A 129,444-nucleotide genomic window follows, 5' to 3' on the forward strand; every position below is an offset into this window, starting at 1 on the left:
AGTGCTAAACCACTGCTAGATCAAGGTCTAAGTACAGTCTGAAACTCCTCACCCCGAGCTACACTTTAATAATATTCCTGTTGCTTGTGCGATCTAGAATTCCTTTCCTCTTCTGTTACAGGCAAAATCAAGAACATCTCTGAGGCCATGATGGTCAAAACCATCCTAATAAGAATGGCTGTTTACTTTGGCCTTATCCAGGCAACCAGAGGGGTGTGTAGAGACAAGATTATCTCTTTCAGAGAAACTGACCATGCAATGTTCTGTAACCACCAGTGAGGACAAGGCCTGACTACTCACTCAGTACCGGAGAAAGGCTTGTCTCAAGTCTTTATCTACAGTATAGCTGTCAGTATAGTATAGACATGCTGTCTCTTATCTGCTCTTAGCTCCTGTCTGACACAATGTAGTTGTTTACTTCACATTCTCAGGATATAATGATGGTGCCAAATACCTCATATCTATCTCTTCTAGTGTTATTTATTGCATAAATCTTGTAAATTGTAATTTGTATAATTTATTGCAGGGATTCTTAACCTTTTTCAGAGACCTTTTTTGGGGTTAATAAACTTAAAAATAAACACATACAGTAGATTTAAAAATCGTCACAGCCTACTCACATAATACTCACATAATAATATTTTTTTATTTATATAGCACCTTTCATACAATTGTTTGCAACTCAAAGTGCTCATAACTTAAAATAAGCAACAATAGCAAATTAAAAGAACCATGCACAAACAATACAAATAGCACTAAAATTATGTATGAAAAATCAAGTAAAAGCAAAAGTAAAAAAATAGGTTTTGAGCTGTTGTTTACAAATATCCACAGAGCCAGCCCCTCTAATATTTTTTGGAATACTATTCCACAGTTTGGGTGCGTAGTAGCAAAAGGCTGCCTCTCTTATCATCCTATGCTTAATTTTTAGAATAATCTTTAATATTTGTGCACGTGTTGTACTGGCCTTGATGGAATTTACAGCACGAACAACTTCATCCATTACTTGAGTTCGGGAGGCATGTTCTTATCTGGGAGTGTTTGCCAAGATTCATACAATGTGTCCACAAAGTGAATGGAGCAACGGCCTGTACTTTCATGAATGGCCCGCTGTGACCGGACTACTGTGACCGGACTGCTGAGACTGGCCCTCTGTGACTGGTCCCCCTTTTCTCTGGTAAATCCAGGTTTTATTGCTCATTTCAATTAGTTTTCATTCTTTACATTTCATTAGTATGAAAGACGCGACCTTGTACTGGATAAAGCGAATAGAAACTTGACGGACCTCTGTTCACGACTAAAGACACTCAGGATAAAGAGTCAATTAACTGTAATTAATGTAATGAGCTGTAATGAGACCCGGTGTCGGAGTAACTGTGACTGATAACATCACAGATGGTATTATATTAGTGAGAGTAACAGTCAGGAGACCAAATCTTTCATAGGATATCACCTGACTACTCCATTTCTGGAAATATTAACTGTTATTTTAAATTGTCTTCAGAGTGAAGTAACTGGACACTTTAATCAGAAAGTGTTGCTGTAAAAAGCGAAGTTCCCAGTTTTTATACTCGTCCAGAGACTCTCCCCGCTCTGACCTCTCCTCCAGGTCGCTTCTAATGTGTCTGTTCTGGCGGGTTTCTGTCTAAAGACACGTTACAGGACTCCCATCTCCTGTGGAGACACATGTGGGGTCGTGTCAGTGCAGAAGTCCCACATTGTAAACCAGTGTAAACTGGGACTGGGTATTGAGTCCATTTCTCTCACTTATCTGTCTGAACATAAGAAAGGTTACAAACCACAGACACAGACAGGACACTGTAAGAGTAGGGGTGTCGACAATGACACACACAGTATGTATAAATATAAAAAAAGTCCTGACTGCTGGTCAGTACAGATCCAGGACACTGTGTGAGAGAGTAGGGGTGTGGACCCCAGTGTCCTGACTGCTGGTCAGTACAGATCCTGGGACACTGTGTGTGAGAGAAGGGGTGTGGACCCCAGTGTCCTGACTGCTGGTCAGGGGTGTTGTTTAGTCAGGGTTCAGTCTGTGCTCTCTAAAGTCCCTCTCCTCAATTGTTTGCAGGTGGGATGAAGGGGGTCCCCGCCTTTAAAGTGCTTTGGGGATCCTTTGAGATAAACTTTCCTGAACCCCAAACAAGAGAGTTTTCTTATGAAAAATAAAAAAAGTATTTTTAAATTCCTAAGTGATTAGATAAGCCAGAAATGTTCATATCAGGTGGCGTTCAAGTCTTCATTCTGCCCTGAAGAGGTTATCATTAATTGAACCAAGTAACTATTTTGTCAAGGGCCACTGAGAGGACAAAGTCCAGCCCTTCAGATCACCAGGAAGAGAAGGAGAGAGAGAGATGGCGTCTGAGAGCTCAGCACTCTGCCCTGGTGAGTTAATCATTAACTGAACCCAGTAAATATTTTATCAAGAGCCACTGAGTCCATTTCTCTCCCTTATCTGTCTGAACATAAGAAAGGTTACAAACCACAGACACAGACAGGACACTGTAAGAGTAGGGGTGTCGACAATGACACACACAGTATGTATAAATATAAAAAAAGTCCTGACTGCTGGTCAGTACAGATCCCTGGACACTGTGTGTGAGAGTAGGGGTGTGGACCCCAGTGTCCTGACTGCTGGTCAGTACAGATCTTGATTGTTTGACAATGGGATTAAGTGGGGCCCCCGCCTGTAAAGTGCTTTAGGGATCCTTTGAGATCAACTTTCCAGAACCCCAAACAAGAGAGTTTTCTTATGAAAAATAAAAAAAGTATTTTTAAATTCCTAAGTGATTAGATAAACCAGAAATGTTCATATCAGGTGGCGCTCAAGTCTTCATTCTGCCCTGAAGAGTTTATCATTAACTGAACCAAGCAACTATTTTGTCAAGGGCCACTGAGAGAACACCCAATGGGACAAACACCCCACAGAAACTCTGCACATGGAGATCTGTAGAATCATCCTCCGTGTGCAGAGAAAAACTCCTAACAACGGGTGCAGGGCCGAATTAGGCCAGTACCCACTATTGATAAACACACAGAAAAGAATATTAAAGTATTGGCTTCACCTAAAAAACAGTGACCAAAATTCCTACCACCACAAAGCCCTGCTGAGCCAAGAGTTGAGCACAAAACAGAGCCCCCTGAGCCAGCTGGTCTTGAGGCTCACCGACCTGAGCCACACCAACACTAACCAGCCTCAGGACAGCACTGTTAGAGCACCACAACCCAGACTCAACCACATCACAGCACAGATCAAACAGCAATATCTCACACACTGGGACACACACACACAAACAGAACATAAACTGGAATGCTACAGAACCTTAAACAGACAATACACACTAGCTGAATATTTGACCAAAATAAAAAATAACAAACAGAAACAGACCCTGACGAAGTACAGGCTCAGTGACCACAACCTGGCCATAGAAACTGGGTGACACAGGCAGACCTGGCTGCCCAGAGAGGACAGGCTGTGCTCCCACTGCCAGCAGGGAGAAATAGAGACAGAGGTGCACTTCCTGCTGCACTGTGACAGATACTCTGGGATTAGAGAAACATTCTTCCCGAAATTCAGAAATCTAATCCCAGAGTTCCCACACCTGCCAAAACCACAACAGGTCCCAATCCTACTGGGAGAGGGAGGAGGGAACTCAGTTGATCTGGCAGCCCAGTATGTGATCTCCTGTCACAGCCTGAGGAACAGTGAGTCCGTCTCCCAATAATGCTCCAGCCGCCTACAGTATATGTCAATATTATATAATATGTCTTTGTTGTAAATGTCTGTAACATGTCTGTAGATTTTATTTTACTTCTAATTTTTGTTTTGTTCTATGTTAATTTTATTATTTTTATTTGCTTTGGCAACACTGATTGTACCCATCGGTCATGCTAATAAAGCACCTTGAATTGAATTGAATTGAACAAAGTCCGGCCCTTCAGATCACCAGGAAGAGAAGGAAAGAGAGAGATGGCCTCTGAGAGCTCAGCACTCAGCCCTGGTGAGTTAATCATTAACTGAACCCAGTAAATATTTTATCAAGAGCCACTAAGAGGACAAAGTCCTGCTCTTCAGATCACCAGGAAGAGAAGGAGAGAGAGAGATTGCTACACATACAGATGCAGCCATTCAAAATGCGAGGGCGATACCGCATTATTTTCCGGTGCGCTGTATGCAGTCTACCGCGAGTTACCGGTAAATACCGCTAGTTACCGTAAATTCTCCTATAATACGGCAAGTAAAATAATAGTATCCGGAATTTCCACAAGGTGGAGCTAATAAAGCTCAACCTCTCGTGTTTGAGCTGTGGCCATCAAAGTCTTTAACGAAGATATTACTAATAGTATTAATAATGAATGACCTTGGACAAGCTGTAAGTGTTAACTCAAAGTATTGCCCTGGTCCACATTCATTTTTTCATTGACCGTCTTTGTAAAAGTAACACATCAGCATTTCGCAATCACGCATTTGTTTCCAATCATGCAAAGTACAGTAATTTATGACAATCGATTCACCATGCCTTTCACATGCTCATAAAAGAGATTGATTTAGGAGCATAAACATATTACCGTATGCAAACTGTACTGTATATGTCCCCGCGCACCCCAGCCGGGCTCTTCGGCCTCTGCCTGGGATGAATGTATATTTTGATCTTTACACCCGGCGTGGCACCGAGGGAGCGTCTGCATTAATAACTTAGTTTTTAAAATTAGTCAAGCAATATGAAGCATCTCCTTTTACTTTTAAGTCCCTTAAATACATTGAGCACAGCTTTCTCACCACTTAAGATTACTTTTTGATACCATCCTTACACAAAGCAGAAACTTTCCGATGACATACAGTACAAGTGGAAAGATTACAGATTTTAATCGTCTTTAATTTTGTTACATTATACGTTTTAGGAACATTTCATCTAAACAAACACCACAAAACTATTCTCGATTGTATTTAATAAAAATGCTTTTATTCATTCAGCAGAGAGTGAGAGGGACATCCAGCAGAGAGAGACACACACAGGGGTTTCCATTGACAAAAGTAATTGTTTTTTTACATTCCTCTTGTCTAACAGGACTGTTTTGTTTGTGGACAGACTGTTAGACGAGAGGAAAAGAGCACCTCCTTCTACGAAGCATTTCGTTGATTTGATCACAAATTATTTTCCAGTCGCACAAAGTAAGGGTTGAGAATCTCCGATTCACCATGCTACTAATGGTTTCCCGGAGATTGCAAGGCAAGGCACTTTTGCCTCTGGACCCATCGAAATTTACAGACGTGGTCCACCCCCAGTAAATTTCAAAAGTCACAAGATTTCGAAACATGAGGGTGGCGTAGCGGTCGGCTCTTGCTTTCCCGTCTATGCCGATGCACTGCAAGTACAACCATCCCTCCATCTCCTGAGTGATGGGTAGCAGTTGGACATCTGGGAGAATTATTCGTCCCACTGGCGTCTGTGAATTCCGCTGTGCTTCCTGGGGGGAGATAGCCAGCGGGGACAGCATCAACAGATTCCTGCGCGGTGCTGAACTGAGAGGCCGGGATGGAGTGTCCTGAGGCGGTGTGTGCTCTGCGGGGGGCAGAGCTTCCGCCAGGCATTGCAACCTGCGCGGAGGGGAGAGGCACTTTTCGGGAGACAGCTGCTCAACTGTTTGACTGCTGGAACATACTGTCTCCTTCCTCTGCATTTTCAGGAGTGTCTCTAGCCTCCCAGTCCTCCCCAGTAATGCATCGTACTGCTCCCGCTGCTGCCGAAATGTCTCCTCACAGGTGCTGCTTCTACAGGTTGGCACCCTGGCCAGTGGCCGAGAGCAGAGACCCACGGCCTGTGGCAAAATAACATAATTCATGTAAGAAATAAAGTCACACAGTAGTATTCATCAGTCGCGGAACAGAAGTCAAAATAAACTTTTCTTTTTTTCCGTCTTACCGCTTTCTTTTTTACTGTCCTGGTGGTAGATCGTTTTGCCCGTGCGGTGTTTTCTTGAAGAACAGGCTACGAAGAAATAATAATAATTGAATTTAAAATTCAAAATGGCAATAATACCTTGTAATATACGCTGTAATCACGTATTTCAGATGAAGTCTGCTGTATTTGCTTACCCTTCGCTCTTTGGAAGCTGGGGCGGCAGAAGCACCCCGTCTCTTCCCGTAAAAGGTCTTGGTCTCCATACTGTACTGTGGTCGCTGTAGTGCAGGTTCGCAGTTTTTTTTTGTGATGGGAGCTCACCCAATCCCTTTGTGTATTTATGCTATATTCACATGTACGGCTAGAATGTTCATTGTCTTCCAATGAAAGGTGGGTGCCTCTTGCCGAAGTCGGGAGACATTAGAGGCTTGCCACACCCGGACTGTTAAACCACCGCATTAGCACGTCAAAGCCCATTGAGGAGCCGGGCGCAATAATTGTTTTGTCCCTTGATTTACTGATCTGCATTAATTATGGAAATCGAGTTCCTGCTCTTTGCAGACGACCTGGTCCCGCTGTCGCCCACAGAACAGAGGCTGCGCCAGAACCTGCCCAGTTCATGAGTTGTTTGTTAGAAAATTGTTCATGGTTTTTTTTAAACATATTTTCAATACCAGACAAAAAGTCGAAAGTTTCAATTTCATGCAACTGATGAAGTCTCTCTTCGATGGAAGTTATAAGTACAGTACATCCAAAATACTGTGGAATCAATCAAATGTACACGTTTCTTGTGGATCCAGAAGATCATTTTGAGACTCAAAACATGCCTGTCTTTTCTTTTTTCGAGGACGAAGGAGTAGCAGCAGGAGTAGCAGTAATGGCAAGAACGTGTTTAAAGTTCAGCACTTCTCATTTCTAATGCAGAGCCATCGACTCGGAAAGCACCGCCCGCGATAAAAGAAATTGCAGAATTGGTCTGTTCATGCTGCCTACACGCTTTGAATTGCTGGCATTTTCTGCAAGCATTCCTTTTTGAGGGTTCATTAAATTCCTCACATTTGAGCCAACACTAAAATATTTCATTCGGGGTCACCTAATTCATAGTGCAAACCGAATCTACAGGGGAATGCTGTGGCACATGAAGCCGTTTGTTATTCTGTTGTGAAGTGTGAGGGGCGGAATGCAAATCGAGTTGGTGAATAGAAAATGAAACAGGAGTCACTTCTTGAGCTACGAATTCCAAAAAGTATGAAAACCTGTCATTTTAACAGTGCAGAATACTCACAAATTGCACTGAGTTGCTTGCTTTCTTCTGCTGCTTTTATATTTCAGTCATTCACTGTCAGCTAGCACTGGAACAATTCAAGAGAGGTAAGAACATAAGCTGTCAGGAGTGGGATTTGAACCCACACCTCCATTTGGAGACCAGAACACCCAAGCCAGCTGGAAAGACACATGTCTTTGAGTCTGGCGCCTTAGACCACTTGGCCACCCTGACAAGCACAAGCAAGTGGTGTGCTGAATGCACCAGTAGTTGACTAAACTGAGTTTCTTCCCTGAAATTATTTGCTTGCGAAGAGCCAAGTTGCCTTGAATGGATCTTGGAAATCAAATATACGGATGGATTGTTATTCGGTTGTGAGTTTTGAGGGGCGTATTATAAATTGAGTTGGTGAAAAGGCGCTTTTTGTTAGTCTGTCGGGAGGCTGCACAAGGTGTTTAGAGGGAGAACTTCTAAAAGGGAGGCTCTCTATGTTTAACATCAAGAAAGATTTTTTTTTCTCAATGGAAATGCTCTTTGGCGCTTTCAGCTTTACGTAGGGAACAACATCTGAAGAGACCACTTTTGAGCCAGTGCAAATGGTAATGTGCCACCACGTACATTTAATATTGGCTATGGTAGCGAGCTGCTTTTGTTTGTGAAGCTTTTACTTCTTTAAGCTGAATCATCGGCAGGAGTAGCTTATTAAGTCTTTGCTCATTGCGCTCCATCAGAAATACCTTGTCCATGTTCAAAAGAGATCAGGGGATTTACTTCATGCTTTCACATGGCATACCTTACACGAAAGATTTAAATGGGGAATTGATTGTGCTTCTTGATGTTGTTCCTGTGGTTGCCTTGGTTACAATGGTGAACGTTCTTCCACGTTCTGCTAGAGTATCCACTGGGTGGGCTTTATCAATTGGCTCGAATAGGTCATCAGTGCTCCGTCTCCAGAAAAATAATCAGCACTGTCTTTTTTCTGTGCGCATGACCGTCTTTTAAAACATATAAATCACGAGTTCATTGATTTCTCCAAATAACAACAATACATTTTAACCCTTCAATCCAATAGTTTTACTCCAAGTAAAAAGCAGCGCAATATATAGAGAGATGACATTCAAAGATTTCAACGTTCTTATTGGATTGCCTGTATGCAGATATCGCTCAGAATTGCTAATATGATTTTAATTCAGTTTTTCTCTACTACTTTCAGAGTCTTTTATTGACCTTGCTGAAGCAGAGAAGTGACATAATCACAAATGCAACCAGTTGTGCAGCTGTTTCTGGTTAATAATGATTAATGCCCCCCAAAAAAACAGCTCCTTGTATTAAGAGTCCTCCCTCTGGATTCCTCTGAAAGCTGCGCGAATTACTCACTGCGTGTCCTGTACTGTGTAGCACAGTGAGAAGAACGCCTTGAGTTTTTTTCCGTATGTGAAGGAAAATGCAAAAGAGCATGAAAAGTATTGATGGTATAAAATATCCATGGTACAGCTCGAGAAAGAACTGACGGACAAAACAATGACATTTGATGATTAAAAGAGAAACACAACCGTCCGAACATGGGCTTGGATCCTGAACACTTACTTTAAAAGACAAAGCAAAGGTTATAACCTGTCAATGTCTCCATGTCTTACAGTTTATGAAATAACACAATTTCTTACTTTCTTAATAATTTCTTACTATAGATAGATGATTGAATTTTAACAAAATCACAATTAAAAACATTCTGGGTTAAACTGTTATTCACATTCTCTAATAAAGAGAAACGTTAGTGTTTTCCAGTGCGTGAGCTCATTTGTAAAAAAATAACAAATAAAAGTTATATGAATTGAATTTTTCTACTTTTTAGGCTTGCATAGTCTTATTAATATTTCAGTTAAATCTTTTCTTCTGTAGTAATTTCAGTTGATATTATATTAATCCTGATTTACAATTTTTGGACATGGTTCATCTTAAATAATTTGTAATTAGTTTCAGTTTTGGAAAATCACGCCCAGAAGCTACTAAAACTGGTAATGTTTGCATAATGTGTAATGTAATAGTAGCATTTGGGGTGGAAAACAAAGAGTATTTCTTGGTATGAATCCCAAAACTTCATAGGCAGCGTTCTAGGACTTTTTGCTTCAGATAAAGCTGTCAATACATCATAGATTTCTACTCCATCAATATCAGCAGTGTTATCACTACCGAACGCTAAATATAGATCCTGGCAATACTTTGTGAGATCTTCAAAAGAAAATCCAAAATTCTACTGAAGCAATCAAATTTATACGTTTCTTTTCAATCGAGAAGAGGATCATTCCTCTCAAAACTCAAAACATGCCTGTCTTTTCTTTTTTTCAAGGACAAATGGAGTATTGAGGTGTAAAGATGGGTTTAAAAACCAAAATCATCTGCTATTGCTGCTGTTTCTTTGATAGTTTCTTCAAATCCTTCAACTGATCATCGATATCAAGGAATAATATCATACAATTGTCGCCATGCATCCTCAGCTAAAATGTTTTAAAAAATGCGACAAAAGTACAAAATAACAACATTTACGGTTACTTCTATATTAAAATGAAGGTAAATATACCAAGATATTAAAATACAATTGTACAGTGCTAACTTAATAATGCCTGTGAAGTTTTCCAACAAATTTGAACTGTAATTCTGAAATATTATATCTGAGAATGCAGAGTACAAAGATCAAATTCAATCAGTGAAAATACAACAGTAGTTCATTAAACTAAGTTTCTTCCCTGAAATGATTTGTTTGCGAAGCACCAAGCACCCTTGAATGGATGGCGGAAATCAAATTTACAGATGGATTGAGAGTGTGCTTTCCAACTTTAGTGTAACATTTTCTTTTGATAGGGCGGAGTTGTCTTCACAATCTGGATTTTATTAAAAGGAGTGACATCAGTGTAAAACAGCTTTTCTTGGGGAACAACAGTTGTGTTCCATATTTCTTTATTTCTTATTATTTTAGTTTCAAGATCACAATTTAGTGTGAAACATAAAAGCCATCTGGAAAATCTGTTACACGTCATTTACAATGGCCTTTTAACTAATAGCCCGTGCAGGGATCAAACCCCAGCTGTTAGTACGAGTTTCGTAAGGCTCTGCAACATGCACATGAGAAACTAACCTCTGCTTCTTCATTATATACACAGCGAGCTATATTTGCAAGCTTACTGCCCCCTACAGGCTCTGTATTTGATTGTGGTACAAGACCGCCCGTGGAGAAATGAAGTGAGGAGGGTGTGTTCATTAAAAGGCTCAGCGTCCCTGGGAGGGCTCAAACCACCACCCTTTTGGTTAACACCCGAGCCACAAAGACTCATGTACAGCTTAACACATCTCGGTCTCAGTGCAAGTGATACACTCCGTAAAAGTTTCGGAGATTCATTTGTTTTTAAAGGAAAATCACCAACAGCGGCCGAGACTTATTGGAGTTTTTTCATTCTATACTGCGATTTCTGAAGGGTACCCTGTGAAAATATGAGTTTTGACAAGAAGGGATGGACATATAAGGTCAGAAGGCTGGGGAACTGGACCTTATGGTGAAGGCTGCAGGTTCAGCAGCAGAACCTGTTCAATATCAGTTGACTCCCATGTACTTAAAACACTCAATTTCCGGATTTAGAGTCAGACGTGCTACCGTTGCACCATGGGGTCCTTAATGAAAAAAAAAAACAATCAGTGTTCCTGGATCTGTTGTCGAGAACAACACCTGCTCAAGAGCTGCACAGCAAGAATAAAATGTGGTCTGGGAAGAAGAGACTCTGTTTGGAAGAGCGGCGCTCCTCACAGGAGGAAAAAAAAATTCGCGACCCTGATGGGGGCTTAAAAGTTACTGTTTGGCGTGGCGCAACAGAAGCGCGTCTGACTTCACATCAAAAGGCTGCGTGTTCAAATCACGTCGAGGTTTTTCAGGTTCTGGTTGTGCTGAACATGGAATTCACACCATGCAGTTGAGTTCTATCTGTACACCACATAGATAATCTGAACAAAATAGAGTAATACAGATCACACATTTAGTAGCTCACACAGTGAATACCCTTGAATACAAGAGAAAAGGCACGGTTCACATCTGTGAATCATCACCTCTGTCTTTAGAGACAGCTACATCAGATCTCAGTTTCAGATCTCCTTTATTATATAGTAAAACAAACCTGAAAGTTGAAGATTTTAAGGACACTTGTGTTTTATTAAACAGTGTCTTAAACCTGAAAATGTAATTTGAAAAAAAAAACGCTATTGGACATTAGCTGGTGCCTTTTGTAACGATTTGTTATTTCATGCTGGAAAACAAAGGAAACAGACCCAACGTTCGCTTTCAGGTGCGGTTCCTTACATAATCTATTACTGAAGAGCCTGATTAAAATTTACACGAACCAGCTAGAAGTCGAACCTACAATCTTAAGATCCAAAATCAGATGCGTTATTTATTAAAACTCTAGTATATCACATAACCTGAATTCCCCCATAGTGTGCTCAGCGCCGCTACTAGTAATACACAGCCCTGTCTAAAATTTCAAAGTGAGAAACGTGTTTTCTGAATTTTTATGGGTTTTAAAATATAATCTCTTTAAATCAGACAAAGGGTTTATGTTTCACACTGGAATTCCGATTGATTGAGAATTCAAAGAAAGACTATTTTCTTCCATAATACCGTGAAATTATCACATCCACCAGACTCTCCAAGTTCTCCAGACCTTGCTGGGTGAGCATTTGCTCCGTTAAATAAGGTCACATATCGTGTTAAATCATTTCTTCTCAACACCACAGTTCCTGGTGCACGTTTTCTCTATGAAAAAATACATTTTTCCCCTTGCACGATTTCTCGTTTTTTTTTATCAAAGCGTACAGAAAGAAGATAAAAGTAGAAACAGTGTCGCAAAAGAACTCTGTCGCTGTTGGGATATGTCAAACGCATTGAACATGAAAAATGCTAGATAAAAGCCATTTTCTCTTCGTTTCTCAGTGTCGAGGCTGCTACAGTACATCAGGAAAATAAAGTATATGCTCAATAGAGGGGTTGTCATATTTTGTCTGTTAATCAAACATAAACAACAATTATGGAATATGGACAAATTCAAACAATTTGTGAAATATGAAATAGAAATCTTGCTTATCAGTGCAGAAGAAATACTGCCAGTTGGCAAGAAACAACAGCATTTTTTTTCTTTAACCAAAAACCTGCATAGGGAGATCAAAATCCACTTGAAAAAATCCACTTGAGACGTTTTCGTTGGGGAGGAGGGTTGTGGAAGGGCAAAAAAATAAATCTGTTCCGTTACGAACGGCGAAGGTCGCAGGTGATTCACTCCTCTTGAATAGGTCGCGCTAGGAGGTGCAGAGAAGTTTATATCCGGCTGAAGAAACTCCTCTTTCTCAGCTCCGCTTCTCTATTGTTTTGAAGCTGCGGCCGCGCTAACGAATGACGTCATTTTACTGCGCGACCCTGCATGTATTTCACCCACGTGTGGGTGACTGAATAATTTTCTTTAAAGAAAGTTGTTGTTTTTCTTTAAAATAACTTCAGGTTCTGAATACGTAACGTCTTGTCGACTGTGTTTATGCTTGAACAGAGCACAGCCCTGACAACAGGATCTGTGAAGAATAAAAAATAAGTTGTTCTGTTTAAACTCCGGAAGTCAGCCTTTGTTTCTGACCGACTCTGAAGAAGGATGGCGGAGTGCTTGTTAAATCTGCAAACCCAGCTTGACTCTTTCATGCACCTCTTGCTCAAATCGATCGTGTATGAAGTGTCAGAAGTTTTTGGAAACAGGATGTCTGACTCCGAGAACGAGTTTCAAGACAAACTCCGCAATATCTCCCACATCCTGGTGAGACGGGCCGTGTTTAAAATCACACAGTGTGTGGAGGACAGTGTCGGGAGTGAAATGGCGCAACTGAAGAAGGAAAACGAGAGCCTGAAGTGGAGATTGCAGCTGAGGGAGAAGGAGTCGGGAGCAGGAGGAGATCAGGAACGGACAGACAGTGTTGGACACACGCTTCCCTGTGAAGTCTCTGCAGAAATAAAAGAAGAAATGGACACAGAACTGCAGCTCTCAGGTCAGTGTGGTGACTTGTATGAAGTCAGTATGTGTGTTTAAAACCAGTGTCTATAACTTCCTCACTGGTGAGATTTTTTAAATAACAAACTTTATTTTAAAGAAAACATCTCGCAAGAGTAAACATTCTCGTTATCTAACAAACTATCAAACTGTCATCAAAAAACTTTCCTCACTGGTGAGAATATAGTGGAGAGATGCAGAGTGAAGTGGGAAAGACTTGTGTGATGTAGCAACGGGATACTTTACTGGAAACTGAACTGTTTTGTCCGGTTACGGTGCTGAAAACACCTCGTTCACATTTAACAATTGTTCCACTGAATCAATTTGTAATCCAACATCATTATGAAACAACATTTATAAATATTGTATTGTAAACGTTGTATTGGTCTAGATTTTATATGTATACTAATGATTGTGTATATAAAAATTATTTCAATTGTATTACCGTCCTCCACGGTCTGTGTCTGTATTAACTCGTCTGGAATATTAATCCAGTGTGTCTGTATTAACCTCTCTCTCTAAATGCATTGTTTATGTACTGTACTGTGCAGTAAGTGTGTGTGAATCAACCCCTCTCTCTCAGTGCAGTGTTAATATACCGGAGTGTCCAGTCAGTGTGTCTGTATTAACCCCTCTCTCAGTACAGTGTTAATGTACTGTAGTGTTCAGTCAGCATGTCTCTATTAACACCTCTCTCTCAGTGCAGTTTTAATGTAATGTTATGCCCAATCACTGTCTGTATTTACCCCTCTGTCTTAGTGTAGTGTTAATGTACTGTAATGTGCAAGCAGTTTGTTTGTTAACCCACCTCTCTCTCTCAATGCATTGTTTATGTGCTGTAGTGTACAGTCAGTGTCTGTATTAACCCCTCTCTTTCAGTATAGTGTTAATGCACGGTAGTGTCCAGTCAGTCTGTCTGTGTTCACCCCTCTCTCTTAGTGCAGTGTTGATGTGCTGTAGTGTCCAGTCAATGTTTCTGTATTCACCCCTCTCTCTCAGTGCAGTTTTTATGTCCTGTAGTGTCCAGTCAGTGTCTGTATGAACCCCTCTCTCAGCAGTGTTAATGTACTGTAGTGTTCAGTCAGTGTATGTATTAATCCCTCTCTTTCTCAATACCGTGTTAATGTACTATAGTGTCCAGAAAGAGTCTGTATTAACGTCTCACTCAGTGTAGTGTTAATAGACTGTAGTGTCCAGTCAGTCTGTCTGTATTCACCCCTCTCTCTCAGTGCAGTGTTAATGTGCTGTAGTGTCCAATCAGTGTGTCTGTGTTAACCCCTCTCAGTGCAGTGTTAATGTACTGTAGTGTTCAGTCAGTGTGTATGTATTAATCCCTGTCTCTCTCAGTGCAGTGTTAATATACTGGAGTGTCCAGTCAGTGTGTCTGTATTAACCCCTGTCTCTCTCAGTGCAGTGTTAATATACTGGAGTGTCCAGTCAGTGTGTCTGTATTAACCCCTGTCTCTCTCAGTGCAGTATTAATATACTGGAGTGTCCAGTCAATGTGTCTGTATTAACCCCTCTCTCTCTCAGTGCATTGTTAATATACTGGAGTGTCCAGTCAGTGTGTCTGTATTAACACCTGTCTCTCTCAGTGCAGTGTTAATGCATTGTAGTGTCCAGAAAGTGTCTGTATTAACCTCTCTCTCAGTACAATGTTAATGTACTGTAGTGTCCAGTCAGTCTGCCCCCCCCCCCCCCCCCCCCGAGCACTGTTAGTGTATGGTCTGTATAAATGCCTCTATCTCAGTGTAGTGTTAATGTACTGTAGTGTCCAGTCAGCATGTCTGTATTAACCCCTTTCAGTGCAGTGCTAATATCCTGCAGTGTCCAGTCAGTATTTATCTATTAACACTTATCTCTCAGTGCAGTGTTAATGTACTGTTATGTCCAATCAGTGTCTGTATTTACCCCTCTGTCTCAGTGTAGTGTTAATGTACTGTAGTGTGCAGTCAATTTGTTTGTTAACCCACCTCTCTCTCTCAGTGCATTGTTAGTGTGCTGTAGTGTCCAGTCAGTGTCTGTATTAACCCCTCTCTCTCAGTATAGTGTTAATGCTCTGTAGTGTCCAGTTAGTCAGTGTGTCTGTATTAACCCCTTTCTCTGATTGCAGTGTTAATGTTCTGTGGTGTCCAGTCAGTCTGTATTCATCCCTCTCTCTCAGTGCAGTGTTAATGTACTGTAGTGTCCAGTCAATGTGTCTGTATTAACCCCCCTCTCTCTCTCAGTGCACTGTTAATGTAAATGTAATGTGATTGTGATATTATTACAGTAGACTTACTTTTTACATGGTAGTTAGGTTTCTGACAAAGCTAAATCAGAACACCCCCTTATACCCACTTATTCCGCTGTTTAAACAACCCAAATTGATCGTCAGTGTACTAGTACGCGTTTGTGTAGTTTAAAGCTTTTTAGATCACATGGCCTCAGCTATCACTACTATGCTGATGATACTCAAATATACATCCATACCAAACCTGACGCTGATGTGTCTGTCTCTATTATATTTAGTTGCATCTCCCATATAAAATCTTGGATGACTCAATATGTCCTTCATGTTAACTGTGACAAGACTGAAGTCATGCTTATTGGCACCACCCATCAACTTTGTAAAACCAATGCTGTAACTCTATCTGTAGATTTTCTTATACTTGAGCTTCAGTCTATATTGAAAAACTTGGGGATGATATTTGACGTTTGACCCATATGTGCAGCATGTTGTCAAAACATCTTTCATTCACTTCAAAAATATTGCTCCACTACGCCCTATGTTATCACTAACTGTGGCTGAAAAGAGTTGTCTAATCTTGAATCGACTACTGTAACGCTCTACTCTCTGGGGACTCTAAATCCACATTGAACAAACTTCAGTATGTCCAAAATTCGGCAGCCAGAATCCTGACAAGGTCTAGTGCAAGTGTTTACATTACTCCTATCCTGGAGTCCTTGCACTGGCTTCCTGTCAAGTTGCATGTCGACTTAACAATCCTCCTGCTCACCTATAAGGCTCTCCATGGCTTGGCACCTCAGTACCTGTCTGGGTTATCACCCTACTCCCCACCTCACAACCTTCGCTCTTCTAATTGTGTTCTCCTATCTGTCCCCAAGTCCGACTACAATCAATGGGTGACATGGCCTTCTCCTGTTATGCCCCCAAGCTCTGGAACTCTCTCCCTAAGGATATCAGAGAGTCACCTTCTCTAAACTCCTTCAAATCCAGACTCAAAACCTTCTTCTTTAGAAGACCCTTCATTGAACTATTCTTTACCCCTCTGCTCCTACTGTATTTAGTACCACCATCTACTGTCTCCTCTAACTGTGTGTTCTCATCATGCTTATTTTGTGTATTTTTTGTTGTTGGCATTCTGTAAAATGCTTTGAGAAGCCACCTTTAAAAGTGCTATATAAAATAAAGTTTTTTATTATTATTATAAAGATTTTGTCTTGTTCTGTTTACAGGTTCAGAGGCCAGTGCTCTCTCTGAGGCTTGGGAAAGGGCTCCTCTTGAACAGAAGCACAGTGAGGAGGAGTGGGGCTCCAGTCTGATGCAGGAGACAGAGCTCACTGCTCCAGAAGGGAAAAAGACTCTCAGTGAGCAGCACACAGAGAGCAGACAGATTGTTGAGGTTCTGGACTCTGTGCCCATGATGAAAATGGAGTCTGAGAGTGAGACACCTGGGCTCTTAGTATGTGATGATTTTACAAAGAAGATGAATAATCTGGACTCGAACAATATTACACAAGGTTGTAATGAACTGGGCTGTGTCTCTGTACAAGAGCACAGTGAAGAACTGGATGTCTCTAATCTTACAGAGCAGGACATGGAGCCCCAGTTGATTGACTGTACAGAGCAGCAGACTGATGTACCTGGTGAAGAGAACATTGTTGAGATACAGCACCGAGAGGAGAGTCAGTACAGGGAGGAGCAACAGCAGCTCCTACAGGGCTTGATAATTAGGCCTTGTTCTGTTCAAGTGGAGAGACTGTCATTGCACAGTCTCAAACAATCATGTAATCCCTTAGCATCTGATGACTTTACACACAGGTTAAATAATCTGGTTACTGAGAAAATTGTTGAAAGTTTTAATGAACTGGAGAGTGTGTTTGTTCTTGGGCAAAGAGAGGAACAACTGAATGAACTGGGCGGTTTTAGTCTCAGAGAGCTGGAGAAGGAGCCCCAGATGATTCACACTGCTGAGCAGAAAAGTGAGGGACATAATGAAGAAAACAAATCTCACTTTCATCACACAGAGCAAGACCATTCCATGGAGCATTTGCAGAATAAGAGACCACAGGACGATCAGGGGATGAGGAAGAATCACTCAAGGCCTTGCTCAGATGGAGTGGACAAACTGCCATTATGGCACATGGAGGAGCAGTGTTTCTGTCAGTCTAGCATTTCAAAACCCTATCAGCACCTTCACACAGGAGAGAAACCTTTCAGCTGTAGTCAGTGTGGGAGGAGTTTTAGTCAGTCACATGACTTAAAAAGGCATCAGCGCATTCACACAGGAGAGAGACCATTCAGCTGCAGTCAGTGTGGGAAGAGTTTTAGTCGGTCAAGTAACTTAAAAACCCACCAGCGCATTCACACAGGAGAGAGACCGTTCAGCTGCAGTCAGTGTGGGAAGAGTTTTAGTCAGTCAAGTAGCTTAATTATCCACCAGCGCAGTCACACAGGAGAGAGACCATTCAGCTGCAGTCAGTGTGGGAAGAGTTTTAGTCGGAAAAGACACTTACAGTCACACCAGTGCATTGACACAGGAGAGAGACCTTTCAGCTGCAGTCAGTGTGGGAAGAGTTTTAGTCAGTCATATGACTTAAAAAGGCACCAGCACATTCACACAGGAGAGAGACCATTCAGCTGCAGTCAGTGTGGGAAGAGTTTTAGTCGGTCAAGTAACTTAAAAACCCACCAGCGCATTCACACAGGAGAGAGACCATTCAGCTGCAGTCAGTGTGGGAAGAGTTTTAGTTGGTCAAGAGGCTTAATAGCCCACCAGCGCATTCACACAGGAGAGAGACCATTCAGCTGCAGTCAGTGTGGGAAGAGTTTTAGTCAAATAAGCCACTTACAATCACACCAGCGCATTCACACAGGGGAGAGACCATTCAGCTGCAGTCAGTGTGGGAAGAGTTTTAGTCATTTACAACTTTTAAAACGACATCAGCACATTCACACAGGAAAGAGACCATTCAGCTGCAGTCAATGTGGGAAGAGTTATAGTCAGTCAAGTAGTTTAATAGTCCACCAGCGCATTCACACAGGAGAGAGACCGTTCAGCTGCAGTCAGTGTGGGAAGAGTTTTAGTCAGAAAAACCACTTATATTCACACCAGCGCATTCACACAGGAGAGAGACTTTTCAGCTGTAGTCAGTGTGGAAAGAGTTTTAGTCACTCGCACCTCTTAAAACGACATCAGCGCATTCACACAGGAGAGAGACCATTCAGCTGCAGTCAGTGTGAGAAGAGTTTTAGTCAGTCAAGTGACTTAAAAACCCACCAGCGCACTCACGCAGGAGAGAGACCGTTGTAGCAACAAGGTTTATTAAAATACAAGAATTAAGTTTGCTGCTCCCTTGCCAGTCCCTCTCTCCTTCACCTCAGTGGTGCTTGATACAGAGTCCATTCAATTTGGTTCACAATTAAGGTGTTTTTCTAGCCGATAGAGTGTCCTGCTAAGGAACAGCTCCCAAAAGCTGGTACACATCAACCACCTTAACAAATGTCATTTCTAGTGACTAAAAGTCTGAGATTCCAAGGGAAAATGTCATTCAAAGTTGGTTTATGACCCTAAGGTCAGAGTGCATTATTACTCATCATCAGCCAATCAGGAACTGGTAGGGCAGGTTAACCCCACGTGGGTCTCTGATCCCCATAAAACTTTCAACCAATGAGCGACCTGCAGTTCCTCCAGGTCTAAACAGGCAACAAAGAGCCCCTGGGCCGGCTGGACACCTCTCGAGCACAGTTCCCAAGAGCAGGACATTCTCACAGCGCGCCTGCTGGACTTTCAGCCTTGGAGCACCTCCTGAACATCCTCCGACTTGGTCCGGACCTCCACGTAACGGCCACTGTGTCCGAGTGGCAGGACTTTCCTTTGTTCTAAGAGTCGAGGGCGAAAGTTGCCAGCACGTAACCAAAGGATCCACCCGAAGTTAGCATCAGCAGCAAGCCTCATGAACAGGTCGGAACTGTGGACAGTTGAATAAGAATTCAGGACTAGCGCTTCATCAGGAACAAACCGGTCTTCATCCTGACCTGCTGGGACCCGCAGTCACTTTTCCTCCTGTGCACAAACTTTGCTAGTTTCAGCCAACACTAACTAGCTGGTCTTCAGAGAGCGCACTGCTTGAGCATTGCAGGAATCTCTCCCACGATGTCGCAAGCTGCACTGAGCACTGCCTGGCACAGAGCCAGAGAGTGCCGATTGGACACAGGAACAGCCTGCCACTGCTTCTTTGTGTCCACGGGAGATCTGAATTCCCACAGATTGGATGAGTATTCAACATTCTGCATTACAGCTCGAGAATTCAATTGTTATCCCAACCAGTTGATATCAATTTAATTCCTATGAGTGATGTACTTGTTTTGAGTATCTAGTGTAGAAGTTGTTATCCAAGTTCATTTACGAAACGGTCTAAATGAATGATATACTGAATGTATGTCCTCTTGGTATCTGTAACTCTTCATGATTAAATATATACCTTTTGTATTCTGCTAATCCTCACGATAAGATCTGTTATGTTTATATGCACATTTTATGTATTAATAAATGTATCCTCGTGTATTAGTACCCGTGTGTGTGCGTTGTTCGAGTTATCCCGCAAGGCTGGATTCTAATACCATCAGATTACAGATTAATGTAGCCAATTCATAGAGGGGTTTTAGTAGGAGGCCATGATTAGTAAGGGCCAATTGGAAATTTTTGCCAGGACACCGGGGTTACACCCCTACTCTTTTCGAGAAGCGCCCTGGGATTTTTAATGACCACAGAGAGTCAGGACCTCGGTTTTACGTCTCATCCGAAGGACGGCGCCTGTTTACAGTATAGTGTCCCCGTCACTATACTGGGGCATTAGGACCCACATGGACCACAGGGTGAGTACCCCCTGCTGGCCCCACTAACACCTCTTCCAACAGCAACCTTAGTTTTTCCCAGGAGGTCTCCCATCTAGGTACTGACCAGGCTCACACCTTCTTAGCTTCAGTGGGTTGCCAGTTGTGAGTTGCAGGGTGATATGGCTGCTGCCTTACCCATCATGGCCTCCTAATAACCCCCATCTCTGAACTGGCTTCATCACTCTACTCTCCTCCCCACTGAGAGCTGGTGTGTGGGGAGTGGACTGGAGCATCATCATCCAGGTGGGGCTGCACACTGGTGGCAGTAGTGGGATCCCCATGAACTGTAAAGAGCTGCACACTGGTGGGGGTAGTGGGATCCCCATGACCTGTAAAGACCTGCACACTGGTGGCGGTAGTGGGATCCCCATGACCTGTAAAGCACTTTGAGTGGAGTGTCCAGAAAAGCGCTATATATATAACACCTCCGGCTGATGAATCTAAGGTAGAGAGAGAAAGAGAGAGAGAGAGATCAGGCAGGAGAAATGGAGGAGAGAGGTGATTAAACTGACCCATGTAGCCTCACACAAACTTAGCCCCTCAGTAGTCCAGGGGGACAGCAGAGGACATCGGTGCCCTACGAAGCTTCTGTCACAGTCAGGGAGACACACACACACACACACACACACACACACACACACACACAGGTGGGGCTGGACAACACAGGATGTTTAAGTTGCCCTTTCCCCACCCCAGCCACCCTTTGTGTAAAGAAGCGCCTTCCCAGTCCCGTCCCGACTGGAGGATCTCATCCAGCTGTGTCTTGCGAGGCGCCAGGCGATCCTCTTCAACACCCCAGCTGGGCAGCTTGTTCCCGACCCCTGCCACCCTTTGTGTAAAGTAGCGCCAATCGTTCTCCTTTCCAAAACGCACACCATCTGTGTGTCCACTCCTGCCCCCTGATTCCCATTTCACTGCTGTTTCTGGAATACGACTAGCGAATCTCCACCAGGGGAGAGTGTACCTACACACACGCACACGCACAAACCCGTTTCATGTACATGACCAGATCTTAATATTCGTCTTATCCCCCCCCCCCACGTATTTCTCTACGGCAGGTGGCGAAGACTGCAGCAACCTCGGTCTTTCTATGACGGCAACATCCTGTTCACAGATGCCCCAGTACAGTGCAGAAAGGCGCGTTCGTACACAAGGGTACCTGCTGCAAAACACAAAACCACGCAATGTTCCACCCGCACGCCGCCATAGTTCACACCTTGGTGAGAATGCTGCATGCGATTTTACTCGAAAAGACATCGCTGCTCTGGGATCACATTGGATACATTTCTGTGCTGAAAAGAAGGGATAAGTCACTAGATCTCTTTATTCTCAAACAGAGGAGAATGGGGGGAATGTGATACAAATTTTCCAAATCCTTAAAGGTCACTGGCCAAGTCAGTCCAGCTGGCTTCTTCAGAGTGAATACTGAATCGTGGACCAGAGGGCACAGAGGAAGGGCATTTCATACAGAGAGCAGGCGGTGCTACTTTGCAAAAAGGGGGGTGGAGGTGGGGAACAAGCTGCCCAGCCCTGTGGTTGAAGCAGATACCCTGGCTTCTCTCCAGACACAGATGGATGGGACCTTCCAGTCAGGACAGGAGGCACATCTTTACACAGTGGGGAACATGCTGCCCAGCCCTTTGTTTGAAGCCCAAACCCTGGGTTGAGATGAGCTCCTCTAGTCAGGACAGGAGGCGCTTCCGTACACAGAGAGGGGTGGGGGTGGGGAACAAGCTGCCCAGCCCTGTGGTTGAAGCCCATACCCAGGCTTCTCTCCAGACACAACTGGGTGAGCCCCTGGAACCAATTAACCACTCACGACCCCACAAGACAGACAGGAGTGATTTGTTGTTTGTTTTCTGCGCACAAGAAAGCCCATTTTGTTTACATACATCGGTCATGTTTATTTTTCACGTTTTAATTGGAGGTTCAGTCCTTTTGCATTTCCGCGTGAGAAGCGTTAAAGCATTGGCGGTTTTGTTTTGGTACACGTCCAAACTACCCGTTTTCAGCCACAGATGAACACAGATAAACACGTGCTCCTTTTTTTCATATGACATCTTGCCAGCGGCTCAAAAGTAACAAGAAGTAAAGATTCTCTGGGGGGGAATTTAATTTTTTTTCCCAACGTCAAAAAGTAAGGAACAGGAAGGAGCCCACAATAAGCGAGAACAATTACTGCAGACCCCCGGGAACAGCGCCTTAAAAACCACAGAGTAACATCCTGACTGCTTAGACCACGACAAAGCTCTTCTGCAGAGCGAAAGTCTCCTACAGGCAGGTATTTTTTTGTTTTAAACAGAACTGAAGCCCGTCTCTCCTGCAGCCGAGCCTGTCGCGACATTGGGTGTTTCATTTCACACGGAAGGAGCGCGTAGAATCTATAGAAAATGCAGGAATCATAGTAGTAGCACGTTATTGTGTTAAAAATAATCCCCCCTCTTTTTCACCCAGCCCCAGAGCCCAGCGCATTAAACGGCTCGTGTTCAGATCCTTCTTTTTGGTTTTGCATTAAAAAAGAAAGCAAGCAGGTTCGCCGCCAGCCCTCACTCTGACATGCTCTCGACTTCCAGTCAGCTCGCTGGTAAAGAAGAGGCATTTCCTGTGTGTGTGTGTGTGTGTGTGTGTGTGTGTGTGTGTGTGTCAGTCAGCCAGCAGGCATGGGGGGATATCATGCTGACCCGCAGCTCTGCGGGTTTGTGCAAGGGCAGATTATATCGTAGAGGGTCCGGTCTACCGAGTTCTGTCTGGTGTTCGGGGGCGTTGGGGGGTAGTTCGGGTCGTCTCAGGAAAAAAAAAATATCGACTGCCGAAGCTGGGATTCTCCCTCATGTCTTTTAGGTCTGTCATCCGCATTTTGCTGAAAACACACAAACAGAAATAAAATGACTTCCCTTTCACTTCGGGTTTACGTCTCTTTAAGTCTATACACAGAAGTGGGACCAAGCCAAACCACAAGCAGTGTGCCATTCAGCACGTCTTTTCACAAAGGTTGGTGGGGGTGGGGAACAAGCTGTCCAGCCATGTGGTTAAAGCTGATACCCTGGCTACTCTCCAGGCACAGCTGGATGAGCTCCTCCATTCAGGATAGGTGGCACTTCTGTACACAAAGAGTGGTGGGGGTGGGGAACAAGCTGCCCAGCCATGTGTTTGAAGCTGATACCCTGGCTTCTCTCCAGACACAGCTGGGTGAGCTCCTCCAGTCAGGACAGGAGGCTCTACTGTACACAGAGGGGGGCGGGGGTGGGGAACAAGCCGCCCACCCATGTTGTTAAAGTCGATACCCTGGCTTCTTTCAGGGCACAGCTGGGCAAGATCCTGGCCTACTGAAGCCCCCCATTGGCTGATAATCCGCAGGGCGTCACCTTAACGGGGAGGATACAAAATGAAAAAAACGTTGCCCACCCCTCTGAGGAAGACGCAGAAGACGCAGACCGAGGAGAGGAGGGTGGACAGAGGAGGAGCCGTCAGGAGGATCAGCAGGCAAGGAACTGCAGACCCGGGCGAAGCGGGGTGGCGGGGCGGCACGCCAGCGCGTAGTGTAGTACGGGTCCCGCCTCTTGACGTAGTGGAAGCCCTGGCTGCCGGGCTTTCTGCTGGCTGACACAACCAGGGCCAGCGCGTCGTGCTGCTGGACAAACCACAGCGTCTCGTAGCGTGGCTCCAGGTCGCAGGGCAGGGCGGCGGCGGCGGCCCCGCCCGTGCAGGGGACCCGTGTGGGCGCCACGGGCCTCCCATCACCTAGAACCAGGAGATGGGAGGAAGAGCTGAGGTCACGATTTTGGCGAAATAACTTCCTCCACAAGAGTCAAGGGTCCCAGCACTGCTCTCTCTATTCATGCTTTTTAGGTAGGATTCCTTTTTTTTTTTAAATTGATCCTGTTAGAAATGTAAAGGATCAAAAGGCAGGGCCTATGATGTAAGCCTCATTTTCAGCTTTTATAATGGGGAAGTCCTCTGGCTGTGAAGTCTGTCTATTTCTGGATCGGTTTTAATCTTCTGTCTCCTTTTTTTGTATTTCTGGTGTTTAAATTAAAAAATAAATAAAAAAGAGCCGCAAAAGGAGGTTTTAAAAAAAAAACTTTTTAAAACTTTTACAGGATATCACCTAATATGAACATAATGAAGCATTCGACTAAATCCAGTGTTAACACCGGTGTCCTGGCCAAATCCCTCCTGGTCTTTACCCATCATGGCCTCCTAATAACCCCCCTCTCTGAACTGGCTTCATCCCTCTGCTCTCCTCCCCACTGAGAGCTGGTTTGTGGGGAGAGGACTGCAGCATCATCCAGGTGGGGCTGCACACTTGTGGTAATAGTGGGATCCCCAGGACCTGTAAAGAGCTCTGAGTGGAGAGTCCAGAAAAGCGCTACAGACGTGTAAGGATGATTGACTATTCTTGTTGTTATTTCAATACAAAACAAAACAGAAAAAGTATGTCAAAAAGTATAAACGCACACACAAAAAAAACAACAATAACACACAACACAATACATTATTATTATTACAAATCAGGACAATGTTGTTTTTCGCTTGCTTAATGTATTTTTTCAATGGGGTTGAAATAATATTGCATTTCCACCTCATACACATGAAAGGACGAAGTAGCGGCGCACTATTTCGTTGTGTGAACGCGACATGTATCCACACGGGGGAAACAAATATAACATATAAATATAAACTATATAAACAAATCCTATTTCTTTCCCACATTAGCTTGCGAGTTATAATGTGATATCAAGCTCCTTATATCGAACACATTTACCTGCTTGAAGGTAAAGGTTTGCAAAACAGCGTTGTAAATGTTTCTGTTTTTGGCTCCACGGCCGAAAAGCTACAGTGCCTTGCGAAAGTATTCGGCCCCCTTGAACTTTTCAACCTTTTGCCACATTTCAGGCTTCAAACATAAAGATATAAATTTTTTATTTTATGTGAAGAATCACCAACAAGTGGGACACAATTGTGAAGTGGAACGAAATCTATTGGATTTTTGAAACTTTTTTAACTAATAAAAAAATGAAAAGTGGAGCGTGCAAAATTATTCGGCCCCTTTACTTTCAGTGCAGCAAACTCACTCCAGAAGTTCAGCGAGGATCTCTGAATGATCCAATGTTGTCCTAAATGACTGATGGTGATAAATAGAATCCACCTGTGTGTTATCAAGTCTCTGTATAAATGCACCTGCTCTGTGATAGTCTCAAGGTTCTGTTGAAAGCGCAGAGAGCATCATGAAGACCAAGGAACACACCAGGCAGGTCCGTAATACTGTTGTGGAGAAGTTTAAAGCCGGATTTGGATACAAAAAGATTTCCCAAGCTTCAAACATCCCAAGGAGCACTGTGCAAGCGATCATCTTGAAATGGAAGGAGTATCAGACCACTGCAAATCTACCAAGACCTGGCCGTCCCTCTAAACTTTCAGCTCAGACAAGGAGAAGACTGATCAGAGATGCAGCCAAGAGGCCCATGATCACTCTGGATGAACTGCAGAGAACTACAGCTGAGGTGGGAGAGTCTGTCCATAGGACAACAATCAGTCTTACACTGCACAAATCTGGCCTTTATGGAAGAGTGGCAAGAAGAAAGCCATTTCTCAAAGATATCCATAAAAAGTCTCGTCTAAAGTTTGCCACAAGCCACCTGGGAGACACCCCAAACATGTGGAAGAAGGTGCTCTGGTCAGATGAAACCAAAATCGAACTTTTTGGCCACAATGCAAAACTATATGTTTGGCGTAAAAGCAACACAGCTCATCACCCTCAACACACCATCCCCACTGTCAAACATGGTGGTGGCAGCATCATGGTTTGGGCCTGCTTTTCTTCAGCAGGGACAGGGAAGATGGTTAAAATTGAGGGGAAGATGGATGCAGCCAAATACAGGACCATTCTGGATGAAAACCTGTTGGAGTCTGCAAAAGACCTGAAACTGGGACGGAGATTTATCTTCCAACAAGACAATGATCCCAAACATACAGCAAAATCTACAAAGGAATGGTTCACAAATAAACGTATCCAGGTGTTTGAATGGCCAAGTCAAAGTCCAGACCTGAATCCAATCGAGAATCTGTGGAAAGAGCTGAAAACTGCTGTTCACAAACGCTCTCCATCCAACCTCACTGAGCTCGAGCTGTTTTGCAAGGAAGAATGGGCAAGAATTTCAGTCTCTCGATGTGCAAAACTGATAGAGACATACCCCAAGCGACTTGCAGCTGTAATCGCAGCAAAAGGTGGCTCTACAAAGTATTAACGCAAGGGGGCCGAATAATTTTGCACGCCCCACTTTTCATTTTTTTATTAGTTAAAAAAGTTTCAAAAATCCAATAGATTTCGTTCCACTTCACAATTGTGTCCCACTTGTTGGTGATTCTTCACATAAAATAAAAAATTTATATCTTTATGTTTGAAGCCTGAAATGTGGCAAAAGGTTGAAAAGTTCAAGGGGGCCGAATACTTTCGCAAGGCACTGTATGTCTCTCTTCTCTTTTCAGCACAGGAATCAACCTCTACTTCTTCCTCGGACGCAGCTCCCTCCTTGAACTTTGTATGTTTATATACACACACAGCGCAGGTGCTCTTGTCCAGCCGAACAGAGTGCACAGACGTCACCTTGCTCACGTCTGCACCCAGAAAGCTGCCCGGTTTTGAGGGGATACAGTTTTTGCACTAAACAGTAAACTCTCTGCTTACATCTGTTTTTTCCCCGTTTACAACTGTTTTTTTTTGTGCAATAGATGCCAGGGACTTGTGCAATATATTTATAATGTGCAACACAACTTTTTGTGTACTGTTCTGGTTTGTTCTTTGTATATTCTGGACTGTGAGCGACTCTTCTTTGTGCACTTCTCACTGACTAGACTGATTGGATTGGATTGTTGTATTATTGTATAATTTTGTTACACTGTCGCTGCGTTGACAGTGCTGCTGTCGCAGTGCAATTTCCCTCACGTGATCAATAAAGTATCTATCAGTTAACACGTAACAGGTTTAAATTCCCTGCTGAAAAGAGAAGAAAGAAAACACAACATTTCGACCATGGAGCCTACTTCAGGTTCGACTCGACTACAGACTCCACACAGAAGGATCGCCGCCTAGTACTCGACCACTCGGGGAAGTGAAAACGGGGCCTCCGGATGGCAGCCGTAACACCCCCTGGTGACACGCCACACCGTCTCCGTCTGCGACTCGACCCCGCTCTCCCAGGCGGGGCGCCAGTGAAAGCGTGTCGATGCGTTAGCGCATTATCTTCCCGCACCGGTGTGAGCTGACCACTGCGGAAAATCTCTTCTGAAAAGTGTCGACACTTGAAGCCCGACGTTCAAACACGAAAAGTCCCTGCGGTGATCTATCGACAACCGGCGCTCGGCACGCTCGGCGGCCAGGGGCTCTGGCAGCGGCGACGGAAAAGCCGATTTGCGTCTTGGAAATGACGAGCCCACCCCCCTCCTGATCCGCTCCCTTACTGCTCTTACCGTGTGTTACAACACGCAGCCCCGCGCCCCTGCGTGACCTCACATTTCCACCCACCCACCCCAGTCTTCCTCGTCTCCGAGGGTAAAGTTAGCTTGAAGTTTGAAAACGATTTTGGCACGCCTGTACCGTATACACGAAACCTCTTAGAGTTGCGAGAATACTTGCTTTGTGTATAAAATACATTGTGAATGCTTTCTCAGCCTTTACTTATAAGTTTTATGACATTTTTTTGACCAAGCACGAATATTCTTTTGTCCATATCTTCGCAATGGAAGCACAGAACGACGTCAAACCAAATGCATTTTAAAGACCAAGACTAGTGGAAATTTCCACAGCCTCTACATAATTACATACTAACTGGAACCCGGGGGACCGCTGTGTGCACGTTCACAACGTGAGAAATACTGTTCAATATGGCTTCGTGCGAAAAACCCATATATGACCATAGGAAGCAGAACAGCGCAGTCTCCAATTACCCAGACTGTAAGCACGGGAATAAAGCTTTGTTTGATTTCTGAAACCCTTCCTTTACGTCCTGTTTTCATTCAGGTAAGGGTCAACTATATTGACAATACTACTGACAGCAGGAAGATTAAAATATTCTTTACTCAGCAGCTTATTAAAAACAGCTCCCATGATGTTCAAACCGACTTTATACACAGAACACTGACAGAGCTTTTGTGTTCTGAATCTCTTTTTCTCGGGCTTTTATTTAATGTGGCACAATGCACTGGGATAGGGGTATTCTGTTCACAAACCAATAGGATTTAAACCACAGCACCCACAATGCTGCAAGTAAGTGTTTTGCACACTAAGCAGGTCCTCTGACTTTTCCCAGCTTTGTTTTGGGTTGTGGAACCTTTCTTTATATTTTTTAGGATTTTCTGAAGATAACACTACAGGTAATACACTGGGACAGGTCGTCTTCATGGCTCAATAGCATTTCAAATACAACAGCCACACTGCTGAAACCAAGTGTTTTACACACCAAACAGGCCCCCTAACCTTATACAACCTTGCTGTGGCTGTGCCACTTTCTTTATTTTTTTATGATTTTTTGAAGATAACACTACAGGTGATACACTGGGATAGGTGGGTCTTCTTCGTGGCTCAATAGCATTTCAAGTACAACAGCCACACTGTTGAAACCAAGTGTTTTACACACCAGATAGCCCCCCTAACCTTGTACAACCTTGCTGTGGCTGTGGCCCCTTTCTTTATTTTTTATGATTTTTTCAATATGGCACCATTAGACAGCCGGTACATGGGGATAGGGGGCTGCTATTCACGAGTCAATAGCTCTTCAAGCACAACAGCCACAGTGCTGCAACCAGGTGTTTTACACACCAGACAGCTCCCCTAACCTTATACAACCTTGCTGTGGCTGTGGCCCCTTTCTTTATTTTTTATGATTTTTTCAATATGGCACCATTAGACAGCCGGTACATGGGGATGGGCGGGTGCTATTCATGAGTCAATAGCTCTTCAAGCACAACAGCCACAGTGCTGCAACCAGGTGTTTTACACACCAGACAGCTTCCCTAAACTTATACAACCTTGCTCTGAGTTGTGGACCATTTCTTTATTTTTTAATTATTTTTTTACTGTGATCAAGTGTTGTGCTCACTAGGCAGGTCACCTGACCTTTCACAGTCATGCTTTGTTGTGTGAAACTTTAATTCTCTTTTTAGGATTTTTTGAACATGGCAACTTCCACCGAGATGTGTAGGGGGTGTGGGGGTGCTCTTCAATAGCTTTTTCATCTATACACACAAACAGATGTAACCAAGACACTCAGAACCTGTCACGCAGGGGCTGAATGCTGAGGATAGGGATCCAATGTGGTGCCCTTGGTAGGGTTTGGCGCGAGACGCAGGCGTAGTCAGAGTAAACAAGCAGGGGTCCGAGTCCGGGAAGGCGTAGTACAGGTGTAGGCACAGAATCGACAGGCAAAGGCGTAGTCGAGGGACTGGCAGGGGTCAGAGTCTGGGAAGGCGTAGAAGTTGCGTCGGTGTGGATTCAGAAGGCAGAGGCGTAAACGAAGAGACAGTCTGGGGTCAGGATCTGAGAAACCGTAAAATAGGCGAAGGTACAAAATCGAGTGGCTAAAGCGGTAGTCAGAAAAGCGGGGTCGAGGTCCAGGGGAGAAGTCGTAGTAAGGCAAAGGCGTAGTTAGTAGGTAAGCTCCGGGAGAGAATCTCAATCGTGAGCAATGACCGGGGGACAGATGAGGGTTTAAGTAGAGGACTGATTTGCACGTTTGGTGCGGGGAGAGCTCGAGGGAATGCGGGAGCGCTTGCTTGCATGAGGGAGATTCGTGACAGAACCAACAGAATCAACCTGAACTCATAGAAAAACAAGAATGCCCCTGAGACACCTGCAACCCCCTCCTGGACCGCTCTGGTATCAACACCCCCAAACCCATCCATTCCAGCTAACAAGACTCAGAATGGGTGCAACCCTCCAACCTGGACCAAGAACTTCCAATCTCTGATGTTACTGTCTCTAAAGTCGGACGTCATGTTCTGCGGATGTGCAGTGTGCCTTTTCTCTTGTCGTGTTCAAAGTGATTCGTTGCATACGCTCCTGACTGCATGTTCTATATTCCTCTGTTATTTCATTCAGATGACCTATGTGGTGTGATCACAAGGTTCAGCACCAGCAGAACCTGCAGACACATCAGCTGACCTCGACATGATTTGAACACACAATCTTCTGAGCTGGAGTCAGACGTGCTACCGTTGCTCCACAAGGTCACTTGCTACAAGAGCTTTTAATTCCCCCAAAGAGAAAAATCAGCGTCCCTGAAAAAGATTTTGTTTTCATTCTCTCCTGTGAGAAGCGCCGCTCTTCTGAAGAGGGTCTTTTCTTCCCAGACCACAGATTCTTCTTCCTGCCTGGCTCTCACACAGAGAGCAGGCACACCATCTCCACTAATGTGTTTACTATATTTATAGATCTGACCCCCTACAGCCACGATATTCCTGAACAGGATATTTACCACCAGCCTCGTGAACTTCTCATCTTGACCTCTCCCAGGAGGAGCCAATTAACACAGAATCCTCTCTCCATTTAGTAAATAACACAAAACACTGTTTACCTGTCAAGACAGAAAACCTGGCTGCTCCAGGTGAGGCTTAAACTCACAACCTCGGCATGACACCACTGATTATGTCATTTTACATGGCCTGAACCAGGAAAGAGATTGGAAGAAGTTATGGTGCTGTTTTAATACTTGCCTATTATTGTAATTTTTCGGTTAAATCTTTTATTTTGGAGTACTTTCAATTGATGTTAATCCTTGTCCCGTTGAACGACTCTGGGCCATGGTGAGTCTTGAATAATGTTCTTATAAGCTTCAGTTTGAAAAAGTGCGCTCTCCAGAAGCTACCAAAATCGCTAATGGTAACATAACACTTAATGTAAAAGCTACGTTCGGGGTTGAAAAAGAATATTATTTGCTATGAATACGAACACTGTTACAGGAGGGGTGTTAGAGCTATTTTAGCTTAGATCATCAGTTCTTCTCTGTCTATATCAACAGTGTTATCACTACTGAGTGCTAAAGGCAGGTCCTGGCAATACTTCATGAGATCTTTTTTAGAAAACATTTAAAAAATATATTTCCACTACCATACATAAAGTAAAAGATACCGATTGCAGCTAGAAGCAAATTCCAATCGAAAATGTATCAGCTTTAAAATTTTCTTTTGGATCCATACAACGATCAGCATGAGACTCAAAATATAACTGTGTTTGATTGTACAGCATAGATTGTCCAGCATTTATCTTTATATTTATGTTAAAATTAAGGTAAATATATTAAAATATCAACATCCACCTTCACAGTGCTAACGAACAATGCTTGTCAAGTTCTCAAACAATTCCTCGTTGTATTTCTAAACGATTTTAGCAGAGGACGCAACAGGAGTATAACTGATATCTCCCGCCAGCCATTCAAATATACTTTTCCATGGGTGAAAATGGTTTTCTGGGGAGTTGCAGTGTTGATCACTATTGGACTTCCCCGGTCTCTAGTGTTGTTGTTAGACACAAGCAAAAGGCTTGCATTTTCTGCAAATATAAAGAGGGTTACGGTTTTGGCTTTAGTGGAGACAGTGTTTACATTGACAATACTAAGAAGGTCATCCCTGGGTGGGCTTGAACCACCAACCTTTCAGTTAATAGCAAAACACGCTCACCGATTGCGCCACAGAGAGTGATGAGAAAAGCTGTTCTCCATTTGCACCTTTCCGGTCAAAAAATAAACATCGCTTGTGTTTTCAAGCCACAACCCATTTGTATCTGCTAGGCGGCACAGTCGTCGTGCACAAAGAACGCTTTGAAAAGCGTCAAAAGCAAGTCATTCCGAGTTGGTTGTTTGTGTTTTGGAAATGCTGTATTGCTGCCAAATGCTGAAATGATCTCTCAGCTCCTAGGTTGTCATTTCTGCTCTGTAAAGGAATAACAGCACGCGTCGGCTTCCAGCACGGTGGGTCGGGACACGATGTTGGGGTTTGGAGAGAGCGATGTCTTCCTCGTAAGTATTGTAACGCCCTCGCCCGGTGGTGAGGAGGAAGAGCACCTAGGCACTCATAGCACCACAGAGCAGGCTGGGAGTTGTAGCTGGGGAGAGTCTGAGGGTCAGCTCGATGACCAGCAGCTGACCCTCCATATATAAATAGTGTCGTAGTAGTTTTAGTGTCCTGTGTAGCCTTATAAGTGTATAGCCTGTTGTTAAGTAATTACCACCCTAAAGATGTGTACGTGTTCCATCAGTCTCCTCATGTGTGTGTAGATCCTACGCTGTTCAGCAGTCTCTCGAGAAACTAAGCAAAGTGTTTAAAGATACTTTGTCAGCTTGACATCAAGGCAGAAAACAAAAACCTACTTGCGTCCTCTCAACCCAAATGCGCTTTGCCACTTTTTGCGTTATGCAGGGAACGACATCTGCCGAGATCACTTTTGTGTCAATGCAAATCGTAGTGTGCCCTTCGTTTTAATGTTGGTTATGGTGGCGTGCTGCTTCTGTCTGTGAAACTTGAATGTTCTGCTTCTTCACACCGAATCATTGGCGGGGGTTGAGCTTGTTAAATCTTTGCATACAGCGCTCCTTTGGAAGTACTTTGTCCAAGTTCAAAAGCGATCGTGGGATTGACTTCATGCATTCAAAAAACATACCTCTCACGACAGATTTAAATGGAGAATGGAGTCTGCTTCTTGCTGTTTTTCCTGTGGTTGCAGTTACAAAGTTGACCATGCTTTCACATTCTGTTAACAGTATTCACTGGGTGAGCTTTATCAATTGAATCGGAAAGGACATCGCTGCTTCGGCTCCAAAAAATAATCTGTAGTGTGTTTTTTTTCTGTGCTATCTTTTATAGCTTGTAAAAATGCCGGCAAAGTTAATTTTTCTCCTCTTTAAAAGAATAAGGATTGGCTGGGGCGAGCTCCGTTTACCATTCTTTCAGTTAACCGCCAAACTCACAAATTGATTAAACTGCAGAGCCACAGGCGCCTCTCTTTTCTCCATTCTCTGGGTCAGGGTGAAAAAAAACTTTGCTGTATTAGCTGGCCTGCTGGGAGTACCTCTTCTTCACTGATAAGCAAGATTTGTGTTTCATCTTTCGCAAGCTGTATAGATAGCGCTAAATGATTAAAGTGCAGAGCCACCGACACCGTTTTTTTCAATTCGCAGGGTTTAACAATATACATATTTGATCAAACTGAGAAACAGGAACGTATCCTAGCCCGAGCAGATAAATTATAACCTATAGTATTCATACCGGGAACTCAGATGCAGATAAGAGCTACAGTTATCACAATTAGTGTTTAAAATAGTAATAGCTCCTGTCTATTTACACTGTAATTTACACTAGTGTTTCCATAAACAATTTGCTTGTAAGAATGATAAAAAATTAAATGGGTATTCTAAAAAAAATATTCTGAATCTTTTCGCCATTAACAGTTTAACTGTGACTTTGCAGGTAACACGTCCATTATGAAAATCATCTTTCGAACGCGATCAATAACCGCACCGGAAAATAAATATCGGGGAAAAAATCGTGAAAATCGGCTCTTCAGAAATTGGAAATATATTCCCGAGAGGAGTGCTTTTCTCGACGATTAACACTCTTTGCAGGAGTCACTTCTCCCAACGAACATCTGCAGGTTTTCGTAGTGTGCCTGCAAAGAGTGATTAATTCGAGACTGGCACATGTCCCGATTTTATTTAACAATGCTACAGTAGATATACATTTTCTAATGCAGCCTTCATTACAATACAGTTTATTTATTGAAAGCCTGTTATGTAAAAAAGAGTGAAACAAAAATATATGGATTACAATCTTTCAAAGCTGAAGATGTTACTTAGATAAATTGACATTTTACGTATCCAGACGCTTTTTTTATTATTATTTTTATTTATTTCTTTTTTATTTTATTTTTTTTCAGATGCTTTTCAACCTCTGCTTTTAGAACTTTGCTGTGCTTCCTGAATCATTTTCAGTGTTATAAAATGGGTATAGAGGGAGCGATCTCTTTGTAGAGCAGTTGATAGGCTGGAGCTGTTCAGACTACTCTTGCTATTTCTCAAATGCTTCAATCATTTTTCTTTCGCGCTAGGAAGTGAGTGTGTTTGGTTTTCGTTTCACTGATTCTCAGTGAAGTTTTGGGAATTAATGACGAAAGAATCAGTTGCCTAGGAAAGTAGAAGCTTTGGTTCACAACGATCTTGAAGACACGCCAATGTAGAGCAGCTTGTGATGATTCGTACTATAAAAGACCAAGTGCTCAAAGTGACGTCTGCGTTAACCGTTTAGACTTTTCATCTTGGGCGCACTTTTCGAAAGCAAAGATAGAAAAGTTGTGTTGCATCACACTAAGATAACTGTCAGCAGAGTGGTGCAGTGGAAGTGTGCTGGGCCCATAACCCAGAGGTCGATGGATCAAAACCATCCTCTGCTATGTACATTTTATGCACGATTGATAAGCACACCATCCGTTTAATGAAGTGCATTAAAACTATTTTTTTCTCTCGTGTGTATGCAAGCTTCACACTTATGGTACTCTTTAATCTTTACCAATAGCAGATGCCCAAATGTATCTTTGGTTGTTCTGCGATCCTTGATAGTTTCCTCAAATTCTTCAAATGAACATCCATATCAAAGCAATTATGTTTATATATATTACAATTAAGGTACATATTTAAAATAGCAACGCACATTTGTATAAAACTTATTTAATAATAATTGTCAAGGACTGTCAAGTTCTCCAACAAATCTGTGTTCTAATTTTAAAATATTTTTGCTAAGGATACAACGGGTGTATAAATGAATTCTCCCAACAGCCAGTTGAAGAAAAATTCCCCATGTGAAGATGGTTTTCTTGGACATTGACTTAGGTACTTAATTCTTTACTTGTAGTTCCACTCAAGTAAAACGCACATTTCCTGCAAAGTTCAAGAGGGTTTGCGAAGAAATCCCATCAATTTTTAGCGAAGGTTATGTTACATCATAACAATCTGAAGCGTGTCCCTGAGTGTGCTTGAACCACCAGCTCTTTGTTTAATAGCTGCACAGAGACACATTTTCACCATTCATACGTTTGCAGTTTAAGAAAATAAAATACTGGCATTTTCCTGCCAGCTGGCAGTACTTCTTCTGCACTGACGAAGAATAATCAAGAACTTTATTTCATCTTTCACAGGTTTTTATTTTCATTAAAGGGAGTGAATACTTGTATTAAGCTAAATCAAGACGATGGAGATGCACTGCTGTTGTTTTTCTGCACATTTCGTTAAAATGAGAAAAAATCACTGACATTTTTTTGCAGTATTTCTTCTGTCCTGATAAGCAAGATTTGTATTTTATCTTTCAGAAGTTGTATGAATGTCTTGAAGTTCAGAAACAACTTGTTCCAGAAAGGAAATGAACATTTGCTTCAAAGTAAATCAAGACGTATGTCTCTCTCACTGCGTGTGCTCTTATCTGTCCATCTCTCTCTCTCTCCTCTTCTCTCTGGCAGTCTGTGTAGAGTATCTAAAGGGGATGTAACACCACCTGGCAAAGAAGAAAAATTCTCTTAGGCAGAATAAAAAATCAATATTCTCTTCTCATTCAGATTCACAGTGTAGACTAACACTCAGACTGAAGCTCAACTCCATACTGCTCGCTATCTTCACAATCCAGGACCAGAAAATATTCAGACAATCAGTGCTGCTTCATGAATTATATCAGAACAGCCTAGACTCAAGTCACATCTCCCCCTTTTCTCCTTCCTCACAGCCTCTTAGAGACAGAGAAGAGCTCCTGGTTCTCCTCTCTGTGAACTGGGCTCAGGGGTCACTGATCTGGCAGTTGTGGGCTCTGTTCCAGGTCAGAAGCAAGAAGTTTCTATTAACCCTTTCCAGGACTTCCAGCCCTTCAGTATTACTTTCTTTACTGTATGTCAGCCTCCCAAAATTTATAAATGTTTTATAACACACATTTGTGTGGAATTATCTTATTATTTATATATAGTATTTATGTAATAAACAACAGTAGTGACACTATGATCAGTATATTGATTATTTGTAGCCGATGGTCCGATGGTCGTGTCTACAATAGTGACCATTTGACCAGTCTGTAGCTCTGAGCAGTGGGACAGAGCTACACAGCTCTGACAGAAGACCTGTCTGTGTGTGATTCCACACCAGCCCTGGGATTCAGCTACTCTCACAAATGTCTCACAGACTGTCTTATAAATTTACAATTAGATGAAGTCATGTAACAGTTTTACAGATAATTTAAATAATCAGACAGCAGTTTTGGCAGTGGATACATCTCCACATGGGGGAAAGGGACAGTAAAATAGAAAGGAAAATACAAAAGAAGAAACTGAAATATATGCGCTCACTGTAAAGTACGAAGAGGTGGTCAGACAAGCAAAACAGCTTTGCAGATAATGCGAAGCGACATTGTTTTGTGTCAATCAGCTCACGGATTCAGCTTTATGTGCCTTAAGCTGTGCATGCCTTCATGAAGACTCTCTTTAAGATGATTGCACCTTTCATTGTCAAATCGCCTTCTTTGCATACAAAAGTTGCACCAATACTAAGAGAAAGGATGAGGAATGGCTTTTATCAAGCGATTGCAGTGTTTGTTTGACTGAGGATCCTTGTGTGCTGAACTGGCCTCTGGAGAAGTGTAGTGCAGTAAAACAGAAGGTTTGTGTCACTCAAGATTGTTACAGAACAGAACAATACAATTACAATACTTTTGTGAGAGTAAATATTACTGGTGCATCACAGTTCTTATAATGGTGAAAACAGGAGCACCTTCTCTACATTTTTGACTGAAGTATTTAAACGGAAAGAAATACTATCACTATGCAATTCATAAATGCAATTGAGCTCCTCTAAATGTTCTAGTCTGATGAAACAATGTATAGAATTAGGTGACAATATCGGAATTCATTCAAATGCACAAGATTAATTTTCAGCAACAAAAAAAGTGCTCGGAAATATTTTACAAGAATGAAACCTTACATTCACCTAAATAAACATTCACCCCCTACATTAGCAGAGAACAGTAGGACAGAAGGTTAGTGTCACTGGACACTGCGTCAGAGAGGCTGATCTCTTCTCCCTCATTATGCAGGCTTACCCACTCATGATGAACTGTCCTCCAGCGATACTCAGCTGCCATCTTCGACTCAGACATGACGTTCATGTACATATTATACCTTAATATGGCACTGCGTTACAATGATTTGATCAAAAAAACTGGTGAAAAAATAATAATCAAATATTTTTTTCCTTTCTTTTAGTAGCTAAAGACCAAAAAAGAACCATTTATTCTTTTCCTCTCCTACCAGCCCTTACAAGTCACCCAGTTTTTAGTTTAGAGCTGGATTAAAGCTCCAGTCTCTTTGAGGGTTGAGTTGGAATCCCACAGCTGCCAAATATCTCCAACTATCTCAGTGTTAAGAAGCAAAAAAACTCACATTTGCTGCAGAAGGAACAGGAGAATTCATGCCATTCAGCCTTATAGCGTGATGTCATTTTCTCATTCTCGTTTTTAGATGCTTGTGATCGAATCTATGATCCTTATGAGTGTGGTCACCCTCCATAAAGGTAGCACAGATACAACGTGCCATGTTTTCAGAGAATCGCATGAATTACAGGTCAGAAGAAGGCAACAAAGTGTCCGCTAGGCAGTTCAGCGATTTCAATGGTGTTCTCTGTTGTTTAGGTCCAGAATGACACCCGTTACAACCAGGAAACACACAGTGTCAGGCATCAAAAAGACTTCCCAAAACCCTGATCCTCTCCTTGATCCGGTAATGGCATCCAGACATTTCCTGCAACACAGCCAGGATACGGTCTTCAACAACACGAGTGAAAAGCTAATTCCCAACCTTTGCAATCCTTTGCAAAGAAGGACCGCATGTGCTCAGTGTTAAATGCACTGTTCATTATTAATAATAATAATAATAATCTTTACATTATATAGCGCCTTTAAATGTGGCTTTTCAAAGCACTTTACAGAATGACAACAATAAAGTTAAAAAAATACACAAGATAAGCAGGATGAGAATACACAGTTAGAGGAGACAATAGATGGTGGTATTAAATACAGTAGGAACAGAGAGGTAAAGAATAGTTCATTAAAGGCTCTTCTAAAGAAGAGGGTTTTGAGTCTGGATTTGAAGGAGTTTAGAGAAGGTGACTCTCTGATATCCTTGGGGATAAAGATCCAGAGCTTTGGGGCAAAACACGAGAAGGCCCTGTCACCCATAGAATGTAGATGGACTGGGGGACAGATAGGAAAACACAATTAGAAGAGCGGAGGTTGTGAGGTGGGGAGTAGAGCGATAACCCAGACAGGTACTGAGGTGCTAAGCCATGGAGAGCCTTATAGGTGAGCTTGAGGATTTTGAAGTTGACAGGAAGCCAGTGCAAGGACTCCAGGACAGGAGTGATGTGATCACAGTCCAGTGCTAATTTCTTTCTTGTGGCTGCTGGTTCATTTTCAACTGTGGACTCTTAAGAAGTCCTGTATTTGACTTGATCAACACCAATCCCTAGAGGATTTCGAAAGGTTCAATAAAAATGACACATGACTCTGGTGGGACTCGAACCCACAACCTTTGAATGACTTCATTCTATCAAGGCCTAGAAGTCCAACGCGCTCTCCATTGCGCCACAGAGCCAGCTGTGTGAAAAAGTGTTTGCCCCCTTCCTGATTTCTTATTTTTTTGCATGTTTGTCACACTGAAAGTTTCAGATCATCAAACAAATTGAAATATTAGACAAAGATAACACAAGTAAACACAAAATGCAGTTTTTAAATGAAGGTTTTTATTATTAAGGGGAAAAAAAAATCCAAACCTACATGGCCCTGTGTGAAAAAGTGATTGAGATTTATCAGTCTGGAAAAGTTTATAAAGCCATTTCTAAAGACCAAAATTACCCCAAGAGCACAGCGACGACTCATCCAAGAGGTCACAAAAAACCCCACAACAACATCCAAAGAACTGCAGGCTTCACTTGCCTCAGTTAAGATCAGTGTTCATGACTCCACTATAAGAAAAAGACTGGGCAAAAATGGCCTGCATGGCAGAATTCCAAGACGAAAACCACTGATGAGCCAGAAAACATCTTGATGACCCCCAAGACTTTTGGGAAAATACTCTGTGGACTGACGAGACAAAAGTTGAACTTTTTGGAAGGTGTGTCCCATTACATCTGGCGTAAAAGTAACACAGCATTTCAGAAAAGGAACATCATACCAACAGTAAAATATGGTGGTGGTAGTGTGATGGTCTGGGGCTGTTTTGCTGCTTCAGGACCTGGAAGACTTGCTGTGGTAAATGGAACCATGAATTCTGCTGTCTACCAAAAAATCCTGAAGGAGAATGTCCGGCCATCTGTTCGTGACCTCAAGCTGAAGTGCACTTGGGTTCTGCAGCAAGACAATGATCCAAAGTGGGCAAATTCTATGCCCGCTTTGATGCTCTGAACACGGGCAATGCTGAGAAGACAGCAAGTGTGGAGGGAGAGTTTGTTCTGAAACTCTCAGAGCAGGACGTGCAGAAGACTCTGAGCAGGGTGAAAATCCGTAAGGCTGCAGGGCCTGATGGGATACCACCTCACGTGCTGAGGACATGTGCAGCCCAGCTGACCACAGTGTTTACGGACATCTTTAACTCCTCCCTGTCACAGTCCATGGTCCCCATCTGCTTTAAAAAAAACACTATTGTTCCAACCCCCAAAAAGACAAAAGTGACATGCCTGAATGATTACTGCCCAGTAGCATTAACATCTGTGGTGATGAAATGCCTGGAGAAGCTGGTGTTGTCACACATCAACTCCTCCATCACAGAGTCCCTGGACCCCTTGCAGTTCGCCTACCAGAACAACAGATCAGTGGATGATGCTGTTTCCCTGGCTCTGCATACAACCTTGGAACAACTGGACACTAAGAACTCGTATGTGAGAATGCTGTTTGTGGACTACAGTTTAGCATTCAGTTCCATCATACCCAGTCAACTGGTGACAAAGCTCAGGGGATTAGGTCTGTGCAACTCTGTCTGCAACTGGCTGCTGGACTTTCTTATTGAGAGACCACAGGTGGTGCGGATAGGCAATAAAACATCAACACCACTCACCCTGAGCACTGGAACCCCAAAAGGCTGCTGTCTGAGTCCAAGGTTGTACTCCCTATTTACTCACGACTGCACAGCAGGACACAGCAACAACCGCATCATTAAGTTTGCCGATGACACCACTATAATAGGACTGATCAGTGATGATGACAAGTCTACTTACAGGGATGAAGTTGTACAGCTGCTTAGGTGGTGTCATAGCAATAACCTGGACTTGAACATAAAGAAAATGAAAGAGCTAATAGTGGATTTTCGGAGACACAGGCCATACACTCACAGCCCACTCAGTATTGATGGAACGGAAGTGGAAACAGTCACCAGCTTTAGGTTTTTGGGAATTCATATTAAAGATCTAACCTGGACTGTGAACACTGACTCTATCATGAAGAAGGCTCAGCAGCACCTTTATTTCGTGAACTTCTACCGCTGCACCATCGAGAGCGTCCTCACCAACGGGATCACTGTGTGGTATGGTAACACCTCTTCGCGAGAAAGAAAGGCACTACAGAGAATGGTCAATATGGCCCAGAAGATCATCGGCTGCGGTCTCACCGAGATTAAACAGCTCTATGAGGACCGCTGCCATGGTAGAATTCTGGCCATCACAGAGGACAGTCACCACCCCGGGCATGAGCTCTTCACCCCACTGCCCTCAGGCAAGAGATATAAGAGCATACGGACACTTACCACTAGATTCTTCAATACCTTCTATCCACAAGCAGTGAGACTGGCGAACACATTTAGCCATCCCCCTCGGACCACACCTACACCATCACCATCTACCTCTTTATGATTTCTTATCTATTGCACATCTCCAGTCATTGTTTACACGTCTGTATTGTTTACATTCAAACTATCTACATGTTTACTTGCACATTGTCTATTGTTTGTTTGTACATTGCCTTGATGCACTGTTTGCACTTTGTCTTGTTTTTTACACTTGTTTTACAATCAAGAGACTTTCTGTAAGTAAGAATTCCATTGTACCAGTACCGGTTACATATGGCAATAAAGTTCAAGTTTAAGTTCAAAACACACCAGCAAGTCCACCTCTGAATGGCTTAAGAAAAACAAAATGAAGACTTTGGAGTGGCCTAGTCAAAGTCCTGACCTGAATCCGATTGAGATGTTGTGGCATGACCTTAAAAAAGCGGTTAAGGCTCGAAAACCCTCCAATGTTGCTGAATTACAACAATTCTGCAAAGATGAGTGGGCCAAAATTCCTCCACAGCATTGTAAAAGACTCATTGCCAGTTATCGCAAACGCTTGATTGCAGTTTTTGCTTCTAAGGGTGGCCCAACCAGTTATTAGGTTTAACTAAATGTTATCCACAACTTCAAACACCTGTGAGAAACGGGCAACTGCAGTGTTACGCCTGCTGGCCCCACAGATAATCCTTTTTTGAAGTTTAAGGAGAGGATTTCTTTGTCAATTCAATTAAATGTTTCAGAAATGCTGAACTATTGATCTGTTTCACACGCAGCACGGGCTCTCCTTTGCTTACAAATATTTTTTTTTTAAACCAATTTACTCAACTACGATTTTTGCTGAGCATTTTGTTTGTTTGCTTCCTATTGTATACTGAGCTGATTTCTGTATCGTTCAATTTCCCTGTTGATTTTAATTTCTTGTTTTCTAAGACAATCAGACCAGCTGTTCTGACCTTACCCTGCACTGGAGCCACTCTTTTCTTTCCAAAGGTGTGGAGAGAGATACTACTGCAGGTAACACCCCATGAGAAACATCATGAGTTTCTGGAAAAGCTCTCTACCTGCCCGCTCCCCACACCGACGTGTGTGAGCAGGGATTTAAAGGGACTGAAGTGTAGAAACATTTTATCGTTACATACTTTTTCTGTGCAGTTAGTTCTTCTTCAACTCCGCCCGACAACAGAGGTCGTTTTTAATACAGGAGTAAAGGCACACTGCACATCTGCAAAACATCACGTTAAGGTTTAGGGAGAGCGACATCAGTGATTAGAAGGTACAGATGCAGTCATTCAAAGTGCGCAGTACAGACACATACCGGAGGTAATTGGATACGGCGTCGCGCATTGTGACGTGCGATGACGCAAAATACCGCGGTACGTGATTGGTTGACCGACAGGGGCACTCGTAGTCCGTTGGTCGGTCGTAGAAAGATTTACAGTAAATGTCTTTACTGTGCCCATTTTAGCATTGAATATTCATATGGAATTTTACCACTGAAGGGAAATCTTAGTACCTGAGCATAAAAAGAATAGGAGCATACTGTAAAGCGTGTGAAGGCCATAAACGATATTAATTTTGGAACATAAACATACAGTATATGGCTGGTCTCTGTACTTTAAATAAAAAATACACACCAGTATTCCATTTCTCCCTAAACATTTTAAGCTTCGAAGTCTTTAACTAATGTGATACTGGAGTCAACAAGCATACTTTTAGAATTTGATTAAAAGGGAATATAATATGGAATCGCGTATCTAAAGAAATTAATAACGATATAATTATATTCATGTACCGCAACACAAGAATAGTACACGCTGTACATTGTCTATTGATAATGTTTCTGTAGTGCTTTTTCAGCACTCTGCATGTGACCTTGCCAGTGGCACTGTGGGTTAGGCTCCTGACTCCTACCTCACATGCTGTGTGTTTGAATCCTGCTGGAGTCATGACTTTTTTTTCAACAAACATTTCTTTGAAAAAATAAAACATTTCCCTGGGTCAGAGATTAAATAAAACCTCACTCGCACCAAACAAATTTATATTTCTAAATATCACAACATGATCGAATTTAAGTCATTTTAATAACAATGAATAGTCACCTATGTGTTACAATATAAACATTTATATTGATTTAAATCGCGTTTTGATTTAAATCACAAACGCAGGTTTAAATATATGTGTTTTTTGATTCACAATCAGACAAATGCAACATAAATTGATATCTTTGTCTTCTAAGTATCTTAATAAACTTTCAGCATAGCATTCTCCCCGTATAGATTTATTTTTCTTGGGATCCTGGGATCAAACGTGGAAAGATTAGATTGTAATCGATTTTATTTTTTAAATACATTTTAGAAAAGTGTAATCTATACTAAAAAGTTGTACACCACCTGCTATAAAGATACATATTGTAATACTTTCGGGTTCGGATAGGACAGACACAAGAACTCAGACTTGCGGAGTTAAAGCAAGTTAAAGCCTTGATTTTATATATCACCTTTAAAAGTGGCATCTCAAAGCAAAGTAAATACCCAACACCGATTGTACCGATCTGTCATGCTAATAAAGCACCTTGAATTGAATTGAGAGAAAGAGAGAAGAGGAGGGCGAGCAAGCGAGAGAGCACAGTCAGGACAGACAGGCAAATAAGATACACTCCACAGACATTCACAACAGCGACATATCATAAAACATTTGCACATATAGTTAAATTATTATTTGTTTTTCAGGAAGTTAAAAAAAACACTTGAATTACTTATCCAGTCTCTCGAAATAAAATTATTTTTCAAGCAATGCAACTAACTTTGGGCAATGTGTTTTTTTAAATCCAACATTGACAGCCACATCTTAAATCTTGTCAGTCAGCTCTTTTTTCTCTCTTTGAATTGTGGCAATTCAAACAACCTGGGATAACAAGTGGTCTCAAAGTGACAGAGCTCACAGAGCTTTCACAACAGATGACAATTCCCTTAGTCCTTCCTTAGTCTTCCTGAAATTGTCAGATTATGAGTGAACAAAAGCATTTTATTAAAAATTTAATAAAAAATATGTTTTTAATCGCGTATCTAAGGAAATAGCAGTATAACCTTGTTCATGCAGTGGCATGTTACATTATTAATTTGGGTGTCTCCTCTTGCCAGAAAGCTCTAAATTGCATTTTGAGTGCGGTTTTTGACTTTTTTTTAATTGCAATTGCAAATAAATAAAGCTGATACTGTTTAGACTTTTAATTATTTTAAACTGTATTACAGCAGCACAATGCAACGTAAATTGCAAAAATGCACTTGGAATCTGTCCAAGCCCTGCTTTGTAAGGCATTTTCTTTTACTGTAACGGACATAAAAACTCCCTTGCTTTTAACAGAGCGTTTCATAATTTCTAACTAAGAAAATTATTTAAACTGCTACACTTATCATTCAACCAGAGCTCGAAATATCACAAGGATCCTCAAGAGCACAGTGTAGTGATTCATAGCCGTTTCAGGGACGCCAAATATGTAATGTTAGTGGCTCTCTGAAGGCACCAGTTTTGTAGGGTTTGGGCATTTACTGAGACAATTATTAATAGTAACAGTAAATCACAAAGTTGATTCTTTTGATGGCTTTAGAATCCAACCATGCGACATAACTCAAACAACGCGCACACACAGGTACTAATACACGAGGATACATTTATTAATACATAGAATATGCATATAAACCTAACAGATCTTATCGAGAGGGTTATCAGAATACAAAAGATATATTCGGTCAGTTACAAAGAGTTACACATATCAAGAGGACATACGTTCAGTATATCATTCATTAAGACCGTTTCGTAAAGTGAACTTGGTTACAACTTCTACATTAGATACTCAAACAAGTACATAAGTCTTAGGAATTAAATTGATATCAACTGGTTTGGATAACAATTGAATTCTCGAGCTGTAATGCATTGAAGTTGAATACTCATCCAATCTCTGGGGATTCAGATCTCCTGCGGGCACAAATAAACAGTTGCAGGCTGTTGCTGTCCAATCCACGCTCTCTGGCTCCGTGCCAGGCTGTGCTGTGCGGCTTGCGACGGTGCGCTGCTGATGCTCACTGACCGGCTAGTTGGTGTTGTTTAACTAGCACAGTTTGTGCACAGGAGAAAAGATGACTGTGGGTCCCAGCAAGTCAGGAAGAGGACCAGTTCGTTTATGATGAAGAGCTAGTTCTGAATAGTGATTCAGCTGTCCACAGTTCCGACCTGTTCACGAGGCCTGCTGCTGGATACTCTCTGGCAACCTCCACTCTAGACTCTTAGAACAAAGGAAAGTTCTGGCACTCGGACACACTGGCCGTTCCGTGGTTGTCCGGGCTGAGTCTCAGGATGGTCAGGAGGCGCGCTGCGAGGATGTCCTGCCCTTGGGAGCCTTCTGCTCCTGGGCCGTCCTGCCCTGGAATTCTCCTTTGAATTCCCTTTAGAACAGTCCACAGAATCCTCTCCAGAATCCCTTCTGAATCTTGTTGAATCTCTGTGTTGCCTGTTTTTACCTGGAGGAACTTCAGCTCATTGATTGGCTGAAAGTTCCATGGGCATCAGAGTCCCACGTGGGTTACTCGGCCCTACCAGTCCCTGATTGGTTGATCAAGGTGAGATATGAGTCACTTACTCCTGACACTTAGGAATGCAATCCAGATGTCCAACTCGCACTCCCTAGACAGATAGGCGCCAATGGATGACCATTGATCATGATAGCCAGGCTTAGCTAAGTGCATCCCCCTTTGGGAGCTGGTTTCTTATCACAAGAAAACATCTTAAATCAGCTTGCATGAATTCTTTCTCTGTGGCTGCACCACAGAGATGAACAGAGAAATTAGGCTTAATTTGGGAAAGCTCAGAAACACTTAATTCTGCCTTATTAATAAGCCTCACCGCTACAACAGCAAAGACTGTATTAAAAGTATACTAGTGACAAACTAGTATACTTTAGATCTTTTTTTCTGATACGGGGAAATCTGATCATGTTTCTCTATAACAATAAAAAAAACATTATTTTACATATCACCTTTATGTGATATCACCTTAAGGACAGCACATACAAGTGTTAATTGCACAATGGACCGCGCAAATAAATTTAAAATAGTCTTCTTTAGGTGTGAGGGCAGGAGTGGATCGCAGAAAGCATAATCAGCAAATTAGGAAAACAAAGAACAGGACAGGTGAGACATGTATCCAGAGAGCGGGTGATCAGAAAAAGGAACAGCTGTTATGCCCAGGTTTTACGCTCTCTCTGCTGAATGAATAAAAGCATTTTATTAAAAACTTGTCTGGGTATTTACTTTGTAATCTGTGGTTTACATCTACTGTATTGCTTTGAGATGCCACTTTTAAAGGTGATATGTAAAATAAAGTTTTTTATTATTGTTATAGAGAAACAGGATCAGATTTTCCCTGGTTCAGAAAAAAGACGATTAAAATCTGTAATCTTTCCACTTGTATGTCATCGGAAAATATAAGAAGTTTCTGCTTTGTTTAAGGATGGTATCAAAAAGTAATCTAACTGGTGAGAAAGCTGTGCTGCTCAAAGCGCTTTACAGGATAAAAACAATAACAACAATAGTGTTAGGCTGGGCAAACGATTTTTTTATAGAAATACAAAATGAGATATAATGATGTGTTCCGGCTAAGACATTAACAAGTACAACCCCCCTTTCTGCGGGAGTGCTGGCTGTGACGAATTAAACCGGTTTCACAGGTATTTTCAAAGTAGAAGGGGGCAAGATTTCCAGCGAAAGACACCTCCCCCCTCCAAAAGTACATTACTTACTAGTTAAGAAAGCTAGGCTCCTCAATGAAATCGCTTTAACATGCTAATGCGTTGGTGTAACAGTCCGGGCGTGGCAAGCTTCTAATGTCAACCCGACTACGGCAAAAGGAACCCTTCTTTCATTGGAAGACAATGAACATATTCTAGCCCTAAATGAATTAATAGCAAACATGGTTTACATAAAAGACATTTTTCCAAGAAAGTTTAGCCTTTGTCACTAATGAAACCACTAAATAAAGACATAAATATAGAAATCTTAAGATTTTAAAAATACATGACTTTGCTAGAATTTATTTAAAAATAAAAACGATTACAAACGCCAGCGGAGAGAGAGAACAGGGGAGGGATGTTGGTTTTGCATTAGGGGATGGGGCTATGGAAATTAGGTCTATTTGGGAATGTGGAGTTACATGTTTTGGTTGTTTGTGAATTATCGTTGTTGAGTATAGAGTGTTGACGTATTGATTTTGTGTAATGCTTTATGTTGAAAATTGAGCTGGATTTAGTTTATGATAAAGAGGATAAACTGGGATGGGAGGAGGGTTTGGTTTTGCATAAGGAGCGGGATTATGATAATTGGAGGAATTTGAGTGAGTTTGCGGGCTATATTTGGTTTGTATTACAAATAATTCATACTAGATATTGAGATTTGTTGTGGTTTTGTTGAGATTTAACTCCGCAAGTCTGAGTTCTTCTGTCCGTCCTATCTGAGCCCGAAAGTATTACAATATGTATCTTTATAGCAGGTGGTGTACAGCTTTTTAGTATAGATTACACTTTTCTAAAATGTATTTAAAAAATTAAAACGATTACAATCTAATCTTTCCACGTTTGATCCCAAGATCCCAAGAAAAATAAATCTAAACGGGGAGAAAGCTATGCTGAAAGTTTATTAAGATACTTAGAAGATAAATATATCAATTTATGTTGCATTTGTCTGATTGTGAATCAAAAAACACATATATTTAGACACGCGTTTGCGGTTTAAATCAAAACGCGATTTAAATCAATATAAATGTTTATATTGTAACGCATAGGTGACTGTTCATTGTTATTAAAATGACTTAAATTCGATCATGTTGTGATATTTAGAAATATAAAAGTCAATTAATTGTCCATAATATTGCTATTCTATTTTTTCAAAGAAATGTCGCAGTACACGAATATAATCATATCGTTATTAATTTCTTTAGATACGCGATTCCATATTATATTAGCAGAAAAGCTTTAAAACTACCACTTTTTAACATGCTATTTCACATGTTAGCTAAAGACTTCGATGCTTAAAATGTTAAGGGAGAAATGGAATATTATGGAGTATTTTTTCTTTAAAGTACCGATTCCTGGAATCTGGCTGGCTGACATCCTTCTGAAGTGGTTCCATAATATCTGGTATACGGAAAAGAAAGCGTTGATAAAAAAGCCTGGATTATCATGTATCTGATACAAGTATCTTTTAATACAGTCTTTGCTGTGCTCTTGAGGATACTTGTGATATTTTGAGCTCTGGTTGAATGATAAGTGTCGCAGTTTAAATAATTTTCGTAGTTAGAAATTATGAAACGCCCTGTTAAAAAGCAAGGGAGTTTTTATGTCCGTTGCAGTAAAAGAGAATGCCTGACAAAGTAGGGCTTGGACAGATTCCAAGTGCTTGTACAAATGTGGTAAAGAAATTATACTTTGAGTTTACAGCTTGTCCAAAGTCATTCATTATTAATACTATTAGTAATATCTTCGGTAAAGGCTTTGATGCATAAATATTTCTGATAAAGGTAGGTTGTGTACTTTTGTCCAACTGAGCAATCTTGCTTTCATAAAATATACCAAATTTTTAATGACTGATGATTAACATGCTGTAATACACAGTTTAAATTTAAAAGCTCAAAATTTATAACGCGAAATACCCCACCCATTTTGAATGGCTGCATCTGTAGGAAGTTTCGGGTCACTTTTTTTGTTATAGATTCAAGCAACCCTAAATACCTTTTCAAGAAACATTTCAGAATCCATGTCACATCCAGTACGATTGCTACACAGGTCTACAGAATACAATCAGAATACTGTTATTTTGAATACAATCAGAATACTATATAAAACACACCGCCCAAAACATTTCTAAAACAGGAATTACACGTTTAGGAATGCGCCCTCCTTTATACATTAAATAAAAGGTCTGAAGCCTGCTCCAAAGAAGAACTATATTCAGAGCTGACAAAGAAGTGATAGGAAACATCTCGGAAAACGAAGGTGCTGTCGTTTTCAAGCGTCGGACACCAAGAGCTGAACCCGGCGTCCTCTGAAAAAAGTAAGGTGTTGGGAGTGTGGCTGGGTGGTCTAAGGTGCTGGGTTTGTGCTCCAATTTCTTCGCAGGGGTAGGTTTGAATTTCGCTGCTGCTAAGTGTTTGTGGGTTAAGACCATCCTTCTATTGCGAGTTCAATGGGTAAAAACTTTGCTTGACAGTCTGTTGAGAGACTGAATTAGGTGTTTCAAGATAGTCTTTGTTAGCTTAACATCAAGGCAAAAAAAAGCCTCATTTTGTCTTCCCAACAGCAATGCTCTTTGGTCCCTTCAGCGTTATGCAGGGAACAACATCTGCCGTGATCACTTTTCAGAGTCAGTGCGAATCGTAGTGTGCCGTAGTTGTTTTTAAAATTGGTTTTGTCGGCATGCTGCATTTGTCTGTGAAACTTTAATGCTGTGTTTTTTCACGCCGAATCGATGGCAGGAGCAAAGTTTATTCAACCTTTGCACTCAGTGCTCAATCAGAAATACAGTATGTATTACTATTAGTGGCACTGAGGTCACTATGGTGCAATTGAGCGATGTAAGACCAATGGCATAATGGATAACGCGTCTGACTTAAGATCAGGAAATTGTATGTTTGACTCCTGCCTGGCTTTTGTTGCGTTAAAACGATTTACCTTCCTTTATATAAATTAACTGCACCTTAAAGCTATAGAAAACACTTTGGGTAAATTGTCGAAATTCGCATGAGGCTGCAGACAACTTAACACTACTGTCTGGAGATCAGCTCCTTCTCTGAGCTCCATTGGAATGAAATCCCGTGGGTAGCAAAGATGGAGAGCAGCTCAACTTGTGCTCAGTATGGTGCTGAGGGTTCAGTACTGGTGTCGTTCTACACAAACTGCACAGGCTCTGAATCAGACCATTTCAATTAGTTTGGTCATTTCAATTAGTTAGGACACTTAATGTAGAATTATTACTTTGCCTGTCTCTTGTTTGTATATAATTTAATGTCTCTGATAACTTAATGTTAGTTTTTAATTTAGTTTTAGTTTTACGATGTAGGTCATGCGTTGACATATGCACGAACACGCGAAATGTCTCACTCCTGATTCAGCTCATGCTCCATAGGAGAGAAGAGATTCCTCTTGCTTCTCGTACAACCATATCAGAACAGAAGCCCGTGTCACCCAGCTCTAATTCAAGAGTGACTCGCATCTTCAGCCCTTTTTTTGGTTCGTGATCATTAATTTCTTTAGTTATGATCAATATTGAACTTTTTAAAAATTAAAATAATCAAACATGCAGGCATGTTTTTGAAAAGTATTAGGAGTTGACATGGCGCCCATTTGGAATAGTCGTCAGAAAATGTGAGAAAAGGAAAGTTACGTAAACTCACACACAGCATTAGAGATTGGAATCTGATTGTAAAAAAGCTACCTGTCTCCCCGTCGGTAATCAAACCCCAGTTTCCCGCATTTCAGGCAGGGATACACACCATGACACTAACTAGGAGCGCTTGCTAGCTGTTAGGAGGCATTTACTCTTATGGCTACTACTGTTTTGGGTTTCGACTTTTATTTTCATTCCTTCCAGAGGAGCGCATGAAAACGAGTTTCCATCTGCGCCATCCTCACTCCTGCTCTGCTATTGTCACAGCTCCTCCTTGTGCACGACCAACACCCATGGAGTCGGTTCTTTCAGCTTTACTAATTAGGTTTTCAAGGGCTGGAAGTAGGGCACAAGACACACGAACACTAAAAGCATCCTTATCTGCTTTCAGCTGCGAAATGTCATTCGTGGACGCTGAAGAATTTGTTTCCAAGGCAGCGGTTTCAAGCAATTTTGCGCTTTAAAAGTAGAGCAGTGCATTTCCATTTTTATGCAGGCACACGATGACATAAGGAGATTGTTGTAGTCGGCAGGACTTGAACCTGCGCGGGGAGACACCAATGGACTTCAAGTCCATCGCCTTAACCACAAAAACACAGCAGAACTCTTCAAACCAATTGAAGTCCAATTGAACCGGTCCACCAACCTGTCGTTCTGGGGATCCAGCGGGGTGGTCCGCGTCTTAGAGATCCCCAGGCGCTGGCACACTCTGGTGAAGACCTGGGATTCGAAGTTACGCCCCTGGTCACTGTGTAATTCCTCCGGCACCCCTAGCCTGGCAAACATCCCCTCCAGTAGTGCATCGCCCACGGTGGGGGCACTCTGGTCCGGGAGGGCATAGGCCCCCGACCACTTTGTAAAATAGTCCACCACCACCAGGACATAGCAGTTTCCAGCCTCAGTGCGCGGAAACTGGCCCAAAACGTCAACCCCCACCTGCTCCATAGAAATCCCCACCTGGTGTTGTTAGAGGGGGGCTCCTTCTGGGCCACGCGCACCGCACACGTTCGGCAATACCGCTCCATGTCCCGGTGGCAAAGGCCCCAATAAGAAGTTTTTTTTAAAGCCGAAATGCCCCACGCCCGGCTGGCCGTGCACCACTCGTGCAGGACCTCCATCTATCACACCATCTGCCCCTCTGGCTCCTTAAAGTGGAGCAGCCAGGTGAGGGACACATGGTTGGTCCTCAACCGGAATCGGGTCCTGAACAGGCACGGCCTGAAGTGGCGGACCGCCACCATCACCGCCAGCAGCTCACGACGGGTCACGCAGTAGTTCCGTTCAGCCTTATTCAAAACCCGACTGTAGTAGGCAACTACCCGCTCCCCATCTGGCCCCTCCTGCGCCAACACCGCGTCCAACTCCGAGACACTCGCATCGGTATCCAGGATATACGGTAACCACGGATCGGGGTAGGCCAGCACGGGGACCCCCACCAGAGCTTCACGTAACCGGCTGAAAGCCATCTCGCAGCCCGAGTTCAAGTCGAAACGGCGGCCCTTATCGGTGAGGCGGTGCAACGGGGGAGCGATGCTGGCAAAGTCCCGGACAAACCTCCGGTAATACGAAGCCAACCCCAGAAAGCTGCGCAGCTCCGCGACAGTGCGGGGGGTCGGCCAACCCCTCATTTAGGCGACCTTACCTGGGTCTGTAGCCACCCCTCACAGTCCAACAACATGTCCCAGGAAGGTTACCTCCTGCCTCAGGAGCTCACACTCGCGGGGATTGAGCCTCAGGCCAGCACGGCGGATGCAGGCCAGCACCGCCTGGAGGTTCGTCAAGGCCTGGTCGAAACCCTGGGCATGAACCAGCAGATCGTCCAGATACAGCACACACTGGTTCCACGGGACCGATGCCAGCACCCTCTCCATCAGCCTCTTGAAAGTCGCCGGGGCATTGCACAGGCCAAAGGCAGTAAACTGCCACAGAGGCTTCGAGCGAGTGGTACCTGCCAGTAGCCACAGCGGAGGTCAAGGGAGCTGAACCAGGTCGACCAGGTGATGTAGTCCTTGGCATCGTCTATCCTCGTCAGGGGGTAGGAATCCTTCCAGGTGACCTCGTTCAGCTTGCGGTAGTTTACACAGAACCTCCACGAGCCTTCTTTTTTTTGGACCAATACAGCTGGCGCCGAGGGCTCGCGGAGGGCTTAATCACTCCCGCTGCGGCCATCTCCCGGATCTTTTCCTCGGCGGCGGTCCGCTTGGCGTGTGCCATGCGTCCAGGTGGGATGCGGATGGCAGAGGGTCACCAGTCTCGATGTCGTTTTGGTAGAGGTCCTCAACGCCGCGCCTCGCTTCCACGCAACCGCCGCCGCCTTGTCTGGCCCCCCGGCCGACTCGGGGGCAGGATCCGGCACGCTTGCTCCCCGGCTCACAGGCCCGGTCTGACACCTCCGCCACTGACTCTTTTTCCCCCGGCTCCGGCAAGCCCGCGTCCCTCAGCCTTCGCCGGGCCTGTCCTCCACCAGGTGAAGTTGCTCCCCCTGCCACACCAACTCCTGCCTGCCCAAGTCCAAACTGGCCCCCACTCGCTGCAGTAGGTCCAGCCCCAGAATGCAGTCTTCCTGGATGGGTGCGAGGTAGCAGGGGTGGCGCACCATCGCTGCACCTAGACGAAAGGCAAGCACCTGTTTCCCCCGCACTGCGGCGAGCTGTCCCATCACAGTCCTTAGCCGCAGGCTGGAGGCCTCTCATCCTGGGGGGTTGGTGCCCTCGGTGTCGGGGAGGATGCCCGGCCGGAGTAGGGTTACCGATGAACCCGTGTCAAGCAGGGCCAGGCAGGGTTGTTCCTCGATTCGATTCGGCACTGGAGGTACAGGCTATAGCCGACTCGCCCCACAGTGGTGTGAGGGGTGCCGGTCTTCACAGCGCTCTCCGGAGAGGGGGTTGAGGTGTTCAAGGGCGGCCGTCCCCGCGCTGAGCCGACCCGTTCCCGTTTCCCGACACTGATCGCGGAGTGAGAGGTTTGGGTGCCCAGCAGAACCGGGCTCAGTGTCGCCTCTTCCCGCTGCGGTCGCAAAACAGCGTGCGGGGCTGTTCCGCGGGGGTTGCTGCACGGGCTGGCTTCTCTTCCCCCTTGCTGGACTCCTCCGTCGGTGTGGGAATCGCTGGTCAGCTCCGGCAGGGAGGGTATCTTCTCTTTGGGGCATCCACTGGGCGGGAGTAGCAGGCAGTCGCCCCAATTCTACCGGCAGGACCACTACTGGATAGCCCTGGTAAGGGCTGTGGCCACCTGTCGCACCCAGGAGTTGCTCAGGCTCCCTACAGTGCCTTGCGAAATTATTCGGCCCCCTTGTACTTTTCAACCTTTTGCCACATTTCAGGCTTCAAACATAAAGATATAAATTTTTTATTTTATGTGAAGAATCACCAACAAGTGGGACACAATTGTGAAGTGGAACGAAATCTATTGGATTTTTGAAACTTTTTTAACTAATAAAAAAATGAAAAGTGGGGCGTGCAAAATTATTCGGCCCCCTTGCGTTAATACTTTGTAGAGCCACCTTTTGCTGCGATTACAGCTGCAAGTCGCTTGGGGTATGTCTCTATCAGTTTTGCACATCGAGAGACTGAAATTCTTGCCCATTCTTCCTTGCAAAACAGCTCGAGCTCAGTGAGGTTGGATGGAGAGCGTTTGTGAACAGCAGTTTTCAGCTCTTTCCACAGATTCTCGATTGGATTCAGGTCTGGACTTTGACTTGGCCATTCAAACACCTGGATACGTTTATTTGTGAACCATTCCTTTGTAGATTTTGCTGTATGTTTGGGATCATTGTCTTGTTGGAAGATAAATCTCCGTCCCAGTTTCAGGTCTTTTGCAGACTCCAACAGGTTTTCATCCAGAATGGTCCTGTATTTGGCTGCATCCATCTTCCCCTCAATTTTAACCATCTTCCCTGTCCCTGCTGAAGAAAAGCAGGCCCAAACCATGATGCTGCCACCACCATGTTTGACAGTGGGGATGGTGTGTTGAGGGTGATGAGCTGTGTTGCTTTTACGCCAAACATATCGTTTTGCATTGTGGCCAAAAAGTTCGATTTTGGTTTCATCTGACCAGAGCACCTTCTTCCACATGTTTGGGGTGTCTCCCAGGTGGCTTGTGGCAAACTTTAGACGAGACTTTTTATGGATATCTTTGAGAAATGGCTTTCTTCTTGCCACTCTTCCATAAAGGCCAGATTTGTGCAGTGTAAGACTGATTGTTGTCCTATGGACAGACTCTCCCACCTCAGCTGTAGTTCTCTGCAGTTCATCCAGAGTGATCATGGGCCTCTTGGCTGCATCTCTGATCAGTCTTCTCCTTGTCTGAGCTGAAAGTTTAGAGGGACGGCCAGGTCTTGGTAGATTTGCAGTGGTCTGATACTCCTTCCATTTCAAGATGATCGCTTGCACAGTGCTCCTTGGGATGTTTGAAGCTTGGGAAATCTTTTTGTATCCAAATCCGGCTTTAAACTTCTTCACAACAGTATTACGGACCTGCCTGGTGTGTTCCTTGGTCTTCATGATGCTCTCTGCGCTTTCAACAGAACCTTGAGACTATCACAGAGCAGGTGCATTTATACAGAGACTTGATTACACACAGGTGGATTCTATTTATCACCATCAGTCATTTAGGACAACATTGGATCATTCAGAGATCCTCGCTGAACTTCTGGAGTGAGTTTGCTGCACTGAAAGTAAAGGGGCCGAATAATTTTGCACGCCCCACTTTTCATTTTTTTATTAGTTAAAAAAGTTTCAAAAATCCAATAGATTTCGTTCCACTTCACAATTGTGTCCCACTTGTTGGTGATTCTTCACATAAAATAAAAAATTTATATCTTCATGTTTGAAGCCTGAAATGTAGCAAAAGGTTGAAAAGTTCAAGGGGGCCAAATACTTTCGCAAGGCACTGTATGTGCGCTGCCGATGGGTTCTGTCTCTTTTAGAGTCAGACAGCACTTGACAGAATCGGCTAATGTCTGCCAAGATTTGTCCATCCTGCCCGCTTCTGACACCAATGTAGCGTTTACAGGTTTTTCTCAGAACAAAGGACCAGTGGAGACGCGATTAACAAACCAAGCAATAGCTTAATTCTTTAACAACCACAAAACCAAACACAGCATATACATGCACATGAGGAGACTGACAGAACACGTACACATCTTTAGGGTGGTAATTACTTAACAACACGCTATACACTTATAAGACTACACAGGGCACTAGAACTACTAGGACATTATTTACACAGGTAGGGTCAGCCGCTGGTCACCGTGCTGACCCTCAGACTCTCCCCGGCTACAACTCCCAGCATGCCCAGCGGTACTATGCACGCCTAGGGGCGCTTCCTCCTCACCACCAGGCGAGGGCGTTACAATATATATATATTTTTTCTCTGGTTCTCAGCAGTATCATTGGGCTGAACTCCAGTTAAATGCTTGTCTTAGAAAGATCAAAAGTGAGCGAGGGAAGATGGGTGGAGATTAATGGAAGTTATAAAGGCAATGGGTTGGCTCTGCTTAAGCTTCATTCAGACCTTATTAGGGCAAACTCTATGGGTCAATTGCATCGAACTGAAAGTAGCATACTAACAGGAGTTCAACCCGTGCTTAGAACGCAGATGCCGTCTAAACTTGTGCTCCACCTTAAGTCCAATTGCAACAAACTTTGCTGCTGTGCTTAGTCCGCAGTGCCGAACTTAACCTGTTCTCAATTGCAATGAACACAAAGTAACAACTGCAGCACTCCAGAGTAACTAATGTAGCGGACTAATTTAAACTGTCTTCATATGGCTTAGCACCGTACTCAGTGTAATGCAGGATTGCATTAGAAGGCTCCCAAATATAGTGGAAATAATCCGTTGCTTGGAAATGTATTGGAATATTAATTAAAATTGCTTTACACTCATACCATATTTATTAATAATGAAGTTTATTAATGTGTGTATTTACAGAAGTGTCATTTGCTATTTATGTTTAATGTCAATCATTACTAGTAGTTGTGAGCTTTAAGATATGCTAGGAAGTGAAGAGAACAGAACAGAGCAAATGGTTATATAAATGGAGTGGGAGCTTTTAATATGTTCTATAAAATTTGGGAGTCAACTGAATAGATTTGCTAAGTATTTTATTGTGATGGGTCTCTGTATTTGTGGTTATCAGTGGAAAGCAGGGATAATAAGGAAATGGGTGGCACCCAAGCACATGTTAAAGAAAAAAACTTGGCTTCTTAAAAGTGATTATGATAGCCACAGGACAGAAGAGACAGTGCACTGTGGTCCAATAATGACTGTGTTGAAACAGCCAGAGTGTGCTGCATGCCATGGAGATGGAAAAGGTAGCTCATCCCAGTCAATCGCAAGGTTGTGTAGGACTGCACATGACCTGATGATGATGGTGCTGGCTCTTGATGGACTGGTATACAAACCAAATGACAGCCAAGCAAAGCGTTAGTTTTTGTACAATTCCGAGAGATTGTTCAAAGTGGCTTCTTACCTTTTTATGACTCCTGTTATAGTGCTTCTCTTGTAATGTTGTAGGATTGTGCACAGGTGTCAGAAGATATATTCATAAAGAATAACCACAGGCAAAACAACATGCCAGCTTGCTCTTCCCTACTTTGAAAGGAAGATATTGGAACTGATTAAAGAACTTAACTTGAAATGTAAGCTCCTACTGACACAGGAGAGAGAGTTCAGAAAAGTAAGCACAAGGCACACTGTGGATAAATAAATGTATTAATTTAAAAAAAGAAATACTGAGAAGGTCAGAGGAACAATAATTGTTGTATTTATTTGCTCAGGTAGTTTTATAAGTTTAACTTTCAGTAAAGTTCTGTTAAAAATAAAACTGGTCATTAGTTGGCGTCTTTTGTAACGATTTAGCAATAGTGACATGTCGGCTTGTTCGACTGGAGTGTTAAACAAAATTAATACAGTAGCGTCCTGTCTCAAGTGTACAGCTACAGTTCTCATTTGTTTCGTGACTACTTGCAATTGCATTAGTCTGTGTAAAAAAAGACTTCTGCAGCTCCAGTGGTGCGATCGAACTCATGCTGAGATTGAGTTCAAGCCTCACCTGGAGCAGTGTGGCCTATATCTTCAAATATTTAAACTAACTGACCAGTTTAGGTCCTGTTAAGTATTTGCTGGAGATCAGGTCTAAATTAACATGAAAGGAACAAGTAAAGGTTTGTTCCTTGTCAGACCTGAAGAAGGCTCCAAAGCTCAAACGTTGCTTGCTTCTCTTTTCAGCATGGAATAAAATTTTACTTGTTCCTATGCAGTCCACACATGCTGACACAGCTCCCTACTTAAATTACCATCAGCAATGGACCTCCAGCTGACCAATACACAAATATAAGAGAGAGGTCTACTGAAACGAGAGGAGCACGATGGAGTACCGAAGACTTGAAAAAGCACTCACTTTTCTGTGTTTTTGTTGTTACCCAGATTTGTTTTTAATGTTCTTTTTCTCTTTGTTTTGAAGTTGTTCTGTTTTTTTTTCTTTTTTGTAGGTGTTAGACTACTACAGGGATTTACCTAGGTTCTATTAAGACTTCTTTTATCAAAACATATTTTATTAATAAAAGCGTGATTTCTTAATAATCAACTTTAATGTTATCTTTATTAGTAGCTGTATTACAGGTAATGCATGCACAGCCTTTATTATGCTATAGTGAATTTTCAGGTATCCCATGGAGGGAAGAGAACTGAAATTAAGGAAATACTTATTTAAAGGGGTCTTAAAGTCTTAAAAGTGTTCTGTCACATCTGGGTGTTAATTGAATAGATTTGTTGTATTATTTCATATGATTTGACTCTACACTTGTGTTTCTCAGGAGACAGCAGTAATATTGGGGATTTGCGGGTACAGATAATAAATTATACTATACAAGTGTAGAGGTTTGATGGGTTTACTGAGACAATTATTAATTGTAGCAGTAATCACGAGGTTGTTCGTTGTGGTTTTGAGAAAATCAATCGTCAGAACAACTAACAACGCACACACACGGGTTCAATACACGAGATACATTTATTCATATAAATTGTGCACCAAACATATACTAGTCTGCCTGGATATGAGCAGCAGACCTTACTGTGAGGGTTATCAATATACAAAGTATATAATCTCGAAGAGATGCCAACACAAAGAGATACACAACAGAGAATATATGTCAATATATATCGTTCGGTTACCAAATCGCTAATCAGTGTTATTACCCACTGTTACTCTAAACTCGGAAGTAAATACATTACTCATGAATTAAATTGATAACAACTTGTGTTGAGGTACAATTGAATTCTCGAGACGCAATGTAGAACATGGGGTTTACTTATCCACTGTGTATTGATTTGGAATTTCCCGGCACGAACACCAAACCAGCTGACAGGCTCTGTTGCAGCCTCGGTCCCAGCGGTTGTCCAATGGGCGTTGTCCCGGCGTCCTCTGGCTACCGGCCAACCAGTCGAGGTGCAGCTTGGAGTAGGACGGGCGGAGGAATCTGACTGCGGCGCGCAGGGCAGTCGTTGCTCCGAGGGGATCTACCAGCAGTCCGGCTGGCTAGTAGAAAGTCTCTATGCACTATGCACTCTATGCAGTGTGACGGCTAGTCCTCACAAGTCACTCTTTTGCCCAGGAAGAAGCTGATTTGTTCCCGGTCCAGCGCTGCTTCTGAATAAGCTATTCAGGTTGTCGACGAGGGTCCAACTGTGGGTTGCCGTTGATCAAGCGGAGCATTCACATTGGTAGAATTCTGAGTACGTACGGGATCCTCGGCCCCGCGCTTAGAACAAAGTCCAAGTCCCTTTGCAGACAACAGCCTTTGTCACGTGATTGTCTCTGAGGATGCGCGAAAATGGCCAAGGAGAGCCCTGATCTGAGCTTGCGCTCCCTTTTTGACCAAGACACAGATGTGTTCTGATTGGTTGAGAGTTTGGCGGGCATTGGAGACCCACATGGTGTTACCACACCCTGCCAGTCTCTGATTGGTTGATCAATGTGAGATACGAGTCACTTACTCCTGACACTTAGGAATGCAGTCCAGATGTCCATTTGGCACTCCCTAGACAGATAGGCGCCAATGGATGACCATTGATCATGATAGCCAGGCTTATCTAAGTTCATCCCCATTTCGGAGCTGTCCCTTATCAAAAGAAAACATCTTAAATCAGCCTGCATGAATACTTTCTCTGTGGCTGCACCACAGAGATGGAGAGTGAGATGGGGCCCCATTAAGGAAAGCACAGCAACGCTTAATTCTGTCTTATTACCAAGCATTGCTGCTACAACTGCTTAAATTCAAACTAAACAGGACTATGGGAATGAGATTTGATTTCGAACTGGGTTTTAAATAAATAGGACCGCTGCACTACATTGTGCTTTATGTAAGACAAAAGGTGGGCTTCCTGTGTTTTCGATAACTCAGTTATAAGAGCGGAGGAATATAGTGGAAACAGCTGGGAACTCTTTGTTCTCTGGTTTGAATTTGGCTGGAAGAAAGCTGTTTTTTATGTTCTTTAATCAAAAAGTGAAAATTTGTCGTTCACTTAGTTGTCTTATTTTCTAGGCTTGTAAACTCCTCACTCTTCCTAAAAGAAAGTGCTGCAGATAAAGATACAGTAGTTGTCGGAAGTTTCGTTCAGTTGTAGAGCACATACAGGCTGTATGTGGTTGTTTTCAATCGCCGGCGTCTCCACTCTGGATTTCTTCCTGGGCGCGATATCTTTCCTTACTTGTGTGTGAATTTCAGCCCGACACATAAACCCTTTGTCTGTTTTATAAAGATTATATTTTAAATCAGTTAAAACAAAAAAGTACCAATTACATACACGTAGAAAACACATGTATCTAATTTGAAAATGTGGGCAATGTATTACTAGTAGTGGAGCTGAGCTCACAGAAGAGCAGTTGATATTGTTAAACCACGTATTATTTTTAAATGATGCTACTAAGCACTGGCACGGTGTTTGTGCAGTCCTACCCAAGCTTTCTATCAACTGGATGAGTCTCCTGTTCCATCTCCAATTCTTTCCGCACATTTCGCCTGTTTCACCACCATTATCATTAGACTATAGCCACTAATACGAGAATACTGTTCTGAAAGACTGTCTTAAATAATAATGTTGAAAAGGGTAATGATAAGAGTTTTTTTCATTAAGGTAACCATACATTTGCCTGTATAGTACAACTTATTATCTGTATCCGCAAATCCCCAATATTAATGCTGTCTCCTGAGAAACACAAGTGTAGAGTCAAATAATATTACAACAAATCTATTCAATTAACACCCCTATGTGACAGAACACATTTAAGACTTACACCCCTTTTAAATATGTATTTCCTTCATTTCAGTTCTCTCCCCGGGATACCTGAAAATTCATTATAGTATAATAAAGTCTATGCATGCATTACCTGTAATACAGCTACTGATATAGATAACATTGAACTTCATTATTAAGATATTACACTTTTATTTATAAAATATGTATTGATAAAATTCCTTGTGAATAATTGTAGTGTCTGGAAAGCAATTGTTCATTACTTAATGACGATATTATTTCCACTACATTCAGGACAGTTCCAATGTAATCTATTGTTCCACTTCGTCTGCTTAGTCTCCTACTTTAGTAACATCTAATGGGGAGCAGCTGTTATTTTAGGTTTGTTGCAATTGAGAACAGGTTTGCTACAGAGCTGCTGACAAATTTCAGCAGCCAGTTTGTTGCAACTGACCCGTTGTAGCTACCAATCAGAAAAAAAAACAAACGCAACAACTTCAAAAGAGAAAGAACATTAAAAACAAATCTGGGGAACAACATAAACACAGAATCTAATGCGAGAGCTTTATCAAATCTTCAGTGCTCCTCTTGTCTCAGTAGACCTCTCTCATATATTTGTGTACAGGTCAACTGGAGGTACACAGCTGATAGTAATTTAAGTAGGGAGCTGCATCACAGCATGCGTGGGCTGCAAATGGAAAAGTATAGGTTTATTCAATGCTGAAAATGGAAGTAAACACAATGTTTCAGCTGTGGAGCCTTCTTTGATTGTGACTCGAAATAAATCTTTACTTGTTCATTTGATGTTAATTTATCTCCATCAAATACCTTACAGTATCTAAACTCGACAGTTGCTCTCAGTAGCTTAAGATACTGCTCCAGGTGAGGCTTGAACTCACAACCTCGGCATAACTCCGCTGTGCACTGCTGTATAAGTACCACATGCTGACCGATTGCGCCACTGGAGCTGTGCAAGTCATGCTCCTCATACAGACTGACGCTGCAGAAACACAGGGTGAAAACGGTTTAGGTTGTGGATCCATCTATACATGGGGAACACTAAAATAGCAAGGAAAATACAAGAAAAGAAACTGAAAGAATTGTGCTAACAGCAAAGGGGAACTGAGGGAGGTGGTCAGACAAGTAAATCAGCCTGGCAGATTATTTGTATCGACATTTTTTGAGTCAATCAGCAAACAGATTTCTCTTCATGTGCCTTAAACTGTGCAGTTTGTATCTTCGCTGTATAGGTTTCTTCAGGAGTCCAGTAAACTAACAATAATGGAGAACTAGCTGACGCACCCCGTCGTGAAGACCCTAAGTAAGGTGATTACATGTTTCAATTTCAAGTCGCCTCCTTTACACTCAATTGCAGCCCCGAAACTGAGAGAAAGCATGAGAAATGGCTTCAATTTCAATGTGAAAGTGCAGTACAGGCTCGATGGCTTCACATCTCCCATCAATCAAATAAAATTGCAGTAAAGCGATCTAAATATGACTCTTAAGTACTTGGAAAGATGATTATTTTTAGCGTGCCTCCAAGGGTCTGCTACGAGGCTTAAGTTGGCTTCTTATTCGCCAGCTTCTTATGCGTGTTTTTCGTTCCACCTTAAATGGTGCTGCTGTGATGTTATGTCGCGTTTCGCCTGTAGATGGCTCTCTTCGATCAGTACTAATCCGGCTGGAATACTGTAGACATCTTCACTGAAAAGGAATATCCAAATAAATAGCGACTGTCCAAATTATATTTTTGTATGGAATATATTTCAGAAAATCGCAAACCAATTTTAAAAACTCACCACAACACGGACTTACACTGGGAAAAGGTGACTGCACTTTCTGCTCATTGCTACGGCCTTCCCCCTGATTATGAAAATGTCTCACAGTTCTAACACCGACGTGTGAAAGACAATGTAACAGACTATCAAAATCCTGAAGTACAAGAAATTTTAATGCACCAGTTTTTTAAATATGACCCTCTGATCCTGGCATGTCAGTATACATTTCGAAAAAGTATGGCACCAATTGCATGAATTGCAATGGCACAAATTGTTGAGAATATCACTGACCTTGCCGATATTTGCAGGGGATACGAAAGTTTTGCACATGTTGAACTACAGCACGTAAAAATTGAGCTTCTTAGTCAATATCACCGGGAATGTCCAATAATGACGAACATCAGTAGCTTCAAGGAAACTTTGACTCGCACATGGAGTTTTATCTTCGAATGGAGGGTGGGAGAATTTATTTGTACTCTCGTTGCTCATTAGCTAAACTATTTTAAAAATATGACACAGATTTGTTCGAGAAACTTGTAATCGCCTTAAAGAGAGTCTTCTTGAAGATGTGCACCAGCTAGCTCTCCACTGTCAATTGACAGGACTTTAGGAGAAAATGTTCTCATACAACAAACATACAAATTACACATCTTAAGGAACATGAAGAGAAATCCGTGTACTAAATAACATAAAATTGTCGCTGCAAATTATCACCAAGCTGTTTTATGTGTCTGACCACCTCTTTCCTACTTTGCAGCGAGCACAAATCTTTCTGTTTCTTCATCGCAATTTTACTGTCTCTTTCCCCCATGTGGAGATAGATCCACAGCTGAAACTTTAGGTCAGTTCCTGTTACTCTGTCCGATTGAAAGAGCTGTATTAAAGGCACTCCCATCTCTGCAGGAAAGTTATTGCTGCTCTCAACACAATATACTGCAGCCAAATATAGCGATACTGTCACTGCCTGTGGGCCACGTGTTCCTGCTGGCAGTCTATTATGTCATGTTCATCCACACCCAGAAACATTACTTCATCGCTATTTTACTGTCCCCCATGTGGAGATGGATCCACAGCCGAAACTTTAGGTCAGTTCCTGTTACTCTGTCCGATTGAAAGAGCTGTATTAAAGGCGCTCGCATCTCTGCAGGAAAGTTAATGCTGCTCTCAACACAATATACTGCAGCCAAATATAGCGATACTGTCACTGCCTGTGGGCAACGTGTTCCTGCTGTCAGTCTATAATGTCATGTTCATCCACACCCAGAAACATTACTGCTGGAGCACAAGAGTTATATAGGCGCAGTCCATAGAGCAAGAATCTCTTAATCTCAGAACTGTGGGTTCAGCCCCCACATTGGGTCCCTCTGTGTCAATTTCATCCCCCCAATCCTCCTAGCATGACCTGATGGCGTAACAGTGATACCCAGTACCCAGCGTAATTCAGCTTTCTTTCCACTTGATTCAGATTTTGATCTAAAATCATCGGCCGAACAAGAGTGTCTAAATCGAGGGAGATCTGCTCACAAGCAAGTATTAAACACTTCAGCATTTTCTGTTCCAATACCACACTTTGTCAAAACACTGCCGCTTCTTAAGCTAATAAGTAACGGTTTCTGAGCACGCATTGTATTGCTAATGCTTATATTAAAAAAGCATAAATTCACATAGTGGAATTTGGACTGAACAAAGTAGTCCAGCCCTTTTACAACATTACATACCCACTGATTAAAGCTTAAAACTACAGCAGCAGGAGTAACAATAATGGCAACAACATGTTTGGAGTTCGGCATTTCATTTATTCTGCGGAAACATCGTATCGGAATGAACTGCCCGAGATAAAAGAGTAATTGCGGCTTCAGATCGTTTTTACAGAGCATTGCGTTGTTCTGTTCATGCTGACCATACGCTTTAGATTTGTCATTTACTGCAGGTGTTGCTTTTCCAGGTTTTTCTGAAATTCCTCGCATTTGAGCCAGCACTAAAACATTTCATTCCCGTCGCTGAATACATCGTGGAAACGGTATTTGCAACGGAATGCTGTCACACATGAAACCTTTTTGTTATTCGGTTCTGAAGTTTGAAAATGAAAATAAAACGGGGGTCACTTCATAGGCTTGAAAGAAGTCCAAGCAGCATAAAAACCCGCGAATTTTCACAAAGACTGCACCTTTCTTCTGCTGCTGTTATAAATAAGCCTTAAACATTTGAATGCATACCTTACTGCTGCTAATCACATTCACGTGTTTACAAAGCTTTTTTCTGTCCGTTATGTTTTTGCTAAGCAGTTTCTCCGTTTTCCCCGTACTGTGATTGTCAGCGAGCACAACGAGACTGAAACAGTGTAAAGGCAGGTAAAAAAGACAGGGTAAAACGCCTGATTGTCGGGAGTGGGATTATAACCCGTGCCTCTATTTGGAGATCGAAACACAAAGCTTAAAAGACACTAAGCTGTGAATTTACTGTTTTAAACCGCTTGACTATCCTGAAAAAATTGGTACTGATTGCACCAGTCGCATCCGATTTTCCGTAACTTTAGAACGATTGATACGACTGGACGAACACAATTTATGGCGTTTAGCATGACATGGAAAACGGTACCGGAGCATTCGGGTCCGGACTACCAGACTCAGAAACAGTTTTTACCCCCGCACTATCAAACTATTAAACTCCCAGCCTCTCTCACTCTCTCCTCACCTCTCACCTATGATCTGAACCTCACAGTGCCTTCTTTCTTACCAAAAACCCAAACACACATTGAAAATCTACCTCTACCATACATGTCAAAAGCTCACTCCCCATCATTTCTATCCTTTTATTTCATTCTTTTGATGCATGTTTTTGCACATAACCTGTTACCTTTTTGTTGTTTTTTACACTGCCTGTTGTTGTTTTTTGCACATCGGCTGTTGTCTTTCTTTTGTTATACAATTGTATTGATGTTGTGTTTTTTTCTTTGTACTACTTATGTCCGAGAGCTAGCTAAATAGCATTTCGTTATACCATATACCTGTGTATGAGTATAATGACAATAAACTTGGACTTGAACTTGAACTTGACATAGTCTTGCAGGCAGTATATTATTTTATCGTTTACTCGTATAAAAAAACACGGTCTTCTCGTTCCTAAGTCAGATTTTTAGTGCTTTCAAACGTTACTTCCAACCTGGACTGACGGCTCACCAGATCTGTTTGTGATCAGACCATGAAGTCGGGGGCTGTACCAAGCACACGTTCCTTCCCAATGCTGAGGCGACCATTCGGAAGATGGGTGTAAAGAGAGATAAGCTTTGTCGACTAAAAAACAAGGCAGGATATGGAAGAATACTTATCACTGGCGAAAGTTATGTTCTCTTACTATTGAGATCCCTACATTGCGAGTTTTTTTAAGACTTTGAAACTAAAGGAAAGCGGTGACAAATGAAACAGGCACGGGTGGGGCTTGAACCCACGCTCTTTGGTTTACGAGACCGACGCCTTACCACTTGGCCACCGCGCCTTCGAGTAAGCATGGGAATAAGGTTGTTCAAATTATTTTTTTCTGAATCTGGTTTACATCGCCAAATGTAAACCGGAGGCAGCAACAACAATAAAAGGGATACTTGTCCTTAAACTCGGACGTGATATTCTGCAGACATGTGCACAATGTCCTGTTTTCTTGCAGTGTAGACATTTTGCTGTTCACGCTCCGCATTCATCTGCTTTGTGCGTTATTAGTCCGCACCTGTAACATGTAATGTCAGCCGTCCCCTGTTCTTCTATATCTCTAGCATGACTGCGTCCGGCTGCTCGGCTTTTGTTTGTAAAGTTTGAGCGAGCGCCCCGTTCAGTGTCACTTTGTCACTGTGGTCAGAAAGCATTCTTGATTCTGCTTGAGCTGCTTCATGAATTCTAGCGACTGTAAGAGCTCTTTTTAAAGTCAGCCCTTCTTCCTGCAGCAATTTATAGTCTCTTATGTGCACATTTTTCCACAAGTTGATCTCTTAACATGTCAGTTTCCAATACTCCAAAGTCACAAGATTTAGCCAGTTCTCTTAGTGAAGTCACAAAAGCATTAACAGATTCGTCCTGAGACTAAGTTCTCTGCCTAAATTTATGCCGTTCCAAAACCACATTTCTCCGCGGTGTAAAGGAAGCGTCTAAGGCAGCTACAGTCTTTTTCTCCAGGGAGGTTGGCGAAAATCCGCTGCACGGAAGCCCCGATACAGTGCAGTAATGTAGCACGTCTCAAGGCATCCTGAGCTTCTGTAGATCCACCGGCTATTTAAAAAAACTCTGTACGACTCCATCCATATCTTGTATTCCGTATACAAATCCGGAGCTCCGAGGTTCAGTAGAAGCGGTGGAAAAAGCCGGGCATAAGCAAAGCTTCTCGGCGCGGCTGCCATATCTTCCATGGCGCAAGCTAAACGAAAAGTCCGAAAATTCAAAAGTTCGTTTCTACCAGCAAGAGAACTAAAATCTGCAGTGTTCTGCTCGCTCTGAGTCCGTCAAGCACTCATCTCTGGTCACCATAAATGTTGTGTATCTAAATTTAGAGAAGTTTTTATATTATTTTAACTATTTTGGTAACTACACAGATCACGCCCTTACACTATATCCCTGCCTTCTACTCTCGTTCTGTTGTCTCGCGATGTCTACTCACTATACTACATTTAGCAGGACTTCTTGTTGCAGTTGAGCTCAAAGCTGGAGATGATCTCCATATTCTACCGCAGTAACTAGTCCGAAACGTAGTACACAGTACACACTTTTTAAGTGAAGTCAGGTTGTTAAAAAATTAAACCAGCGCCCTGTCACAGAAACGTACCCCAGTCTCCCGCGCAACAAGCGTGGGTACTCAGCACTATACTAACGAGGAGCACTTGTCCGCAGCTGAGCGTCAGCTCTGTTTACTGTCAGCAGTCATTTCCTCATTTCCAAAGACTTTTTCACCTGCTCTCAGCTTTTAAAGACGGTCATAAACGCTCAAGAAGTAATTCATGTCAGTTTGAAGTCTGTTTCTGTTGTCTCAGCTCTTGATAAAGAAAAGCCGTGCGTGGGAGACTCCCTCTCTGAAGAAGTTTGCCGTCAACCTGCGAGGGAGAAGAGCCATCAATCACCGAGGCAACCACTGAGACAGTTAACATTAAACACGTGAAATGCGAGATGTTGTGATTTTTTTCCCGCTTAAGGCTTCTATCGTTTCTTCTCTAACGAGAAAGAACTCTTTATTAGCAGTTAGATTTTAACAAACGTCTCCAGGGTTAACTGCGACCTGAACACAACGCCTTAGACCAACAGCCATCTTACCTGTGGTACTTAGAGCAGCGCTCAATAAAAATGATCAGAACCTGAAAGCGCTTCTTATGCGGATCAGTATATTCCGATTCCACTGGTTCTGCAGAAGAAATAAGAAAAGCCGAACTCAAACCACTGTTTTGCCATTACGGGTACTTTGTCTGCAGCTGCTTTAAGATCTACTCACACCGTGTTGCCATTAAGGCTACCTTGTTAAAAAAAACTTATATTCACCTTTTTGAACGTGATTATTAGACACCCGTTAAATCTCCACCGAGGTTTCTTGAGAGATCTTCAGCGAGCGAGTATTAAAAAACTACGTCGCTTCCAACCTCTGCTGTCACTGTAAACTCGGACGTGATGTTCTGCAGAGTTGTAGTGTGCCTTTCCTCTTGTCGTATTCAAGAGTACTTACTGTGTGAGCTCCTCACTGCGTGTTCTGTACTCTACTGTGATTTAATTTAGATGATTACGTGGAGTAGAGTGACAAGATCTACTTGAACATTTTCGGTTTGTGAAATGAAACACTAAATACACTACTGTAAATACAAGTAATGGACATTTAAAATAACCACAGTACAGCTAGAACAGTGAAAGATAAGACTATTTAGAATGACATTCACAATAGATTTAAGAACAGCACATCCGCCCGAACAGGGACTTGAACCCTGGGACCTCAGATTAAAAGGCTGATGCTTTACCGAATGAGCTATCCGGGCTCCGAAAGAAGGTCCACACTGTCGGGATCCTCGCAAGTCACGTGTCTCTTGTGCCGAAGAGCAGTCATACCTGACCCGTCTGGAATGACCACTGACAGACTTTATCCAGAAGCGACGGCACCACTCCCAGTAGAATGAGTAAGAAATACAGCATGACATGGGTAGTTAAGGGGCTCCCACAATCCATCTTTCCTCACATTACTAATTTTTTTCAATAGCATTTGGACCTTTTTTCACATTCAGATTTTTTTCTCATTTAATAAAATCTTTTAATCAACAACATTAAAAAGAAAACAAATGGAACATTTTTTGGAACAATAATTAAAAAAAAACTTTCAATGCCTTGGTTGTATATGTGTGCACACCCTTTATAAAGGGAGTTGCAACAGTGCTGAAATGTAAAGAGCATTTCTGTAGAGAAAACAGCATTTTTTCTGCCTTGATGTTAAGCTTAGGGAGCCTGTCTTTTAGAAATTCTATTTCTTCACACCCTGCACAGCCTCCCGACAGACTAACGAATATTTTTGGGAGAAATTGGCTCACACACCGGAAGACACTAACGTTTATTTACGTTAGAGTATGTGAATAACAGTTTAACCGAAAAAGTTTGTAATTGTGATTTTGTTAAAATTTAATAAATCGTCTATCATCAGTAAGTAATTATTAAGAAATTGTTTTATTTCATAAACTATAAGACAATTTAGAGAGTTTATAGGTCATAAACGTCGCTTATGTTCTTTTAACTCTAGCGTTCAGGATCCAAACCCAGGTGCGGACGGTTGTGTTTCTTGAATCTCTTGTAATCATCAAAAGTCGATGTGTAGTCCTTGAGTACTTTCTCGAGTTGTGCCATGGATATTTTATACGATCAATACTTGTCATGCTCTTTTGCATTTTCCTTAACTAAATTAGTTCAAATAATTTAGGATTTAACAGAACTAAATGAGGTACATTTAAAACAGCAGCGCAACTCTGCAGCACGTCGAGTGTACCTGCATTTAATTGTGTAAACCTGGCTCTCTCTGAACACGAGCAAAGAGTTCTCACTCAACAGAAGATTGCGATGTGAGTACTGTAATATAAAGCACCTGGAGATGCCAGGGATTGAACCCGGGACCTCATACATGCGAAGCATGCGCTCTACCACTGAGCTACATCCCCGATGAAAAAAATTAATGGAACAGACTTAGAGATGTGCAAATGCTCACTGATCACACCACTCACGAAGAATGCCTGCAGTTTCCCACTTTCGCGTTTCTTCTACTACAGAGTAAATTCATAGGAATGAAAAAATAAGGAAGGAAAAATAATCGCATCGAAGCTTCAAGAGGCTGGGCACAAATTAATCTGTTATTTTTGCATCCAAAACGGTGGTTGATTCCCAGACGGGGGCGTGCTTTTTTTTCTACCTCCTTACTCGACTGTCCTTCAATTCTATTTTATTTGAAACCTATTTGCATCTTTTAAGTGCTCTTGATAAAACTATGCATAGAAAAAACAGCAGTACTGATGATTTAACGTAAAAGGGTGAAACAACGCCCCAACCACAGGAATGGTAACAGGAAGGATCGTGTTCTTATTTAATATGTCCTTTTGAGATGTCTTGTCAATGCACACAGGCGGTAGAGCTGAATAATTTACTTTTAGTGGTGTTTTTAAACAAAGATGGAACACGTTCTTTCTATACCAGGAAGAAAGGAGCAGACTTTACATTTAAGAGACAAAAATGACACCTTAGCAAAGCTAATATTATTAAAATGACATCACAACAAAAGAGTGGAGCCTTGAGTGAATAAAGCCTTGAGTGGAGCCTTGAGCTTTCATTGGATGTCTGTCTCTCCATAACTTTGTAGGTGAGAGAGAGGATTGTGATAATTTGCAGGTGCTTCTCGGGAGTGTGTTGGTGGTACAGGCGCCTTCCAAATAATTTAGTCAGTTTTTTAATCCCAGCCAGTGCAAACCCAAATCTTTTCAAGATAATCTGTGGTCCGCTAACACATCTTTTGAAACACTACAACAGGTAACACCCCGTGTGAAACATCATGAGCATCTGTTAAACCTCTCTACCTACCCGTTCCTCACAGAGACATGACGAGGGTCTAAAGGGACATTTTGAGCCATAGAAACATTTTATCATTCCGTACTTTCCTGTGCAGTCAGGCCAGTTCCACTTTAACTGCGCCCGACAACGGAGGTCGTTTTGAAAACTACGAGAGTAAAGGAAGAGTAAAGGATTGGAAGCTAGGGAGTTTCAGGTCTGTGTTTTTATTATAGGTTCTCAAATCTGAATACCTTTTCAAGAAGTATTTCAGAATCCCAGTCAAATCCAGTACGAATGCTGCATAGATCTGCATTGTACAATTAGTATACTGTTTGTCCGTTGAATCAAACACGCCTTATGAAGCATTTCTAAAACAGGAGAGATTGTTAGGGAATGCGTCTTCCTGTAAAAAATAAAATGACTTCAAGAGCACTATAAGCAGAGGTGCTCTACAGAAGAACTATAGCCAGAGATGCCAAAGAGGTCGAGATTTCACCACGTGAGAGAAAGCATCTCAGAAAACGAAGTTGCGGTCATTTCCACGCTTCATAAAACCACTAGGTCAAACAACAAGAGCTGAAGAGCCGCTGTTGAGAGTAACACGGCCGAGCGCTCTAAGGAGCTGGCTTAAACCTCCAGCCTCTTCAGGAGCATCTGTTGGAGTCACACTGCTACAGTGTATCGCCTTGTTAAGTATCCCTTTTATTGTTGTTGCTACCTCCAGGCGATGTAAACCAGATTCAGAAAAAAAATAATTTGAACAACATTATTCCCACTTTTTTTCGAAGGTGCGGTGGCCAAGTGGTAAGGCGTCAGTCTCGTAAATCGACGATCGTTTTATCAAACCCCACCCGTGCCTATTTCGAAGTCTTCAAAAAAACTTGCAATGTAGGATTCTCAATAGTAAGAGAACATTACTATCGCCAGTGATTAGTATCCGTGCATATCCTGCCTTGTTTTTTAGTCGACAAAGCTTGTCTCTCTTCACACCCATCTTCTGAATGATCGCCTCAGCATTGGGAAGGAACGTGCGCTTGTTATAGCCCCTGACTCCATGGTCTGATCACAAACAGATCTGGTGAGCTGTCAGTCCAGGTTGGAAGTAACGTTCGAAAGCACTAAAAATCTGACTTAGGAACGAGAAGACCGTGTTTTTTTTAAACGAGTAAACGATAAAATAATATACTGCCTGCAAGACTATGTCAAGTTCAAGTTCAAGTTTATTGTCATTATACTCATACACAGGTATAAGGTATAACGAAATGCTATTTAGCTAGCTCTCGGACATAAGTAGTACAAAGAAAAAAAACACAACAACAATACAATTGTATAACACAAGAAAGACAGAGACAACAGCCGATGTGCAAAAAACAACAACAGGCAGTGTGCAAAACAACAAAAAGGTAACAGGTTATGTGCAAAAACACGCATCAAAAGAATGAAATAAAGGGATAGAAATGATGGGGAGTGAGCTTTTGACATGTATGGTAGAGGTCGATTTTCAATGTGTGTTTGGGTTTTTGGTAAGAAAGAAGCAATCAGCACACATTTTTTTTCAGGATAGTCGAGCAGTTTAAAACAGCAAATTCACAGCTTCGTGTCTTTTACGCTTTGAGTTTCACTCTCCAAATAGACGCACGGGTTCAAATCCCACTCCCGACAATCAGGCGTTTTACCCTGTCTTTTTTACTTGCCTTTACACTGTTTCAGTCTTCTTGTGCTCGCTGACAATCACAGTACGAGGAAAACGGAGAAACTGCTTAGCAAAAACATAACGGACAGAAAAAAGCTTCGTAAACACGTGAATGTGAGTAGCAGCAGTAAGGTATGCATTCAAATGTTTAAGGCAGATTTATAAAAGCAGCAGAAGAAAGGTGCAGCACAATGCAATTTGTGAGAATTCACGGGTTTTTATGCTGCTTGGACTTCTTACAAGCCTATGAATTGACCCCCGTTTTATTTTCATTTTCAAACTTCAGAACCGAATAACAAAAAGGTTTCATGTGTGACAGCATTCCGTTGCAAATACCGTTTCCACGATGTATTCAGCGACGGGAATGAAATGTTTTAGTGCTGGCTCAAATGCGAGGAATTTCAGAAAAACCTGGAAAAGCAACGCCTGCAGTAAATGACAAATCTAAAGCGTGTAGTCAGCATGAACAGAACAACGCAATGCTCTGTAAAAACGATCTAAAGCCGCAATTACTCTTTTATCTCGGGCAGTTCATTCCGATACGATGTTTCCGCAGAATAAATGAAATGCCGAACTCCAAACATGTTGTTCTCATTATTGTTACTCCTGCTGCTGTAGTTTTAAGCTTTAATCAGTGGGTATGTAATGTTGTAAAGGGGCTGGACTACTGTGTTCAGTCCAAATTCCACTATGTGAATTTATGCTTTTTTAATATAAGCATTAACAATACAATGCGTGCTCAAAAACCGTTACTTATTAGTTTAAGAAGCGGCAGTGTTTTGACAAACTGTGGTATTCGAACAGTAAATGCTGAAGTGTTTAATACTCGCTTGTGAGCAGATCTCCCTCGATTTAGACAAACTCTTGTTCGGCCGATGATTTCAGATCAAAATTTAAATCAAGTGGAAAGAAAGCTGAATTACGCTGGGTACTGGGTATCACTGTTACGCCATCAGGTCATGCTAGGAGGATTGGGGGGATGAAATTGACACAGAGGGACCCAATGTGGGGGCTGAACCCACAGTTCTGAGATTAAGAGATTCTTGCTCTATGGACTGCGCCTATATAACTCTTGTGCTCCAGCAGTAATGTTTCTGGGTGTGGATGAACATGACATAATAGACTGACAGCAGGAACACGTGGCCCACAGGCAGTGACAGTATCGCTATATTTGGTTGCAGTATATTGTGTTGAGAGCAGCAATAACTTTCCTGCAGAGAGTTTGGAGTGCCTTTAATAAAGCTCTTTCAATCAGACAGAATAACAGGAACTGACCTAAAGTTTCGGCTGTGGATCCATCTCCACATGGGGGAAAGAGACAGTAAAATAGCGATGAAGAAACAGAAAGATTTGTGCTCGCTGCAAAGTAGGAAAGAGGTGGTCAGACACATAAAACAGCTTGGTGATAATTTGCAGCGACAGTTTTATGTTATTTAGTACATGGATTTCTCTTCATGTTCCTTAAGATGTGTAATTTGTATGTTGGTTGTATGAGAACAGTTTCTTCTCAAGTCTTGTCAATTGACAGTGGAGAGCTAGCTGGTGCACATCTTCAAGAAGACTCTCTTTAAGGCAATTACAATTTTCTCGAACAAATCTGTGTCATATATTTTTTAAATAGTTTAGCTAATGAGCAATTCATGCAATTCGTGCCATACTTTTTCGAAATGTATTCTGACATGCCAGGATCAGAGGGTCATATTTAAAGAAACTGGTGCATTAAAATTTATTGTACTTCAGGATATTGATAGTCTGTTACATTGTCTTTCACACGGCGGTGTCAGAACTGTGAGACATTTTCATAATCGGGGGGAAGGCCGTAGCAATAAGCAGAAAGTGCAGTCACCTTTTCCCAGTGTAAGTCCGTGTTGTGGTGAGTTTTTAAAATTGGTTTGCGATTTTCTGAAATATATTCCATACAAAAATATAATTTGGACAGTCGCTATTTGGATATTCCCTTTCAGTGAAGATGTCTACAGTATTCCAGCCGGATTAGTACTGATTGAAGAGAGCCATCTACAGGCGATAGGTGACATAACATCACAGCAGCACCATTTAAGGTGGAACGAAAAACACGCATAAGAAGCTGGTGAATAAGAAGCTACTGTAACTTCAGCCTCGTAGCAGACCCTGGGAGGCACGCTCAAAATAATCATCTTTCCCAGTACTTCAGAGTCATATTTAGATCGCTTTACTGCAATCTTATTTGATTGATGGGAGATGTGAAGCCATCGAGCCTGTACTGCGCTTTCACATTGAAATTGAAGCCATTTCTCCTGCTTTCTCTCAGTGTCCGGGCTGCAATTGCGTGTAAAGGAGGCGACTTGAAAATGAAACGTGTAATCACCTTACAGAGGGTCTTCACGACGGGGTGCGTCAGCTAGTTCTCCATTATTGTCAGTTTACTGGACTTCTGAAGAAACCTATCTACAACGAAGATACAAACTGCACAGTTTAAGGCACATGAAGAGAAATCTGTTTGCTGATTGACTCAAAAAATGTCGATACAAATAATCTGCCAGGCTGATTTACTTGTTCGACCACCTCCCTCAGTTCCCCTTTGCTGTTAGCACAATTCTTTCAGTTTCTTTTCTTGTATTTTCCTTGCTATTTTAGTGTTCCCCATGTATAGATGGATCCACAACCGAAACCGTTTTCACCCTGTGTTTTTGCAGCGTCAGTCTGTATGAGGAGCACGACTTGCACAGCTTCAGTGGCGCAATCGGTCAGCGCGCTGTACTTATACAGCAGTGCACAGCGGAGTCATGCCGCTGTTGTGAGTTCAAGCCTCACCTAGTGTCTTTAGCTACTGAAAGCAACTGTTAAGTTTAGATACTATCAGGAATCTGATGGAGATAAATTAACATCAAACGAAGAAGTAAAGGTTTACTTCGAGTCACAATCAAAGAAGGCTCCACAGCTGAAACGTTGTGTTTACTTCTATTTTCAGCATGGAATAAACCTATACTTTTCCATTTGCAGCCCACGCGTGCTGTGATGCAGCTCCCTACTTAAATTACTATCAGCTGTGTACCTCCAGTTGACCTGTACACAAATATATGAGAGAGGTCTACTGAGACAAGAGGAGCACTGAAGATTTGATAAAGCTCTCGCATTAGATTCTGTGTTTATGTTGTTCCCCAGATTTGTTTTTAATGTTCTTTCTCTTTTGAAGTTGTTGCGTTTGTTTTTTTTTCTGATTGGTAGCTACAACGGGTCAGTTGCAACAAACTGGCTGCTGAAATTTGTCAGCAGCTCTGTAGCAAACCTGTTCTCAATTGCAACAAACCTAAAATAACAGCTGCTCCCCATTAGATGTTACTAAAGTAGGAGACTAAGCAGACGAAGTGGAACAATAGATTACATTGGAACTGTCCTGAATGTAGTGGAAATAATATCGTCATTAAGTAATGAACAATTGCTTTCCAGACACTACAATTATTCACAAGGAATTTTATCAATACATATTTTATAAATAAAAGTGTAATATCTTAATAATGAAGTTTAATGTTATCTATATCAGTAGCTGTATTACAGGTAATGCATGCACAGACTTTATTATACTATAATGAATTTTCAGGTATCCCGGGGAGAGAACTGAAATGAAGGAAATACATATTTAAAAGGGGTGTAAGTCTTAAATGTGTTCTGTCACATAGGGGTGTTAATTGAATAGATTTGTTGTAATATTATTTGACTCTACACTTGTGTTTCTCAGGAGACAGCATTAATATTGGGGATTTGCGGATACAGATAATAAGTTGTACTATACAGGCAAATGTATGGTTACCTTAATGAAAAAAACTCTTATCATTACCCTTTTCAACATTATTATTTAAGACAGTCTTTCAGAACAGTATTCTCGTATTAGTGGCTATAGTCTAATGATAATGGTGGTGAAACAGACGAAATGTGCGGAAAGAATTTGAGATGGAACAGGAGACTCATCCAGTCGATAGAAAGCTTGGGTAGGACTGCACAAACACCGTGCCAGTGCTTAGTAGCATCATTTAAAAATAATACGTGGTTTAACAATATCAACTGCTCTTCTGTGAGCTCAGCTCCACTACTAGTAATACATTGCCCAAATTTTCAAATTAGATACATGTGTTTTCTACGTGTATGTAATTGGTACTTTTTTGTTTTAACTGATTTAAAATATAATCTTTATAAAACAGACAAAGGGTTTATGTGTCGCGCTGAAATTCACACACAAGTAAGGAAAGATATCGCGCCCAGGAAGATATCCAGAGTGGAGACGCCGGCGATTGAAAACAACCACATACAGCCTGTATGTGCTCTACCACTGAACGAAACTTCCGACAACTACTGTATCTTTATCTGCAGCACTTTCTTTTAGGAAGAGTGAGGAGTCTACAAGCCTAGAAAATAAGACAACTAAGTGAACGACAAATTTTCACTTTTTGATTAAAGAACATAAAAAACAGCTTTCTTCCAGCCAAATTCAAACCAGAGAACAAAGAGTTCCCAGCTGTTTCCACTATATTCCTCCGCTCTTATAACTGAGTTATCGAAAACACAGGAAGCCCACCTTTTGTCTTACATAAAGCACAATGTAGTGCAGCGGTCCTATTTATTTAAAATCCAGTTCGAAATCAAATCTCATTCCCATAGTCCTGTTTAGTTTGAATTTAAGCAGTTGTAGCAGCAATGCTTGGTAATAAGACAGAATTAAGCGTTGCTGTGCTTTCCTATAATGAGGCCCCATCTCACTCTCCATCTCTGTGGTGCAGCCACAGAGAAAGTATTCATGCAGGCTGATTTAAGATGTTTTCTTTTGATAAGGGACAGCTCCCAAACGGGGATGCACTTAGATAAGCCTGGCTATCATGGTCAATGGTCATCCATTGGCGCCTATCTGTCTAGGGAGTGCCAAATGGACATCTGGACTGCATTCCTAAGTGTCAGGAGTAAGTGACTCGTATCTCACCTTGATCAACCAATCAGAGACTGGCAGGGTGTGGTAACACCATGTGGGTCTCCAATGCCCGCCAAACTCTCAACCAATCAGAACACATCTGTGTCTTGGTCAAAAAGGGAGCGCAAGCTCAGATCAGGGCTCTCCTTGGCCATTTTCGCGCATCCTCAGAGACAATCACGTGACAAAGGCTGTTGTCTGCAAAGGGACTTGGACTTTGTTCTAAGTGCGGGGCCGAGGATCCCGTACGTACTCAGAATTCTACCAACGTGAACGCTCCGCTTGATCAACGGCAGCCCACAGTTGGACCCTCGTCGACAACCTGAATAGCTTATTCAGAAGCAGCGCTGGACCGGGAGCAAACCAGCTTCTTCCTGTGCAAAAGAGTGACTTGTGAGGACTAGCCGTCACACTGCATAGAGTGCATAGTGCATAGAGACTTTCTACTAGCCAGCCGGACAGCTGGTAGATCCCCTCGGAGCAACGACTGCCCTGCGCGCCGCAGTCAGATTCCTCCGCCCGTCCTACTCCGAGCTGCACCTCGACTGGTTGGCCGGTAGCCAGAGGACGCCGGGACAACGCCCATTGGACAACCGCTGGGACCGAGGCTGCAACAGAGCCTGTCAGCTGGTTTGGTGTTCGTGCCGGGAAATTCCAAATCCATACACAGTGGATAAGTAAACCCCATGTTCTACATTGCGTCTCGAGAATTCAATTGTACCTCAACACAAGTTGTTATCAATTTAATTCATGAGTAATGTATTTACTTCCGAGTTTAGAGTAACAGTGGGTAATAACACTGATTAGCGATTTGGTAACCGAACGATATATATTGACATATATTCTCTGTTGTGTATCTCTTTGTGTTTGCATCTCTTCGAGATTATATACTTTGTATATTGATAACCCTCACAGTAAGGTCTGCTGCTCGTATCCAGGCAGACTAGTATATGTTTGGTGCACAATTAATATGAATAAATGTATCTCGTGTATTGAACCCGTGTGTGTGCGTTGTTAGTTGTTCTGACGGTTGATTTTCTAAAAACCACAACGAACAACCTTGTGATTACTGCTACAATTAATAATTGTCTCAGTAAACCCATCAAACCTCTACACTTGTATAGTATAATTTATTATCTGTACCCGCAAATCCCCAATATTACTGCTGTCTCCTGAGAAACACAAGTGTAGAGTCAAATCATATGAAATAATACAACAAATCTATTCAATTAACACCCAGATGTGACAGAACACTTTTAAGACTTTAAGACCCCTTTAAATAAGTATTTCCTAAATTTCAGTTCTCTTCCCTCCATGGGATACCTGAAAATTCACTATAGCATAATAAAGGCTGTGCATGCATTACCTGTAATACAGCTACTAATAAAGATAACATTAAAGTTGATTATTAAGAAATCACGGTTTTATTAATAAAATATGTTTTGATAAAAGAAGTCTTAATAGAACCTAGGTAAATCCCTGTAGTAGTCTAACACCTACAAAAAAGAAAAAAAAAACAGAACAACTTCAAAACAAAGAGAAAAAGAACATTAAAAACAAATCTGGGTAACAACAAAAACACAGAAAAGTGAGTGCTTTTTCAAGTCTTCGGTACTCTTGCAATTAGTCACGAAACAAACGAGAACTGCAGCTGTACACTTGAGACAGGGCGCTACTGTATTAATTTTGTTTAACACTCCAGTCGAACAAGCCGACATGTCACTATTGCTAAATCATTACAAAAGACGCCAACTAATGACCAGTTTTATTTTTAACAGAACTTTACTGAAAGTTAAACTTATAAAACTACCTGAGCAAATAAATACAACAATTATTGTTCCTCTGACCTTCTCAGTATTTCTTTTTTTAAATTAATACATTTATTTATCCACAGTGTGCCTTGTGCTTACTTTTCAGAACTCTCTCTCCTGTGTCAGTAGGAGCTTACATTTCAAGTTAAGTTCTTTAATCAGTTCCAATATCTTCCTTTCAAAGTAGGGAAGAGCAAGCTGGCATGTTGTTTTGCCTGTGGTTATTCTTTATGACTATATCTTCTGACACCTGTGCACAATCCTACAACATTACAAGAGAAGCAATATAACAGGAGTCATAAAAATGCAAGAAGCCACTTTGAACAATCTTTCGGAATTGTAAAACAACTAACGCTTTGCTTGGCTGTCATTTGGTTTGTATACCAGTCCATCAAGAGCCAGCACCATCATCATCAGGTCATGTGCAGTCCTACACAACCTTGCGATTGACTGGGATGAGCTATCTTTTCCATCTCCATGGCATGCAGCACACTCTGGCTGTTTCAACACAGTCATTATTGGACCACAGTGCACTGTCTCTTCTGTCCTGTGGCTATCATAATCACTTTTAAGAAGCCAAGTTTTTTTCTTTAACATGTGCTTGGGTGCCACCCATTTCCTTATTATCCCTGCTTTCCACTGATAACCACAAATACAGAGACCCATCACAATAAAATACTTAGCAAATCTATTCAGTTGACTCCCAAATTTTATAGAACATATTAAAAGCTCCCACTCTATTTATATAACCATTTGCTCTGTTCTGTTCTCTTCACTTCCTAGCATATCTTAAAGCTCACAGCTACTAGTAATGATTGACATTAAACATAAATAGTAAACGACACTTCTGTAAATACACACATTAATAAACTTCATTATTAATAAATATGGTATGAGTGTAAAGCAATTTTAATTAATATTCCAATACATTTCCAAGCAACGGATTATTTCCACTATATTTGGGAGCCTTCTAATGCAATCCTGCGTTACACCAAGTACGGTGCTAAGCCAAATGAAGACAGTTTAAATTAGTCCGCTACTTTAGTTACTCTGGAGTGCTGCAGTTGTTACTTTGTGTTCATTGCAATTGAGAACAGGTTAAGTTCGGCACTGCGGACTAAGCACAGCAGGAAAGTTTGTTGCAATTGGACTTAAGGTGGAGCACAAGTTTAGATGGCATCTGCGTTCTAAGCACGGGTTGAACTCCTGTTAGTATGCTACTTTCAGTTCGATGCAATTGACCCATAGAGTTTGCCCTAATAAGGTCTGAATGAAGCTTAAGCAGAGCCAACCCATTGCCTTTATAACTTCCATTAATCTCCACCCATCTTCCCTCGCTCACTTTTGATCTTTCTAAGACAAGCATTTAACTGGAGTTCAGCCCAATGATACTGCTGAGAACCAGAGAAAAAATATAAATATATATTGTAACGCCCTCGCCTGGTGGGGAGGAGGAAGCGCCCCTAGGCGTGCATAGTACCGCTGGGCATGCTGGGAGTTGTAGCCGGGGAGAGTCTGAGGGTCAGCACGGTGACCAGCGGCTGACCCTACCTGTGTAAATAATGTTCTAGTAGTTCTAGTGCCCTGTGTAGTCTTATAAGTGTATAGCGTGTTGTTAAGTAATTACCACCCTAAAGATGTGTACGTGTTCTGTCAGTCTCCTCATGTGCATGTATAGGCTGTGTTTGGTTTTGTGGTTGTTAAAGAATAAAGCTATTGCTTGGTTTGTTAAATGCGTCTCCACTGGTCCTTTGTTCTGAGAAAAACCTGTAAATGCTACATTGGTGTCAGAAGCGGGCAGGATGGAAAAATCTTGGCAGACATTAGCCGATTCTGTCAAGTGCTGTCTGACTCTAAAAGAGACAGAACCCATCGGCAGCGCACATAGGGAGCCTGAGCAACTCCTGGGTGCGACAGGTGGCCACAGCCCTTACCAGGGCTATCCAGTAGTGGTCCTGCCGGTAGAATTGGGGCGACTGCCTGCTACTCCCGCCCAGTGGATGCCCCAAAGAGAAGATACCCTCCCTGCCGGAGCTGACCAGCGATTCCCACACCGACGGAGGAGTCCAGCAAGGGGGAAGAGAAGCCAGCCCGTGCAGCAACCCCCGCGGAACAGCCCCGCACGCTTTTTGCGACCGCAGCGGGAAGAGACGACACTGAGCCCGGTTCTGCTGGGCACCCAAACCTCGCACTCCGTGATCAGTGTCGGGAAACGGGAACGGGTCGGCTCAGCGCGGGGACGGCCTCCCTTGAACACCTCAACCCCCTCTCCGGAGAGCGCTGTGAAGACCGGCACCCCTCACACCACTGTGGGGCGAGTCGGCTATAGCCTGTACCTCCAGTGCCGAAATGAATCGAGGACCAACCCTGCCTGGCCCTGCTCGACACGGGTTCATCGGTAACCCTACTCCGGCTGGGCATCCTCCCCGACACCGAGGGCACCAACCCCCCAGGATGAGAGGCCTCCAGCCTGCGGCTAAGGACTGTGATGGGACAGCTCGCCGCAATGCGGGGGAAACAGGTGCTTGCCTTTCGTCTAGGTGCAGCGATGGTGCGCCACCCCTGCTACCTCGCACCCATCCAGGAGGACTGCATTCTGGGGCTGGACCTACTCCAGCGAGTGGGGGCCAGTTTGGACTTGGGCCGGCAGGAGTTGGTGTGGCAGGGGGAGCAACTTCACCTGGTGGAGGGCAGACCCAGCGAAGGCTGAGGGACGCGGGCTTGCCGGAGCCGGGGGAAAAAGAGTCAGTGGCGGCGGTGGCAGACCGGGCCTGTGAGCTGGGGAGCGAGCGTGCCGGATCCTGCCCCCGAGTCGGCCGGGGGGCCAGACAAGGCAGCGGCGGTTGCGTGGAAGCGAGGCGCGGCGTTGAGGACCTCTACCAACACGACATCGAGACTGGTGACCCTCTGCCATCCGCATCCCACCTGGACGCATGGCTCACGCCAAGCGGACCGCCTCCAAGGAAAAGATCCGGGAGATGGCCCCAGCGGGAGTGATTAAGCCCTCCGCGAGCCTTTGGCGCCAGCTGTACTGGTCCAAAAAAAAGAAGGCTCGTGGAGGTTCTGCGTAAACTACCGCAAGCTGAATGAGGTCACCTGGAAGGATTCCTACCCCCTGACGAGGATAGACGATGCCAAGGACTACATCACCTGGTCGACCTGGTTCAGCTCCCTTGACCTCCGCTGTGGCTACTGGCAGGTACCACTCGCTCGAAGCCTCTGGCAGGTTACTGCCTTTGGCCTGTGCAATGCCCCGGCGACTTTCAAGAGGCTGATGGAGAGGGTGCTGGCATCGGTCCCGTGGAACCAGTGTGTGCCGTATCTGGACGATCTGCTGGTTCATGCCCAGGGTTTCGACCAGGCCTTGACGAACCTCCAGGCGGTGCTGGTCTGCATCCGCCGTGCTGGCCTGAGGCTCAATCCCCGCGAGTGTGAGCTCCTGAGGCAGGAGGTAACCTTCCTGGGACATGTTGTTGGACTGTGAGGGGTGGCTACAGACCCAGGTAAGGTCGCCTAAATGAGGGGTTGGCCGACCCCCCGCACTGTCGCGGAGCTGCGCAGCTTTCTGGGGTTGGCTTCGTATTACCGAAGGTTTGTCCGAGACTTTGCCAGCATCGCTCCCCCGCTGCACCGCCTCACCGATAAGGGCCGCCGTTTCGACTTGAACTCGGGCTGCGAGATGGCTTTCAGCCGGTTACGTGAAGCTCTGGTGGGGGTCCTCGTGCTGGCCTACCCCGATCCGTGGTTACCGTATATCCTGGATACCGACGCGAGTGTCTCGGAGTTGGACGCGGTGTTGGCGCAGGAGGGGCCAGATGGGGAGCGGGTAGTTGCCTACTACAGTCTGGTTTTGAATAAGGCTGAATGGAACTACTGCGTGACCCGTCGTGAGCTGCTGGCGGTGATGGTGGCGGTCCGCCACTTCAGGCCGTGCCTGTTCAGGACCCAATTCCAGTTGAGGACCGACCATATGTCCCTCACCTGGCTGCTCCACTTTAAGGAGCCAGAGGGGCAGATGGTGTGATAGATGGAGGTCCTGCACGAGTGGTGCACGGCCAGCCGGGCGTGGGGCATTTCGGCTGTAAAAAAAACTTCTTATTGGGGTCTTTGCCACTGGGACATGGAGCGGTATTGCTGAACGTGTGCGGTGCGCGTGGCCCAGAAGGAGCCCCCTTCCAACAACACCAGGTGGGGACTCCTATGGAGCAGGTGGGGGTTGACGTTTTGGGCCAGTTTCCGCGCACTGAGGCTGGAAACTGCTATGTCCTGGTGGTGGTGGACTATTTTACAAAGTGGCCGGAGGCCTATGCCCTCCCGGACCAGAGTGCCCCCACCGTGGCCGATGCACTGCTGGAGGGGATGTTTGCCAGGCTAGGGGTGCTGGAAGAATTACACAGTGACCAGGGGCGTAACTTCGAATCCCAGGTCTTCGCCAGAGTGTGCCAGCGCCTGGGGATCTCTAAGACGCGGACCACCCCGCTGGATCCCCAGAACGACAGGTTGGTGGACCGGTTCAATCGGACTTCAATTGGTTTGAAGAGTTCTGCTGTGTTTTTGTGGTTAAGGCGATGGACATGAAGTCCATCGGGGTCTCCCCGCGCAGGTTCAAGTCCTGCTGACTACGACAATCTCCTTATGTCATCGTGTGCCTGCATAAAAATGGAAACGCACTGCTCTACTTTTAAAGCGCAAAATTGCTTGAAACCGCTGCCTTGGAAACAAATTCTTCAGCGTCCACGAATGACATTTCGCAGCTGAAAGCAGATAAGGATGCTTTTAGTGTTCGTGTTCTACTTCCAGCCCTTGAAAACCTAATTAGTAAAGCTGAAAGAACCGACTCCATGGGTGTTGGTCGTGCACAAGGAGGAGCTGTGACAATAGCAGAGAAGGAGAGAGAATGGCGCAGATGGAAACTCGTTTTCATGCGCTCCTCTGGAAGGAATGAAAATATATTTATGTCTTTATTTAGTGGTTTCATTAGTGACAAAGACTAAACTTTCTTGGAAAAATGTATTTTATGTAAACCATGTTTGCTATTAATTCAGTTAGGGCTAGAATATGTTCATTGTCTTCCAATGAAAGAAGGGTTCCTTTTGCCGTAGTCGGGTTGACATTAGAAGCTTGCCACGCCCGGACTGTTACACCAACGCATTAGCATGTTAAAGCGATTTCATTGAGGAGCCTAGCTTTCTTAACTAGTAAGTAATGTACTTTTGGAGGGGGGAGGTGTCTTTCGCTGGAAATCTTGCCCCCTTCTACTTTGAAAATACCTGTGAAACCGGTTTAATTCGTCACAGCCAGCACTCCCGCAGAGAGGGGGGTTGTACTTGTTAATGTCTTAGCCGGAACACATCATTATATCTCATTTTGTATTTCTATAAAAAAATCGTTTGACCAGCCTAACACTATTGTTGTTATTGTTTTTATCCTGTAAAGCGCTTTGAGCAGCACAGCTTTCTCACCAGTTAGATTACTTTTTGATACAATCCTTACACAAAGCAGAAACTTCTTGTATTTTCCGATGACATACAAGTGGAAAGATTACAGATTTTAATCGTCTTTATTCTGAACCAGGGAAAATCTGATCATGTTTCTCTATAACAATAATAAAAAACTTTATTTTACATATCACCTTTAAAAGTGGCATCTCAAAGCAATACAGTAGATGGAAACCACAGATTACAAAGTAAATACCCAGACAAACGCTTTAATAATTTTTAATAAAATGCTTTTATTCATTCAGCAGAGAGAGCGTAAAACCTGGGCATAACAGCTGTTCCTTTTTCTGATCACCCGCTCTCTGGATAAACGTCTCCCCTGTCCTGTTCTTTCTTTTCCTAATTTGCTGATTATGCCTTCTGCGATCCACTCCTGCCCTCACACCTAAAGAAGACTATTTTAAATTTATATGCGCGGTCCATTGTGCAATTAACACTTGTATGTGCTGTCCTTAAGGTGATATCACATAAAGGTGATATGTAAAATAATGTTTTTTTTTATTGTTATAGAGAAACATGATCAGATTTTCCCCGTATCAGAAAAAAAGATCTAAAGTATACTAATTTGTCACTAGTATACTTTTAATACAGTCTTTGCTGTGCTCTTGAGGATCCTTGTGATATTTCGAGCTCTGGTTGAATGATAAGTGTAACAGTTTAAATAATTTTCGTAGTTAGATATTATGAAACGCTCTGTTAAAAGCAAGGGAGTTTTTATGTCCATTACAGTAAAAGAAAATGCCTGACAAAGCAGGGCTTGGACAGATTCCAAGTGCATTTTTGCAATTTACGTTGCATTGTGCTGCTGTAATACAGTTTAAAATAATTAAAAGTCTAAACAGTATCAGCTTTATTTATGGGTTGCAATTTAAAAAAAGTCAAAAACCGCACTCAAAATGCAATTTAGAGCTTTCTGGCAAGAGGAGACACCCAAATTAATAATGTAACATGCCACTGCATGAACAAGGTTATACTGCTATTTCCTTAGATACGCGATTAAAAAATATTTTTTATTAAATTTTTAATAAAATGTTTTTGTTCACTCATAATCTGACAATTTCAGGAAGACTAAGGAAGGACTAAGGGAATTGTCATCTGTTGTGAAAGCTCTGTGAGCTCTGTGACTTGTAGACCACTTGTTATCCCAGGTTGTTTGAATTGCCACAATTCAAATAGAGAAAAAAGAGCTGACTGACAAGATTTAAGATGTGGCTGTCAATGTTGGATTAAAAAAAACACATTGCCCGACTTTAGTTGCATTGCTTGAAAAATAATTTTATTTCGAGAGACTGGGTAAGTAATTCAAGTGTTTTTTTTAACTTCCTGAAAAACAAATAATAATTTAACTATATGTGCAAACGTTTTATGATATGTCGCTGTTGTGAATGTCTGTGGAGTGTATCTTATTTGCCTGTCTGTCCTGGCTGTGCTCTCTCGCTTGCTCACCCTCCCCTTCTCTCTCTCTCTCAATTCAATTCAAGGTGCTTTATTAGCATGACATATCGGTACAATCAGTGTTGGGTATTTACTTTGCTTTGAGATGCCACTTTTAAAGGTGATATATAAAATCAAGGCTTTAACTTGCTTTAACTCCGCAAGTCTGAGTTCTTGTGTCTGTCCTATCCGAACCCGAAAGTATTACAATATGTATCTTTATAGCAGGTGGTGTACAACTTTTTAGTACAGATTACACTTTTCTAAAATGTATTTAAAAAATAAAAACGATTACAATCTAATCTTTCCATGTTTGATCCCAAGATCCCAAGAAAAATACATCTAAACGGGGAGAAAGCTATGCTGAAAGTTTATTAAGATACTTAGAAGACAAAGATATCAATTTATGTTGCATTTGTCTGATTGTGAATCAAAAAACACATATATTTAAACCCGCATTTACAATTTAAATCAAAACGCGATTTAAATCAATATAAATGTTTATATTGTAACGCATAGGTGACTATTCATTGTTATAAAAATGACTTAAATTCGATCATGTTGTGATATTTAGAAATATACATTTGTTTGGTGCGAGTGAGGTTTTATTTTATCTCTGACCCAGGGAAATGTTTTATTTTTTCAAAGAAATGTTTATTGAAAAAAAAGCCATGACTCCAGCGGGATTCAAACACACAGCATGTGTGGTAGGAGTCAGGAGCCTAACCCACAGCGCCACCAGCAAGGTCACATGCAGAGTGATGAAAAAGCACTACAGAAACATTATCAACAGACAATGTACAGCGTGTACTATTCTTGTGTTGCGGTACATGAATATAATTATATCGTTATTAATTTCTTTAGATACGCGATTCCATATTATAATCCCTTTTAATCAAATTCTAAAAGTATGCTTGTTGACTCCAGTATCACATTAGTTAAAGACTTCGAAGCTTAAAATGTTTAGGGAGAAATGGAATACTGGTGTGTATTTTTTATTTAAAGTACAGAGACCAGCCATATACTGTATGTTTATGTTCCAAAATTAATATTGTTTATGGCCTTCACACGCGTTACAGTATGCTCCTATTCTTTTTATGCTCAGGTATTAAGATTTCCCTTCAGTGGTAAAATTCCATATGAATATTCAATGCTAAAACGGGCACAGTAAAGACATTTACTGTAAATCTTTCTACGACCGACTAACGGACCACGAGTGCCCCTGTCGGTCAACCAATCACGTACCGTGGTATTTTGCGTCATCGCGCGTCACAATGTGAGACGCCGTAGCCAATTACCTCCGGTACGTGTCTGTACCGCGCACTTTGAATGGCTGCATCTGTACCTTCCAATCACTGATGTCGCTCTCCCTAAACCTTAACGTGATGTTTTGCAGATGTGCAGTGTGCCTTTACTCCTGTATTAAAAACGACCTCTGTTGTCGGGCGGAGTTGAAGGAGAACTAACTGCACAGAAAAAGTATGTAACGATAAAATGTTTCTACACTTCAGAATGTCCCTTTAAATCCCTGCTCACACACGTCGGTGTGGGGAGCGGGCAGGTAGAGAGCTTTTCCAGAAACTCATGATGTTTCTCATGGGGTGTTACCTGCAGTAGTATCTCTCTCCACGCCTTTGGAAAGAAAAGAGTGGCTCCAGTGCAGGGTAAGGTCAGAACAGCTGGTCTGATTGTCTTAGAAAACAAGAAATTAAAATCAACAGGGAAATTGAAAAATACAGAAATCAGAGCAGTATACAATAGGAAGCAAGCAAACAAAATGCTCAGCAAAAATCGTAGTTGAGTAAATTGGTTTAAAAAAAAAATATTTGTAAGCAAAGGAGAGCCCGTGCTGCGTGTGAAACACATCAATAGTTCAGCATTTCTGAAACATTTAATTGAATTGACAAAGAAATCCTCTCCTTAAACTTCAAAAAAGGATTATCTGTGGAGCCAGCAGGTGAAACACTGCAGTTGCCCGTTTCTCACAGGTGTTTGAAGTTGTGGATAACATTTAGTTAAACCTAATAACTGGTTGGGCCACCCTTAGAAGCAAAAACTGCAATCAAGCGTTTGAGATAACTGGCAATGAGTCTTTTACAATGCTGTGGAGGAATTTTGGCCCACTCATCTTTGCAGAATTGTTGTAATTCAGCCACATTGGAGGGTTTTCGAGCCTTAACCGCTTTTTTAAGGTCATGCCACAACATCTCAATCGGATTCAGGTCAGGACTTTGACTAGGCCACTCCAAAGTCTTCATTTTGTTTTTCTTAAGCCATTCAGAGGTAGACTTGCTGGTGTGTTTTGAACTTGAACTTGAACTTTATTGCCATATGTAACCGGTACTGGTGCAATGGAATTCTTACTTACAGAAAGTCTCTTGATTGTAAAACAAGTGTAAAAAACAAGACAAAGTGCAAACAGTGCATCAAGACAATGTACAAACAAACAATAGACAATGTGCAAGTAAACATGTAGACAGTTTGAATGTAAACAATACAGACGTGTAAACAATGACTGGAGATGTGCAATAGATAAGAAATCATAAAGAGGTAGATGGTGATGGTGTAGGTGTGGTCCGAGGGGGATGGCTAAATTTGTTCGCCAGTCTCACTGCTTGTGGATAGAAGGTATTGAAGAATCTAGTGGTAAGTGTCCGTATGCTCTTATATCTCTTGCCTGAGGGCAGTGGGGTGAAGAGCTCATGCCCGGGGTGGTGACTGTCCTCTGTGATGGCCAGAATTCTACCACGGCAGCGGTCCTCATAGAGCTGTTTAATCTCGGTGAGACCGCAGCCGATGATCTTCTGGGCCATATTGACCATTCTCTGTAGTGCCTTTCTTTCTCGCGAAGAGGTGTTACCATACCACACAGTGATCCCGTTGGTGAGGACGCTCTCGATGGTGCAGCGGTAGAAGTTCACGAAATAAAGGTGCTGCTGAGCCTTCTTCATGATAGAGTCAGTGTTCACAGTCCAGGTTAGATCTTTAATATGAATTCCCAAAAACCTAAAGCTGGTGACTGTTTCCACTTCCGTTCCATCAATACTGAGTGGGCTGTGAGTGTATGGCCTGTGTCTCCGAAAATCCACTATTAGCTCTTTCATTTTCTTTATGTTCAAGTCCAGGTTATTGCTATGACACCACCTAAGCAGCTGTACAACTTCATCCCTGTAAGTAGACTTGTCATCATCACTGATCAGTCCTATTATAGTGGTGTCATCGGCAAACTTAATGATGCGGTTGTTGCTGTGTCCTGCTGTGCAGTCGTGAGTAAATAGGGAGTACAACCTTGGACTCAGACAGCAGCCTTTTGGGGTTCCAGTGCTCAGGGTGAGTGGTGTTGATGTTTTATTGCCTATCCGCACCACCTGTGGTCTCTCAATAAGAAAGTCCAGCAGCCAGTTGCAGACAGAGTTGCACAGACCTAATCCCCTGAGCTTTGTCACCAGTTGACTGGGTATGATGGAATTGAATGCTGAACCGTAGTCCACAAACAGCATTCTCACATACGAGTTCTTAGTGTCCAGGTGTTCCAAGGTTGTATGCAGAGCCAGGGAGACAGCATCATCCACTGCTCTGTTGTTCTGGTAGGCGAACTGCAAGGGGTCCAGGGACTCTGTGATGGAGGAGTTGATGTGTGACAACACCAGCTTCTCCAGGCATTTCATCACCACAGATGTTAATGCTACTGGGCAGTAATCATTCAGGCATGTCACTTTTGTCTTTTTGGGGGTTGGAACAATAGTGTTTTTTTTAAAGCAGGTGGGGACCATGGACTGTGACAGGGAGGAGTTAAAGATGTCCGTAAACACTGTGGTCAGCTGGGCTGCACATGTCCTCAGGACGTGAGGTGGTATCCCATCAGGCCCTGCAGCCTTACGGATTTTCACCCTGCTCAGAGTCTTCTGCACGTCCTGCTCTGAGAGTTTCAGATCAAACTCGCCCTGCACACTTGGGGTCTTCTCAGCATTGCCCTTGTTCAGAGCATCAAAGTGGGCATAGAAGTTTGCCCGCTTTGGATCATTGTCCTGTTGCAGAACCCAAGTGCGCTTCAGCTTGAGGTCACGAACAGATGGCCGGACATTCTCCTTCAGGATTTTTTGGTAGACGGCAGAATTCATGGTTCCATTTACCACAGCAAGTCTTCCAGGTCCTGAAGCAGCAAAACAGCCCCAGACCATCACACTACCACCACCATATTTTACTGTTGGTATGATGTTCCTTTTCTGAAATGCTGTGTTACTTTTACGCCAGATGTAATGGGACACACACCTTCCAAAAAGTTCAACTTTTGTCTCGTCAGTCCACAGAGTATTTTCCCAAAAGTCTTGGGGGTCATCAAGATGTTTTCTGGCTCATCAGTGGTTTTCGTCTTGGAATTCTGCCATGCAGGCCATTTTTGCCCAGTCTCTTTCTTATGGTGGAGTCATGAACACTGACCTTAACTGAGGCAAGTGAAGCCTGCAGTTCTTTGGATGTTGTTGTGGGTTTTTTTGTGACCTCTTGGATGAGTCTTCGCTGTGCTCTTGGGATAATTTTGGTCTTTAGAAATGGCTTTATAAACTTTTCCAGACTGATAAATCTCAATCACTTTTTCAGACAGGGCCATGTAGGTTTAATTTTTCCCTTAATAATAAAAACCTTCATTTAAAAAACTGCATTTTGTGTTTACTTGTGTTATCTTTGTCTAATATTTCAATTTGTTTGATGATCTAAAACTTTCAGTGTGACAAACATGCAAAAAAATTAGAAATCAGGAAGGGGGCAAACACTTTTTCATACAGCTGGCTCTGTGGCGCAATGGAGAGCGTGTTGGACTTCTAGGCCTTGATAGAATGAAGTCATTCAAAGGTTGTGGGTTCGAGTCCCACCAGAGTCATGTATCATTTTTATTGAACCTTTCTAAATCCTCTAGGGATTGGTGTTGATCAAGTCAAATACAGGACTTCTTAAGAGTCCACAGTTGAAAATGAACCAGCAGCCACAAGAAAGAAATTAGCACTGGACTGTGATCACATCACTCCTGTCCTGGAGTCCTTGCACTGGCTTCCTGTCAACTTCAAAATCCTCAAGCTCAGCTATAAAGCTCTCCATGGCTTGGCACCTCAGTACCTGTCTGGGTTATCGCCCTACTCCCCACCTCACAACCTTCGCTCTTCTAATTGTGTTTTCCTATCTGTCCCCCAGTCCATCTGGACTACACTCTATGGGTGACAGGGCCTTCTCCTGTTTTGCCCCAAAGCTCTGGATCTTTATCCCCAAGGATATCAGTCACCTTCTCTAAACTCCTTCAAATCCAGACTCAAAACCCTCTTCTTTAGAAGAGCTTTTAATGCACTATTCTTTACCCCTCTGTTCCTACTGTATTTAATACCACCATCTATTGTCTCCTCTAACTGTGTATTCTCATCCTGCTTATCTTGTGTATTTTTTTAACTTTATTGTTGTCATTCTGTAAAGTGCTTTGAAAAGCCACCTTTAAAAGCGCTATATAATGTAAAGATTATTATTATTAATAATGAACAGTGCATTTAACACTGAGCACATGTGGTCCTTCTTTGCAAAGGATTGCAAAGGTTGGGAATTAGCTTTTCACTCGTGTTGTTGAAGACCGTATCCTGGCTGTGTTGCAGGAAATGTCTGGATGCCATCACCGGATCAAGGAGAGGATCAGGGTTTTGGGAAGTCTTTTTGATGCCTGACACTGTGTGTTTCCTGGTTGTAACGGGTGTCATTCTGGACCTAAACAACAGAGAACACCATTGAAATCGCTGGACTGCCTAGCGGACACTTTGTCGCCTTCTTCTGACCTGTAATTAATGTGATTCTCTGAAAACGTGGCACGTTGTATCTGTGCTACCTTTATGGAGGGTGACCACACTCATAAGGATCATAGATTCGATCACAAGCATCTAAAAACGAGAATGAGAAAATGACATCACGCTATAAGGCTGAATGGCACGAATTCTCCTGTTCCTTCTGCAGCAAATGTGAGTTTTTTTGCTTCTTAACACTGAGATAGTTGGAGATATTTGGCAGCTGTGGGATTCCAACTCAACCCTCAAAGAGACTGGAGCTTTAATCCAGCTCTAAACTAAAAACTTACTGACTTGTAAGGGCTGGTAGGAGAGGAAAAGAATAAATGCTTCTTTTTTGGTCTTTAGCTACTAAAAGAAAGGAAAAAATATTTGATTATTATTTATTCACCAGTTGTTTTGATCAAATTATTGTAACGCAGTGCCATATTAAGGTATAATATGTACATGAACGTCATGTCTGAGTCGATGATGGCAGCTGAGTATCGCTGGAGGACAGTTCATCATGAGTGGGTTAGCCTGCATAATGAGGGAGAAGAGATCGGCCTCTCTGATGCAGTGTCCAGTGACACTAACCTTCTGTCCTACTGTTCTCTGCTAATGTAGAGGGTGAATGCTTATTTAGGTGAATGTAAGGTTTCATTCTTGTAAAATATTTCTGAGCACTTTTTTTGTTGCTGAAAATTAATCTTGTGCATTTGAATGAATTCCGATATTGTCACCTAATTCTATACATTGTTTCATCAGACTAGAACTTTTATAGGAGCTCAATTGCATTTATGAATTGCATAGTGATAGTATTTCTTTCCGTTTAAATACTTCAGTCAAAAATGTAGAGAAGGTGCTCCTGTTTTCACCATTATAAGAACTGTGATGCACCAGTAATATTTACTCTCACAAAAGTATTGTAATTGTATTGTTCTGTTCTGTAACAATCTTGAGTGACACAAACCTTCTGTTTTACTGCACTACACTTCTCCAGAGGCCAGTTCAGCACACAAGGATCCTCAGTCAAACAAACAATGCAATCGCTTGATAAAAGCCATTCCTCATCCTTTCTCTTAGTATTGGTGCAACTTTTGTATCCAAAGAAGGCGATTTGACAATGAAAGGTGCAATCATCTTAAAGAGAGTCTTCATGAAGGCATGCACAGCTTAAGGCACATGAAGCTGAATCCGTGAGCTGATTGACACAAAACAATGTCACTTCACATTATCCGCAAAGCTGTTTTGCTTGTCTGACCACCTCTTCGTACTTTACAGTGAGCGCATATATTTCAGTTTCTTCTTTTGTATTTTCCTTACTATTTTACTGTCCCTTTCCCCCATGTGGAGATGTATCCACTGCCAAAAGTGCTGTCTGATTATTTAAATTATCTGTAAAACTGTTACATGACTTCATCTAATTGTAAATTTATAAGACAGTCTGTGAGACATTTGTGAGAGTAACTGAATCCCAGGGCTGGTGTGGAATCACACACAGACAGGTCTTCTGTGTGATCTGAATCCCACTGCCCAGAGCTACAGACTGGTCAAATGGTCACTATTGTAGACACGACCATCGGACAATCGGCTACAAATAATCAATATACTGATCATATTGTCACTACTGGTGTTTATTACATAAATACTATATATAAATAATAAGATAATTCCACACTCATGTGTGTTATAAAACATTTATAAACATTTTGGGAGGCTGACATACAGTAAAGAAAGTAATACTGAAGGGCTGGAAGTCCTGGAAAGCGTTAATAGAACCTTCTTGCTTTCGACCTGGAACAGAGCCCACAACTGCCAGATCAGTGACCCCTGAGCCCAGTTCACAGAGAGGAGAACCAGGGGCTCTTCTATGTCTCTAAGAGGGCTGGGAGGAAGGATAAAAGGGGGAAATGTGACATGAGTCCAGGCTGTTCTGTCTGATATTGTTCATGTAGCAGCACTGATTGTCTGAATATCTTCTGGTTCTGGATTGTGAGGATAGAGAGCAGTACGGAGTTGAGATCCTGTCTGAGTGTGAGTCTGAGCAATGAATCTGACTGAGAAAAGAATAATGATTTTTTATTCTGCCTGAGAATTTTCCTGAGAATTTTTTTTCTTTTCCAAGTGGTGTTACATCCCCTTCAGATACTCTACACAGACTGCCAGAGAGAAGAGGAGAGAGAGATGGACAGATAAGAGCACACACAGCAAGAGACACATACGTCTTGATTTACTTTGAAGCAAGTGTTCATTTCTTTTCAGGAACAAGTTGTTTTTGAACTTCAAGAAATTCATACAACTTCTGAAAGATAAAATACAAATCTTGCTTCTCAGGACAGAAGAAATGCTGCAAAAAAATGCCAGTGATTTGTGAAAAGCAACGGGAATGTGTCCCTCTGCAGCTGTTAAACAAAGGGCTGGTGGGTCAAACGCACTCAGGGACGTGCTTCAGATTGTGATGATGTAAACATAATCTCCGCTAAAAATTGAAGGGATTTCTTCGCAAACCCTCTTGAATGTTGCAGGAAATCTTCGTGTTTTACTCGTGTGCAACTAAAACAAGTAAACAATTCAGTACCTAAGTCAATGTCCAAGAAAACCATCCTCACGTGTGGAATTTTTCTTTAACTGGCTGTTGGGAGAATTCATTTATACACCCGTTGTATCCTTAGCAAAAATATTTTAAAATTAGAACACAGATTTGTTGGAGAACTTGACAATCCTTGACAATCATTATTAAATGAGCATTATAGAAATGTGCGTTGATATTTTTAATATGTACCTTAATTGTAATATATATATATATAATTGCTTTGATATGGATGTTCATTTGAAGGAATTGAGGAAACTATGAAGGATCGCAGAACAACCAAAGATACATTTGGGCATCTGCTATTGGTAAAGATTAACGAATACAGTAAGTGTGAAGCTTGCACATACACGAGAGAAAAAGATCAGTTTAAATTCACTTCATTAGACTGACGGTGTGTATAGCAATGGATGGTTCCGATACATCGACCTCTGGGTTATGGGCCCAGCACGCTTCTGCTGCGCCACTCTGCTGACAGCTGTCGTAGTGTGATTCAACACAACTGCTCTATCTTTGCTTTCTAAAAGTGCGCCCGAGATGAAAAGTTTCAACGGCAAACACAGACGTCACTTTGAGCACTTGGTCTTTTATAGTACGAATCATCACACGCTGCTCTACATGGGCGTGTCTTCAAGATCGTTGAGAACCAAACCTTCTGCTTTCCGAGGCAACTGATTCTTTCCTTGTTAATTCACCAATCTTCAATGGGAATCAGTGAAACGAAAACCAAACACATGTACACACTCGCGTCCTAGCCTGAAAGAAAAATGATGGAAGCATTTGAGAAATAACAAGAGTAGTCTGAACAGCTCCAGTCTATCAACTGCTCTACAAAGTGATCGCTACTTCCACACCCAGTTTATAACGCTGAAAATGATTCAGGAAGCACAGCAAAGTTCAAAAAGCAGTGGTTGAAATGCGTCTAGATACATAAAATGACAGTTTCTCAAAAGTAAAATCTTAAGCTTTTAAATATTGTCATCCATATATTTTCGTTTTTCTCTTTTTTACATAACACGCTTTCGAGAAATAGACTGTCTTGTAATGAAGGCTGCATTAGAAAATGTGTGTCTAAATTAAAATCGGGTTTATGACTTCTGCGTTTTTCAGCTTAGCGCTTGGGTCTCGATTCAGATATTGCAATGAAAGCAACAGAGGAGTAAGTATTCCTTTTCTAAATCAAAGGTGATCTGCTCACAAGGAAGTATAAAAACTTCAGCGTTTACTTTTTGAAGACCGCAAATTGTTGAAACACTATTGCTTCATAAGCTAATAAGTAAGGTTTCTGAGCACGCATTGTATTACTAATGCTGTTATTAATAAAAAAAAGCTTAAATTCACATAATGGAATTTGGACGGCTCAAAGTAGTCTATTCCTTGTACAACTAACTTGCCCGCTGAGTAGAGTTTACAGCAACGGCAGCAGATATAGCAGTAATAGCAACAGCGTGGTTAGAGTGTCATAATACACTCTATGAAATTATTGCGGCTTCAGATCGTTTTGTTCTGTTGAAGCTGCCTACAGGCTCTGAATTGCTGACATTGGCTGTGATCTTTTTTCAGGTTTCATGAAATTCTTCACATATTTGAAATATTTAATTCGGGTTCGCTTAATACACGGTGCAAACCGTACCTGCAGCAGAATGCTGTGGCACATGAAGCCGTTTTGTTTATCGGTTGTAAGGATTTAGGAGCGTACTACAAATCGAGCAAGCGAAAAGAAAATTAAACAGGAGTCACTTTTTGGATTGCTAATTCATTGTGCTCTGCTCGTCTAGGTTCAAATCCCATCCTTGTCATGGTTAAGGCCTGAGACGTGTGTGTTTTTTCTAAACGGTGTTTGCATTTGTTTCCTCTTTTACTCCTGTAAACTCAGGATTTGTTTTCCTTGGTGGCAACAATACGCTTCTGTAAATGGTAGACTCTGCTTTCAAATGAGCTGCACCAGGCATTCGGATACAGAAGAACACAGGGATTTAAAATTCAGGAATACGAATGGCCAATTGCTTACAGCTAGGGTTTTTACGTTTTCTTATTTAGCGATTTGTGTATCAATCTTTTAACAATTCATTAAAATGCTAACAATATGTAAAATCAAAACAACAGCACCGTTAAATGCTGGGGAGACAGGTCGTTTTTTTTCCATCAGATGCCAATCTCTAATGCTGTGTGTGAGAGCTTACGTACCTTTCCTTTTCTCACATTTTCTGACAACTATTCCAAAGGGGCACCCTGTCAGCTCCTAATACTTTTTAAAAGTCTGCCTGCATGTTTGATTATTGTCGTTTTATTTAGAAAAAGTTCAATATTGATCATAACTAAAGAAAATTAGGATCACGAATAAAAAAAGGGCTGAAGATGCGAGTCGCTCTTGAATCAGAGCTGGGCGACACGGGCTTCTGTTCTGATATGATTGTACGAGAAGCAGGAGGAATCTCTTCTCTCCTATGGATCATGAGCTGAATCAGGAGTGAGACATTTCGTATGCTCGTGCATATGTTAACACATGACCTACATCGTAAAACTAAATTAAAAACTAACATTAAGTTGTCAAAGACATTCATTTATATACAAACAAGAGACAGACATAGTAATGATTCTACATTAACTTGTCCTGCACTGATCAGACTAATTGAAATGTATGAAAGCCCGTTTCCGCCAGGGAGTTACAAAACAACGCGCTATGGTATCGCAGAATTCCGACTAAGTAACTCAGAATTGCGACTTAGTAACTCACAACTCCGACTTTATATCTCACATTTGCAACTTCGAAATAGCCCATATTTCATTGTCTGTCCTTTTGTTATTGTAACGGATTCGGGTTCTAGCTAGCAAGACCTGGGTTTGAGCCAATAGAGTGAGGCACGAAGTAGGGTGGGAGCGGCGAGGGCACAAGCCCTAGAACCCGAATTCGTTACAATAACAAAAGGTCAGACAATGAAATATGGGCTATTTCGAAGTCGCAAATGTGAGAGATAAAGTCAAAATTCTGAGTTTTTAGGTCGCAATTCTATGATTCTAAGTCACAATTCTGAGATACCATAGTGCGTTTTTTTTACTCCCTGGCGGAAACGGGCTTCCATAGGTTCTCGGTGCTGCGAAGCAAAAGCAATCTCTGGAAAATCAGACAAATTATCAGATAATGTCAAAAGCTGATCAGTATTTCTTTACTGGGAAGCAAAGAAATGCTTGTATTACACATTTTAATATGACATGCAATTACACATGAAAAATAGTAAAATTATTTTCATTGCGGTACGTGTTGATAGAACAGCCCCCTCGATAAAAGAAAGTGTGGACGGACGTGTCGCATGTTCCGTACTCTGTCTGACAGCGAGTTTAACACACTTTCCTCGGAAATTAGAAACTAATTGAACAATAAATTAATCTGAGCAAATTTTACACGTGTGGGTGATTTAATTCTGTCGAAATTGCGTGGAACTCCTCCGCTGAGGTCAGATACACACGGGAAAATGTTCAGGCGGCTTCACGGAGTCCCGCCTCAGACTGGAATCAGGTTCTAATTAGACGCTGAGAACAATCCGGCTCTCTGTATGTAATTGATTGTGTTGATTGTGTGTCCAGGTGTGCGGTAACAGGTCCTGCCAGTATAAAAACCTAGTCACCGCGTTCACACTTTATGCTTTCTTGCTTCAACACAGTTTTGTGGTTTACTTATTTTACTCCTGTAGCAATTGAGCGGGACGTTAATTTGGCGATGCGCTCGTTTCTCTTTATGCTGTGCCTGTGCACAGGGGCCGGGCTCCCCGCACTGGTTTCTGCCGGGCCGGCTGGCTGGGACTCTCGGGAATTGGCGCTCCAGGCCGACCTCCCGGCTCCTGAAGACGCAGCCCAGTTAGAGGACTTGAACCTGGCAGATGCGCCCTCCGAAGACCTGTCTGCAAGCGAGAACGACTCGCAGTCCTTGGCTCCCGACTTTCGCCGCCTTCCCGTGTCCAGAGACGCGTACTCGCCCTACTTCGACAAGGAGAAGATGAAGCCCGAAGCCGGCAGCCGCCCCTTACCCGCCTACATCAAAAGCGTCCTGTTTCCTCCCCAGCGAGGGCGGCAGCCGGCTCGCCCGGCCATCGGGGGCACCCGAGGAGTGGCTGTGTGGTGCGACTCCAGCAGGATGTACGTGAGGGTCAGTCGGCTCCTGTTCGGCTTCAGCTGTCGGCCATCGGAGGTGACCTTGGGCAACTGCAGCGTCAGCCGAACCACACGCAGTTACTTCTACTTCATCTACGGGCTTCACGAGTGCGGCACCGAGCGATCGGTAAGCGGGTCTTCATCTACAGGCAGTGTATCGACGTGAGCTGTAGGGCCAGTGTCGGGGTTGCCTTTCCTGGGAATATCCCTTCCTCTGTGACCCTGCAGGTTGTCCAGGGCCGCCTGGTGTACTCCAACACTCTCCGCTATGCCCCGCCCTCCTCCAGTGCACCTGTGCATCGCTTCATTCCCTTCTCTGTGCCGGTCAAGTGCTCCTACAACAGGTAGGCAGGGCTCTGCTGCTGAGAAGCCACTAGGAAAGTGTCCAGATGCCCCTCATCCCCTCTGTTCTGCAGGTTCCACTACTCCTACAAGGTTGGCTATGTCCCCACGTGGGCCAGGAGAAGGACCTTCTTCAAGGACCTGAAGAACAAACACAGCTTTGTGCTGCTCACCACCAACTGTAAGCTCCTTGAGTGAGTGGCTCCTCCTGCCTGCAGGGGGTGCTGTGTGCAGGTGTAATGCTGCCTCTCTCTCTCCAGCCCGCTGGGTCCGGCTCTCTCCTAAGGATGAGTACTTCCTGGGTCAGCCCATGTACTTCCAGGCCACTGCCTACTTTGCCACAGCAGAGCAGAGGCTGTACATCCACTCGTGTTACGTAACGGAGAAACCAGACCAGCACTCCCAGCCCCGTTTCCCCGTGATCGACAACTTGGGGTACGTCCCCTTCTGGGAGGGGAGGTGGGCAGGAGCCCTGAGAGCCTGCAGGGGTTCATCCTTGTCCTTGTCCCCAGGTGCATGGTGGACAGCAAGGCAGATGGCTGCCTGTCCAGGTTTGTCCCCTCCAAGCAGAAGGATGTGCTCCGCTTCACAATTGATGCCTTCCTCTTCCAGAAGAAGCTGTCCAGGAAGGTACTGCTCTCAAAGGCTGCTCAGCCTTCTTGCTCTACTGATCCATTGTCTGCTTTTCCATCCATGATCTAGATGTGAACCAGACTGTGGCAGCTGTAGTGCCTAGAGCTGCCAGCTTGCCTTCACTGATGGCAGAAGGTCTTTCTCTGTCCCTCTATTGGCCTTGATCCCTTAATGCTGTGACCTTCCCTCTTGCAGCATGAAGTGACTGAGCTGTACATGCACTGTGTCATGGCTGTGGCTCCTGCTAAAGCAACACCAGGGACCAAGTCCTGCACCTACAACAGGGAGGCTAAGAGGTACTTCTGCAAGGAGCCTGCTGAGGGTGCTCTGGGACATGCCAGGTTTAGGCCTCACCTGTCCTCCTCCTCTCCTCCAGGTGGGAGGAGCTGTATGGTGACCATGAGGTCTGTGCCTGCTGTGAGTCCAGGTGTGCTGGCAGTCGGAATGAAGGTGGGTCTGGTTCTCTATCCCTTGTGGATGCATCTCTGCCCAAGAGACAACCATGGTTGGACAACTGAGGAATGATCCTGTGCTGGACAAAGGGACTGTTTAGATGAGTAGACTGTGGGTCTCTGGGTATAGCGGATCCCTCACTCCTGGGTGCTGCTTGTCCACAGGTACCAGGAGCCTGGTGACCAGTAGTCGGGTGGCTGTGGCACCAGTAGAAGCTCCTCTGGATGTGGGAGCTGACTGGACTGAGGATGAGGAAGGAGACCCTCGGAGCTCCAGTGAAGATGCTGAGAGCACCAGTGAGGATGTGGCGGGAGCAGATGACTTTGGAGATGTTGGCCAGTGGACAGGTAGGGTCTGGCAGGAGGAGCTCCTGTAGGGGTGGTGTCCTGCAGTGTAGCTGGATTGTTCTCCTTCCTCCCCAGGTGCCTGAATGAAGGCTCCAGCCTGGCCCTTGTGACTCTCCTGCCTCCACTTGCCTTGTAATGGCAACATCTCAATAAAGCTGTGAAAGACCCTTCTGCCTGCCCTTGTTTCTTTATGGTTTATAGGTTTGAATGGGGTGGAGGAATTCAAGGGAAGTATTTGTGGGGGTTCCCTTTCAAGAATGCTTCCCGTATTGCTGCCAATGAGGACTGAAAATGGCTGGAGTAATAAAGCGTTGTACTGGGGGAAGATAGCCGCACTATTCCTTGGGCAGGTCATTGTGACTTTCTTACTGGGGGAGAGACAGAGGTGTTCAATATACTGGCAGTCCTCCTGTTTCCTAGAGGGGTAGTGCTTATGGAGTGTGAGTTGCTACTGTAGTGCCCAGTAAGAGTGAGATCTGATGTCCTATTCTAGGCTGCACAAACTGACTAAAAGAAACACAAGGAAGGGATTGTCAACAGGGGCTTGGTGTAAAGTAGGCCTTCCCTTCCTTAGCAGAGGAACAATTCTGGTGCACAAACATCAGTGAATAATGGTGCAGTTAGAATCTTGGAGGTCTTGTCTTATGGGTGTTGGTCTCACAGTATTGGACAGTCACGGGAAGTATTAGGATTGAAACTGGAGATCCCAGTACTTGACTGGGAAGACAGGTGTTCACAACCACCTCTACCAGCAGCACAGACTGTGTAGATTGAGACTGAATGCTTACTACACAAAGCCTCTCCACTGTTTCAGTGTCCCATGTCATGAATTTCAAGTGAATCCTAGTCTCCCGTTGTGACTACCTATAATTTGCACAAATCCTGCTGGCCCACTAACACTGTTAATTTTTAGCCCTACTGCAATGCCCTATTAAAGTTTCAAGGATTTAGGATAAACTATATTATATAATGGTTCCAAAGGTGGCTTTGCAAAGCACTTGAAATAATTACAATAAGAATACACAGGATAAAACAATTCCAATAGACAGAGGAGACCATGGATGGTGGTACTAAGGAAAGTAGAAGCAGAGGGGTAAAGAATGGAACCAGTTCAGTAAAGGCTCGTCTACAGAACAAGGTGTTGAGTCTGAAGTTGAAGGAGTTTAGGGAAGGTGACTCTGGTATCCTTGGGGTGAGAGTTCCAGAGCATGGGGGCATAACAGGAGAAGGCCTTGTCACTCATACAGTGTAGATGGGAGTGGGGGACAGTTAGGAGACCAGAATAAGAAGAGCGAAGGTTCTGAGGTGGGGAGTAGGGTGATAATAGATCAAACTGCTACTGAGGTGCAACTGAAATGTGACGGCATGTTCTACAATTTATGCAAGAAAGGGTAATGTTAGGCTTTTATGGACCGTTGGTACAACAGCAGTGCTCAAGGATTCATTTCTAATATTGAGGACAATGGGTTATATACCCATCGTTCTTACCAAAGGATCAGAGACCTTTTGCTATATAAAAAGACTCCTTTCCACCACTAATTTATACAGGTTTGGTTCATTTGGGTTTTATCAGTTAAACATTTCAGTGAAGTCATTGTCCTGCTCGCGGCCGAGCCCGACACACTGTACCGTCTGGTTTCTGTCGCTGGGCGCTCACCCTGCGGTCCATATGGGTCCTAATGCCCCAGTATATGGTAGTGGCAATTTCCCTAAGGAAACAAATACTCCACATTAGTCTGAATGCCACATTCTTCATTGGTCCCATTACATCACAGAAAAACAAAACTACTCACTCTTTAATCTCGTCTAATCCAAGACGCACCGAATATCACAGTCTTCTTTTAACACGCATGCTGTGATTCCTCTATGTAGCAGAAATGACAACCGAGGAGCCGAGAGATTATTTCAGCATTTCGCGTCTGAACGGAAAACACAAACGACCAACTTGGAATGACTTGCTTTTGACGCTTTTCAAAGCCTTCTTTGTGCACGACGACTGCGCCACCAAGCAAACTATATAAATATGAGAAAACACGCAAGAGAGTTGTCACTCAGAGTGTCGAAGGGTCGATGTATACTGGGGATCAGTTGAAATGCAACGTCAGGACTTTTCCGAATTATGTCACACGAAGAGAGCACAGCCCTTTCCGCCCTGCCGCGTGTGTCTCGGTAACTCGCTGTGATCGTATAGTGGTCAGTACTTTGCGTTGTGGCCGCAACAACCCCGGTTCCAATCCGGGTCACGGCAGAATAGGGGCGTCTGCTTTTACTACTCGCACGAAAGAAGGCAAATAAAAGCCAATCGATGTGAACGAACGGCGCTTTACAGAGGAGTACTGCCTGACTGGATCGTTGATGAACGACAGAGGCCACTCCGACCTCTTCTCGGTTTTCTTCAATGACTTACTAAGGATCTTCTTCACATTCGCCCATGCAGGGGAAGCCAGTTACACCAAAGCAAACGCAGGAAAGTGCATTTCAAGCAGAGACCAGGAGGGACTTGTTTACACCGAGAGTGGGCGGAGAATGGAACAATGCGCCCAGCCCTGTTGCTGGAGCCGATTCTTGATGAGCTCTTGGGCTCACTAAGAGGCCCCCGCTGGATGCTAATCTTTCTGTTGTTCTTGCAGGTCCTGCGCTGCTTTTGAGCCGACAGAGCTCGACCTGGTCTGTCGGCACAGCCCAATTGCAAATGATCGGCTCCGCGTACAGAAGGAACGTGCGTTTGGTACAAGAGTGCACGAAGGCACCGGAAATACATTGGGAACAAATGACCGGTCGCTCAAGACCTCTGTGAAGTACAGGAGCGTGCAAAACGAGGCTGTTTACACATTGTGAATGCTTTCTCAGCCTTTACTTTTTCATTTATATGACATTTTTTTGACCAAGCACGAATATTCTTTTGTCCATATCTTGGCAACGGAAGCACAGAACGCCTTCAAACCAAATGCATTTTAAGGACCACGACATGTGGATATTTCCACAGCCTCTACATCAAAGTATCAGTGTGCTAATTATCTTTTTTTAAACCTCCGGTTTTTCATCGATGCGTAATTACGCAGTAACTGGAACCCGGGGGACCGCTGTATACACAAGTTCACAACGCGAGAAATACTGTTCAATACGGCTTCATGCAAAAAACGCATATGTAGAGAAAACCGGTTCAGGGACGCCAAATAATGTAAGAAAAGTGGCTCTCTGAAGGCACCAGTTCTGTAGGGTTTGGGCATTTACTGAGACAATTATTAATTGTAGCAGTAAATCACAAAGTTGATTCTTTTGGTGGCTTTAGAATCCAACCATGCGATATAACTCAAACAACGCACACACACAGGTACTAATACACGAGGATACATTTATTAATACATAGAATATGCATATAAACCTAACAGATCTTATCGAGAGGGTTATCAGAATACAAAAGATATATATTCAGTCAGTTACGAAGTGTTACACATATCAAGAGGACATACATTCAGTATATCATTCATTAAGACCGTTTCGTAAAGTGAACTTGGTTACAACTTCTACATTAGATACTCAAACAAGTACATAACTCTTAGGAATTAAATTGATATCAACTGGTTGGGATAACAATTGAATTCTCGAGCTGTAATGCATTGAAGTTGAATACTCATCCAATCTCTGGGGATTCAGATCTCCTGCGGGCACAAAGAAACAGTTGCAGGCTGTTGCTGTCCAATCCGCGCTCTCTGGCTCCGTGCCAGGCTGTGCTGTGCGGCTTGCGACGGTGCGCTGCTGATGCTCATTGTTGGCATTAACTAGCAAAGTTTGTGCACAGGAGAAAAGATGACTGTGGGTCCCAGCAAGTCAGGAAGAGGACTGGTCCGTTCCTGATGAAGAGTTAGTTCTGAATAGTGATTCAGCTTTCCACAGTTCCGACCTGTTCAGGAGGCCTGCTGCTGGTTACTCTCTGGCAACCTCCACTCTAGACTCTTAGAACAAAGGAAAGTTCTGGCACTCGGACATACTGGCCGTTCCGTGGTTGTCCGGGGTGAGTCTCAGGATGGTCAGGAGGCGCGCTGCGAGAATGTCCTGCCCTTGGGAGCCTTCTGCTCCTGGGCCGTCCTGCCCTGGAATTCTCCTTTGAATTCCCTTTAGAATTGTTGGATCTGAATCTGAATCTGAATCTGAATCTGAATCTGAATCTCCCAGGCTCTCTGTGTTGCCTGTTTTTACCTGGAGGAACTTCAGCTCATTGATTGGCTGAAAGTTCCATGGGCATCAGAGTCCCACGTGGGTTACTCGGCCCTACCAGTCCCTGATTGGTTGATCAAGGTGAGATATGAGTCACTTAGTCCTGACACTTAGGAATGCAATCCAGATGTCCAACTCGCACTCCCTAGACAGATAGGCACCAATGGATGACCATTGATCATGATAGCCAGGCTTAGCTAAGTGCATCCCCCTTTGGGAGCTGTCCTTGGACCTTAAATCACCTTGCATGAATGGTTTCTCTGTGGCTGCACCACAGAGATGAACAGAGAAATGAGGCCTAATTTGGGAAAGCTCAGAAACACTTAATTCTGCCTTATTATTAAGCCTCGCCGCTACACATATATGACCATAGGCAAAAGAATAGCGCAGTCTCCAATTACTCAGACTGTAAGCACGGGAATAAAGCTTTGTCAGAATTCTGAAACCCTTCCTTTATGTCCTGTTTTCATTCAGGTAAGAGTCAACTATATTCACAATACTACTGACAGCAGGAAGATTAAAATATTCTTTACTCAGCAGCTTATTAAAAACAGCTCCCATGATGTTCAAACCGATTTTTTACACAGAACACTGACACAGCTTTGTGTTCTGAATCTCTTTTTCTCTTGCTTTAATTTAATGTGGCACAATGCACTGGGATAGGGGTATTCTGTTCACAAACCAATAGCATTTAAACCACAGCACCCACAATGCTGCAAGTAAGTGTTTTGCACACTAAGCAGAGAGCGATGTCTTTCTCGTTAGTATAGTGGCGAGTATCCCCACCTGTCACACGGGAGACCGGGGTACATCAGGACGGCCACAACGCAAAGTACTGACCCTTATACGATCACGGCGAGTTACCGATACACACGTGGCAGGGCGGAAAAGGCTGTGCTCTCTTCGTGTGACATAATTCGGAAAAGTCCTGACGTTGCATTTCAACTGAGCCCTAGTATACATCGACCCTTCGACACTCTGAGTGACAACTCTCTTGCGTCTTTTCTCATATTTATGTAGTTTGCTTGCATGATGCCGGGAACAGCATGGTTGTTCGCTGCCATATAGTCTAGCCGTTAGGGTTCCTGGTTTTCACCCAGGCGGTTCGACTCGGTTTTGCCTCCTGCTTTCCAAAAGATCAGCACCATGTACGAAAGACCCGCATTAAAACTACTCGAACGTGCAAAACGTGCGAGAAGAGGGGGCGCTTGTTTCCAACCGAAACTTCTCGCGTGTGAGACGAGCTGATCATCGCTGTGGGAGGGTTACTCTGGTAGACAGGGCTGACCTTCGGCAATAGGATTTATAGTCTCCAAGATGATATTTGCACTTTCTGGAGAGGCGATTTTCTCCACTTCAGTAGCCCGATTTCGTCGATTGCGTGGAGAGGGCTGTAGAATGTGGCGCCGCCTTTCCTGCTCCGTCCATGACAGGCGTGCTGGTCTCTGGAGAGAGAGCACGATCCATCAGCGCACTCCAATAAAGGCACTGGAAGCAGCTGAATCGCATTGGCGAAGCTTAGCGCTGGGCCGCTGGGCACATCTTACCACCGTTTCTGTAGTGTAGTGGTTATCACGTTCGCCTCCCACGCGAAAGGTCCCCAGCTTGAAACCGGGCGGAAACAGACATCTTTTGTCGCCAGGCACAAAAGGGGTTTGGGGATTCGCCTAGCGCTGTGATCGAACAGACCCACTCACCTCTTAGTGTGGCGGGATCTGCACAGTGCATGTCACAGCGCATCCTGCTTTCACTTCAATGCGCGTCCTGATGTACCCCAGTCTCCCGCGTGACAGGTGGGGACAGGTGACAGGTCCTATACTAACGAGGAAGACATCGCTCTCTCCGACCCCCGGCATCGTGTCCCGACCCACCGTGCTGGAAGCCGACGCATGCTGTGATTCCTTTACGGAGCAGAAATGACAACCGAGGAGCTGAGAGATCATTTCAGCATTTCGCGTCTGAACGGAAAACACAAACGACCAACTCGGAATGACTTGCCTTTGACGCTTCTCAAAACGTTCTTTGTGCATCGAACAGACCCAGTGGGCAAAAGACGTATAATATACGTCTATTAAACGCATACCTTAGACATCTAAATGTGGTCTACAATTCGTCTAGAACGAAATTCTAATATACGTCTAAAGTTATACGTCAATTATACGTCTATGTTTAGACGTTCATTATACATAAATGGTTGGAGTTCTATTATACGGATAAATTTAGAGGACTATTATACGTATATGGTTAGAGGTCTATTATACGTATAACTTTAGACGTCTATTATACGTATATGGTTAGAGGTCTATTATACGTATAACTTTAGACGTCTATTATACGTATAACTTTAGATGTCTATTATACGGATAACTTTAGACGTCTATTATACGTATATGGTGTAGCGGCAATGCTTGTTAATAAGACAGAATTAAGCGTTGGTATGCTCCTAAAAGAGGCCCCAACTCACCCTCCATCTCTGTGGTGCAGCCACAGAGAAAGAATTCATGCAAGCTGATTTAAGAGTGTTTTCTTGTGATAAGAAACAAGCTCCCAGACGGGGATGCAATTAGCTGAGCCTGGCTATCATGATCAATGGTCATCCATTGGCGCCTATCAGTCTAGGGAGTGCCGAATGGACATCTGGACTGCATTCCTAAGTGTCAAGAGTAAGTGACTTATATCTCACCTTGACCAACCAATCAGGGACTGGCAGGGCGTGGTAATACCACGTGGGTCTCCAATGCCCGCCAAACTCTCAACCAATCAGCACACATCTGGGTCTTGATCAAAAAGGGAGCGCAAGCTCAGTTCTGGGCTCTCCTTGGCCATTTTCGCGCATCCTCAGAGACAATCACGTGACAACTGCTGTTGTCTGCAAAAAGGACTTGGACTTTGTTCTAAGCGCGAGGCCGAGGATCCCGTACGTACTCAGAATTCTACCAACGTGAATGCTCCGCTTGATCAACGGCAGCCTACAGTTGGACCTTCGTCGACAACCTGAATACCTTATTCAGAAGCAGCGCTGGACCGGGAACTAACCAGTTTCTTCCCAGGCAAAAGAGTGACTTGTGAGGACTCGCGGTCACACTCTGTGCATAGAGACTTTCTACTAGCCAGCCGGACTGCTGGTAGATCCCCTCGGAGCAACGACTGCCCTGCGCGCCGCAGTTAGATTCCTCCGCCCGTCCTACTCCGAGCTGCACCTCGACTGGTTGGCCGGTAGCCAGAGGACGCCGTCACAACGCCCATTGGACAACCGCTGGAACAGAGGCTGCAACAGAGCCTGTCAGCTGGTTTGGTGTTCGTGCCGGGAAATTCCAAATCCAAACACAGTGGATAAGTAAACCCCATGTTCTACATTGCGTCTCGAGAATTCAATTTTACCTCAACACAAGTTGTTATCAATTTAATTCATGAGTAATGTATTTACTTCTGAGTTTAGAGTAACAGTGGGTAATAACACTGATTAGCGATTTGGTAACCGAACGATATATATTGACATATATTCTCTGTTGTGTATCTCTTTGTGTTTGCATCTCTTCGAGATTATATACCTTGTATATTGATAACCCTCACCGTAAGGTCTTCCGCTCGTATCCAGGCAGACTAGTATATGTTTGGTGCACAGTTATATTAATAAATGTATCCCGTGTATTGAACCCGTGTGTGTGCGTTGTTAGTTGTTCTGACGATTGATTTTCTAAAAGCCCCAGTGAACAACCTCGTGATTACTGCTACAATTAATAATTGTCTCAGTAAACCCATCAAACCACTACATTTAATGGAGTCCCTGGGTGGGCGGAGTTTAGAATGAAATGAGAATCAATCGCACAGAATAACTGATATTGCTGTGAGTTCAAGTTCAGCACAGCACCGCGGCTTCTATACGCGAATACCGGGTGTGCTGATAACTGCGCAAAGAAATCCCCCTGTTTTCTAGCGTTTAGTGTAACGTGTGCTGATTGGAAATCCATCTGCTCGGGTGTTTAAATTCCATACTGTATTTTAGTAAAAGGAGAAAAAAAAGTAATACTCTTAACGTTTCTCTGACGTAATGACAATGGCTGCTAAAATGTCTGAAGTGGAGTCGCTTATAAGTACTATTTCTAGCGACGACAATCCTGGTTACTGGAGCGGTATCGAAAAGTTGAACTTTGATGATATTGAGAAGCTGCAAGTAGATTTAGTAGCCAAGGTAGCGAACCAGCTTAACACAGGAGGGTCCGTGAACGCAGTTCAGGTCCTATCGAGTTTCGCCTTAAATCTAGCTAAACAGCTGGAACTGTCTTTGTCCGAGCTTACAAAGTTTCAAAAGCTTCAGGGAAAGCTAGAAAGATATAAGGCGGAGCGAGTTGAGTTGCTGGATATAATCAGAGAAAAGAGAGTGAAAAATGAGGAAAGTGAAGACAGACTCAGGGAAGTTTTAGGTAAATTAGATGACCTGTCTGCTAGAGAAACTGCGGCTGAGGTAGCTAGGAGAGACCTGGAAGCGAGCTTGAAAGAAAAAGAAAAAGAAATTGAGAGTTTAAATGAACTCAGCCAGGAAAGGCAAAAGGAGTTAGATGCTTTCGTACTGGAAGCAAAACAGGCTAGATCCCACTTGCGTGCCAGCCCACCTAGCAGCCCGGAGCGCTCACCCAGCGCGCCGGGAGGAGGTTTCTCCCGGCCAGGGTCTGTGGTCGGATCGGCATGGGGGAGATCGCCGAGTCCTGCGCGAGACGCAAGGGCGATGCAATTCAGGCAGAGACCCCCTGCTCCTGATCACGGCCGTCCCCCTGCCCGCGGAGAAACCGTAAAAATTAATCTCCACTCCCTGAGGCAGTTAGCCAAAGATGTAGAAAGGTTTGACCCGTCAGTGTCAGGGAATAATGTGGAAACCTACATCGATGAGCTGAGACATACTTTGCAGTTTATGCCCGGAGCGTCCGAACAGGAAAAGGCTATGTTAGTAAGGAAAACTACTAGCCGAGCGGTACACGAGTGGATGTCCAGACAAGGACCGGAGGTCTGTAATAGCTTTGAGGAGCTGTGTCAGGCAATGATCGGAGAATTTTCGGCTTTTATCGATCCCATAGCTGCCGTGGCCGCTGCGCACCATATTAAGCACGAAAAAGCTGAAGCCCCTCGCGACTACTATGAGAGGCTTAGGCGCACTTATTTTGCAGGGCGGAATGAAGAGGGTTGCGAAGAGAACGTGAATTTCAAAGGTTTATTCATTGCTAATCTGCATCCCTCAGTCAGAAAAATGATTGTGATGCACACACTCAAAAAGCCTGGGGAGCTGAAGTCTCTGCTTCCTCAGAGCGAAAACCTGCTAAAACGGCCGTGTTCACCACTAAAGCCAGCAGGGTTGACGACTCGCCTCAGCTTGAGGGAGCTGAGGTTCCTGAGCCCGCTAAGCCCCGGCGCAAAATAGGCAGGCAGGACCGCACTAAGCGTCAGAGCCGCCGTGAGCGCTACGGGGAAGGCAAGGGCTCAGGCAGAGCCTATCATAAGGCTGGACGAAGGGAGTCGACTGCAGCTCGCTTGGCCCGGCTTGAACAAGCCCTGTGTCATGATATTAGTCCCCCCTCCTTAAGGGTACCCTTTCACTTAAGACTTTATTCTCTGCACCTGTTTCCCATTCCCAGCCCACCTTAAAAGCCAGGCGCTGACGCTCATCCGGTCTCTGCATCTGATTTCCATATCGTGCGAGTCCGGGACCTGGAAGCGCCTGGTCCCGTTAAGGTTTTAACCTCCGTTCCCGTTCCTGTTCCAGTTCCCCGTCCGCCGGTTCCGACCCGGCCTTTGTGGCTTTTAATTCCTTCTTCTGATGGATCTTCTGGTTTTGGACTTACCCTTGTGTTTTGGATATTCCCAAAGGACTACTCTCTCGGATTGTTCGCCTCGGCCACACCTTCCCCGTGCACCAGCGCACCTTGGACACGCCCCCCTGTCTTCAGCCCCGTATTCCTGCATGACGTTTCCCTAGTGTTTCCCCACTCCGTCGGACTGTGTCGTCCACATAGGGTCCGGAAAGAACTGTTCGTTACACCCTGCTTGAGAGATCAGGACAGGGTAAACCTTCCGCACCGAATGCCGGAAGCGTGAATAAGCTGAGGGGGGCCACGCCCCTTCTCACTGGAGGAGGCGGGGATCCACCCAAACCCCTCCCTCAGTCTATCTGATTGGGTGGGAGGGTTCCTGCCTGGAAGAAGGCTGTGACTCTGAGTTGGGCGCTGACCCCGCCCCTGAAGTCAAAGAAAAGACAGGCTTCCAACAATTCTTAGGGAATCTCAGCCAGAAAGGCAAAGCAAGGCGTATTTATATCAAGGTTTCTCTTGAAAACATCTTAGATAGAGAAGCACTGATTGACACTGGGGTTGAAATTAGTTTGATGTCAGCCGATCTACTCAGCGAGCTCAAACGAGTAGCGAAAGGAAAAGGCATCAGACTTAAGGTAGAACCGTGTAAGATAGATATTTCCAGCTATACCCAGGATCATGCCAGGATCACACACCGAGTGTGGGTGGCACTTAGGTTCGGGCCAATGAACGTGGTGCATCCTGTTTATATCTCTAGGTTTAAAACAGAGCCACTACTCATTGGCCAAGACCTGCTTGACAGGCTGGAGCCTCTGGTGGACTGCCAGCGTGGAAAATTGTGGGCTCAGGTCAAAAACCCTAAGCCTGTCGCAAAGCAAAAAGGGGGGTTCAGTGGTTATGCTGTGATCACACAGTGCCCCCTGAACACTATAGCTGAGTTGGAGGTTCCTCCTGGTTCCTCTGGACGAGAAATAAATGTCTCTTCTTGCTTTCCAAAACTACAGGGAAGTCGTGCCCTGGCCAAGGTCCCAACAGCCTCCATGCCACAGGAGCGGTGCTCCGAGCAGCCGCCTGATCCACCAGGTAAAGCAAACCCCTTTCACATCCCTAAAGAGGAGCGGATCTCCCCACTTGGTGATGAAAAGGAGCTTTCCCTGTGCACCCTGGCACCCAAGAGGGGTCAGGACCACCACCCCGCAGGGGTGGAAAGGATCCAGATGGCAAGAGAGCAGGTTGGTGAAGTAGCCCTCACCCTTAGCTCTGAGAGGTCCTCTATTAGTGAGGATCTGCTTGAGCAGCTGTCACAGGGCCACCGCCAGGTGCCCCTGGTGCAATATTCACAGGTTAGACAGGAGGTCCAGCTGGACACTGGGACTACTGCGCTGTGGACACATCTGATCCCAGATGCCGATTCCCTGTGCTGTGATCCAGGGAACCTGCAGTCAGGTAACATTATTTCTCACAACTACCAGGTAGTGAGAGAGACCGACCTGATTGTTCCTGCCTCAACGGCAGGGTTTCCAACACACCCAGTCCCCAAGAAGGGACAGGGAATGAAAGCCGAGCCGGTTTTCTTACAGCCACCAGCTCAGTCTGTCAGTCTGAGTCTGACCAACAGTGGTTCAGCCATACTGGAGCTGGATGCTCAAGCCACCCGCCTGCCAGCGCAGGACATCGCAAAGAGGGGTGTCAGAATCCCCGCCTGCACTGACATGGGCCTGGTGGGTGATAGCGAGTTCAAAGACAGTGAACTAGCTATCCCAGTGCTGGGGCAGCTCCCTGAACCCCTAGCGAGGGAAGGGGGGAGCGAGCAGGTGTCCTACACCCACACCCAGTGAACGATTGTAAACATGCCGATAGAGGGATTCCTCAATCAGGAGGGGTGCAGGGTGGACCTGAACAGTGAGAATGGGGTAACAATCCCAGATCACTCAGGTGCTCCAGATGACCACTCAGCCGAGGGTCAGGCATGCTCCACCGCTGCACCGCCCCCTGCAGGGTTCCTAGAGCACAGGCATGAACAAATCGAAAAAGCAGATGCCCTGTAAATGGAGGAGCAGCATCAGCAGCTGCGTCAGATATGGCATACTGAGAAAGACACCATGTACACGCTGCGCCAGCTTAGAAAGGCGACAGTCACTCAGAAGGAGATGACTGGGATCAGCCACCCTTAAAAACTTTTGGGAGGACTGATTGCTGCCGCCACTGTTGTGCATTTGCTCTTTTTGGTAGGTTTGTTTGTTACTGGCACTCTCACCCTGACTGCCCCAAGAAGGCAGGTGTCAGAAATGCCAGAGGGTAGTGAAAGACTGTATCAACAGAAGCAGCGGCTGGAAAGCCTAGGGAAAACCTTACAGGGCACAATATTAGCAGTAAACCTTCATGCAGCAGTGTTAAATAACACCCTCCACACCGTGGGCAGGATTGTCGACGTGTTACAGTAGGATTATGCTTACGTGCAACAGGTCAGAATGCTGATGCAGGATTTGCTTAGGGAGCTTAGTGCCACGGTAACTAGCCTAGCCATGGGACAGATTCCAACCTACTTGGTTCCACTGTCCTTGGTAGAAGAAGTACTGAGGACCACCACTTCTGAGATGGTGCAGCCAGTGCAAGTACATCTTGCATACAGTCTAGGCAGTGCCATTCCCATACATGTCAACCCCGAAGCCAAGGAAATAGGTTTCCTGTTGAACCTTCCCATCGTGAGTAGCAAGGATATCTATAGACTCAAGTCTATATCGAACGTTGGCTTCTGGAGGGGGGACATGCATGTAAAGTTGACCACCCCACCGCTCGTAGCTTACCAGGAGGATGATCCAAATTTGTACCTTGTTCCAAACCTGGAACTGTGTATGTCAACCAAGGATATCCACTGGGTATGCCCAAGTAAGCCATTCCTTAGGGACACAACTCAGAGGTTGTGTGGTATCAGAAAGGGGGCTGCCACTGAAAAGTGTAAAGCCACAGTGACGAGCAAAAGTGAGGTTAACGAACCCCAGGTTGAGCAGGTGGGAAAGATATGGCTGGTCAGCACACCACAGTTAACTGTTACAAGAACCTATGACAGACATGACACAGCTACCGAAGTGCAGCTACCCAACCAAACAGTTTTTCTACAAGTTTCTGAAGGAGCTATAGTGCATCTCAACGATTTAGCACTATATCATCTGGAGTCAGAACTGTATGAAACGGAACTCGAGATTGTGGACGCTTTCAGAGGACACAGCATTGACTTGGATGAGAGAATCCAAGAGACAGTAAGCCTTGAGGGTGTACAGTTACTCGAATTTGTTCTCAACGACACAAACTTAAAAACTACGCTGGTAGGTCCCAAGCACAGTCGTTGTGGATCCCCTGGGGCGCTGGGAACAGTAAACGTGGTCATCTTGACACTGCTGCTGGGTAGCTGGATCATGGCTGGGGTAATGTGTTGGATGCTGTTCTCTTGTATCAAAGCCTTGCGGGGTAGTTTGAATGAGACAAAGGGAGCAATGGTGTATCACCGAAATCAGGTAACCACTCCCAAACGTCTGCCTACTGCAGAGCTATCCGATACTGATAGTGAACTGCCGGAAGTTTAAGGTCTAGGGCTAACGATGACGCCCGATGCCTCATTTCTATGTACCTTATAACTGAGAGCAGGTATACGCAATGTTCTTTCCAACACTATTTCCTGTACCAATTCTCGAGAGGTAATGTGAATATTGGGTGGTAGAATCCACCGTGGTACAACAGACATCACTTAACTCTGTTTTTGTTTTGAAGGCAACAACGCCTCAGGACCTCGTGACCTTCAAAAAGGGGGGATATGTAGCAGCAATGCTTGTTAATAAGACAGCATTAAGCGTTGGTATGCTGTCCTAAAGGAGGCCCCATCTCACCCTCCATCTCTGTGGTGCTGCCACAGAGAAAGTATTTATGCAGGCTGATTTAAGATGTTTTCTTTTGATAAGGAACAAGTTCCCAGACGGGGATGCACTTAGCTAAGCCTGGCTATCATGATCAATGGTCATTCATTGGCGCCTATCAGTCTAGGGAGTGCCGAATGGACATCTGGACTGCATTCCTAAGTGTCAAGAGTAAGTGACTTATATCTCATCTTGACCAACCAATCAGGGACTGGCAGGGCGTGGTAATACCACGTGGGTCTCCAATGCCCGCCAAACTCTCAACCAATCAGCACACATCTGGGTCTTGGTCAAAAAGGGAGCGCAAGCTCAGATCGGGGCTCTCCTTGGCCATTTTCGCGCATCCTCAGAGACAATCACGTGACAACTGCTGTTGTCTGCAAAAGGACTTGGACTTTGTTCTAAGCGCGAGGCCGAGGATCCCGTACGTACTCAGAATTCTACCAACGTGAATGCTCCGCTTGATCAATGGCAGCCTACAGTTGGACCCTTGTCGACAACCTGAATAGCTTATTCAGAAGCAGCGCTGGACCGGGAACAAACCAGCTTCTTCCCAGGCAAAAGAGTGACTTGTGAGGACTCGCGGTCACACTCTGTGCATAGAGACTTTCTACTAGCCAGCCAGACTCCTGGTAGATCCCCTCGGAGCAACGACTGCCCTGCGCGCCGCAGTCAGATTCCTCCGCCCGTCCTACTCCGAGCTGCACCTTGACTGGTTGGCCGGTAGCCAGAGGACGCCGACACAACGCCCATTGGACAACCGCTGCAACAGAGGCTGCAACAGAGCCTGTCAGCTGGTTTGGTGTTCGTGCCGGGAGATTCCAAATCCATACACAGTGGATAAGTAAACCCCATGTTGTACATTGCGTCTCGAGAATTCAATTGTACCTCAACACAAGATGTTATCAATTTAATTCATGAGTAATGTATTTACTTCCGAGTTTAGAGTAACAGTGGGTAATAACACTGGTTCGTATCCCGGCAGACTAGTATATCTTTGGTGCACAATTTATTTTAATTAATGTATCTCGTGTATTGAACCCGTGTGTGTGCATTGTTAGTTGTTCTGACGATTGATTTTCTAAAAGCTACAACGAACAACCTTGTGATTACTGTTACAATTAATAATTGTCTCAGTAAACCCATCAAACCACTACACTATTGAGCCATGAAGAAGACCCACCTGTCCCAGTGTATTACCTGTAGTGTTACTTTCAGAAAATCATAAAAAAATAAAGAGGCCACAGCCACAGCAAGGTTGTATGAGGTTAGGGGCCCTGTCTGGTGTGTAAAACATATGGTTTCAGCAGTGTGGCTGTTGTATTTGAATTACTATTGAGCCATGAAAAAGACCCCCCTATCCCAGTGTATACCTGTAGTGTTATCTTCAGAAAATCATAAGAAATAAAGGTTCCACAACCCAAAACAAAGCTGGGAAAAGTCAGAAGACCTGCTTGGTGTGCAAAACACTTACTTGCAGCATTGTGGGTGCTGTGATTTAAATGCTATTGGCTTGTGAACAGAATACCCCTATCCCATATTAGTGCATTGTGCCATATTAAATAAAAGCACGAGAAAAAGAGATTCAGAACGCAAAGCTGTGTCAGTGTTCTGTGTAAAAAATCGGTTTGAACATCATGGGAGCTGTTTTTAATGAGCTGCTGAGTAAAGAATATTTTAATCTTCCTGCTGTCAGCAGTATTGTCAATATAGTTGACCCTTACCTGAATGAAAACAGGACGTAAAGGAAGGGTTTCAGAAATCAAACAAAGCTTTATTACCGTGCTTACAGTCTGGGTAATTGGAGACTGCGCTGTTCTGATTCCTATGGTCATATACGGGTTATTCGCACGAAGCCGTATTGAACAGTATTTTTTGCGTTGTGAACGTCTGTACACAGCGGTCCTCCGGGTTCCAGTAAGTGCGTAATTACGCATCGATGAAAAACCGGAGGTTTAAAAAAAGATAATTAGCCCACTGATACTTAGATGTAGAGGCTGTGGAAATATCCACAAGCCTTGGTCTTTAAAATGCATTTGGTTTGACGGCATTCTGTGCTTCCATTGGGAAGATATGGACAAAAGAATATTCGTGCTCGGTCAAAAAAATGTCATAAAAACGAAAAAGTAAAGGCTGAGAAAGCATTCACAATGTATTTTATACACAAAGGAAGTATTCTCGCAACTCTAAGAGGTTTCGTGGTTTAATTTTTTTTAATTGTTGAATCATATTTAAATGTTAAACAACTGAAAAGCATATCATTGTAGACCAGGATGGCCGAGTGGTTAAAATCCAATGGACAAATGTCCACGTGGGTTCAATCCCCACTCCTGGTCATGTTGTAATAAGTTTTAAGTGACAGAACACTTTGATGATTTACACTCTATTTAAATATGAATTTACTAAATTTCAGTTCACTCCCACTCCCTGGCATAACTGAGCTTTCACTATCGCATACTGAAGGCTTTACATGCATTAGCTGTGATACGGCTCCCAATAAAGACGGAATCAAACAGTTTGTTCTGTCTCTCATGGTGATCCTCTTCCCCATCCAAATGAAATGTTTAATATGATGCCTCGAGAAAAAAAAAGGAGTGAATTTCCGCCTGTAATGATTAATGCCCCATCAAACATTTTGTAACATCCCCGGAAGATTATACAGTAGAATCCTGGTTTGTGGCTTAAATGCAAGGTAAACAAGACTAAGGAAACGATGTCGAACTGGAATTTAAGTACCCGGAATATTTCACTACATTGGGCAATATGTGCCAGAGAGGACCACTTTAAATCCCTTCGATAGCTCAGTTGGTAGCGCAGCTGACTGTATTAGAAACAGTTAGGAATCCTTAAGTCGCTGTTTCGACTACAGCTCGAAGAAAGTTGCTTTTGTGAACTTTAATCAAATAGTTAAAATAGCTAATCTTTTTCACTCAGACGTTGATCAAAAGCTCAATAAACGATGAAGCAGAGGCTCTTGTTCCGAATTCAGCTAACATCTGGTTGTCTTGTTTTGGCAAATATCTTATCTTTGAATTAAGGGACTACGCTGTCTGATTTGTAATTCAAAAGTAGATACAAATGTCACTGTTTTCAAAGGATAGGTACTTAATTGGCTTTATGATTTGGTATTGATTTTGTATCATGATATTATTACGTTTGTGCTTTCTGTGTTTTTTATCGTATTGTGAACTTATTTTTTAAACAAATGCTTACAAAGGCAAACACAGCACACATCTGTTTATACCAGCGGTGAATTGTACATTTTTATTAAGTACAATCTACTGTATTTTTAGAAACAAAATGGCATACTGTGCACGATATTTTGCAGAAACACAACCTGATATTTTCATAATTATTATTTTAATCATTTGACAAGTATGAGGTCCCGGATCCAAATCTTCAGGTCTGATTTTTTTTAAAGTGATATCTTCTCGTCCTCTCGTGGAAATCACAAGATGTGAGCAAATGTTTTTTGTTCTTTTTTTTTCACGTTGTGATCCAAAGAGCCTCAGACGCACAGTCTGACAGTAACCAAACCAGAATGGATTCTGCTGGGAGCCGGACTGAGCTCATTCTCACTCCCTGTGCTGAAAACAGAATTATCTCTTCCCCGAACATCGTCTACAGCTGCTAGATATTGGTCTGTGTCCTACTGCTCCAGCAATTCTTTTGACCAAAGACAGATCACTTGTGCGCTTTTAAACTTCTTGCCGCTACAGGCTCTTTGATGGCTCATGCTGATCGTCCTGTGGATCCAAAAGAAAATATGAAAGCTGATACTGATATTTTCGATTGTAATTTGCATCTAGCTACAACGTCCCTGGAAAAGATAATTTATTAGTTGCGTGCAATCGGAATCTTTCCGTATGATAGTGGAAATAGTTTTAAAAATGTTTTCTAAAGAAGATTGTATTGCCAGGACCTGCCTTTAGCGCTCAGTAGCGATGACGCTGTTGATATAGATGGAGAAGAAATGTAAGATGAATTGATGATCTAAGCTAAAATAGCCCTAACACGCCTGCTGTAACAGTGTTTGTATTCATAGCAAGTAATATTCTTTTTCAAACCCGAACGTTCCTTTTGCATTGTGTTATGTAACCATTAGCGGTTTCTGTAGCTTCTGAAGAGCGCACTTTTCCAAACTGAAGCCTATAAGAACATTATTCAAGATGCACCATGGCCCAGAATCGTGCATCAGGACAAGGATTAACATCAATTGAAAGTACTCCCAAATAAAAGATTTGACCGAAAAATTGAAAGAGTAGGCAAGTATTAAAACAACGCCATAAGTGCTCGATTTCCAGTCGCTTTCCCGGTTCAGGCTTTGTAAAATGACGTGATCAGTGGAGTCATGCTGCGGTTGTGAGTTCAAGCCTCACCTGGAACAGCCCGGTTTTCTGTCTTGACAGGTAAACAGTGTTTTGTGTTTTTTGCTAAATGGAGAGAGGATTCTGTGTTAATTGTGCTCCTCCTGGGAGAGGTCAAGATGAGACGTTCACGAGGCTGGTGGTAAATATCCTGTCCAGGAATATCGGGACTGTAGGGGGTCAGATCTATAGATGTAGTAAACACATCAGTGGAGACGGTGTGTCTGCTCTCTGTGAGAGAGCCGGGCGGAAAGAATATTCTGTGGTCTGGGAAGAAGAGTCTCTCGTTGGAAGAGCGGCGCTCCTCACAGGAGAGAATAAAAAAAAAATCTTTTTCAGGGACGCTGATTGTTCTCTTTGGGGAAATTAAAAGCACTTGTCGCAAGTGACCTCGTGGCGCAATGGTAGCGCGTCTGACTCCAGATCAGAAGGTTGCGTGTTCAAATCACGTCGAGGTCAGCTGAGGAGTTTGCAGGTGCTGCTGGTGCCGAACCCGGAAATTACACCACGCAGTCGGGTTTTATCTGTACACCACATAGGTAATCTGAACGAAGTAACAGCGCAGTACAGAACACCCAATCAGGAGCTTATGCAGCGAATCATCATGAACACGACAAGAGAAAAGGCACACTGCCCATACGTGAAACATCACGCCCGGCTTTAGAGACAGTGACATCAGAGAATGGAAGTTTCAGACCTCCTTCTTGTTACAGGTTCAAGCAAACCTGAAAGTTAGGGAGTGTTTGGTCTCTTTTGTTTGAAAAAGTGTCTGAAGCCTGTAATTATAATTTGCCCTTTTTTAATTGTGGTTGAAATCCACTCCCATGTACCAAGACCTTACAGTATATTCATGTTTACTTAAATGACTAACGCCATTGGACATTAGTTGGTGTTTTTTTTTTGTAACGATTTGCTATTTCATGCAGGAAAGAAAGGAACCCAGACCCAACGTTTGCTTTCAGGTGGGGTTCATTTACATAACATACATCTATTTCTGAGGAGCCTGATTTAAATCACACAATCCCGGTAGAAGTCGAATCGACAATCTAATAAACCGAAATCAGACGCGTTATCCATTAAACCACCAGCCCGTCACGTAAATGAATTGCACCATGGTGAGTTCAGCGCCGCTCCTAGTAAAGCCCCACCCCCATCTTAAATTTCTACGTGAGAAACGTGTTTTCTACATTTTTATCAGTTTTTAAAAATCATCACTTTTAAGCAGACAAAGCCTTTATGTGTCGCTCTGAATTTCTAATTGATTTAGAATTCCAAGAAAAAAGCGTTTTGTTCCACAACGGCGTGAAATGATCACGTCTTTCACTCTACTTCTCTCTTGTAGTAAAGCAGACCTTGCTGGGTGAGTGTTTGTTCTGGTAAATTAGGTCACGGATCATGTTAACTCACTTCTGCTAAACACAACATTTCCTTATGCACAACATTTCCTTATGCATGTGTCTTTGTACAGCTGTTATACAAAGGGCTGGTGATCAGGGACGCGCTTCGGATTGTTTCGATGTAAACATAATCTCCGCTAAAAGCCCTCTTGAACTTTGCAGGAAATGTGCGTGAAACCATTTTCACGTGTGGAATTTTATCTTCAGCTGGCTGTAGTTAGAATGCCTTATACACCCGTTCTGTATCCTTAGCAAAAATATTTTAAAATTATAACACAGAGTTGTTGGAGAACTTGACAATCATTATTAAATGAGCACAGTACAAATGAACATTGATATTTTTGTTGTATGTACTTTAATTTAAAAAGATATAAACATAACTGTGCTGATATGGATGTTCATTTGAAGGATTTGAGGAATCTATAAAGGATGTCAGAACAACCAAAGAAACATTTGGGCATCTGCATATTTGTAAAGATTAAAGAGCACCGTAAGTGTGAAGTTTGCACACACGAGAGAAGAAATGAGTTTCAATGCACATCATTAAACTGATGGTGTGCTTATCAGTCATGCATTAAACATGTATAGCAGAGGATGGCTTTGATCCATCAATCGTTGGGTTATGGACCCAGTACGCTTCTACTGCGCCACTCAGCTATGTTTAACACAACTGCTTTTGCACCTGAGATGAAAAGTTTCAACGGTAAACGCAGACGTCACTGAGCACTTGGTCTTTTGTAGTACAAATCATCACACGCTGCTCTACATGGGCGTCTTCAAGATCGTTGAGAACCAAAGCTTCTGCCTTCCTGGTTACTGATTCTTTCTTCGTTAATTCCCAAATCTTCAATGAGAATCAGTTAAACGAAAACCAAACACATGTACACACTCGCGTCCTAGCATGAAAGAAAAATGATGGAAGCGTTTGAGAAATAACAAGAGTAGTCTGAACAGCTCCAGCCTATCAACTGCTCTACAAACTGATCGTTATCTCCACACCCAGTTTATAACACTGAAAATGATTCAGGAAGCAAAGCAAAGTTCTAAAAGCAGTGGTTGAAAAGCGTCTAGATACATAAAATGACAATTTCTCAAAAGTAAAATCTTCAGGTTTTTAATATTGTCATCCATATATTTTCGTTTTTCTCTTTTTTACATAACACGCTTTCGAGAAATAGACTGTCTTGTAATGAAGGCTGCATTAGAAAATGTGTATCTAAATTAAAATCGGGTTTATGACTTCTGCGTTTTTCAGCTTTCTTAGCGCTTGGGTCTCGATTCAGATATTGCAATGAAAGCAACAGAGGAGTAAGTTTTCCTTTTCTAAATCAAAGGTGATCTGCTCACAAGGAAGTATAAAAACGTCAGCGTTTACTTTTTGAAGACCGCAAATTGTCGAAACACTATTGCTTCATAAGCTAATAAGTAACGTTTCTGAGCACGCATTGTATTACTAATGCTGTTATTAATAAAAAAAAAAGCTTAACTTCACATAATGGAATTTGGACGGCTCAAAGTAGTCTATTCCTTGTACAACTAACTTGCCTGCTGAGTAGAGTTTTAAGCAACGGCAGCAGATATAGCAGTAATAGCAACAGCGTAGAGTGTCACAACACTCTAGGAAAGAATTGCGGCTTCAGATCGTTTTGTTCTGTTGAAGCTGCCTACAGGCTCCGAATTGTTGACATTGGCTGTGATCTTCTTTTTTCAGGTTTCATGAAATTCTTCACATATTTGAAATATTTCATTCGGGTTCGCCCAATACACGGTGCAAACCGTACCTGCAGCAGAATGCTGTGGCACATGAAGCCCTTTTGTTTGCCGGTTGTAAGGATTGAGATGCGTACTACAAATCGAGCAAGCAAAAAGAAAATTAAACAGGAGTCTTTTTTTGGATTGCTAATCCACTGTGCTCTGCTCGTCTAGGTTCAAATCCCATCCTTGTCATAGTTAAGGCCTGAGACGTGTGTGTTTTTTCTAAACGGTGTTTGCATTTGTTTCTTCTTTTACTCCTGTACTAGAGCAGTAATATTTCTAGCGGTGGAAGAACATGGTATCACATGCTGACAGCAGGAACACGTGGCCACAAGCTGCAGTACATTGGTTTTGGAACAGCAATAACTTTCCTGTGGAGACAGGTGCGCCGGTATTAATACAGCGCTTTCGAGCGGAAAGAGTTACAAGAACTGACTTAAACTTACCAGTTATGTTCAATAGCTAAAAACACAAAACCAACCTATTCAGTGTTGAATCTAAATAACAGAAGCCAATGCTGCCATCAAGGGAAAAAAATCCTGAGTTATGTAGTTTTGAGACTACATATCTGACTTTCAGTTTGAAGCGGTACAATGGATTCTAGGTCACATTCGTTCTTGATTCAGGATATATATGAGTGTGCTAATGGTTAGAACTGTTTACATGAGGTACAAACGGTAACATTTTCATTGCGAGAAGAAAGTCAGTCCGTGCGCATTTCTCAGCATGCACATTGTCAGGAAAACTAAACCCACAGTGCCAGCAAACCTTTCGATAGCCTGTAGGTACTGCCATTGCAAATGTAACAGGTTGTTCATACACACAAATGACATCGTTGCTATCTCGTAATTAGGAGATAATTTGGTATTTATTCATTAAGATTTTTTTCCTGGGTGGCAAAAATGCGCTTCCGCAATAAATCATAGACTCTGCTTTCAAAATAGCTGCACCAGGCACTTGGACACAGATAAACACAGGGATTTAAAATTCAGGAATATGAATGGTCAACTGCTTACAGTTGGGTTTTTACGTTTTCTTATTTAGCGATTTGTGTATCAATCTTTTAACAATTCATTAAAATGCTAACAACATGTAAAATAAAAACAACAGCACCGTTAAATGAAGGGGAGACAGGTAGTTTTTTTTTTTTTTTTTTACAATCAGATTCCAATCTCTAATGCTGTGTGTGAGAGCTTAGGTAACTTTCCTTTTCTCACATTTTCTGACGACTATTCCAAAGGGGCACCCTGTCAACTCCTAATACTTTGTATGTTTGATTATTGTCGTTTTATTTAGAAAAAGTTCAATATTGATCATAACTTTAGAAAATTATGATCACGAATAAAAAAAGGGATAAAGATGCGAGTCGATCTTGAATCAGAGCCGGGTGACACGGGCTTCTGTTCTGATATGGTTGTACGAGAAGCAGGAGGAATCGCTTCTCTCCTATGGAGCATGAGCTGAATCAGGAGGGAGACATTTCGTATGCTCGTGCATATGTTAACGCATGACCTTCATCGTAAAACTAAATTAAAACTAACATTAAGTTGTCAAAGACATTCATTTATATACGAACAAGAGACAGACATAGCAATGGTTCTACATTAACTTGTCCTACACTGATCAGACTAATTGAAATGTATGAAAGCCCGTTTCTGCCAGGGAGTTAAAAAACGCGCTATGGTATCGCAGAATTCCGACTAAGTAACTCAAAATTGCGACTTGGTAACTCACAACTCCGACTTTATATCTAAAATGTTCTTTAGCTCAGCTAGCAAGGCCTGGATTCAAGCCAATACAGTGAGGCACGAAGTAGGGTGGGAGCGGCGAGGGCACAAGCCCTAGAACCCGAATCCGTTACAATAACAAAAGGACAGACAATGAAATATGGGCTATTTCGAAGTCGCAAATGTGAGATATAAAGTCAAAATTCTGAGTTTTTAGGTCGCAATTCTGAGATTCTAAGTCACAATTCTGAGATACCATAGTGCGTTTTTTTTTTACTCCCTGGCGGAAACGGGCTTCCATTGGTTCTCAGTGCTGCGAAGCAAAAGCAATCTCTGAGAAATCAGACAAATTATTATCAGAACATGTCAAAAGCTGATCAGTATTTCTTTACTGGGAAGCAAAGAACTGCTTGTATTACACATTTTAATATGACATGCAATTACACATGAAAATTAGTAAAAATATTATTGTAAAATTACGTGTTGATAGAACAGCCCCCTCGATAAAAGAAAGTGTGGACGGACGTGTCGCATGTTCCGTACTCTGTCTGACAGCGAGTTTAACACACTGTCCTTGGAAATTAGAAACGAATTGAACAATAAATTAATCTGAGCAAATTTTACACGTGTGGGTGATTTCATTCTGTCGAAATTACGTGGAACTCCTCCGCTGGGGTCAGATACACACGGGAAAGTGTTCAGGCGGCTTCACGGAGTCCCGCCTCAGACTGGAAGCAGGTTCTAATTAGACGCTGAGAACAATTCGGGTCTCTGTTTGTAATTGATTGTGTTGATTGAGCGGTAGTGCGACCATGTGTGTGGTAGCATAGTCCTGCTAGTATAAAAACCTAGTCACCGCGTTCACACTTTATGCTCTCTTGCTTCAACACAGTTTGGTGGTTTATGTGTCTTAATTCTGTAGCAGTTTAGCGGGACGTCAATTTGGCGATGCGCTCGTTTCTCTTTGTGCTGTGCCTGTGCGCAGGGGCCGGGCTCCCCGCACTGATCTCCTCTGGGCCGGCTGGCTGGGACTCTCGGGAATTAGCGCTCCAGGCCGACCTCCCGGCTCCTGAAGACGCAGCCCAGTCGGAGGATTTGAACCTGGCAGATGCGCCCTCCGAAGACCTGTCTGCAAGCGAGAACGACTCGCAGTCCTTGGCTCCCGACTTTCGCCGCCTTCCCGTGTCCAGAGACGCGTACTCGCCCTACTTCGACAAGGAGAAGATGAAGCCCGAAGCCGGCAGCCGCCCCTTACCCGCCTACATCAAGAGCGTCCTGTTTCCTCCCCAGCGAGGGCGGCAGCCGGCTCGCCCGGCCATCGGGGGCACCCGAGGAGTGGCTGTGTGGTGCGACTCCAGCAGGATGTACGTGAGGGTCAGTCGGCTCCTGTTCGGCTTCAGCTGTCGGCCATCGGAGGTGACCTTGGGCAACTGCAGCGTCAGCCGAACCACACGCCTTTACTTCTACTTCATCTACGGGCTTCACGAGTGCGGCACCGAGCGATCGGTAAGCGGGTCTTCATCTACAGGCAGTGTATCGATGTGAGCTGTAGGGCCAGTGTCGGGGTTGCCTTTCCTGGGAATATCCCTTCCTCTGTGACCCTGCAGGTTGTCCAGGGCCGCCTGGTGTACTCCAACACTCTCCGCTATGCCCCGCCCTCCTCCTGTGCATCGCTTCATTCCCTTCTCTGTGCCGGTCAAGTGCTCCTACAACAGGTAGGCAGGGCTCTGCTGCTGCTGAGAAGCCGCTGGGAAAGTGTCCAGAAGCCCCTCATCCCCTCTGTCCTCCAGGTTCCACTACTCCTACAAGGTTGGCTATGTCCCCACGTGGGCCAGGAGAAGGACCTTCTTCAAGGACCTGAAGAACAAGCACAGCTTTGTGCTGCTCACCACCAACTGTAAGCTCCTTGAGCGAGTGGCTCCACCTGCCTGCAGGGGGTGCTGTGTGCAGGTGTAATGCTGCCTCTCTCTTTCTCCAGCCCACTGGGTCCGGCTCTCTCCCCAGGATGAGTACTTCCTGGGTCAGCCCATGTACTTCCAGGCCACTGCCTACTTTGCCACAGCGGAGCAGAGGCTGTACATTCACTTGTTACGTAACGGAGAAACCGGACCAGCACTCCCAGCCCCGTTTCCCCGTGATCGACAACTTGGGGTACAGCCCCTTCTGGGAGGAGAGGTGGACAGGCGCCCCGAGAGCCTGCAGGGGTTCATCCTTGTCCTTGTCCCCAGGTGCATGGTGGACAGCAAGGCAGATGGCTGCCTGTCCAGGTTTGTCCCCTCCAAGCAGAAGGATGTGCTCTGCTTCACAATTGATGCCTTCCTCTTCCAGAAGAAGCTGTCCAGGAAGGTACTGCTCTCAAAGGCTGCTCAGCCTTCCTGCTCTACTGATCCATGGTCTGCTTTTCCATCCATGATCTAGATGTGAACCAGATTGTGGCAGCTGTAGTGCCTAGAGCTGCCAGCTTGCCTTCACTGATGGCAGAAGGTCCTTCTCTGTCCCTCTATTGGCCTTGATCCCTTAATGCTGTGACCATCCCTCTTGCAGCATGAAGTGACTGAGCTGTACATGCACTGTGTCATGGCTGTGGCTCCTGCTAAAGCAACACCAGGGACCAAGTCCTGCACCTACAACAGGGAGGCAAAGAGGTACTTCTGCAAGGAGCCTGCTGAGGGTGCTCTGGGACATGCCAGGTGGGACCTCACCTGTCCTCCTCTCCTCCAGGTGGGAGGAGCTGTATGGTGACCATGAGGTCTGTGTCTGCTGTGAGTCCAGGTGTGCTGGCAGACAGAATGGAGGTGGGTCTGGTTCTTTATCCCTTGTTGATACATCTCTGCCCAACAGAGAACTATGAGGAATGATCCTTCCTGGGCAAAGTGGCTGTTTAGATGAGTAGCATCACTGTTGGTCTCCAGCTGAAGCAGATCCCTCGCTGCTGGGTGCTGCTTGTCCACAGGTACCAGGAGCCTGGTGACCAGCAGTAGGGTGGCTGTGGCACCAGTAGAGGGTCCTCTGGGTGTGGAATCTGCCTGGACTGAGGATGAGGAGGGAGACCCTCAGAGCTCCAGTGAAGATGCTGAGGGGGCTCGAGGGGACAGAGAGGCTGCAGGACAAGATGCTGAGAGCACCAGTGAGGATGTGGAGGGAGCAGAGGACTTTGGAGAATCATCACCCCCTCCCCTCCCCCTTTTCAGCTGGGGGGGCGGCTGGAGTAGTAAGTGGGGTAATGTACCTAGGTTCAGTTTAAGCACTAAGACATGAGGAGACTAAAGTAAGTCTTTTTATCAAAGACTGTAATATTTCTAATGACCAAAAGCACAGAAAGGTGACAACTTGTTCTGCCACTAGCAGTGACAGTTAATTGGGAAGTATGTATGCAGGAAAAAAGGGAGGGGTGGGTTCATAAGGCCAAAACCATCACAAAGAATTAACCCACACCCTTCACTCTGTAGTTAATCTGATTTCTGAACAAAAGTCTTTATGCACTTTTTCATCAAACCTAAAATAATGGGAGTTTTGGGGGAACATGACTGACTTGCTGCACTTATTTGGGCTTCAGGAACAATACAACAGCATGTTAAAAACAAAGCTTTTGCTGTTGGTCTCATATTTAAGGTGTTTTTGAGATTAAATGCTTTCTCAATTGACAGGAGCCACTTCCTTATTCAGAGGGTAGTGGGAGTCTGGAGCCTACCTGGGCATCCTGCAGGTTACAGGAGTAATCACAGACTGTACCCCGAGAGCCATTGTGATATACCTCAACCCTCCCAGAGCAGGCACCTCCTCCAGCTAACCTGAGGGACCAGTGGTCTAGAGAACAAAATAAAGCTGATTAACAGACAGAGACACTTAATTTTAATGTTTCTTTATTAGCCCTATACAATTTCTTGCATTAGGAATTCATCTTTTCACATACCGCAGCTTTTCTCTGTGAAGACACAGACGGGGAGCAAACCTTGGGGTCAGAGCACAGGGTCTGCCATTGTATAACACCCCTGGAGCAGTTAGTATTAAGGGCCTTGCTCAGGGGCCCAACAGAGTAGGATTCCTCTGCCACCTGTGGGATCTGAACTGGCAACCTTCCAGTCACGGGGACAGATCCTTAGTCACAGAGCCACCACTCTGCTACCACTTTATGCTCCAGTCTATTTTCTTCCTTCCTGGCTTGAAACATCTATTAAACATCAATGCAGAATACAGCTAGGCTACTCTCTGGTTCAGTGCACTGATGCGATTGGTTATTATTTTTTTTAAGTGTATGTAGCCCCTATCTTGTTATGTGGCGCATACCTGTGAAACAATTTAAGAACTGATTTACTTTATCAACTTATGGCCACATCCTGTAAACTCACTTGAACATGTTTCCTGGCCTGAGGCTGTGGAACAGGATTTGAGACTCCAAGGCACAGATGTCTTCTCTTCAGCTAAATGCAGTGGGGAAACTCCTCATTTGGAAGATGAAACAGCACCATCTGTCTGGCTGAGGTGAACTGCAGGGGTAGTGAGCTTCACCTGCGGTACTGCTGGCATGCTCCCCCAGGACAGAGTGACTGTTGGCACAAGGAGGATGCTGTGGTCACCTGTACAGGTGAGTGGGAGCAGCTGGAGGTCTCGGGGTTTTCAAGGCTGCTCTCACTACAGGAATACAGACGTAAATAATAATGAAGAAGCCAACACATTCTGCCTATTAGAAAAACAATTAGTGTGAGCCCTGGCTATTAAATGCTCTATATTAATGTAGTGTGTATTTGTCTTGGCTATGATCTCTTTTGTGCTTTCTGAATCTCAACCATCCCTTTTCCTTTTTCTTCAGGTTTGGGATCTCAAAACCATCCAATGATGACGGGTAATGCAGTTGACAGAAGGGAATACGAGACGCTTCCATTCGTCTAAATGCTGCTGCTGATTCTCAGGAGTACTGCTGTCTATAAACCATGGCCTCTCTGTTTCATTTTTGTCAAGAAATACAGAAGAACTGCTGTGAATCTCCTCATCAAAACCATTTTATCTTGTATAACTGCTCTTCCTACTTCAACCAGCACTTCTTCCTTGAAGACGGGTAAAATCCCCAGTTTCTAGTCTCTGTACAGATGAACACAAGATTAAGACACAAGTTCATTTTCTGATCTGTCTCCTTGCTCAGGCAGCACCAGGACAACACCCCAGACAGGCTTGTCCATCTCACCCCTGGTCCTCCTGCTGCTGGGGGCTCTGCTCTTTGTAGTGCTTGCCCTGTTAGCGGGGCAGCTGATCCAGAACAGCAAGCTGAAGAAAGGTAGGGAGGGAATTCACCGTCCAAAAACTGTCCTCTAGTGGTCATTACTGTCACACAGAACTGATCTACATTGAACTTCAGGAAAACATTCTGCTCTAAATGATCAATTACATTCTGTCTAATTGAATGTGGATGTTGGATGTGAACAATTTTAATAGGGTGGAGAAAACTATCTTAAATTTAGGAAAGAGTATAAATAATTACAGATGAAGATCTGAAGAAATTTGCTGATTTATGTGATTATAAAATTTACTGTATATAGATGCAGCCATTCAAAACGAGCAGGCGATACCTCATTTTGCAGTACGCTTGACGCAGCCTACCACGAGTTACCATAAATTCTCGTATAGTACCTCATAATACCACGTGGTACCTTAAGTAAAATAATAGTATCCGGAATTTCCACAAGGTGGAGCTAATAAAGCACAACCTCTCATGTTTGAGTTGTCGCCATCAAAGTCTTTAACGAAGATATTACTAATAGTATTAATAATGAATTACCTTGGACAAGCTGTAAACTCAAAGTATTGCCCTGGTCCACATTCTTTTTTTCGTTGACTGTCTTTGTAAAAGTAACACCACAGCATTTCGCAATCACTCATTT

General features: G+C 43.5%; 2 protein-coding genes and 9 non-coding genes across 11 annotated transcripts; 5 read left to right on the forward strand and 6 right to left on the reverse strand.

The window, feature by feature from the left end:
* Positions 1-7,303: 7,303 nt before the first annotated feature.
* Positions 7,304-7,416, reverse strand: trnal-caa (transfer RNA leucine (anticodon CAA)). The gene is made up of 2 exons: positions 7,379-7,416; positions 7,304-7,349 (listed from the first exon to the last, which is right to left on the reverse strand). It is a non-coding gene; the product is annotated as a tRNA-Leu (tRNA).
* A 4,392-nt stretch (positions 7,417-11,808) lies between these two features.
* LOC138243127 (zinc finger and SCAN domain-containing protein 2-like) lies at positions 11,809-20,041 on the forward strand. The gene is made up of 2 exons (XM_069198629.1): positions 11,809-13,248; positions 16,710-20,041. Exons 1-2 carry the CDS (start codon positions 12,861-12,863, stop codon positions 18,785-18,787), a joined length of 2,466 nt encoding a protein of 821 aa, XP_069054730.1. The 5' UTR covers positions 11,809-12,860; the 3' UTR covers positions 18,788-20,041.
* Positions 20,042-38,944: 18,903 nt separating this feature from the next.
* Positions 38,945-39,037, reverse strand: trnar-ucu (transfer RNA arginine (anticodon UCU)). The gene is made up of 2 exons: positions 39,001-39,037; positions 38,945-38,980 (listed from the first exon to the last, which is right to left on the reverse strand). It is a non-coding gene; the product is annotated as a tRNA-Arg (tRNA).
* A 22,728-nt stretch (positions 39,038-61,765) lies between these two features.
* trnai-uau (transfer RNA isoleucine (anticodon UAU)) lies at positions 61,766-61,859 on the reverse strand. Its single transcript has 2 exons — positions 61,822-61,859; positions 61,766-61,801 (listed from the first exon to the last, which is right to left on the reverse strand). It is a non-coding gene; the product is annotated as a tRNA-Ile (tRNA).
* Positions 61,860-66,092: 4,233 nt separating this feature from the next.
* Positions 66,093-66,164, reverse strand: trnat-cgu (transfer RNA threonine (anticodon CGU)). The gene has a single exon. It is a non-coding gene; the product is annotated as a tRNA-Thr (tRNA).
* Positions 66,165-68,591: 2,427 nt separating this feature from the next.
* On the reverse strand, positions 68,592-68,664 carry trnak-uuu (transfer RNA lysine (anticodon UUU)). Its single transcript has one exon. It is a non-coding gene; the product is annotated as a tRNA-Lys (tRNA).
* A 1,089-nt stretch (positions 68,665-69,753) lies between these two features.
* On the reverse strand, positions 69,754-69,825 carry trnaa-cgc (transfer RNA alanine (anticodon CGC)). The gene has a single exon. It is a non-coding gene; the product is annotated as a tRNA-Ala (tRNA).
* A 21,041-nt stretch (positions 69,826-90,866) lies between these two features.
* trnar-ucu (transfer RNA arginine (anticodon UCU)) lies at positions 90,867-90,959 on the forward strand. Its single transcript has 2 exons — positions 90,867-90,903; positions 90,924-90,959. It is a non-coding gene; the product is annotated as a tRNA-Arg (tRNA).
* A 7,132-nt stretch (positions 90,960-98,091) lies between these two features.
* On the forward strand, positions 98,092-100,559 carry LOC138243133 (zona pellucida sperm-binding protein 3-like). Its single transcript, XM_069198635.1, has 9 exons — positions 98,092-98,744; positions 98,846-98,961; positions 99,034-99,140; positions 99,220-99,394; positions 99,472-99,589; positions 99,788-99,888; positions 99,969-100,042; positions 100,210-100,392; positions 100,468-100,559. Exons 1-9 carry the CDS (start codon positions 98,109-98,111, stop codon positions 100,473-100,475), a joined length of 1,518 nt encoding a protein of 505 aa, XP_069054736.1. The 5' UTR covers positions 98,092-98,108; the 3' UTR covers positions 100,476-100,559.
* Positions 100,560-106,161: 5,602 nt separating this feature from the next.
* Positions 106,162-106,234, forward strand: trnag-ccc (transfer RNA glycine (anticodon CCC)). The gene has a single exon. It is a non-coding gene; the product is annotated as a tRNA-Gly (tRNA).
* A 12,842-nt stretch (positions 106,235-119,076) lies between these two features.
* On the forward strand, positions 119,077-119,148 carry trnaw-cca (transfer RNA tryptophan (anticodon CCA)). Its single transcript has one exon. It is a non-coding gene; the product is annotated as a tRNA-Trp (tRNA).
* Positions 119,149-129,444: the final 10,296 nt, after the last annotated feature.

The sequence above is a fragment of the Lepisosteus oculatus genome, chromosome 14, assembly GCF_040954835.1.
Source record: "Lepisosteus oculatus isolate fLepOcu1 chromosome 14, fLepOcu1.hap2, whole genome shotgun sequence".
NCBI classification, from domain to species: domain Eukaryota; kingdom Metazoa; phylum Chordata; class Actinopteri; order Semionotiformes; family Lepisosteidae; genus Lepisosteus; species Lepisosteus oculatus.

Bases quoted from the DNA above. Each gene is read 5' to 3' on its own strand.
- LOC138243127 (XM_069198629.1), top strand. From the start codon at position 12,861: ATGGCGGAGTGCTTGTTAAATCTGCAAACCCAGCTTGACTCTTTCATG. The intron at 13,249-16,709 runs GTCAGTGTGGTG...TTCTGTTTACAG, and splicing joins CACAGAACTGCAGCTCTCAG to GTTCAGAGGCCAGTGCTCTC.
- LOC138243133 (XM_069198635.1), top strand. From the start codon at position 98,109: ATGCTTTCTTGCTTCAACACAGTTTTGTGGTTTACTTATTTTACTCCT. The intron at 99,141-99,219 runs GTAAGCTCCTTG...CTCTCTCTCCAG, and splicing joins TGTGCTGCTCACCACCAACT to CCCGCTGGGTCCGGCTCTCT. The intron at 99,395-99,471 runs GTACGTCCCCTT...CCTTGTCCCCAG, and splicing joins CCCGTGATCGACAACTTGGG to GTGCATGGTGGACAGCAAGG.